Source organism: Eretmochelys imbricata, chromosome 1 (assembly GCF_965152235.1).
Source record: "Eretmochelys imbricata isolate rEreImb1 chromosome 1, rEreImb1.hap1, whole genome shotgun sequence".
Classification (NCBI taxonomy): Eukaryota; Metazoa; Chordata; order Testudines; family Cheloniidae; genus Eretmochelys; species Eretmochelys imbricata.
The window spans coordinates 138,358,749-138,502,927 of record NC_135572.1 but is presented as its reverse complement, the minus strand read 5'-3'; the positions used below and the strand labels follow the sequence as shown (position 1 = coordinate 138,502,927).

Genomic DNA, 144,179 nt, shown 5'->3' with positions numbered 1-144,179 from the left:
CCAACTGCTTCAGGGACACTGACTAGTCCCTCCCTGGTCTGCTTCCTACCTTGGCTCCTGTAGCTGAAGTCAGTGTGCCTTCGGTGATGATTGCAGCCTCTCTAGGGCACCTGCAGGGGGCTGGGGGCTTGTCTGGGCCTTGGCATCTGCTGCTCCCTCGTCTAGGTACCTGGCTACTCTTCAACTGGTGCTGGCAAGGTGCATCCTTCCTCCTCAGCAGTCCACCCAGACTGAGTTAGGCTGCTCCCTTTAATACTGCAGCAGCAGTTGGAGCATACCCAGCAGGGTCGAGGAGGCATGGCTTCTGCGGCTAAGAGTGGTTCCTTAACCCCTTCTGCTCCAGTGCAGGGCCAATACACCCCGTCATAGGCTTTCATTACCTTAGTATCTGAGCACCTTTGTACTAGTCAGTGGAACTAGGGGTTGGCATTTGAAATAAGCTTCCTGTTGATATTTACATCCTGGGTAGAATAAGCTCTCCTTAAAAATCAAATACCAGTGTTTTTGCCTACCTGTATATGTGCACATGCATGTTTATACAATACAATTCCAACTGGGTTGTACTGTTCCTGGGTGTCATGTTTATACAATCAAATTCCAGCTGGGTTGTACAGTCCTGGATTGTACTGTTCCTGGGTGATTCTGTGTATTAGTTCTATGTAAAATTTTTTACATACTAGATTCCAGCACTTGGCTGATTTTGCTAACTTTAGAATTATACAAACAATGCCCAGCCTGAAGTAAATGTCTCAATCTTCTATACATTAAAAATAATGGATGCACATATAAAAGATTAACATATTACAGACATTCATTTAAAACTGAAAAGTGTATATAATGGCATTTATAAAACCTTTATCCATAAATATACATAGCCTAGCTCAGAATAAATAGGAAATTGCTTTTAGCTGCAGAAACTGAACATAACTTTTGTTGTTACTCTAGAGTTCCTATTGTGATTTTACATGAATTTGCTCTTGAAAGGGTTTTTTTGAGAACAGCAATTGGTGTACTCCACACCACATAAAAGCCCCATCAATCTTGACTCATAAAGTGAGAAGAAATACTGGGCAGAATAAGCAAGGTCTGTGCTTGAGCTATGCAATGTTGAATGAATGGATAAAACTTTCATAAATGCCATTATATATACACAAGGCTTTGGTAATTTTATGAGTTGCCCAAAGCAAAAATTCTGAGCTGAATTATTCACTCAGGGCAGCATGAATTCTCTTCTCCCCTGGGAATCGATTTTCCAAGGTTTCCTCTAGGCTGTGCCTTCTTCTATCAATCCATTGTTCTCCACGCTGTTTGAGGTTGGATTGCTATTCTATAGACACTGTGTTGCCAGTAACCCTTGGCAAGAGCTCTTAAACATCAGGGTGACTGATTCTCCACATGCTTTCCTCATTTCTGATGTGGATTTGCCATGGGAGACTGTGAATTCGCACAATTTTCAGCCAGATTTTCTTAGGTTACTGTCAGACACAGAACTCAGAGTAGCAGCCGTGTTAGTCTGTATCCGCAAAAAGAACAGGAGTACTTGTGGCACCTTAGAGACTAACAAATTTATTAGAACATAATACACACGTAATGGAACTCCATCTATGCACTCCATTCTATGCTACAGCCCACGAAAGCTTAGGCTCTAATAAATTTTTAGTCTCTAAGGTGCCACAAGTACTCCTGTTCTTTCTGCGGATACAGAACTGTCATCTACTTATTCATTATGCTCCAAGCAAATTTGAAATGGAGGCATATGCCAAACTCTTCCAGACTGATCAGTTATGACTGTAAACAAGTCAGCTCAGAGATTCATCAGAGGGCGCAGGACAAGTCAACATATGCCTGTCTGATATTCATTCATTTTTCAAAACATTGAGCCAGATTCAATTATATGCTCTGGTTGCTTTGTTCTGCTTTGGCAAAATAAGAGTTGAAAACCTAGTTCAACCAGCTACTTAAAGCAGGTTCATTTCTGTTTTGCGTCAGTGGAGTGCACTGCTTAATGGGGCTCATAATGTAAATAGCTTTGATTTCTTTTTCTGGTTTACCAATTGAATTCCAACTGGGGACTGGACCTATCCCTGATGTGTATTGAAGGTAGCCATTTTGATACATCCCTTACGCCTATCAAATCATCTGAACTAACCTAGTTAGTTAAAAACTGTTGTTTTTTCTATCCCTCCCAGTGGCTATACTTTTTAGTCACAATTTACTATCCATTTTTCTATTTTAGCTAGAGACAAGCCCAAGTCACGAATCTTGCTGTTGGATCTGAATTTCACTAACGTTATAGGTTGTTTAAGCATGAGCTTTTGCTTTGGGCCCCTAATTTTAACAAGTAAAACAACCAACACTAAATTGCTGTTCCTACCTCTTTACTTCTTGGCCTTGTTTTTATTAAGCCACTTGTAGCAACTCACCTACAATGCCTAGTAGATCCCTGCTCTCCTCCAGGAGATACCCCCGCTCTCAAAGCCACTATTCTGCTTATCCAAATCAACCCTAGGATATTAATAAGTAATACTAATCAGGGTCTTGCATCAGTTAGGCTGTATGTTTCATGCTTTTCCTTATAGGTTTGACTCATATTTGTTGGTGCATTCTGTAGCTGCACCGAGGGACAAAACACCCATCAGTGAGGTAGACTGTGTTTGCACAATCACCTTTCTCTGGTTATGTTGCCAGGGGAGGGTAGTAGACAGATCTTCAGCTGCTTTTGGGGCTGTGCTGGCCAGACATAGAACCTATAGTGTGGCCTATAAGATCTACATGGTTTCAACAGACTAACTTTGCATTCTGATTTGTTGTTAAAAATTGCATGGAGGGCTGATTCCAGGAGAGAGGGCTAGCCTGTTCCCCTGCAAGTGACATCACTTGAAACCTTGGCTCCCTCTAGCTACTGCTGCTGCCACTTCTGGGCTGGGGACAGAGCCCCTGTAACAGGGCTCCAATCACCATGCTGGTGCATCCTGCTGGTCATCCTGGGGATTAGCGCTGCAGGTCAGTACGCCCTCTCCTGATGGTGCTTAGCCTGCTGTCACTTCTGCTCCTGGACCCACATCACTCCAAGGACCACAGCATCCTTTCCATGACACAGCCTTCTGGCCATGTCATGATCTGTGCTCCTCTCTTCTGGAGGTTTCAGAGTAACAGCCATGTTAGTCTGTATTCGCAAAAAGAAAAGGAGGACTTGTGGCACCTTAGAGACTAACCAATTTATTTGAGCATGAGCTTTCGTGAGCTACAGCTCACTTCATCAGATGCATACCGTGGAAACTGCAGCAAGTCTGCTGCAGTTTCCACGGTATGCATCTGATGAAGTGAGCTGTAGCTCACGAAAGCTCATGCTCAAATAAGTTGGTTAGTCTCTAAGGTGCCACAAGTCCTCCTTTTCTCTTCTGGAGGTGAGTGCTGCGGTCCAACTGTCCTGCCACTTTCCAGTGGCAACTGTAGCCAATTGTCTGGCCACTTCCCCGAGGCCCCAGCACCCTCTTCGCCCTTGCCTCAGGGCCTCAGCCTGCAATTCCCAGCAGCCAGTCAGGAGCTCTCTCTAGATCCCTGGTCCCTGCTAGCGGTACTGCTCTGTCCAGGGTGCTCATTTCTTTCTTTCTTTCTTTCTTTCTTTCTTTCTTTCTGCCTGCCTGCCTGCCTGCCTGCCTGCCTGCCTGCCTGCCTGCCTGCCTGCCTGCCTGCCTGCCTGCCTGGCACCCACTCCTCCATCCTTAAGCTTCAGGGAGTAACTGACCCTGCTCTGCCCTGCAGCTCTTCTTATATGGGCTTTCCAGGCCCTGACTGGCTGCTCCTCTCAGCCCCTCTCCTATTGGCTGCTTTCTGTGTAGCCTTCCTAGGGCTCTATTAACCCCTCAGAGGCCAGTGTGGGACCAATGCCTCATCACAGCCCCCTTCCCCTTGTGGGCTGCATCGCTGGGTGCGGAGCCCTTCAGTTATGCAAAACCTTAGCTTACACATTTCACCTCCTGTTGCAGCTTGTGGCTCCACCCCCACTGATTACATATGACTTTGGTTTTTAACATGTTAATGGCAGCCCTCCCACTCACTGACTTCTATCAAAAAATTAATGATCAAGACATTAATTTAGGAGGAAGAAACAAGTAGCCTTAAACAGACTAAGCCAATTGTTAATGACTTAGTTGATCTAATATTCTTTGCCTGTGTTAAAAATCCCAGACACCAATTGTATATTTTAATAAATTTGATTTTATACTTTTGGATAGTTTGACTGGGTAAAAGCAGCAGGAAATCAAAAAGGTGATATGCAGGAATTGCCTTCTGTTAATTGAGATATAATGAAGTATTTTTTCGTGTCTTCCCAATCAGTCTCTGAGGCTTTGTCCAATAGATTAGAAATGGATTGAGAACCCTAAGCAAAAAGACTTAGCAACATTGCTTCAACAGCAGTTCATTAAAGAAATTATTAGAGAATGTAATGATGGAATCTGAGACTTTATTGGTCACTAGTTATTTCAATTCAAAGGACAGAGGACATTTTAGTTAATAGATAACGTCTACCCTTATGAATCACTTTCAGGAAGAGGGTATATAAGAGTAATGAGGTATGATAGAGCTATTAGTGCATAGCTAATGAGTCTCCAGTGTGATTGATGCGTGTATTTTCTACACATGAATGGACAAACTAGGAAATTGCTTTTGATTAGTCCAAACAGAAGAATGCAGATGGACACAGGAACGGCATTAAAGCAGTGGCCCCCAAACTTTTCAGGGTCGCAACCCCCCTTGCTCCTGTTTGTGGCCCCCTCCCCCAGAGCCAGGAGCAGGGCCGCACGTCCTTACCCCGTCTGTAAATATGGTAATGATGTAAACTTACTTAGTAATACTGTAGATGTAACATGTAATTGCATAGGACTCAAAATATAACACTTGCTTCCCATAGGATCTTAACTACCCACTCCCTGAGTTTGCTAAACACGCACAGACAGGGGTAAGGGGGCTGAGGCTGCAGCTGGGGGCAGGGCTGAGGCTGGGGCTGGGTGTAGGGGAATCTGGGGTGGATAGGGGATCTCCCCCTTTGCTGGGTCCCAACCCATGGCCCTGGAAGTGGGATAGCACCTCCTGCTCACCTTCCCCTGGGCCACTTCCTATCCCACCCAATACCTCAGTTTGGGATATGGCTGCTGCTCATTTATACTCCTTTGCTCCAAACCCCAGAGTCTCAGGGCTGATGCAAGCAACCATATGGTGTCCTGTAAATGGTCCTCCCTATCCCTGGAGTGATGTCTCAAAGGAGGGGGAGAAAGACGTACAGACAGACCTGCTCAGTAAGAGCCGCTGCTGTCGTCGTGGTCATCGTCATCATCATCATCATCATCTCAGGGCACCACTCCTCCAAGAAATAGTTTCTCTCTCTCCTTCCCCTAACTAGGCTACCGGAGTTCTCTTTATACAGCTCCTTTCTCCACAAGCATGCTCAGCAATGCCTGAGAGGCAGAGCTTTCCTGACCCAGTACGGCTCCAGCCTTTACCCTGCCTTGGTCTGAGTGTGGGGTTTGTAAGTCCCTTCTTATTAGGCTACAACTTTGTTAACTTTTAAACAGACTAATGTTGTGGGACAGCTGCTCCCTCAAACTACCAGGCATTAATTGGGTTTAGTGTGGAGTCAACTAGCCTTAAGCCAGACAACTACATGAAAGGAGAGTCAGCTGTCTTAGCCCAACCTTTCTGAAGGAAAGGCAAGCTTCAGCTCAGCTGCTGACTCTTCCTACCAGGGCAGACAGGGGTACAGATGAAGGGTGTCTCAGTCTCAGCAAAGGTATGATCTTCTCAACCTCTCAGGCTGCTGAGTTCCATGCCAGCTGCCTCCTGCGCATGGGTTTACCCCAACAGGTGGTCTCCAAAGCATTTTCCCCACACTGGCTGCAACAACAGTTGTTTATTATTATACTACTTTCTTGTTGTTGCTATCTCTGTCCTTATCATTCCACCAAGCAACCTCCTGGTGCTGTGAGAAGAAGGGGGTGGGGGAAGACACATGACATCTTGCCAATCTTCCCCCTGTTGGCAAAATTCCTTCCTGATCCCCAAAAAGGCCATCTGGTCAGACCCACAGCAGGCCTGCAGCCCAGCTACCCCGCTGATAACGTGTAAAGCAGGACAGCATTTGAAAGTCTGAGATGGATCTTCGGTGACAGAGCAGCCAGTCAGCTTCCCTGCCTTGCCCTACTTGGCTAGTAGGTGGCCATTGGAGGCACAGGCTATCTTGCTCAGAGTGGGCTTCACATGCATTCCGGATACTGCATGCCCCACAGCTGGATATATCTATGTGTGATGATAAGGGTCTACTACAGACTACCTACCCGGAAAGAAGAGGTGGATGAGGCTTTTTTTAAACTACTAACAAAATCATCCAAAACACAGGACTTGGTGGTGATGGGGGACATCTGTTGGGAAAATAACACAACAGGGCACAGATTATCCAACAAGTTCTTGGAATGTATTGGAGAGAATTTTTTATTTCAGAAGGTGGAGAAAGCTACTAGGGGATTGGCTGTTCTAGATTTGATTTTAACAAATAGGGAAGAACTGGTTGAGAATTTGAAAGTGAAAGGCAGCTTGGGTGAAAGTGATCATGAAATGATAAGAGTTCATGATTCTAAGGAATGGTAGGAGGAAAAACAGCAAAATAAAGACAATGGATTTCAAGAAGGCAGACTTTAGCAAACTCAGGGAGTGGGTAGTTAAGATCCTATGGGAAGCAAGTGTTATATTTTGAGTCCTATGCAATTACATGTTACATCTACAGTATTACTAAGTAAGTTTACATCATTACCATATTTACAATAGATGCCTAAGGAATGAATAAAGATGACACAATTAAACTATGTGGGTTATTTGAATATAAAAATAAAAGCCATTAATTTTTAAAAATGGGAGTCTCATCTTTCTTTTATGCCTCCATTTTAGTTCACTGTTTATTGAAAGAATTAGATTCTGTCATCCACATATTTACAGCTTGTTAAAGTGCTGCTTGATATACAAACAACTGCATACAAAAACACTGCCTATATAACCAGAAAAAGAACAGATTTACTGTGATGACAGGAGTTCTCCTACTTTTATGTGATTAAGTCATACCGTCCCCATATTTTGCAATAACTGCAATTAATTTGTGTCAGTTCTGCAGTAGTCATTTACCAAGACGTGTGACAGGTTCCCCCCAGGGTGCCACCTGGAACTGGGGTACCACTGAGCCCCTTGTCCCACCAGCCTGGGCTCCCTCTCGCACGGTACTGCTGTGACAAGCTGCAAAGCCCTCCAGCCTCCAGTTTCACTAGCATTCATACTGGTAGGGACACACCCAGCTTCAGTTACATGTAGGCTCTCTGTCCAGCCCCTGCAATGAATCAACAATAGAAAGGCTACAGCAAGGCAACTCCCAGCTCCCCAGGCACGCACCCCCTCTGGAGTATAAACCCAAAATTAAGCTGTCTTGCACTGCACAAAGAACTGTACAGCATAAGCTCATAAAGTTGGCCCTCTCCCTCAATGTGGAGAGGAATATGCAACAGTCTTTGCCCTTTGAGCTAAGATTCCCATATCTTTCACTCCAACTCACTGGTTTAGATAACACAAAAACAAGTTTATTAACTACAAAAGATAGATTTTAAGTGATTACAAGTGATAGCAAACAGATCAAAGCAGATTACCTAGCAAATAAACAAAAATACAAGCAGGATGCAGATTCTTAAGGGGCAAGCTGCATTTGGTTTACAGCTTGGAATCCCCAGGCTAGACTAAATCCCCAGTTTCATTCACAGGCTAGAAATCTCTTTAGCCTGAGTCCTGCACTTCTCCCAGTTCAGTCTTTGTTCCTCAGGTGATTCCATGAGTCTTCTGGGGAGTCAAGAACACCAGATGATATCACTCCCTGCCTGATACAGCTTTTGCATATGGTGGGAACCCAAAGTTTGGTTCCCTGACCAGTCTGTGGAAAAATACTGACATCCCAAGATGGAGTCCAGAGACATGTGGTCTGGTCACACATCTTTGTAGAGTCATAGCAGCCATTACTTGGAGGCTGTCTGTAATGTTCTCAGGAAGGCTCCCCAGGTGGGAGATAAGCTTCTCCTAAGGCCTATTGTTTTTTCCTAATGGCCCATTGCCTTGAATAGGCCCTTCCCCACCCACTATCTAGACTGAAAGCATCTTGTCTAGTGGCCATTACTCAGGTGTAACTACATTTGAAATACAGATAGTAGGGATGTAAATATTGTTTAAAAAGTTAACCGTTTAAACGATTAAAATTATATCATTTAAATGGTTAACTGATTAAAGGGAGAGGGGCTGGTGCCACTCCATCTGGTGTGGCTAGGGCTGGGGCCACTGCAGCTGGCTGGCGTGGCTGGGGCTGGAGCCACTCCGGCCAGCCGGTGCTGGGCTGCTGGGGTTGGCAGACTGGACAGCACAGAGCTGCTGGGATCAGTCGGTCGGCTGGCGCATGCAGGGCTGCTGGGGTTGGCCAGCTGGCTGGCCCAGGGGGTTAATGGTTAAGGCAGGTTAACCGGTAAGACTAATGCTTACTGGTTAACCAGTTAATATTTTACATCCCTAATACATAGTCAATATTCATAACTCCAGATACAAAAATGATACATGCATACAAATAGGATAATAATATTCAGCATATCATAACTTTTCCAATGACCCCTCACAAGACTTATCTTACATAAAATGCATCATAATTATGCTGTAGCCATATCATAATAATCACTATGAAGAATATGGGGTGCAGTGTCACAACATGTACTAAGGTTATGTCAGAATTTGTAAATAATCAGAAGTAGTTTGCATTGACAATGATTCAGAATTGGGAACTAATTAAAATTTTGATGACACGGTTATTAATAACCCCGTATAAGCATCCTTGCTGGTCACTGAATTTTGAATAAGTTAGACCCCTTTTAATATAACGTTGGGACATGTATTAAAAAGGAGGATTTCAAAAAGGGTGAGGTTGATCTTTGAAGCACTTGTTCTTCTTACAAGATCTAAAGAGCATTGGAAAGGGCTTTCCAGTGGTGTTGAGCCAGATGGTTCCGGATCACATAATTTATTGTTTCTTTTTTAAACTGTAAGCAATCCAATCAAAAAAAAAAGGAAAAAGAATCCTCTATATGTTTAGATTGCTTTACCATAACAAGTTAAAGCAGCTCGGAAACTGACAAAATTAAGTCACTTATTTCTCAAATCTAGCCACAAGATGGCATCTCACTATCACAGAACGTTTAGCAAGAGGAAATATATTTTTGAAAGAGAACTAGGCAATTACCAATATAAATATAACTAAAGTCAAAGCAATGGAGATTGTTTTAATGGCAATAGCGTCCTAATGCTTTTAATTCCTACCCTTACAAAAATTGAAATTGCAGTCTGAACACACCATTAATATAATGAGGGTACTTTGAGGATTTTTAGGCATTTTGATCATTAGAAGCTATTTGCTAACTTTGTGGTAATAGATTGCTCTAAAGTAAAAAGTTGGCAATGACTTCCTAATATTTTAGTACTATATAATTCTCAATGACTGAAAAATCTCAGATCCAATATAAAATGAATTAGGCAGATTTATGTGCAAAATGTCCAGCATTAACTGGCAGTGAAATGTAAAGTAGAACAGAGATCAATTTACTGTTTTGTAATTATATTATTGTGGTACCAGGTATTACTGGCTTTTGAATTGATGTAATAGGGAAGATCAACTGTTTTTATTAAAGTCTATCTTGACTAGACCCGACAAAAATAAAATGGAATTTCCCTCCCGGGAAATTTAAAAAAAATTGGGAAGACTTTTTGTCTGTTAGTAATGAAAAAATCAAAATTTTGAATTTTTTTAGCTATGCAAAACTTTGTTTCAGGAGAAGCAAAACAGATTTTTTTCACCTTGCTCCTACCTGCCCAACTCCCTGCACAGCTGCCTCCATATGATACTTGACTCCCCAGGGATCAGGCAGCCCAGGAGGCAGCTGCCAAGGAGCTGGGGAAGTGGTTCCCTGAGCAGTTTCCTCTCGGTGATCCCTAGTTCCGCAGGGAACAGGCTGCCTGGGGAGTCAGAGAGCCTACGCTGGCAGGAAACCAGGGTGGCTAGCCTGGTTTCCATCAAAAGTTTTGATGGAATCGACACATTCGCTCAGAATGTTTTGATGTTTTCTGATGGAAAAGTGTTCCGAGAGAAATTTTTTGACCAGCTCTAATATTTTGATAAATATCTGGGGACTTGTATACACTTTAAACTAAACACTGTTTAAAATAGAAGGCCTCTAGTCGTTTTATTCCTATCATAGTTATACAGCACCTCGAGGATCACAAAGCACATTTTTAACTATGGACTAAATGTGGTGGTACGATTCCATGATTATTTAATCTGGGCTAGAATTTAAGACAGATTCTGTGACCCTGTACAGCATGAGCTGTGTTGGTCTGCCAGCTTGGGAACTATACGGTCTCTGTGTGTCATACTGAATCAATAAAGAATCCCCTTTGTCTTTACTACACCTGAATGCTGTCTCTTCTCTATCATGAGAGGTACTGTTGCAGCACCTGTCAGGACTTGGTGGGAGTGTGGGGAAGCAGATTGCACCAACCTAAAGGATGGTGCAGCCTGTGTACTCCCCTGCACACTGGGCCACCTGGGGAAGGATTGTGCCTCGGTGAGTAAGTCCTTCCTCACACTACTTCTGTAATGGTGCAGGTCTGCACTGCCCCCGGCTCAGGCGAAAGGCCCCAACTGGCATCACCTCGCCACCACTGAGCTGCAGTCCCTTCCAAGCTGAAACACAACATTTTTCCCCCCAGTAGCACACTGCACAACAGACAAGGACAGCAAGTACACTGCATGCGAGTGAAACTCCGGGGAGAATTTAGCCACGCAGGCTGTGATCATCCAAACTGGAACAAAAACAGGATTAATGGCTCTGCTTTTTCAGAATGTGACATGAGATTTTTAATGACCATTGGAGGTCAGGAACTCAGCTTAATGGCTCATCGAAAAGTCAGCACCTTACTCCCCAGTAAAATGCTGGGGTATTGGTTCACTTACTGCATCATCAGCATTGGTTCCTGTAACAGCTCTGTTTTGCTGAAGTCTCTGATTGAAGTACTGGACATATTTCAAGCTGCAATTAGCTTCTGAGATCTAAGAAACTAAAGCACAGGGTGCTATGGCTGCAGCCTTCTTCAAATGCAGCTTGGAGAGGTGCTACATCATACTTTTCCCAAGCAAGGGCCCTTTTTTAGCTGCATAAGGGACTTCTTGTTCCCCAAAATACAGTGAATAATGTGTGCAGCTCCCATTATTACTAATGGAAGGCAGACAATGTTTCCAAAAAGATACATCAGTTTTTGTGCTGAAATAGTCAAAATATGTGCAACATAAGAAGGGTGGTTCCCTGCTTAGAAAATATCAGGGAAAAATAATCAAAACAGCCCTTTCCTTTCAAACTGTAAATTCTTAAACATTTTTATCTGTTCCATTTAAAAAAGGTTCTCTGTTGTTTGCAGTAGGACAGTAATGACGTGCAATTTAAGCAGAACAATTACCGGTTTAAGAGCTATTGCTGTTAGAGAACTGCCCAAATGATATTGTTATAGAGACCCTCCTAGATGCTGTTCCACATTAGAACACACCTAGGGTGACATTACTGACACTTAGTGTAATCTCAGTAACTACAATGATACTTTATGATAAGTTTCACATCTGAGAGTATCCTTCGATAGTTTACAATACTGGATAAAGATCTTTCTCACAAACACTGCTAAGAAAACTATATTCAGAATTATTAACTTTTTTACTTACAATAGTGTGGCAATTTCTCAATATGCTTCCTCTGCATTTGTGTATTTTTATTTTATTATTAGGATTGTTATTCTGTCTTGCCCTATAGTTAAGAACTAAAACACCCAGTTCATCCATGATGCTGGGGAAAATCCTGCCATGGAAAATAAAGCCTCTTAATGAAAAATCTGTGGTATTTTAATAGCATTGTCTCTGTAACTTTGGGTTCCCTACTTCTGTCACCAGGCTTTCCCTGAGCTCCTTACAGACCACCGCCAGCATCTTGACAACAATACAGGGGCATGTGCTTCTTTCTGGCCCACCCCTTTGCCCAAGTATTTTATGTCAGGTTCTTTTTGATCCCTGTTCTGCTTCTTACCATAGTTCAGAAGTTTGTTTTCCCTGCCTGTGGGTATAATCTGCACTGGATACCCCAAGAGGAGACCAAAAGTATCTCAAAGGAATGTTTGTTATAAAATCCAGGTTAATACATTCACAGCTCGTCTATGGTCTAGGTTACAGTCTAACAAAGAGGTAAACTGTGCTATTTAAGCAGAACCCAGGATAAGGAGAGCCTGAGTGCACTGCCCCAGGGGAAGCATCCGGAGCCATTCTGCCTCAAGCTGGTGCAAAGGGACAATAAGGTACCATTGGATCAGGCCCTAAGAGAGTTTTATAATGGATCCTGTTGGATCAAATGTAAATGGCTAGATTAAGTAGCCATAGGAATGGTTAGTTAACCTGTGGGCTGTCTGGGCTCTGTTTAACATTATAAACGCCGTACTTTGCAATCTCAGGAGACACTGTGCTAGAGGAGGGGTTTCTCAAAAGAGGTACTTTCCAGAATCATTCTACCAAGAGGCATTTTATTTAGCAGGGCTTCCCCTATCCCCGTGAGAGGAATCCTCCAAAACATTTTCCCTTGCAGACATTTTTTGTCTGGAGACTCCTTTCCCCAGAGGGTTTCCTCTGACCCCCTTAATAGAGGATTTTATTGATGACACAATTTTAATGCTTTCAAAGTATAATCTAGTTTTGTTTGATTTGTGCCACATCATTTCTTTTAGCTAGGCTCACCTTCCCCAAGAGGAGGGCGGTATACTTGACGTGCATATTGTCTTTTTGCTGCTCTGGACTACACTAGATACTGGTTGTGTGTGTGAAACTCATTTTACTGTAAGTTTATCTTCTTGGTGCACAATATCAGACAACATTCCCATTGCCTGAATAACAGTGCAGTCATTATGAAGGCAGTAAGAACTGAGTTACTAGCTCTGTGACTAATTGCTGTTAGATTTTGCCTTTTAAGATTGCAAACAGGATGTTGTAATCTTATACACAATTATCTTCACTTAGCTACTATCTGACTGTTGGCCAAGCTATTAGTGTACCCTTATGCTTCATATGGAATGCTATTATTTTCAGCTGAGCTGGAAATAAGCATACACTGAGGCCATACATTACAGTATTATCTTCGTTGCCATGCATCTCTTTCTATACGTAGCCATCTTCCTTGTCAAGGATGAAATACATTTCAGTGCAAACAAGTAGGCTGATATCTGTTGATTCACTGGTTTGCAATACTCATCTTGAGTCTTCATCTCCCCCGCCCTTAAGTGTGAATGTAACACAGCAGGTTGTTGGAAGCTTCTGGACATCTGCATTCCCCCTAAATGTGATCAGTCTTCTACTAACAGCGAATCCCTGCAAGTGGGTGTGACAGGGCATCATCCTGCTCCTGTCTCTTTTCTAGACACAAATGGGTTGGAGATTGTATACTGGTCAAACATATTGTGCAATTTATTTACTGCATTCTCCCTACCACCTTTACAAACATGTAAAGCTCTGCATTCACAAGCATACGATCCTTAGCTCACTTAGCTAAGGAGCAGGGAGACAGAAGATATCTTTCCCCCTAAGCGATCTCTCCTGGCTGTGACTGTCAAAAGCCTGCTAGTCTCTCTCCTCCCACCTGAACACTTCCTTCCTGTGCCTCTTCCACTTTCGGGCAAATTAGCCTTTTGGGCTGTCTTCAGCAAATCCCAATCTATCAATTAGGCACAGCTTTGCCCCACCGGTTTACTCCAGAGCGATTTAATTGGTGACCCAGTGACGAGAACGCTGTGGGATACATGTTGCAAAGTCATCATCTATATGGATAGGGCAGAAGCAACAATACAGTGGGGACCAAAGATACAGTTTCACTCCTGATGTTGGAGTTTCAGAAACAGAGGAAGAGGTTGAATCTGAAACAAACTGGTTTCAGTTTAAGCTGAAGTGTCAGTTTTCACATATACCATTTTTTGGGGTATATATATATAATTTTTTTAGAGTTTGGTGTAGCTCTCCCGTTAGGGTGGCAAGTATGAAAAATAGGGACACTTTTTTTGGGGGGGTGAAGTTGCTTATATAAGACAAAGACCCTAATATTGGGCTGTCTGGTCACCCTATCTCCCCTATACATGTGTGTTACAGCAGCTGCCAGTCATTGTTTCCCAGGGGCTCCCACTTGCTCTCAAAACTTACTAGTCTGAACCTGCTGTACAACACAGTGGCCTTTTGATCAGAAATACACACCTGAGACAGCTAGCAAATTTCCCTATTCTGGTCTAGCCATCAGCATTAGCCCCATTGTATGATGTAGGTATTGATTTTATTATTAGTTATTCATTATTAGTATTGCAGTAGTGCCCAAGCCCAGAGTCCCTAGTAAAGATGAAGGACCTTTGAATTATCTACTGTCCAGACATGTAGGTAGGCACAGTCCCTGCCCTGAAGAGTTTGCCATCTTGTATTCATGTGTATAAATTTAGTGCCAGTCTGACAGTCCCGAACAGTAAAGTTCCCTCTCCACAGAGTACATGAAGCATGATGCCAGCTTTTCCATGCTGACATGCCAATGTGGCTCATTTCACATCTGGAAGAACCACTGCTAGAAGCAAGAGGTCAGTCCTATTTTCAAGCCTATTCTGAGACTGGCAATAAGCACACCAATGGTGGAAGGTGGTTTTGGCATGTGACCTGGACTAGGAACACCTACTCATTTCACACATGCCTCTAAACATCCATCCGGGGTAACAGCTTTTTGTCATTACTAATCTGGGCTGAATTTGAATTGGCAGCTCAGATCTGAAATGCTCCATATCCTATAACCAGTCTCCTACATCTTCCAGTCTTCCAAAATGATCCTCCGGGATTGCACTTGGCTTCCATTTCAAATCCTTCTGTGTGACTTAGTCCAACATTCCCTTATTTTATCTTTTTTTAGAAAATGCACAAAATGATTTGCCACTTTTCTCCCCACTAATACACAATGGAGACACACCACACAATGCCTTCAATTTTCAGTTTTTTCTTTCCTATTGGACTATTCACAGAGAGTGAAATTTACCCTCATGTAGTAGGGCAGCACAAGGCATATGAACCAAGTACTCCTTATTTTGAAGTCTTAAATGGAATTTAGATGGTGCACAGACTTTGTGTTGGCTTCTGCATGGTACTGAATTTAATCCACTAGAACTTCTTTCATCAAGCTCTCAAAATGACTATCTACATAGTCACTTCTAGACCTGTAAGAAGTCAATATTACTGCATAATAGAGCTCAATTTTGTAATAACCTCACTCCCCTGGCACAAAGCAACTGCACCCTAGCCATGGGATCTTCTTTATCAGGGAAATTGACCATCAGGTGAGGAAACATGCACCTGGCCTTCCTTGCCCTTAAAGAGCTTTAAAGCATGGAAGAGCACTCAGGAATTCTTTCCATTTCAGTACCTACCTTACCATTGTCAAGGCTCTCCTTTCATTGCCATCCAGCGCTAGCCTATCAAACTTGGTAGGAAGAACGTCCCATTAAGAAGACTGCATTCCCCATCTGACTGCATGATTCTGCCCTGTGCTACTAGGCCTTGACCAGTGCATCCTTAGTAGAAGAAAGTTAGAAACAGACTCAATTATCTGGTAGAATATGGGAGGCCAGTACTTCAAAATGGCAGAGTAGGCTGCTAACAAGGATCAATCCTTTGGCAGTGACCCCTTTCCCTGCAGACTACTTGCTGAGTTGAACCTAAGACTCTTATTATAGATCCATGAATGATTTTAATCTATCTTGGCAGCTTCCATAAGCATTGCATTCATCTGGAAGAAAAAAAAATCAGCAGTCAGTGAAAAGTAATACAGCTATGCTTTGTATTTGCCTCTCATAGATCAGGATACCTGGTGGAAAAAGAGAGTTTGCATTTTTTATTTTTATATATTAAAATTCAGCAGAAAAATGTTATAGTTACAGAAAAATGTTTAGTGTATAATGCTAAATAAGATGCAATAACTGTTCTCAATATTATGTTTAGCAGAAAAGTAACAAAAAAGTATTTATCGATGTGTGTCTAGTCCTTGTTGTATTTGAAGGGTAATCAAAGGTTTACTACTAAAGTTTCAGAAGTTAACAGCATTTTAGCTGGAAAACCGGCAATCAGACACTCATTTATTTCTTCATTTAATCTTTTCCCCTACACATGGGTTTTTCATTGAACACTTAGAGGCAGTGTTTGTTGTGGACACAGGGCTGTCAGATGGCAAACTGGATCCAAGAGTTTTATTTCCCTAGGACATTATGGTGCAAGATGGTATCAGGGATCACAAGTAACACTTCTTGGGATAGGTGCTTGACGCACTACCATCGATATCTAATACTATCATCTGACATCTAGTGTCTGATATCTAATACTGCTTTCCTAATGTTACTTTTCCCTGTAAGAAGTCGTTGTAGATGCAAGTGAGGTTACACTGTCACAGTTGGGAAGGAAAGTGTCCATGAGAGCGTGAATGCAAGGGAGATGTATTAAAATGTGTAATCTCTATATTAAAACGTGGTCCAATCCACAAAAAAAGTTTGGTAACCCATAAAGTAAGAAAAAAATCCTTAGGCTGCAAACCTTTTAAAATGTCAACCCTTATTTTTACATCTTGCCTAGCACAATGGGATCCTGGCACATAACTAGGGCTCCTAGGTGCTACAGTAATACAAAATAAATATAATAATAAATTATTATTTGTAATTGGTAGAGTTTAGTCCCACTTTGACAAATGTCTGAAATGAGCTGTAGGTAGAGATATCTTATAATTCATCCCACAAAAATGAAAAAAGTTTTTGTCACTGAATGAATAGATTATACACTCTTGATAGCAGCTGAAATAAGGTGTGTCAAAGAGCTCTATGTAACAATCACCATAAAAATATCCATGTAGTCAGAAGTAGATAAGACAAAAACCTGCAACATATTAAAAAAGAGCCCTCTGCCTGAAACAGAGCAACAGAAGAGGGAGTATATAAATCAACTTCTATTTATTTACAAGTGTTGTTGGCAACAGATGGTTGCCAGCATTTCATCAATACGTCTGCTTCAAAGCAGCAAACTAAAAAGCTATAACAAACAGCACAGTTTATATAGTGACTCTCCTCCTCCAGCCCACTCCTGTGTGCGTTACCAGAAACGAGTGGTATAATTCGTCAAAGAGTGAAGCAGTGAGAAAAGGAAAGAAATGCAGTTATAAAACAAGGAAAACAACATGCTCTTCCACAACCCAAAAGCAAAAATATCCTGAACACGAACATCTCCTTAGTGATGTCTCCCCTCTGTGCTGGTTTGTGCATAACAAATAGTTTGGGGAGGATTTCTTTCTCCCCCAAATACAGAGCCTCTCCTACAGTAACAGGGAGTGTATAAATAGCTACTGTAGTTAGAAAGAGTCCCTCTTCTGCCTCCCTTTGTAAGGAAGTATGTTTAGAAGATAAATCAAATCAGCCTATATATGTCTCCTTTTATACCCTTTTATTTTCAAGTAACACACAAACTGAGTAATCTAAATATTAGTCCATCCTTCAAGTGAATTTGGATTTCAGCCTGGATGCCTCTGGCACACTTACATCTGACAATTTTCTTGGCTAAGGAAAATACATAAATAGAACTGATGACTTCATATTATTTTAATTTTGCCAAACTGGAGGTCTCATACCTCACATATTCACCCTCAGAGTTAGATCAGTTGACATATGGGAGCAATAGGCTTGGGAACTTTCTTTTGAAGTTGTTCAAGTCAGTTCAGCTCCTCACTCTCATGAACACTAAATTAACTCATACATTTAAAGAGAAAGATCCCGTCCCTGTATGCATCTGGGAGACACTGCTTTTGAGGACAAAGTGGAGAAAGAAGAAAAAGTCAATTATATCATTATAAGTGAGAGAGACAATGTAATGAAGAACAGCTGTTTGAAAATGGAAACAGATGAATGTTTGCTTTGAACCTCTCTTATCTATTAATCTTCTGTAAATATTTAATTTGGAATTGATTGTCCTGTTCCACTGTTAGCATGTGGCAAGCAACAGATAAATCTCTCATTAGTTCAGTCCAGCAAGTCAATCTAGGGCCAGAGTATTACTCACATCACAATCTGCCTTAGCCTACACAGCCTGCTTGGGGTCAGATGCCTCCATTCAGCAAAGTATTTAGGCATGTGCCTAACTTTAAGCATGTGAGTTGCACTGCTTCTTTTTCAATGGTATTGCTTAGTGCTTAAAGTTATACATATGCTTCAGCATCTTGCTGCATAGGTGCCATGGTCAGTAGCTGTGCATCATAATAAAAGAGGGAATCTTAAACTGAGTTGAAATATAATTGAAGCAAGTTCAGATGATTTGTGAAAAAAACAAGCTATTGAGGGAAAGGTAGCAAGGTTGTTTTTATTCCTTCTTTTTCTTCTGCTTTTCATGTATGTTTGATAAATCCTCATTAACACATTTGATAAAATTGAGTATTTCACTACTTGGTGACTGGGAGTAAAATTAAAAGCAGATCTGTTGTGAGAGTAGACCCAGCACAGACCCAGCTTTAGGTTAAAAAAGGAATTTGTTTGTACAGGTTTAGGAAGAGACTGCCTGACTAGCTCAGCACCTCCCAGAAGAAACTGCCTGAACATGTTCAGAGCCAGAGGGAGGTGCACAAGAGGTCACGCTCTGGTCAGGTTCTAAGAGAGACAGACACCCCAAACAGTAGACAAAAAGATTTTCACTGTGAATCTTTCCACTAGAGTGATACGGGAAGGAGCCAGTGCCTTGCCACTTTATGGAAGAGCTCTGACACATCAGCTTTCATATAACAATATCTCTGTAGCTATCTGCAAGAAGCAGAACTATAGGCTCTAGCTACAGTGTATTTAGCTCCTATCATTAGAAGTGTTAATAATGTATACTTTTAAGATATACCAATATATATTACCTTTAATGACGTAACTTCCACAATGGGGAGGGAGAGTAATAATCTCTTTTGTGCTTTAATGTAACATACCAGGGCTCTGCTCCCACCTGCCACTCCAAAGACTAAATTGTGGAACCTACACTGGCTTGAAAGAAGGAAAATTTCCATGGACAATATTGTCAACCCTGAGTGTTCAAAAACCATGAGTTAGACCCGAAAAAGCATGAGATTGCCTTTAAAAATTATGAGATTAAAAAAAAAATCCTTTTATTTGCCTTTAGTTTCTGGGCCTTTACGGTTCACTCAGGTCACATTTTAAGGCTTTTCTCTGCAACCCTATGGCCTTGAAATGTAGTTTTTATTTTTTTTAATGATTCTCACAAAATCATTTGCCTCCATCATTTGCTTGAAGAAAGGCAACAAATGTCATGAGACTTGCACTAATTGCAAGAGCTGGCAACATTGCAATCTGGATCATTTAATAATGAGGAAAGGCAAAGTACACAGTCCATTTTACTGGGCAAGAGCCCATCAGTCAAAAATACCCATGCCTGACACTTTCGGCATAAAGGTCGGCATGTTGCAGAATGCTTTTAATGAACAAACCTGTTCCATTGCCATTAATTGCATAGCTTATATAAATGCCTTCTATGTCTCAGTACCCCTCATTCTTGGGACTCTCTGTTCCCTAACCGATGGCGGGCCTTCTTCGGACTAGGTGGTGGGAAATTTTGTTTAAAAAAAAATCTTAATATCAGGGATTACCGCTTCCTCAACTATGGGAGCCAGAAGGACCTCTGTGGAGGCACACCTTGGCTCGAGTATGCCCAAAGGCATTTTTGTATTTATGTTCTCTTTTTAAACATAAAAAAATATGCAGAGAGAATTAATTTTGTAGCTCAAATGCTGCTAATATTGTTATCTTTGTTTGATAGTTTAGCACCATCTGTTCATCCAAATTAAAAGTTTCTGACAAATCATCTTAGGGAAAGCTGATTTTTTGTTTCTCCATGCAGCAGACAAACCCTTAGTGTTATACAGATCTGGTTGGGCAAAGAAATATGTTTCTAAACTGATTGGTTTAAATCTGTGTTGTCTGAGAAAATGACTTTTTAATGTAGTGACAGCTGGCTCCCTCTGGCATGTTTTCAGTTCACATTATATTGGACCTGGATCATTTGTTTTATAACTGGCTGTAGCATAACAAACAGATCCTTTTAATCTCAGGTAGGCACAAATTGCACATAAATTATATTTGTGTCCATGGGGATACCTTTCCAATGTTTTTAAAATCATGCCCAAAAAGAAATATAAAATGGCCATATGCTACTCCTGCACTGAGACATATACAATTATAAAAAGAAAAGGAGTACTTGTGGCACCTTAGAGACTAACCAATTTATTTGAGCATAAGCTTTCGTGAGCTACAGCTCACTTCATCAGATGCATCCAAAATAGTGTAGCTCACGAAAGCTTATTCTCTAATAAATTTGTTAGTCTCTAAGATGCCACAAGTAATCCTTTTCTTTCTGTGAATACAGACTAATACGGCTGCTACTCTGAAACAATTATAAAAGTGCGTCAACTGGAATAGTTGTATATTCCAAGATGCTATTTTTATTAGGCCGTTTTTATTAAGAGTTGAAAAAACTACCCTGCATATTAATCTCTATTTTCTTATTGAAATAACTGTATTCCACTTATTGAAACCATAACTAGAAAATTAAGATTCTATTCTTAATTTGTATTACAGTTGCACCTAGGGTCCCCAACCAAAATAGTGTCCCCTTTGTACTAGGCCAGGGATCGGCAACCTTTGGCACATGGCTCGCCAGGGTAAGCCCTTTGGCAGGCCAGGCCAGTTTGTTTACCTGCCGCATCCACAGGTTCGTCCGATCGCAGCTCCCACTGGTCGCGGTTCGCCACTCTGGGCCAATGGGGGCTGCGGGAAGCGGTGGCCAGCACATCCCTTGGCCCGTGCCACTTCCCGCAGCCCCCATTGGCTCAGAGCGGCAAACCACGGCCAGTGGGAGCTGCGATCGGACAAACCTGTGGATGCGGCAGGTAAACAAACCAGCCCGCCTGGACAAACCAGGTGGGCCACGGGCCAAAGGTTGCCGATCCCTGTACTAGACACAATGCAAAAACAAACAGAGAGATGGTCCCTGCCCTGAAAAGCTTACAGTCTAAATAGAGAAATCAGATAAAGAGTGAAACAAAGGTACAGAGAGGTGAAGTGATTTGCCCAAGGTCATTCAGCAAGAAAACAGACAGCAGATCTGAGTTCCAGTATAGTCCTCTAGCTACACTGCCTAATAATAGCTATCTTGAACAAACCTGAAGCACATGGCATGTAAGGGGCATGATATAAAATGGGTAGTACCATGGGTTATGCTACTTCCTTCTGTTTCACAGGAGGAGCACCTGCATGGTGCTAGTCACTACAGTGGTGAATATGCACCATGTAGCCCCCAATATGTATTTGATAAGGACTTTTTAAATAATCAGTCTGGTAGGAATTGAAGAAATATTGATGCTGTCCAGAGCTAGAACAATGGAGCCAGAGCAATACACAAACTTCCCCACGTGGCTCAGGTATGCTCCTTGTTCCTGACCTACAGCCCTTAGACTGTTCTAAGGTCCTGCCCTGCAGGAAGTACTTTACCTTACTTCCAGAGAGGGAGGAACTAGCTGAAGTTTGATGGATTCGTTTTCTTATACCAAGTGGACAGCAATAATGGTCAGAGGGTTTCTCAGAATACTCTCTGTCTATGGCTAGTCCCAAGGCTGTGAGCATTCTGTGCTGAAGGAGGAGGGAAGAGAACCATTACTCTTCTAAGTGCTGGGTTGTTGTTGTTGTTTTTCTGCAATAAAGCTATTAAAATTTAATAAGCAATCATTTATTTGGAATTAATGAGCAACTCAGGTTATAAAAGTCTCTTAGTTTACCAATCATTCCTGTTCCCAATAACAAAACACAACAAAATGCTATTAGGAACCTCAGACTTGGCATTGCAACAGCAATAAATTGCCAGATACCAGGATGTTGGTAGTTTTCCTTATTAATTTTTATACAACTCCCACATTCCCAGTCCAATCTAATAAATTTTAACTACTGTAATTAAAAAAATTAACATAAAGCATACCTTGCAAAACAAGCAACTTCATCTTTAATTTGTGCAAGCCTCCTTCCTCCCTCTCCTTGGCCTGTTGTCTTCTTTCCCTGCATCACATCATGCTGGATGAAATCTAGACAGCAAAATCCCCTGGCCCTGGGACCCCAGCTGTCATACTTCTCCGTGTGAAGGACCATGTACACTTATGGTACCAGATGCAAATGTTACATAATAATACACAACGAGAATGACAGAGTCAATGATTTTTGTTGATTGTACATTTTGGACTGTTTAGAAAAGTATGGCCATTATTGTTTTATGGAGCTGGAAGATGCAGCCTGCTTAGTCCTTACTAGCTTCGTCGGAGGGGGCCATAAGTGTTGCCAAATCTTGTGACTACATATATACTCTTTTTAGTTCCTGCCCAGTAGTCTGCAACCTTCAACCAGAAGAATGTACCCTGAAGGCTTGCTTTGTGTTTTACAAGGGGAAAGGGGACTTTGCAAGTATATCAAGGTTATAAAAATAAATATTATGGAGAAAACAGGCCCATTAATAAAAGAGAGGGATAAAACTAATGTCTTCAAAATACGAGAGGTTCTGAACTAATTTTTAAAAATCCATCTTGTTAAAGTTGGCTATGAGTATGTCTACGCTGCAGCAGGCAGTGTGTCTCCCAGCACACACAGACAGACACGCGCTAGCATTGTTAGGGGTCTAAGAGGTATATAGCCAGGTGGGTGGCAGCTCGGGCAAGCTACCTGAGTACAAATCCACCCAGACACCCTGGGTACGTGCTCAAGTGACTAACCCCAAGATGCTGCCTCTGCTACCCCTGCTATGCTGCTATTTTTAGCGTGTTAGCTTGAGTGGAGCTAGCATATCTGTCTACCCAGCACACTCCCAGCTGCACTGCAGACATACTCTAAGAGATGGTAAACCAAGGGTAATGATAAATGAGCAAAGTGAAAGGAAGACTCATTGTGCCATGTCTAAAATTAGATTGTGAGCTTTTGGGGGCAGGACCTGGGCTTTAAGTCTATAAAAGTCCCAGCACACTGCTATATAAGTAATTATGAAAAATAATTACTGAGTTATGGAAATAGTGATTAGCTGGTTATTGCAGGGATCAGTATTAGGCCTGATCTTAATTAATATCTTTATTATTCACTAGAAGTGGGTGTCTGCATCTCATTATGTAATCTTACAGATGATATAAATTGGGAGGATTTGCAAACATCAATCAAGATAGAGAAATAATACAATGAGACCTAAAGAGAAGAGAAGTAAGGACAGGAAATAGAAAAAAAAAAAGAAAATTCATCTTGAAAAATGCAAGCTAATAGTCAAAGGAAAATAATCCAAACAGATATCCACTGGGTGAGAAACAGCAGCGGTAGTACCATTGAAAGAGATCATGGACAGACTGGACAGCAAATCTGACATTAATTTGGAGTATGATATGAGAGCTAAAAAAGTCAATGAAATTTTGGGGCCTGATCTTGGTAACACTAATATGTGTACATAATTTGAAGCATGTGACTAATACTCAATGAACTACTAAAGTGCTTGAGATAAAGCTTGTGCCTAAGTGTTTGTAGGACAAGGACCTTGGTCTGCACACGTAGATATGTCGCTGAGCAGACAGATAATAGATCTTCTTTATATGGCTCTGGTGTGACACTGGAATCGTGTGTTTGCTTTCTGAGTTCTGTATTACCAGAAGATGCTAATACATTGGAAGGTGTTCAGAGAAAAGCAACAAAATTGACCAAGGAGTTAGACTGATGATTTATGAGGAAAGATCAAAACTGAGAAAACTGTATTGCTTGCTTAAGCAATGACTGTTAGGGGGCTTATTCCTTCACCCTCTTACTTCCCTGGTCCTTCTCGCATGAACAGAGAGCAACAATAACCGAAGTCCAACGGTGCAAACAATTCAATGTTTATTGGGGTGAACTTCCAGCAAGCATGATTCCAGTTTCCTTCCTTAGTATCCTCCTTCCCAGCTCTGACACCACAGAGCCTTATACCTGTGTCCCTGTTCCCATTCCTGCCCTTAGCAAAACATTATTCCAATTTCCTTACCCCCATTCCCTGTTCCCATTTCTCCAGTTAGCAAAACATGATTCCAATTTCTTTACCCCCATTCCCTGTTCCCATCTCCCCCACCCAAACACCCACCCCCATTCCCTGTTCCCATTTCCCCCACACTTCCTGATTGACTGCAGGCTATATAGTAAAACTTGAGTTCTGCTTTGCTATACCTTAACCAATCATTTTCCTGAAATTTAACTAACCAATCTTAACATATTGTAACATGATTATGTAACCAATTATATCCCATCACCTTAATTAGTTTACACCCAGCAAAATTAATTATACAGCAGACAGGAACAATCACAGAACCAGACAGAGATTATACAGACAAACAATAGCAAAGTGGGAACTATAATGACAAAACAATACAGAAGTGAGGATTTCACATCCCAGTATTGATAAGTGAGTTCTTGCCAGACAGGATGCTATCAAACTAAGTTTCCTTTTACATTTTCTAGGCACTTCCCTTTCTCTGGAGGTGATAGGCATTATCAGGACAGGACTGTATTCGTAACAGCCCAATAGCACCTTATTTCAATGTGACTAGTTTGGAATGTGAGGATGTGACTGGTCGCTTCCTAGCTTATGGCTGCCTCTGCTGCTTAGCCAAAGGCCTTAGCCTAAGCACAGGGCCTCAGATTTCACAGTAAGAGAAGGCCCTTACACCGGCAGACAGTGATTTTGATTCTTTTTTACACCTCTATAACTAGCCAAGTGATAAGAATACACCTAAATTCTTAGAGTATAGGCCTTTACAGACAGGCCTGAATATCTATATCCTAACAATGACTAAGGAGAAAATACAAATATTTGAAGGGTATATATGCCAAGGATGGAAAAGAATTATGTAGTGCATAGGACAGTAAAAGGAGTAATGGGATTTAATTTAGGAAAGAGACAATTTAGGCTCAATATCAGGACATTTTCCTGAACAGTGAGATGTATTAGACTGGAACAGTCTCCCAAAGAGAGGGATGGAACCCTATTCTGCGGGACTTCTAAAACTAGAATGGCCAAAATATTATAAAATGTATTGTAGGGAATAATCCTGTACCGGCAAAAGGATGTACTTGTTGGATTAAAGTGATAATTAATACATTTCTGTTATGGGAAAATGTAAGAAAGAATGATTCCAGAACAAACCCCAGATTTGGCCTGACCATTAGAAAGAAATATGTCTCTCAGCCTGCTGAGTTTGTGCTAATTGAAACATGCCTGTCAGTTTACAAGGTCTGTGTTAATTGTAGAAGAACATCCCCTGACAAAAAGTCTGTTCTAAAGTGATAAGATAACCATTAAAGACAGCTGTTTTACAACTCTGTTTTCCGGGACTCAGAAATAAGATTTGTTAACCCCACTCTTGCATTCTTATCTTGCTTGTTTCCTTTTCATATGTAACAAGTGGTATGAATGGACGTATTGAAGTCTGTCATGCCCCAATGACTTTAGAATGGTCATGATAAAGGATGAATAGGTAATAAAATGTAGATGTGATAGAAAATACAGTTAAGTGAAATAGAGTGTGATTGTGGATGTATATTTGGATGGATAATAAAAGGTTGAGGTGCCAGCCCTAGAATAAGAAAAACAACTATCCAGGACTGTTTGGGCGAAGAATGCTTTGGGTGAGATAGCCCCATAACCCTAAGGGCACACCAGAATCCACCCACAACCGCCCCAAGGGGGGGCCGGGGGGGCGAAGAACCAAAGAACAAGATAACAACAAGCTGTCATTGCTGTGCCATCTGCGTGACTTATTATAACTCCAAATGTGAGAACGTGATTTAACAAATCGGTATATAACTTCTCTCTTTCTTTTACTCATCAGCAATAAATAAATCCTGGACTCATGGAAGGACAAGTTCATATGAGGACTTGATGAACGCAAAATAAACATTTACATATTTTGGAGACATGTGCCTTAGATAGTGTCTCTGGCCTAAATCCACAAAGTTACTTCATCACCTCAGCCCCAGATTTAAGCACCAGGAGTCATGCCAGAGTCTATTGCAATCAACATAATCCTGTTAGGCTGCTGCCTAGCCCTGTTGTTGTCTAGACTCTTTTGGTGCCTAAATTTTCCAGGTAAAAGTTTCCCAAGTACCTATGTTTCTGCCTCCTGGCATGTGCACTGCTGCTTCGCTTTAGACCTCTGCATACCCATCTGCTGCCTAAGCCCCAGCATGATCCACAAACCAGGGGAAGATAGGCGGAGGAGTTCTTATTCGTCTGATCTGATAATCATACTCAGAGCATGCTAAGGGATCGAACTTTGTCCAAAAAGTAATCTGCGGTGGGAGAGCAGGAGGTAACACTATAACTTTTAGCCCAATGGTTAGTGCATCACCTGGGATGTGGGAGGTCCAGGTTCAATTCCCCCTTCTGCTTGCAGGAGAGCAAGGATTTGAACAGGTAGTTCTCACAAGGCTGCACTAATTCACCGTCCATTTTGGTCAATTTCACGGTCATAGGATTTTAAAAATAGTTAATTTCATGATTTCAACTATTTAAATGTGAAATTTCATGGTGTTGTAATTGTAGGGATCCTGACCAAAAAAGGAGTTGTGGGGGGGTTTCAAGGTTATTGTAGGAAGACTTGCAGTACTGCTACCCTTACTTCTGCACAGCACTGCCTTCAGAGCTGAGTGGTGGCTGCTGGATGGGAACCCAGCTCTGAAGGCAGAACCACCACCAGCAGCGCAGAAGGATTTCCACCCTTACTTCTGTGCTACTCCCTGCAGAGCAGGGCCCTCAGCCAGATGCCGTCACTGTCTGGCCACCCAGCTGTGAAGGCAGCAGTGCAGAAGAAAGGATGGCATGGGACGGTATTGCCACTCTGACTCTGTGCTGCTGCTGGTGGGGCGCTGCCCTCAGAGCTGGGCCCCTGGCCAACAGCCACCGCTCTCTGGCCGCCCAGCTCTGAAGTCAGCGCAGAAGTAAGGGTGGCAATACTGTGACATCCCCCCCCCAAAATCACCTTGTGACCTTCCCTGCAACTCCCTTTTGGGTCAGGAGCCCTAATTTGAGAAATGTTGGTTTCCCCTGTGAAATCTGTATAGTATAGGGTAAAAACACACAAAAGACCAGATTTTGCAGTGGGAGACTAGATTTCATGGTCCATGATGTATTTTTCATGGCTGTGAATTTGGTAGGACCCTAGCTATCGGATATTCTGACATGGGGCTCTCTCCTGTTAAAGTTGTTCCACTTTGAATAATGACTCACTGGTCCAGGGAGTGAGAATGACTGTATAACCGGTGGTTAGAGCACCCACTGAGGCAGTGGGTGACCCAGGGTCCAGTCTGTGGTTCACCAATGTGGTTGCCAACCTCAGGGCAGACTGTTACAAACCAGGGCACGAACCCCGAACTGGCTGTGTGTTCTATAATTAGATTTCACCAACCCAGGAACAAGTGTGAACTCCTAAAGCACTGAAACGGCCTTACCATGGAGTCACAGATAGTCCCCCTGGGTACTCTGCTCTATATCTTGCCACCCAAGCAAACCTGTCTTTATGATAGATAGTCCCTTAAACCAAAATCACAACAATATTCAGGTTACAACCAGTCACTTACCCCAGGTCAATTATACCCTAGATCTCTCTCCAAAGACAACACTTTGGCCAACCCTGTAATAAACTAGCTAAAGATTTATTAACTAGGAAAAAGAAATTAGAGTTATTTACGAGGTTAAAGCAGGTAAACATACACACACAAATGACAGGTTTCAGAGTAACAGCCGAGTTAGTCTGTATTCGCAAAAAGAAAAGGAGTACTTGTGGCACCTTAAAGACTAACCAATTTATTTGAGCATGAGCTTTTGTGAGCTACAGCTCACTTCATCGGATGCATACTGTGGAACTGCAGAAGACATTATATACACAGAGATCATGAAACAATACCTCCTCCCACCCCACTCTCCTGCTGGTAATAGCTTATCTAAAGTGATCATCAAGTTGGGCCATTTCCAGCACAAATCCAGGTTTTCTCACCCTCCGCCCCCCCCCCCCCCAAACTCACTCTCCTGCTGGTAATAGCCTATCCAAAGTGACCACTCTCTTTAAAATGTGTATGATAATCAAGGTGGGCCATTTCCAGCACAAATCCAGGTTTTCTCACCCCCCACCCCCCTCCAAAACCCACACACACAAACTCACTCTCCTGCTGGTAATAGCTCATCCAAAGCGACCACTCTCCCTACAATGTGCATGATAATCAAGGAGAGTGAGTTTGTGTGGGGGGGGGGGTGAGAAAACCTGGATTTGTGCTGGAAATGGCCCACCTTGATTATCATGCACATTGTAGGGAGAGTGGTCACTTCGGATGAGCTATTACCAGCAGGAGAGTGAGTTTGTGTGTGTATGGGGGTGGGGTGGGGGGGGGTGAGAAAACCTGTATTTGTGCTGGAAATGGCCCACCTTGATTATCATGCACATTGTAGGGAGAGTGGTCGCTTTGGATGAGCTATTACCAGCAGGAGAGTGGGGTGGGAGGAGGTATTGTTTCATGCTCTCTGTGTATATAATGTCTTCTGCAGTTTCCACAGTATGCATCCGATGAAGTGAGCTGTAGCTCACGAAAGCTCATGCTCAAATAAATTGGTTAGTCTCTAAGGTGCCACAAGTACTCCTTTTCTTTTTACACACAAATGACTTAGGCCAGGTCTACACTAGAAGGGCTACATAGGTGCAGCTTTGCCTCTGTCGCCTGTCTGGTGAAGACACTCTATGTCAATGGGAGCGCGCTCTTCATCAGCATAATTACTCCACCTCCATGAGACGTGGAAGCTATGTCGGCAGGAGAGCATCGTCTGCTGACATAGTGCCAGTGTTGACCGCGTTTAGGTCGCTGTAACTTGTGTCGCTCAAGGGGTGTCTTTTTCACATCCCTGAGCGATGTTAGTTAGACCTGCCCTAAGTCTTAGATTCCAAAAGGTAATAGTAGCTGCTAAATACGCAAGCTTGAAGGCTAACCCAAAAAGCAACTTGCACTCCTGGAGGAATTCTGTGCCAAAAAATTGAAAATTCTGCACACTATGTTTTAAAATTCTGCATATTTTATTTGTCAAAATAACACAATATAATCACACCAGTTTCAATTATTTTGATAATTTATTTCAAAATATTTGTCAGCAAGTATGTCTGTAACAATACAGACAACAAAAAAGATTCAGGAAATTTTTTCTGACAAATAGATTCCTTACTAGGTATATTAATACAGAACTTTGAGTAATAATTCATGTAAACTACAATACAGAAATTATTTCCTGCATCCCTCAGAAGCAGTGCAAAGGCTTGGGGAAGTCAGGGGTATCAGAGGAGCTGAGAAAGAGGGAAGAAGTTTCTGGGTAGGGTCCTGGGAATGAACCTGAAGGGTAGTTGGGTGTGGGAAGTATGGAACATGGGCTTTTGGGGGAGGGGGAGGACTGTTAGGGATTTAGGATCCTCCCCCATCCAGACCCTGGCTGACCCTTAGCCTCTCTCATACAGTCAGGCACATCTGCCCCATTCCCCATGTGTCAGTGCCCTCCCACAATCCCCCCATCCCCATGTGTCCCTGCAGCCCCACTCAGCCACCCCTCCTCCCTCATCCCCATGTGTCCCTATGTCCCCACTCATCCATCCCCTCCCCCCTTTCCCCATGTGTCCCTGCACCCCTACTCAGCCACCCCTTACCCATCCCCATGTTGCCCTGCATCCCGACTCCCATTCAGCCCCTGCCCCAGTCTGTCCCCTCCACTACCCTTCTGAACCCCAGTTTATGTGACTGCCCCAGCAGCCCTATGTGCCCTGCCGTCTGTCCCCCCATATCCCATGCCTCCTTACCTGGTCCCATGGGCAGGGCACCATGAGGAACACAGCCTCTCCTCCTCCCTCTCTGTGGCTGGCTGAGTTGGTTACCCTCTGTTCTGGCACCACAGCAACCCTGGTGGGCAAAAGGCATAACTGTACTGCCTCTCAAGCAAAAGATATTTTCTGCAGAGAAAAAAAATCTGCGGAGGATCTGAATCCTATGCATGTGCAATTGTGCAGAATTCCCCCAGGGAGTAAATTTGGGGCACTCTTGCTTATGTTCTAAATTCCAAGCAGCACAGTGATAAAGTGCTTTCTGGTTAGTGATTTTTATTCCTTTCCCCCAGAGTTCAAATTGATGGGACAAGTGTTAGTGCCCGTTTCCTCTTCATGGATAGAGGGTATAGGGTGAGGGCTGGGCTGGGTTTGGTTGTGCTGGGGTGGGGATATGGGTGGGGGAGGGGAAGGGCAACCAGCAAATTCTTTGTCCTTTGATATTTCAAAATGGCTCATTTGGTTTCAAAAGGCCTTCTTGTGAAACCACTTCACATTCATTAATGCTTCTTTCCTGTTTGGTGAGTTACACAATTCGAGAGCTTTACAATGCAAACACTCAATATAACTTCCTACTACACACTACAGATGTTATAAGTAAGATCAGTACATGCAGCATCCTACAAGCATTTCATCAAGTCTAAACGCATTCTTATCACACTAAATACATTCTTATCAACTTCACATTTATTTTAACAATGCTAACACACAGGTGAGCCAGGATGGTTTTCAGCTATGCATTTGTCAGTGTTCAATGAGGCTTAGGGACCTTGGCATGAGCTGGCACCTGGTCTACCAGCATCACAGGACTCCCTCAATCTCTCCTGTTGAAGCTGTTCCACTTTGAATAACAATTCAGAGTCATAGGGCCAGAGTTGAGAATGCCTGCATAGCTGCTGGTTAGAGCACCAACTCGGGAGGTGGGTGACACAGAGTCCAGTCCCCCTGCTGCAATGACGCCTTCATTATTTATGCAAGCTGACTGTGAAACAGCTTCAGCAGGTAAGATTCAATAAATCCCACATAAGCATAGCCCATAACTTAATGGTTTGAGCACATGCCTCCATCAGGCGGAAGGGGGAATTGAACCTGGGTCTCCCACCTCTCAGGGGAGTGTTTTAATCAATAAGCTAAAAGTTATAAGGTCACCACTTCCTCTTTTGACCATTTTGTGTGGAATGAGCAGGTGCCTCACTCATTCTCACTAGAAACAATTTAGGTACCTAAACTGCCTGACTCCAGGAGAGGGGTTCCTAGCTCTAGATTGCAAACAGAGATAGGTTTCAGAGTAGCAGCCGTGTTACCCTGTATTCGCAAAAAGAAAATGAGTACTTGTGGCACCTTAGAGACTAACCAATTTATTTGAGCATAAGCTTTCGTGAGCTACAGCTCACTTCATCGGATGCATAAAGTGGAAAGTACAGTGAGGAGATTTTATATACACACAGACCATGAAAAAATACACATTGTAAGGAGAGTGATCACTTAAGATGAGCTATTACCAGCAGGAGAGTGGGGTGGGAGGAAAGAAAACCTTTTGAAGTGATAATCAAGGTGGGCCATTTCCAGGAGTTAACAAGAACGTCTGAGGAACAGTCGGGGGGGCGGGGGGGAGGATTGAAGTGTTCTCCGACTGGTTTATGAATGTTATAATTCTTGACATCTGATTTGTGTCCATTTATTCTTTTACGTAGAGACTGTCCAGTTTGCCCAATTTACATGGCAGAGGGGCATTGCTGGCACACGATGGCATATATCACATTGGTAGATGTGCAGGTGAACTAGTCGGAGAACACTTCAATCTCTCTGGTCACTCGATTTCTGATCTCAAAGTGACTATCCTTCAACAAAAAAACGTCGAAAACAGACTCCAGCGAGAGACTGCTGAATTGGAATTAATTTGCAAATTGGATACAATTAATTTAGGCTTGAATAGAGACTGGGAGTGGTTGAGTCATTATATTAAGTAAAACTATTTCCCCTTGTTTATTCCTCCCCCGCCCCACTGTTCCTCAGACGTTCTTGTCAACTCCTGGAAATGTGCTGGAAATGGCCCACCTTGATTATCACTTCAAAAGGTTTTCTCTCCCCCCACCCCACTCTCCTGCTGGTAATAGCTCATCTTAAGTGATCACTCTCCTTACAATGTGTATTTTTTCATGGTCTGTGTGTATATAAAATCTCCTCACTGTACTTTCCACTTTATGCATCTGATGAAGTGAGCTGTAGCTCACGAAAGCTTATGCTCAAATAAATTGGTTAGTCTCTAAGGTGCCACAAGTACTCCTTTTCTTTTTGCAGACAGAGATAGGGGCCTCCCTGCAGCCTGGATTTTGGCACCAAACTCCTTAGAAGGCTTAGGGCACTCTGCTCTCTTCAGTATCTCCCACTGGTAAGCATAGGCAGCTCCTTGTCTAGCTTAGTCGCGTAACCCACACACCTTCTGGATGTGGTGTTCTGTCCCATCTAGTGGCCCGAGACCACTTAGAGAGAGAGAGAAAATGCTCTGCTCTACAGCCTTAGCTAACTGTCAGTTGGCTTTTAGGTCATGCAGTAGAGGCTCATGCACTAAGCTCCAGAAGTCCCTGGTTCGACCCTGCCCACCACTGACCATCTGTTACACTTGCTTCTGTAGATTGCATTTGGGTGCCTATCTCTCCCCATTCATTGTATAGGGAGTCTCGGTGCCTCACTCAGGCTTTGTGGATCCCACTGTTGCTTCAATGATTTTCTAGGCACTTAAAAGTTAGACACTGTGATGTTGGCCATTGCAACGTCTAGGTCCCTTTGTGAATGTTGACCTCTCTCTTCTTCTGTTTAGTCTTCAAGCTTGTAATCAACTTTTCCATTCAGTTTAGTTCCACACATTCCTCCCCCTCCTTACATTAGGTTCTAGTCTTACGATTGCCACCTGGGCTATACAAAGAAAAAGTAATATATTTGCAATTTTTCTCAAGTACTTTTGATTAAAACATCTTATGAAATGGCAGGAAACATTTTAAAATACTGTTTTCAGTAACAGTTCTGCTGCTACAACTGTTTTCTCTCCAAAAGCATGTAATTTATTAAAATAAAGTATGTTAATAGTAAAAAGCTATATAAAAATGGACACTTTCCAAAGTGATTGAAGCTATTGATAAGGGAGTGAGCGATGTGTAGTGGTTAAAGCACAAAATTGGATTCTAATCCCTAGTTCTGCTAATGATTTACTGTTGGCCAACTTATTCACAGCTTTGTGTGGCTGACTTTCTCCATTTCTAATATTGGGGGAAAATAATTATTAACACCATTGGAGTGTTAAAATTTAAGTTGTTTCTTAAAGCACTTTGAGTAGCTTGGATAGAAGTTGCTTTAGAAGGGCAACAGGTACATGTAACATTGACTATAGACTATAGTTTAAGACTAATTCCATCCTCTATTTTATCATTCCCAATTTTTGCTTACTCACATTCTTTCTATACTGAAATTTTCCATGTAGGCTCTCAGCCCAAAGATGCATAAAAAGGCGGGTGAGAAAAATAATTTGAGCTGTTTGAGCTATGTGAATATGGAAAAAACACTTCTTCCATATACTCTAATCAGAAAGGTTTCAGAGTAACAGCCGTGTTAGTCTGTATTCGCAAAAAGCAAAGGAGTACTTGTGGCACCTTAGAGACTAACCAATTTATTTGAGCATGAGCTTTTGTGAGCTACAGCTCACTTCATTGGATGCATACCGTGGAACTGCAGAAGACATTATATACACAGAGATCATGAAACAATACCTCCTCCCACCCCACTCTCCTGCTGGTAATAGCTTATCTAAAGTGATCATCAAGTTGGGCCATTTCCAGCGCAAATCCAGGTTTTCTCACCCTCCACCCCCCCCCCACACAAACTCACTCTCCTGCTGGTAATAGCCCATCCAAAGTATTCGCAAAAAGAAAAGGAGTACTTGTGGCACCTTATTGGTCACTTTGGATGGGCTATTACCAGCAGGAGAGTGAGTTTGTGTGTGTAGGGGGGGTGGAGGGTGAGAAAACCTGGATTTGTGCTGGAAATGGCCCAACTTGATGATCACTTTAGATAAGCTATTACCAGCAGGACAGTGGGGTGGGAGGAGGTATTGTTTCATATTCTCTGTGTATATATAAAGTCTGCTGCAGTATCCACGGTATGCATCCGATGAAGTGAGCTGTAGCTCACGAAAGCTCATGCTCAAATAAATTGGTTAGTCTCTAAGGTGCCACAAGTACTCCTTTTCTTTTTTCTAATCAGAAATTTTGCACTCTGACGTAATTCAAACCTCTGACCAGAGAACCTTGGGATTACTTTGTGAAGCTCATTGACACTCAAAAAGAAGGTGACTTTTAAGAAAATTTGTTGAGTAAGTTTAAAATTATGCATGTCTAAATTCAGCAGTTTTGTACATGGACACAATGTATTTCCAGTTTTGCAGACTCAGTGTAGCTATGCATTTGTTAAAAAAAAACCCAGTACCCAATTGGTTTCAGTGGAATATATTATATTCAAGAAAATTCATTTCAAGGAATTTAGTTAATATTTCTGGAGGGAAAAAACTAGGGATAAAACACATGGGGAAAGTGCATTTTAGGGAGGGATACAAAGGAGAAGGGTGTGCTGTGACTCAGGAAGGAGACTGAAATGGAGGCACTTGCACTATAAAATACACAAGATGCACAGCACGGATGGTATAGAGTTGCAGGGACAACTGTAACTCTTGGGAATTTCTGACTGTATGAGTAGATGATCTCGCAAACTTTAATGTGGCATTGACACTAGTGTGTGCACGTTAATGAAAAGTGCAAGGCGTTACACTCAAGACTGCTCAGCAAGGAAGTCTTTGTTCTCTACAACTAAACCTTGTACCACGAGGGTGGTAATAACCATAACGCCTCTTCAGTGCCTGCGCCCGCCCCCGGGGGGGGGGGAACCAGTGGGAACCACCGACTGCCCTTCGCCACCTGGATACAGCCGCGGAAAAGCCCCTGGCATGGGGCAGAGGAAGCACGTGCCTCACTTCCTGCCCCACGGCCGTTGACTCTGGTCCCCCTCGGAGGCCTGGCCGACCCTCCCCCCGCCGAGCGTGCCCGAGCTTTAGGGAACACCCATGGGACGTATGTGTCTAGATTACACTAGGGAACGCTACCGCGGGCGCATGCGTAATGAGCGCCTCCCGCTCTCAGCCACTTCCGGCTTTGTGGGTGGATTAGAGGGGTTTATCTCCAGGCTGCTGATTGACTGAGGCCATTTTCCGATCTGTGTCTCCCTCGGTGATTGGCTACTGTAAAAAAAAACGCTATGTGTGTTTGATTTTCTCGTTGGCTGCCGTAATCCGTACTTCTCCCCTATTGTGGTTCTGTCGCGCTGATTGGCTCCTTTCATGCCCCCCCCCTTGGCCAGGGTGCCTGGCTCGCTGATTGGCTACTGCGAGGCTACCTCCCGAGCTGCCTATATGCCCGGCTCGCTGATTGACAGCTGCAACCGTGCCGCCCCTCGCCGGGTGCGCGCAGCCCCTGCGGCGCCTGTGTTCGCCGAGCTAATAAAGTTTTGTTGGAAGAAAAGCGGCGCCTCCTCTCGCTCCTGCCCCTCCCTCTTGGAGCCGCTCGCCGCGCCCGGCTCCTCCCTCCCGGCTCGGGCCCTGGGGCGCTTGTTTCTCGCCCAGCTGCGCGCGCGCCAAGAGCTCGAGCCGGAGCCTCCCGGCGGCTCCCCCCAGCTGCTGCCGCCGCCTCCTCCTGCGGGCACGGTAAGCGGCTCCCAGTCCGGCCGGAGGAGGGGGGTGCGCGGGGAGAGTCTCCGGGACACAGACCCTCTCGCCCCGGCCGATACCGGGGCTCCGCGCCGCTCCCTCCGCTGCGCAAACTGGGGGGGGGGGGGGGGCGCGGAGCCCAGCCCAGCCCTGCCCTGCCCCCGCCCGCCTGCTTAGCGCGTGTGGCCGCCGTGACTTAACGGGACCCCGGGGTGGGGGACACCCGGGACTGCGCCGTGCGCACCGTCCCCTTCCTCACCCCCCCCCCCCCGGGTGTGCGCGACGGTTAAACTGCTGCTCTGCCCCCGGGGACCGGACTCGCCTGCCTGCCGCGGGCCCCTCTGTGCCCGGCTCCGGGCTGGGATGCCAGCCCTGCCCCCGGGCGGCTCCGCGGCTGGCGCTGCCCGGCCTCGGGTTGGTTTCCCTGCCGCCGCTCGTGGGGCGCGCTAGCGAGGCGGCCGGCTGCCGGAGCCCTGCGTGGGGAGAGGCCGACCCGCAGCGGGGCGGGGGGGACCCTTCGCGCAGCAGACCCGCCTGAAAGGCAAATGGGGCGTCGCTGGTGCTCCCGCTTGCTCTTCCCATTTCAATGGGCATTTGAGGTCCCCCCTCCAAGTGTGCAGGAACCCGTGCTTAAAACAAGTGCTTCTTCAGACACAGTCGTACTATCCCCAGGGGAGGGACAGCAGCCCCTTGGCCAACCTCTTCGTCCTTGTTCCCGTTTCCCCATCTGTGAAATGGGGAAAAGGCTTGCCACCTCCCAGGGAGTTAGGAAACTTGATCAGCGTCTTTAAAGTGCTTTGACGTACTCTGGAATAAATTAACATTTGTGAAAAAAGTATTCTTAAAGCAATATCTATAATCTAGTTGGCAGTGAATTTGGTATCAGAAATCATGGGTTTTGACATTAAGGAGATGAGGGTGCAGTTTCTTAATTTGTCGACAGTGGAACAGCTATGTTGAGGACAAGGAGTATCAGCAAAAGGTGCGAGTGTACTAGCGCTGAACATGGTTTATCTGCAAGCTTAGACTAATGCGTTCAGCATCTGGTGGTGGTAACCTCTGTTTCTGAAGTTCCCGAACACTGTTTCTTTGTCTACACATTAATCTTGTGCAGCCCTCTGTTTAACTCGTTGTGGACATCTGTTATCAGCAGTGCTTCATTTTTTCTAGTGTAGAACATGCCTTAGTAAAACAGTGGTTACACCTTTAAAAGTATCTTGTAGAGTATACTAGCTTTTGAATGGCTGTCATTGACACTTGTAATTTCTTTTCCTACTTTAAAACATATTTCAACTAATAAAACTAATTTTAAAATGTTTGCATTTGATACAGTTGAAGGACAGAGTCATTACAGTTTTATTTGTTAATTCGACAGATGCAGTTTATGTTGCTTTTTAGTCGTCAGGGGAAGCTGAGACTTCAGAAGTGGTATGTCCCGTTGTCTGACAAAGAGAAGAAGAAAATCACAAGGGAACTTGTTCAGACAGTGCTGGCTCGTAAACCGAAAATGTGCAGCTTCCTGGAGTGGAGAGACCTGAAGATTGTCTACAAAAGGTGGTTCTGCCTCACTAAGCTTGTAATTACTAGACATCAAAAAAAAATGTAATGAATAGCAAAGAAAATAATTAATGTGAAATGTTTTCTCCCTTACTGATGATGAAAACAGGCTGGTTTTGAGCTTTTTTTTCTTAAATCTAGTTTGATAACCTAGTAGAAAGCATTTATATGTAAAGAGCCACTTATGTGTTTAGAACTGTGTTGAAGAACAGAGATTAGATTTTCTTAAACTTAAGAAAAAGTGATTCTTTCCAGTTCTGTGTTCAGCTGTCTAAGTAAAAGGATGAATACAAATATGAAAAACAATGTATGATTCTAGGGCTATTTAGAATGACTAAATTCTATAAACATGTTTACCTCAAGCAGAGGGTAACTATAAATTGGTTACAAATATAATTTGGTCTCAGGCACCAGATATATGAATAAGAAAAGATTTTTGCTGTCGGTACAAAACAGTATTTTTTCAATTTGAGAAATCAAGATCAGTTTTCTATGGGTGAAAGTACTGTCTAATTTTCTTAGTCAGAAATCTCCCTTTGTACCTGTTTACTTGCAAAATGCTAAAGTTGTGCAGCTGGAATGTTTTCATTCTGCTGACCTTTTGCATGTAATACAAAACAGCTGTGAAATTGCTTTTCTCCACAAATTATTGTAATTGACATTCCAATGAGATGAAGGAAATAAATGAATCCTACTAAAAGCTAATTTTATAAAAGGAGTTCCATCCTTTCATTTTTAGTATTTAAATAGGAAATCGGGGCACTTTCAGAGGTTTATATTTTTTAGCATTTCCTGTAATTCTCTCTTGGATTGTAAATAAAATATCTTGCCCTACTGTTCTCGCCTTCTTTCCATTGGTGAGAAGATAGTTTCCTCCACCCCAAAACTGGAACTGAAATTGTTATGTAGATAACTTTAATAATGTTGGCATTGTGTCAAATAGTATAACTGGATTCAAGAAAGAATTAGACACTTAGGCCACGATAATGCCTATGCTTAAGAGGTGTAAATAACTTTATTCATATCAGTACTGCCATTGATTAATGTCAATCTAATCAGGTGAGTTAAGGTATGCTTATGTTTGCAGCATCAGGGCCTCAGTGTGAAAGAGGATATAACCTGAAGCATATATATACATGTCTATACCTCTCATGCCTCGCTACTTGGCCATGAAACCTTTGTAGGCAGTACTTGATGAGGGGGTACGCATGCATCCTTTGAGTCCTATAACCTACTGACCAAAGGCATGCAACATCCACTGTAATCACTTGTTTCACTGTCTCCACCAACTGGTATGGTCAAGTTGAGGAACTTATTAAAAAAAATTGCAAGTTAGTTGATGTCAGGGAAAGTAATTTAATTTTTCCTTTGTTTTATTTCCTTGTTTTTCTTCAAGTTTGGGTAGTCATGGGTAGCTGAGGGAACACCACCGAGAGGACTGGATTTAAGTAGTGATAAATAAAAATCACTTAGTCTGATAGGTATAAGTGCCTTTGGGCTTGGAGAAAGTGCATTCTTCCAAAGATAATGATGAAACCCAGAAGCAATAGGAGCAGGATCTAGTGGCCCAACAGTACAAGTGCAGCCTTCAGAGGAAACAATCCTTCATATTCAGGGCGTTCCGATAGTCTTTGTCTTATTGGGATCCAGGAAGCCAAAAGAGAACCAGACAATGACAAACCTTGGCAGGGGACACAATCCTCCTTAGCAAGAGGTGCTCCATTTTGGTTGCAAGGTTGAGGACGCTACGGAGAATCCTGAGCCAGTCCTCTACCAAGGTCTGCTTTCTTCTGTCCCATAGTTTGGGGACAGTTTGACTCACATTGGGTAAAAACCATGACTTGTTAAAAAACACAAAACATTTAACATTTTTTAGTTTCGTGTTGCTAGTTCATGTTTTTCTTATTTCATAATCTTAATTGCTGAAATGCCTGCTTAAATCTTATTTCTTCTAGAACTACCCAATTGTTAGAATTTCAGATATTACAGAGCAAGGTAGTAGGTTTATTTAAATCAAAGCAAATTTTAAGCAATCAATTTTAATTGTTTTGCCTTTGTACTCCTAAAGAGAGGTGGTTTTACTGATTGATAATACTTAAAACATGTTAATTTGCAACTAAATACAGCCTTTACGCTAAATTTGGTGCTGCTTTTTGCAAACTTAGGAGGAAACGCTATATCTATACACATTTATTTAAGCAGTTATAGCTTACTTTACATTTATTCAGATGCTTAATTTTTTCATTTTGTATTATGTTAGTAAATGGTGAATAATGCATTTCTTATTTGCAAGATTAATTTTTTTACTTGTGGTTTGTTTTGAGCTCTTTGGATAGGAACTCAAATGCAATTAAAATGCAAACAAAATTTTAAAGTTTTTAATTAGTAAACTAAAGCTACCTTAAATATGCTGGATACATAACAAAAAAAAATCAAAACCCGCTTAAAACTAACTGATTTATTAAACAAAGTGTTACTTGCAGTTAGTGAATTGAACTCGTTGTTTCTGGTCAGTGCGTCCTTCAGGATTTTAGAACTAGCAGATCTCATCCTCTTGCATTTAGTTTTTATTCATAGATTGGAAGAGAAAACAAGCTTTACTACTTTTCAACTTTCGAATGCTTTTTAACTTTGAATTAACTAGTCATTGAACTTAAACTAGTTAAATAACCTGAAATGAAGAAATTATTCTCTCTGCATCTGCAGAAGAGGCTACTGTTGTCAAAAGCTGATTTACTATTTCAACAAAATCTGGTTCCAGGTGTGTAGCCAACGACATATTCAGTGGTTTGACTTTCTTTAAAACTTTGGCAGTAAACATACACTGCTTAATTTTTTTATTTGATATAAGTGATTTTAATAGGTTAAAGTAAGTTTAACCTTAACAGGGTTGTCATAATTTCAAATAAGTTTAGTTTTAAATGAAAAAATTAACTTTTTTTTTAAAGCAGTTTTTATCCACTCTGTTACAGAGAATTTTCTAGGAAATTTCACACTTGAAGTGATCATTGATGCTTTAAAAAAAGAAGTCCAAGGGCCTCATTAACATCCCTTTGTTGTGAGATCAATACAAACTCAAATACAAATTTGGTAAGCTTATAGCTCAGAGGTGGGCAAACTAGGGCCCGCGGGCCACATTTAGCCCACAGGACCTTCTTCCCTGGCCCCTGAGCTCCTGGCCCGGGAGGCTAGTCCCCAGCCCCTCCTCTGCTGTTCTCCCTCCCCCGCAGCCTCAGCGCGCCGCTGGTGCAATGCTCCTGGCAGCCAGGCAGCACAGTTGCAGAGCCGCAGCCTGACCTGGTGCTCTGGGGGGCGCGGTGGTGGCAGCGCCGTCAGCCACCAGTGCTCCAGGCAGCACGGTAACGGGGCAGGGAGCAGGGGGGGTTGGATAGGGTGGCAGGGGACAGTCAGGGGTGGGAGGTCCGGGGGTGGTCAGGGGACAGGGAGCAAGGGGTGGTGGATGGGGCAGGAGTCCCGGGGGGGCCGTCAGGGATAGGGAACAGGAGGGTTGGATGGAGCAGGAGTCCCAGGGAAGCCGTCGGGGCGTGAGAAGTGTGGGGGGTTGGATAAGAGGTGGGGGCCGGGTCAAGCCTGTCTGTTTGGGGAGGCACAGCCTCCCCTAACCAGCTCTCCATACAATTTTGGAAACCGGATGTGGCCCTCAGGCCCAAAAGTTTGTCCGCTCCTGTTACAGCTTGTGCCATATATACATCACCTGAAATATTAAATGTACACAAATCAAAAAAGTTGAAATGCTTTGACCAAGGCGGTAGCCCTTCATCATGGTTAGTATTGGCAAGACCTCCTCTTAATGAAGTGTTCTAAGAGGGAAAATATGAAAATATATTTTCATATATGTCCATGAGAAAAAACACAAATAAACTCTTGCACATTCTCATCTCCAGAGGACCCACTCTAGACTTTCCAAGAGATTTAGCTTGCCCGTCTCAGGGCTTGTTTTGAATATTTTGAGGTCCAAGCTAGGAGAACCAATATGACTGCCTTCAAGCATTGGGGCCTGATGGGGGCATGTGCCTTTATTTACTCCTTCAGAAGATTATAGATGTGGCCCTTGCAATTCTGGTTGTATCTGGTGTAGGTGCTTGGTGTTCATAGCCTGGATATGGGAGTGAGTTTCTTCAAGAGGTCAGGCTTGCTGCTGTTTCAATTATTTGATTATTGCTGAATGTTTTGGTGGACAATGCTCTCTTCCCTGCCAGCATATCATTATAGGTACCTTTGCCCCCAATTTGTGTTGGGGGTTGCAACTTAGAAGCTTTTGTACTTACGTATATTTAAATTTCCCCCTTCAAACTGTATGCTGTGGAACTTGAAAATGCATTCTAGTTAACACTTGCTTTAACTTAGTTGAAAATACTACATAGACAGGGTTTCCAACCTTAAATTTGTTTTTAAATAGGGTTATGAAGGACAAACAATCTTCTAAGAAGAAAGGTCCAGGTGATATCCTCTTTTGTATTGTTGAAAAGTAATTTGATGTATTAAAACGGACTCTGAAAGCAGGGCTTTGGAGTGGAGCCTATAGCTGGAGCAGCTCCGGAGCAGTGGAGCTGCAGGTTTTTGCCTGGAGCTGGAGCAGAGCCAGAGTACAGCTCCAAAGCCCTGTCTGAAAGGGTTGGGTGTAGTTTTCAAATCTGTATTTAGTTGTGAACACTGTATTATGACCAAGTGTTATGGAGTGGGAGTTCATTTTTTTTTTAAAGTGACACAAAAGCTGTTTTGTCTGAAACCGGTCAAATTGCTTGTTTAATCATGTTTAAGGCCAGTCCTTTTAAGAGCTTATTACTCATTTAACTTGAAATAAAGGTCTGCTATTGTCATGAGATTCAAATTATCCTTAAGCATTGGAAGGGAAACAATTTAGCTGAACATAGCAATAATCAGCTGACATTAAAATGAATGTGGAGAAAGTCATGTGCCTTGAGTAACAGAATAGAAGTATTCAGACAGATTTGCTTTGAGTGCTAGTAATTTATAGTAAGCTTCAAACTGTTGTGCTAAAAAATACACAGGTATTTTTGTCTTTCCAGAGTGATGTTTTCATAATGTTTTATTTGATGTTTTATTTCTAATTTAGATTTTCAAATCTTATCTTTTGGATGCTTTCTGTACTCTTTTAAAAACTAAGCCAGTAGAAAATGATTTACCCAACAACTGTGTATAAAAAACATAATTGGTTTTGTACTGCATTAAAAAATCCTCTGGAGTTACTGTTTTTATTTCTGTTAAATCGGGTTTGACAAAAAAGGTAAAAAAAAAAAAAAATTGAAAAAGCATTTTAAATTTTCTAACAAGTTCAGTTTGACGTGAGAGAAGTCAATGGTTAAAAAGGCCATAGAAATTGAAACATTATTTGATCCAGGGAGGTGGTCCCTCCCAGTTCTTTTTAAGGAACACCAGTCATACTATGTGGGCAAGCTTGCAGTGCTGCTGCTTCTAATCTGTTACTTCTGAGGATACACAGATCTTAGTTTCCAGGACTGAGAACAATCTCACCTTTCAGGAGCACAAATTTAACTGACATGGGGGCTGGTGTTTTTATAATAACATAAAGATAATTTTGTTGTTGCAGATATGCAAGCCTTTATTTCTGCTGTGCTATTGAAGATCAGGACAACGAACTGATAACCCTGGAAATAATTCATCGTTATGTGGAACTACTTGACAAGTATTTTGGCAGTGTAAGTTAGTGACTCTGATTGTGGTTTCAGTTTTTTACAGAATTTCATTGTGTTTTTGTTAATATAGTAAGTGCATCATCATCTTGCATAGTGGACAAAAAGTATTTTTAAAAATGATATGTTTGCTGCTGGACATGGATATCTGATATATATGGTAAATCTTACATCACTTGTTCTGCCAAACCAACCTGGTAACTAACCTATCTTCACAACACCCTTGTCAAGTGAGGAGGTGGTTGTGTGTCCTGTTCCTCTCTCCCCCCAGGCTCCGTCCCCAGTCTACTTTCCTTCAGCTGCAATTTCAGGAAGAGTTCTGTGCAGCCCTCTGCAGCCGCAGGCTAGAGCATACTCAGTGCAGATAGAACCATAGTTAGCTATGAAATTCGAGCAGTTCTCTACTAGCAGATGCGAACTGTGGTTTTTCAGGTGCTTGGGCCAAATCGCAGTTTGGGTGGATTCTCATGGGGACAGTGAAAGGCTCATCCCTGACACAAAGGCCTCTCTCCTGCCAAATTTCAAGTCCCTGCTCCAAAGCTTGGGGGGACCAGAGCTTGTCAGAGAAATGGTCACCAGAATTTTTTAACATGGGCAAGATATATTTCTCACTAGTCTCATTCTCAGAAGTGGCATAACCATTTTGGCTGAAATTCTCCACAAAAAATTCAGCCTCAGGAAAATGCCTGAAATCGAAATTTTCAGCCCAAACAGTTAGTTTGGCAAAGTTGTGACCAAGTGAAAGAAGAATCTAGTAATAGGAAGTGTCAGGCAACTTTAATAAGGCAGTGCTACCCTCCCCCCATCACAACACTTATTGTGCTTTTCAGGTGTGTGAACTTGATATCATCTTCAATTTTGAAAAGGCTTATTTTATTCTGGATGAGTTCCTGTTGGGAGGGGAAGTTCAGGAGACCTCCAAGAAAAACGTTCTTAAAGCCATTGAGCAGGCAGATCTGTTACAGGAGGTAAGCAAATGGTACTTCTCCTGCCTAAGCACCAGCCTGCTGTGCTCTGGCTAATGTCTAATGAAGGCTCTCACTTTTCTAACATGATAGAAAGCACTTTTTAGCATGCTTAGCATGTAATCTCCTGTTAGTTTTTCTGTTTGTGTAGTATATGTACTATCACAGTGTTATCTTTCAGCTTGTTTATTCTTTTCACCTTGTATTCAGTACACACACATGTAAAGCTTCTTTTTAAAGCTTTAGATTTATTTAGAGATTGTCTCTGTGTTGTATGTTTTGCTAGAATTGCAAGCTGCTCTTTTCATGCATATACCTAATATTTATAGATGTTGCTCTTTTTAATCTCTCTTCCTTAGATTTATCTTTGTTGCACTTTAATCATCTTGATAATTATCACTAGTTTTTTGTCATACCTGATGCATGTGTGCTTCTTTACTGTTTCATTGCTCAAATCCAGAAGCTAGACTCTCTTCTTTGAGCCTCTTTCAGGTATAGTTAATATTAACTATTCTAAAGGCATTATGTCTTAATGTTGTAGTTAATTTATTTTAAAATAGAAATGCATTATAAAGTTAGAATAGTAGTTCGTCAGTAGTCATAGAAATATATAGAACGATGTAGAAAAGGCATTCATAACTTCACCTGTTATTCAGTTATTGAAATAAAAATATTTCCACTGTTCATTTCTGACTTTGGGGAACTGTTAAAGTATGAACTCAGATCTCAAACGCAGAATTTGGAAAGCAATTTTTAAAAATTATGCTGCAAAATCCCTAGTAATAAAGTAAATTTAAAAAAACCCTCTTGTCTCTAACAGCCCCTTTGTATTTTATTATTTACTAACTGTGGTCTCAAGGTTAGAACATTGAACTGGCAGTTCAGACCCTGCCAATGACACCTAGTAAGACCTTGGGAAAGTCACTTAACTTCTCCGTGCACCAGTTGGTGACAGGGATGTACAACTTGTCCATCTCACATGCATGTTAAAGTTGAAGGCTTGTAAAATGTTTAGAGGTCACTGGTAAAAGATGCTATATAAATGCAAAATAGTATTCGAGCTTTGTCCTGTGAACATTTTAATGAGTTATTATTTTGTCTCGTGAGAGATCTGTTTCTGTTGATCTGTCATGTGAGCATTCCATAGTTCTGAGGTTCTCCTTCTGCCATCTTTGATATTGCCCCATGAACATCTTTTTGCTAAATTATAGGATTGAAAAATCATCCCATCCTTTATTCTCCATTCTCATAGTTTAGTTGCATTTTGTAATCCTATTACTTGAGGTGAAAGTAAGAGGATGACATATCAGCTAGGTCTCCTATTTGTAGATAGTTTATTAGCACCTCTGTGTGACGTATCCTTTTTTTGGTTTGGGAAGCGTAATTATTCCTCCTTTCAAAGGATGCTCTGAAACCTTCCTCTCGTCACTCCTTTATTGTGGTGGATATTACAGGCCTGCTGAAATTTTAGCTGTTTGGTACTCTACTAATGCCATCTGTTGTTATGACATAGAGAAAATGTTCCATGGGGTTTTTCATCTAAAGCATCTGCTTTCCTAGAATCAAAGAATTGCAGAAGTTACAAACGGGAAGTGACCTAGGAAGTAATCGGTCTCCCTGCAAATGCATGATTGTTCCCTACAATGTCTTGCAGCATTTTGTCCAGTCTAGTTTTAAAAATTACAAGCAATGAGACTTCCTTTGGGAGGTTGTTTTATTGTATACTACTGTCAGAAATAATTCCTGATATTCTGCCTAAATTTTATTTTTAATTTCATTCTACTACCCCTAGATTAGTTTGACACTAAAATAAATAATGCAAAATAAAAAAAAGCCTCCCTTTTAAATTTTTTTACAGTGGGAAATTTTCTCCTTCCCTCCATTTTCTTTTTAAATTTGGACTTCGCTTCTTTGAAAGTAGTCATCTCCCCCAACACCCCCCCCCCCTTCTGATTACTTTTATGGTCTCTGGGTTAACTATTTTCCTGATTGTAACCAATAAGTAACAAAAATCTGTATTCTTGCTGCTTTTGAAGTTTATTTTACATTGTGGTGGTGGAAATTTAATTGAGATTTTTGTCACTGTTTGATAGATTAATGATGTCAATTAAATATGAAATGGCACTCTTTATATGGCTGCTTTTTTACTTCAGTGGGAGTTCAGTTGAAGGACTTCAGGATGTTAAAGAGGTTTAGCACAAAATTATATATTTTAGTGTAGGATCTTTCCTTTCATGCTAGTTGATGCAAAGTGAGTCCAGAGTCTGACAATGAAGAATACTGAAAAGTTGAATTCATGTGTCACCATTGGAGAATCTTTTTATTTCAGTGAATTTCTGTTTCTCTGAATAGTTCAGAAAAAGTCCACAAGAATAGAATACATTCTTCAGTTCTACCAATCCCAAGTTTTTTCAAACATCACTGCTTTTTTCTCACCAGATCCACTCCTCAATATATGTCAAAGATAAAGATTTTCTTTGAGCCCTAAATGGATTGCTACTCAACAGTCATTTAAAAAAAATTAAGTACTGTATTTTTAATACAGTAAATGTAATAAATTTTATGTATGTATCATTAACTAGTTAATGTTTCTAACGCATTTTGATGACTAGCTGTTCAGAAATGTTTATCACACAAAGGAACATCATTTTACAGATCTTAAGTGGGAGGAAGCAATGGCTGTTGTGAGTAATATTAAAAGGAAAACATGCACAGGCAAGAGTTGTTTGAAGAGTGAATTGGCCCCTATAGGCTTGTCCGTTTGTATTCCCCCAGCAGTTTTCCAGGAGATGCTTTATACTGTACAGCACCTTTTAGAGTATCATGCACTTTCAGTACTGTTATAGTCACTTACAAACACTCAGGGCTTGTCTACACTTAAAATACTGCAACTGTGCCTCTGTAGTGCTTCAGTGAAGACAGGAGGGCTTCTCTCATCAGCGTAGTTACTCCACCTCCCTGAGAGGCAGTAGCAAAGTTGATGGGAGAATTCTCCCGTCGACCTATTGCTGTATACACCGGGGGATAGGTCGGTTTAAGTGCATTGCTCAGCAGTGTGGATTTTTCACATCCAAGAGCGACGTAGTTATACTGATGTAATTTCCTAGAATAGAGCAGTCCTCATTTCTGTTAGCGCTCATCTCACTAGTGTACTTACTTACTTTGGAGACTTACATGCTATGGTTTCATGTGTAGTTGATGCTCATTTTTCTTTAGTTTTCTTCTTAGCTCTCTTCCCACTGACAACACATTGAATGTTTTTGTATCTGGTGCTGTCCACTAAAGTTATCAGTGAAACACAGCTCGCCCTCATCTTTAAAAGAGCTGCAACCCTGACAATAGTTTGATGTTCTGTGTGTGGAGGTGTAGGGGGGCACATGCATTTCCATTTGAGAAGAATACATTTTTTGTCATATTATGGAGCTGTGAAATAAAATTTTTCAGGTCTCTATGTGATATTAACCACGTTGCATTGTAATTATATTTACAGAGCCAGTTCTCCATGCCACTTCCCTCTATTCTTCTTTTCTCAGGTTGGCATTGACATTAGTACAGTATTCCAGAAGAACTGTAGCAATTTCTAATCTCTGTATGCAATTTTTTCTTCTGTGTGGATATTGCTTTTTTCATTTTATATTTTGTCTTTGTTGTTTCCTGATGTAAACATCAATTCAGCAAAGCATTTAAGCACAATCTTAAGTAAATCCTGGTTTAGCAGAGCACTTAAGCGTTGTGGTTCACTTTATGTTAAGGAAGTGTTTAAGTGCTTTGCTGAATCAGGGCCTTATTTGATAATCCTGTTTTATTGCAGTTACCAGTCTATTTAGTAACTCAAAACCGTTACTGAGGCATACCTTTGTTAAAAGATGACATTTTGCTTTTGAGGTCATAGCTCAACTCTTTGCCTGTAGTGACTTTTTTCTTCCCTAAGCATAAAATGCTATTGCGTTTGTGCTCATTTATGTATCTCCTATTGAACAGCTGAAAAGTAATTTTACTTATCCTTATGCATCATATTTTTGTGGATGAGTAAAGGTCATGTGGCCAATTTCATCATTGTTAACAATTCCAGTTAAAACTGCTAATTGTTTTTAATAATACTTGACACTGTAACAAATAAATAACACAAACAATATAGTTTGCATTGATATTGTAGCATGGTGATCCCAGGATTTGAGAAACAAAGTTGGTAAGTTTACATCTTTTATTGGACCAATTTCTGTTGGTGGAAGAGACAAACTTTACAGCTGCACAGACCTCTCTTTCAGGTTTGAAAAAGGTTAATTGCCTATTTCATTTTAAGAAGTTTCTTGCAACATGTGTTAACCCTTTATTCTTAACAATCTGTCCCACCTTGTATACTCTAGTTACCTTTTCCAGACCTGAAGAAGAGCTCTGTGAAGCTGGAAAGCTTGTCTCCCACCAACAGAAGTTGATCCAATAAAAGATATTGCCTCACCCACCTCGTATCTCTGAGTATAGTACAGAACAATAATAAAGTATCCATTTTTCACATAGGAATATAGGAATTGTCATTCAATAATTCAATGGTGGTCATTAGTATGAGATACTGTCTCCGACTAACACTGTGCATACCTACATAATTGTCCCAATACAAGTTACAGATACTATTTTTATATAATATATATATATTTAATAATACGTAAAGAATTAATCTCCTTAAACAAAACCATTACCATCAGTGTTTACTAAACAACGAACATAACCGTTAAAGGCTTGCCAGCTGGTGAATTTTTTTCTAGTAACCACATTTCAAAATAGTTTTGTAATCTTTTTTTGGAGGTGAATTTTTCTTTCACTAGAATTTCCCAAATCTTGTTCAACCCACATATTATCACTGGAGGTTATTTATTCCTCCATGAGTCTTCAGAAGAACAGGTTGGATATTTCATTGTAAATATTGGTGTTTGTTTTCATTGGAAGTTCCAACAGTTTGGCCAGAAGGTCTGTTGGTAAATCAAAATTGTTTACTTTTTGTTTCCCTATTATTCATATAATTGTCTAATCCTTTACTAAATACTACTAAAGGATGTGCTTCATGAAAATTAGCAATTAGCTGTTGATCCCTTGTCCTTGTATATGAGGAAGAATAAGTGTATTTTCAATCTGTTATTCCTCTATCTACTTTTTTGAAGGTGTATACTTTTTTTTTGGTATTAAAAACCTGCTTCTCCACTGAGATAAGCAACTTGTGTATGGAAGTGGAGGCTATTTTGGAATTGCCATGAGAATTTTCCATCAGAGGAAGAACTTCTTGACTGGAAAGAGCAACTACATGTAGAATGTAGGATTGTGTATGGTTCTAAAGGCTGTAATATGCCTTCAGTAGTACACCAGACCCTCTCTAGAATGTGCATCTATATAGTGCGAATTCGCATATAAGGGGGTCGTGGACACGGATTCCAAATTTAATTACTTTAATTGGAATTCATTTTAATGTGGTTCCCGCTGTAACGCGGTCCCTGCATTAACACGGTACCGCACATGGATCGCAAATCCCATGTTCTAGCGAGGGTCCAGTGTATATAACCGTTGTGCATATAAATAATGCTAGCAATAGCAATTTTTAAAAATAAAAATCCCCGAACATTTTAACCTGTATAAGGGATCTGTACAAGCGGGTGGGAACATAATTTTTCACCATCTCTATTAGAAGATCACCTCTAAGTAGCTGCTTTTGTTTGTCCCCCTTGAGTGATTGCTTAAGATAGTTTTACTGTATTCAAGTAAACAGAGGCTGAAAAACTCAGCCACTGGTGAGTGGAGCACTTTCTGTGTGAATGTGGTGATTTCACATTCAGTTTCTGCAGAATCTGATCTTTCATTTAAAAATGTTTCTAGCCCTTATAGTTATGAATATAATCTTAAAGTATAAAGCAATAAAATACTGTTGTCTTGACTGTTGTCAGATTTGGTGCTTCTGCTATTGCCCATATTCCACAAAAGCAAAAGAATTAATGAGAATAGCAGAGTCTTGACTAATTAATGCAAGCTTGCATATCATGACAGTATTATTGGGAAATGTGTTCTTCATACATAACTCCCACTGACATCAGTGGGAGTTGTATATGGGACACATCTCACCATCATACCTTTAGACCTCAATCCTTTAGAAACTTATACATATGCTTTATTTCATGCAAGGATTTTTTTACACTGAACATTTTATTTGTATTTTATAAATTAAGCTATATTGTAGGAACCCTGGTGGGAAAGCAATACTGTGTGTGTCAGTGGGAGGCATTCAGTTAATGAAGTGTCCGAAGATAGGGCAACAATGGAAACCTATATATTGATTGGGAGACATTAAACTCCCAGGGAGATGTAGGAAGTGGTGGTGTTGATTTAAGTAGACAGCAGTCTTCCCCTAAATGTAATACTGAACCAGTGTCCCAACATGTCAGGAGGGTGAAGGGGAGTGAAGCTCTGCATTTTGGAGGTGTAGTCTTCAGGAATTATTTCACATCTCATTCCAATCAGCCGTACTTGTAGGAGATGCTAAGGCATATTAAGCAACAGTAGAGGTGCCAGCCAGCCACAGCAGGGCTGTGTTATTGCCCCAACCCTTTTTTCCATCTTTCTTGCCATAATCTTGATTCTTCTTTGTGACTGCATTTCTTCTGGAATTGGGATTGAATATCACATGGATGGCCAGCTCTTCAATCTGTGACGTCTTCATTCTAAAACTAAAGTCACCAGGACTGTTATTACTGACCTTCAGTATGCTGATGACTGTGCTATCCTCACGCACATTGGCTTGCAATCTGCCCTAGATCTCTTCTCACATGCTTATCATAGCTTGGGACTTTCTCTCAACATTAGGAAGACTAAGGTGCTCCTCCATCCTGCCGCAGAACAAGCTGCTCCTGTTCTCCCACAAATTGTCATTGGTGGTGAACTGGAAAATGACGGGTTTCAGAGTAACAGCCGTGTTAGTCTGTATTCGCAAAAAGAAAAGGAGTACTTGTGGCACCTTAGAGACTAACCAATTTATTTGAGCATGAGCTTTCGTGAGCTACAGCTCACTTCATCAGATGCATACCGTGGAAACTGCAGCAGACTTTATATATACACAGAGAATATGAAACAATACCTCCTCCCACCCCACTGTCCTGCTGGTAATAGCTTATCTAAAGTAATCATCAGGTTAGGCCATTTCCAGCACAAATCCAGGTTTTCTCACCCTCCACCCCCCCACACAAATTCACTCTCCTGCTGGTGATAGCCCATCCAAAGTGACAACTCTTTACACAATGTGCATGATAATGAAGTTAGGCCATTTCCTGCACAAATCCAGGTTCTCTCACTCCCTCACCCCCCTCCAAAAACCCACCCCCATACACACACAGACTCACTCTCCTGCTGGTAATAGCTCATCCAAACTGACCACTCTCCAAGTTTAAATCCAAGTTAAACCAGAACATCTGGGGGGGAGGGGTAGGAAAAAACAAGAGGAAATAGGCTACCTTGCATAATGACTTAGCCACTCCCAGTCTCTATTTAAGCCTAAATTAATAGTATCCAATTTGTTGCTCAAAATGTTGAGCATTTCCCTTATGTTGGTAGCCACCTCACCTAGACAGCCAGTCTTGATGTGGAGATTGAACATGGGATCCATTGCGCCAGCATATCTTTTGGAAAGTTGCTCCGTTGTATCTTTATTGGAAACTAAGATCCCAGTCTACAATGCAGTAGTAATCCCCACTCTTCTTCAGGGAGTGAGACATGGGTGACATATTAAGCTTCTGGAGTGGTACCAACAGTGCTGCTTTAGGTAGATTCTCTGTATCGGATAGGAAGACCATTGCACCAATGCCAACATTCTCTCTGCAGCTAACATCACCAGTGTTGAGGCAAAGATTATGAAACATCAACTTCACCAGGCTTGTCATTGTGTATGGATGGCTGATGCTCATCTTCCATAGCAGTTCCTCTTTTCTCACTTAGTCATGGTAAGAGGACCCGTGGAGGACAGAAGAAATGCTGCAAAGACATCCTGAAAGTATATCTTAAGAAGGGAGGCATTGATCCCATGAATTAGGAAGAGCTGTAGTGATGGCATATCATATGTCAAGCCTTATCCCGTTTTGAAGAGAATCGCCTTGCTCAAGAGACTGAGAACAGCAGAGGAGGAAGGAAAGGGTACAGCATCCAGGCCAGCAGTTGTACTCTTTCCAAGCAACCACCAGTCACATACGTGAGAAAAACCTGTAAAGCACGAATTGGACTCCTCAGCCATCTTAAGTTTCATCAATGACTTATCCCCATGGCAGACATCATCCTAGTATTGAGGGATAGCCAACAAACAAAGAGATGTTAGCCCTAGTGTCCTGGCCAGATACAGGAAAGACGATCTCATACCTATGGAACTGTTTTGTGACATGTTGGGTTCATGAGATTTGGGTTCTGTTGTGGCTGTGCCATAGATTTCCTGTGATCTTGAGCAAGACGTTTAATCTTTGTGCCTATCTGATTATACATTTTTGTGAAGATATATTGATGTTTGTGAGGAGCTCGAATACTGTGGTGATAAATGTTGTAGAAAAGCCTATATGTAAATAAAATACTTAAGCACAGTTTGGGAAGCTACATTCATCCTACTTAACTTTCCCCTGAAGTCTCACTTGCTTTCTTGTATCTTTTAGTGCAAGATGTGGCTGTATCTCTGTGCTAGGGTTGGGGGAGAAGTGTGTTACTTTCTGTGAGCCACTTTGGAATCCTCTGGGATAGAAGGCTCTGTAGGCTCTAACTGTGAAATAAAATAGCGTTTGCACAGCTTGTTTCTTGAGATTTGGGTAACTTACAAAATATTGAATTCCAAAGCAAACTGCAACAGCTTAACCCAAATCAAGTCAATTATTTAAATGTTTGTTTTCAAGCTTCTAACTTGAATAGATATAAATTATTATATTCTTTCCTGCCCAGTTAGTTACTTTTGATGGAATGATGGAAGTAAATGTTTATATTTTAAAGTCTCTGTCCCCCGTGGGCCAAGAAGAGATTGCTAAAACAATGGATATAACTTTTATGAACAATTCATATTCAGTCAAATTTTATGTAATGTGGGTTGAACTAGTTGTCATTCAGTTATACTGTGTGCTGTCATTGGGTTGTACAGCAATTTATAAATAAAACACTTCTAAGATAATTTCTTTGGTAACATGACATATATGGGGTACATGGTAGTGTGGTATCGAGGTTTGATCAGCACTTGTTTGCAATGACTTGCAGAAATATGGTCATCCCAAAGTCATGCTAATAAAACTTCTAAACTGTGCCACATTATCATGTATTCTTTGTATGTGTCTGTTTTATAATTACTTAACTCTTCATAGCATTATATCTGAGCATAAAATGTGATTTATAATCTTTAGATCCTGTTTTTATGTTGTTTGTTTTATGGTTGGCTAGATGTTTGACTACTCTGCTTGTAGTTGGATTTGTGTAAAACGTTTTTAAAAAAGTATATAAATTCTCTAATATACTTTCCATTAACTGTTTTTGAGGCTACTGTTAAAATGTCCTAAACATATCATAGAAGTAGAGCTGGATTTGTGATAGATAAATTACAAAAGTGTGCATATTTGCAAACTGCAGGAATATTGGAACATCACCCTGTTGGTTAGTATTACTTAAAACAATAGAGATCAAGTTTCAGAGTAACAGCCGTGTTAGTCTGTATTCGCAAAAAGAAAAGGAGTACTTGTGGCACCTTAGAGACTAACCAATTTATTTGAGCATAAGCTTTCGTGAGCTACAGCATCCAATGAAGTGTACTCCTTTTCTTTTTGCGAATAGAGATCAAGTTCTCAATTTGTTAAAATAGTGGTAGGCTAAGCTGGTGTTGCTAGTTTAGTGTGGAATCTATATTATAAAAGTTATAATTTTTATATTTTCTATATTATAAAAGTTATCAGCCTTTTAATGCCACTAACCATGCTTTCTTTTATAAACAACCAACAAACTTTCTCTTGTTTTTGGAGGAATAGGAACCAAGATAGATGAAAAGCTGCTATGCGAATTTCTCTAAATAGAAAATAAGTTTTTTAGTTAGGAAACATGATTGTGGAGAATTTTCACTTAATGTGTGCTGCTGCAGGTTTTCAAGCAGTTTCCTAGATCCTTAAAATCTCCTCATTTCACCAATTCTGCCTCCCAAAAAATTTGTTCAGCTGTGTAACAATACCCCTTCCCCTCTTCCCCCCCCCCTTCAATTTTGTTCACATGGAATTGGATAGGGGACTTCAAAATTTACATGTCTTTTTATGAAGGACGTTATAAAAAGGAGCTGTGTCCTCAAAAGCTTCATATATTTAAAAATAAAAATAGAAAATAAATTCTTAATGTCACATATGCCAGCTGGAAAATGTCTTCCTCCCTAGTGCTAGATTTAGTTTTCTAGAACAGCTAGCTGTGTTCAAAGTACTACAAGAAATCCCAGTGATAATACTTCCTATTTAGAGGCTCTCAGACTCATTAGTACTAATTGGAAGTCCTTACCATCTGATAGCTGTTCAGTAGCCTCTGTGGTGCAAGGTCTAGTGAAGAGCGTCCACGTTCCAAAACTATTATCATGAAATTATCAACAATCTCTGTAGACGTGCCAAGGAATCAGTATATCTGCAATCTAAACTACCATTTCATCCCTAGAGATGCTCTATTCCAGAACAGGCTTGAGGCATGCTGTGACAAGGCAATGTGAAGAATCTTGCATTGCCATTGGATGTATCATACTTACTTTGAGGATTTTACCTACTGGAGTTATCCGTCAATGTGCACAATAAGTTCTCTGAACAAATGGAGAACATCCTGCTTTACAATAAAGCTGCTACTACATCTTGTCTCTCAAATCCTGTGTTTCCTGTTTAGTGACTTTTTTATAATCTACATTTCAGTATATTTCATACTCTCCTTGAATCAACACAATGCTGAAGAGAGTAATATATAATGTTTCATATGTACAGAGGCTTTCCAGTTGCATGGAATAGCTTGCCATGTAGTGTTCTCACCCTCTCTTTGTTCACATTATTGCTAAAGATGTGTTTCATGAGGCTTCAAAACAATAGGAAAAAAATAGTAAGTTAACACTGCATCTGTCCTCCCATTGTGTCCTGTTCTGTGTCTTATACTGTAAGTTCCTTGTGTTGGGACTGTCTTTCTCTGTCTTGTATAGTACCAAGCACATTGTTGGTGCCCTTTTAGCAGTAGCTTCTGTTATGTCTATCTCTATGCAAAAGAAGAAATTTTGACCAAGAAGATATAAATTCTAGTGCTGAATTTTAAGGTCCGTAACAAATAATTGCAGAGTGTTTTTAGATGTTAAGCCAGAGAATCTATATGATTGAACGTAGAAAGAAAATTTTTTTTACAATCAGTAATCTAAATAAATTTGATAATCCATTGACATTTGTACTTAATTCTTCTACTGTTTTTAGCATTTTGTATATAGTAATGCTACCTGAAAATAATTGCTATGAATTATTAACATACAGAACTTAGTTGTTGATAATGGTAACCAGAGGAGAAGTGATGTAAAAATGGGGTTGAGTAAATTTTGTATTAAAATACTTGCTCTAACCTGCAACAGAGAGGAGTATGGTAGCTAATAAGTGAACCTATGATGTAACTTTTGCCTTATACAGGCATAAAACCAATTTTGCTGTAATTACAGAGCAGTATTAATGGTTTAAAAAATCAGTTTTCTGTGTGAAATACAACCACAGGGATTAAATATATACAAAATATTGTTGTAGCTTCCTGCTGATACTTTATAAATCTTACGGTTATAAGTAGTGAACAATTGATATTACAGTTCTTTCTTGTAAGAAAATGCTCAGTTGGTTCCTGGGTGGGGGTTAATTATTAATGTGGGTTTCTAAACAACTTTCAGTAAACTTCTTTTTTTTAAGGTTTAAAACTCCTCTATCCTTAAACTTTATGCTTCTGTTTAAAAAATTATCAAAATCAAACCATAGTGAGCTTTTTCTTACAATGCAACTTATTGGGATCCTCAAACAGATGTTCTTCATCTTTGCTAGTTGCATTTTTCCTAGCAGTGGACTTCAGTTAATCTAATGAAATTATTTGTTTTCTTGAAAATCAATAGCAGCTGAAGTATACTAGTGCTATAAGTAACTGATTTTATTTTTTGTATGAAGTTCAGAATATTTTTTTAGTGTATCTAGACAAAGCCACCTACGAATAATTTGTTAAAGTAGTAACTATGAAATTTTCACTGCTGCTTGATTTTGTGTTTGTAGAGCCAGAATGAAGACTGGGGAGGTTTGTCTGAGGATATCTTATGATTAAGAGCAGTCTAAGGCCTTAGCCCTTTTGACCCCCCTCTAAATTGGTAACTACCAGATTTACCATTTTGGTGGCATGGATTAAATGGGTGCTATGCAGAGACTGTTGCACGTGTAATGAATTCCTTGCCTGATGAGTAAAGGATATACAGAGAAATTATGGGTGATGGGCTTAATCTTCTGCAACATTTGCATGATGGTATTTGGAGAGTGCTTTGGGTGTTCTGTTTTATTTTCATTTTTATACTAACAGCATCAGTTTGAAATGTGATTTTTTTTATGAGTTTTGTTTTGGTGTTGGTAATTAAGTGGGTTAATGGAGTTTAGAGAAGTAGTATACCAAAATGAATTACTAAACAGATGTTTGGCTTTGTTTACGTGTAAGCAACCCACTTAAACATATGTTTACTGGAAATTGCACTGTTACCTCTGGTAGGCAAATGACATGGGCCCCTGTGTAGAATGGGTACTGCTTCAATTGACTGTATATCTAATACTGGGTGATGCTGCATGAGAGAACAAACTTATTTGCATATATAGTGCATTGCAACATATTTTTGTGCAGGCCCCTAAGAGAGGAATACATTGTGGCAGTGTTACAAAGAAAAGGTAAGACTGTCTTCAGAAAGTATACACCTGAAAAATGAGTCACTTTGAAAGCCTATTAGTCAAGGTCAGTTATATTTAACTACCTTTATGTAATGTATCAACTTTTATTGTGTACAGATGCAACCAGGAATGTTTTATTTCAAGTGTAGTTTCAGATATATAAAGATTAAGACTTAATTCATTAGACCAGTTGAATGTAAATGTACACAAATTTTGCAAGTAATGAAAGGAAATTTCATCTTTAAGAAAATACATTTTGCAAAGAATGAGTTCAGATGCTCAGTTTGCCTTTTATGATTAGAGTCATAATTTTGGTTTATGTATGTGATACATAATTATTTTAATGGTTAAATTTTCTTAAATATGCCCAATGGCCTGTGATGGGATGTTAGATGGGGTGGGATCTGAGTCACTACAGAGAATTCTTTCCTGGGTGTCTGGCTGGTGAGTCTTGCCCACATGCTCAGGATTTAGCTGATGTGTTATAGTTGGGGTTGGGAAGGAATTTTCCTCCGGGGCAGATTGCCAGAGGTCCTGGGGGTTTTTCGCCTTCCTCTGTAGCGTGGGGCACGGGTCACTTGCTGGAGGATTTTCTGCACCTCGAAGTCTTTAAACCATGATTTGAGGACTTCAGTAAGCTGAGACATAGCTTAGAGGTTTATTATAGGAGGGGGTGGGTGAGATTCTGTGGCCTGCGTGTGCAGGAGATCAGACTAGACGATCATAATGGTCCCTTCTGACCTTAAAGTCTATGAATCTGAGTCTTTTTTTGCCTTTTAAATAAAATTTTGCTTGCTGTTCATTTGATGACTCCTGTGATGGCATCCAAGAGTGCGGATAAAGTTTTGACTTCAAAGGGGCTGGATTGCACTACACTGTTTTATCCTACATGAATGTGATTGCCAGCAATTATGATTTACATGATGCTGCATGTATTTTAATAGGGTAAACAAGGAGAAAAAAATCAGGTTCATGTCAGCTGACTACAATGCTTTTAGTTTGTTCTGGTCTACAGTGACCACGAAATTGCATTCAAAATCATGTTCGTTAATACCATTGTTGGCATCTGTGTTTAAACAGTAAAAATCTTGTGGCCCTCATAGATTCAGTTATTACTTATCTAGATTTAACATTATTAATGACTTTCACTCTGGAATTGATTTGGAGGAAGGGAGTCTTTTTACTTTTTTGGAAAGTGAGGGAGTTCAGCATTGTAAAGCATGTGGGAAGAGGGGAGGGGACTTGATAAATTGTGTAGGATGAAGATTTAGGGCACAAGAACAAAAACTTGGATTAATTCAATAAAATTAATAGGCTGGTTTAAGGGAAATAGAGAATAAACATTCATAACAATGCATTTGTTTGGAATATTTTTGAAACTTAGTTGGGTGGAGCTCCATGTGAAAGCCTTACAGCACTTTTTTCATGCAGTTAATTGTCCTATTGGATGGAGCCTTCATTAGAATTATTGGCACTTACTGTATCTTATTAAAACAACCTCCAGTGTGGCCTTTATATAGTCCTACACGCCATAGGAGGGTAGTTATTTATAATGATATAGAAGATACATACTAAATTTATATTTGAAGGACATTCATTAGGATATGGGTACTCGAATTAGGGGTTGTGCTGTCATCCTGCCTTTCCCATGTTACATTGCCAAATAGGAAATGGGTCTTGGCTAGATACTGGGTACCTGGCATGGATGAGAATTCCTAGAGGTAGTTTGGGGCTACAGTATGGCAGATGCTGAGTATTACTGACCTTTGGAATACATCATTTATCAATTAACTGGCAGGTGTGAAGTGTTGCATTCTAAAGGGATTAGCACCTTTGTTCCAACCAGATCAGGGAAGAAGTGGGAGAGGTTGAGGGGGGGAAAAAGACACCCACTGAAGACTGATTACACTGAATGAAGGTTCAGCTGGTACTTCTGTTTCCCCAGTAGAGAGCAGAGGAGGAGAGGGGTCACTACTGTTGTGTGTCTCACCCTTTCCTTGGCTGGTGAAGTGAAGACTAGGGAAATGACAGTTTTACTTCACTGTGTGCCTGTGTAAAATTTTTATATCCTTGCAAAATAATGCTTGAATTGCCTAACGATGGAACTGCAGAGAAAGTGAACAGTTGCAGCTTTGTACAGAGAAGTCTCTTATGAAATATTTCCTGGTGACTCAACCTCTATTTGCTAAACTGATCTAAGATCTGATGGATTCCTGTATAATGTCTCTTTAAACAAAATCTTACTGTTGTAATTATTGTTTTGTTTCTTATATTTACATGGCTAGGATCTGTAAACCTGTTAATATTTCCTAAACAAATTGTGTGTGTGTGGGGGGGGAAATCATTCATTTTGCAATCTTATCTTCAAGTGCATTTTTCCTTGAAATCTCTTCCAATTGATAGTTGTTAATGAAGATTTCAATCTTAGTCAAGACTTCTCACTGTTCCCCCAAAGATAGTTTGCTTCTTTGACCAAAAACACTACTGAAAAATGGACTACAGTTATTACCAATTCTATACTGACTACTGATTTGTTGCTCCAGTTTTGTATTTGTTTAGACTAGGAAAAGTGATCAAGGTTGGCCTGAGGTTAACCAACACGTTTCCACTCACAGTTTAATGCATTTCTCTCTCCTACCTCTAAACCCCTACCAGAAAAACAAAACCAACCTTAAAAATCATCCTCTACGCTACGCAGAATATTGATCCCAAAAATGGAGCAGTAAGAGACTATGAAGTCCACTAGGGATTTCACTATTGCTATTGATTTTATGTAGAAGGTGTTCAGATACTACAGTGATGGTGTATGCATCATCATTTAATGCATACGTACTTAGAGAGCTAATATCAACTTTTCCCTGATCTAGACACAATATTGCCTCGTTTAACTATTACGGACATCAATCAGCTAAATTGAGGCGAAAGTTGTTAACCTGTATATTTATGCTTGGGAAAAGATTAAGGTTACGTTGGGGTTAGCTAGATATTTTAGCTAACATGAATCTCATCTGAACCACTTTCCTAATGTATACAAATCCTTGGTGACAGGCTGGGATTTTCAGAGGAGCCTTACTTGCTTTGGTTCCTTTGAACATCCTTCCCTTAAGAGAGACTGTCATTTGAACTAGTACTCATGATGCATTAATTTCCAAATAAGTATTTGAGAAAGAGAAATCTGAAACCAAGCTCATGATGTCAGGCGAAGTGTTGGAGTTTAAATTTTCAAAAATGACTAGTGATTTTCAGAAGTGGGTGGTTGCAGCACAACTGTCCACGTTGTGACATCAACTGTACGAATACAAGTCTATTGTGAGTAGACCTAACTGCTGCATTCCAAGTGCTTCTAAGCCCACGGGGTCTGGGTAGAATCTACTAATTGTTTGTAGTCCTGGGTCTCTAGGTTGCACTCCCAGGCTCAGACCTTGTGTCCTTCCTTGGGACATGAAACTCCACAGTGCAGCTGCCTAGGCCCTGAAACCAATGTCTGATTTTTCTGAGCCCCCAGTTGCTTAGACACGCTCTCTAGAGTTCCGTCTAGGCAGTGGAACTCAAGCTTCTGGTTTAACACCTTCAGGGAAAATGTGGCATGGAATCAAGGAACATCAGCTTAGCAAAGGAATTTCTTAACCACAGTTACTCTACTCGTGAAGTATTTGAAAGTTACAGGTCTTTGAGAACAGGCCTGAGACACATCCCTCCCGGGCCTGATCTAGTTCCTTCTGAGAGTCTGAAACTTATCAGTGTTCAAGCTGAACAGAGTCCTTTCTGCCCCTTCTGTTTCCTGCACATCTGGCTTACATGTGGTGATGGTCAAGCCCCCTGCTTCAGAGCAGCACTCCTTTTTAAATGGCTCTTTAAATGTTTCTTCTTTTGCCATGTGGCCAAGCTGAGAAGCTGCAGATTCATCAGCCATGCTAGTGACCAGGTGTAGAAAATTCATTGTTCCATATGTCATGGATTTACAGGATCTGTGTCATTTCCTAACCTTTAGACAGTCCCTGGGGAGGATATGTTCAGTGTGCTAGACCCCCAAAGGGTCACACTCTGCCACAAGGGTAGGCTACATAGCCTCAGTGGCTCCAAAACCGTGCTTCTGGGCTCCAGCATTCCTGTTTCTCTCACTGTGAGCTATGTGCCGCAAGTCCCAGTGAAGTAGATTCCTGTTCAGAGACTTTTACTCCCTTCAAAGACCAGTGCATTTCAGCAAATATTTACTTTTCAAAACAGAGTAGGGTTTTTATTGTTCAGCTGGAATACAGCATCAGGAAGCCCTTAGGTTAGCATAGAGGAAACAAAAGTTAAGGCTTATTCCGTATTGGCACTGAGGCAAGAATAAAAATAAATCTAATTTGGAAAGTACAAAAAAAACAGCAAGGTAGCAACTGGATAAGCCATCAAATGAAGGATTAGGGCATTCTTATTTGTCATGTACCAATCCTGCAAGAAATTGAATTATTCAGAGGCAACCCCCTGTGCTGGAGAGAAATTGGCACTGTGCTGGGAAGATCTTAAATTAACTGGTGAGTTCTTTTTGTTGAGTTCAGTAAATCTTCCTTCTCCCTGACCAGAAAGTGCTTTCAAGTACCTGTGAGATGAGGGATAGCCCAGCCAGGTGGAATAGTGGCAGGTGCTGGACTAGGGGAGGGGAGCCCAAGACCCCTTCCAGGAGGAGAAAATGATACACATTCAAGGCTATTTCACATACCTTTCCCAAATCTAAATTGGGGGCAGATAGTTTAAATGTACTTGCTAAGAGACACAGTAAAGTTAAAATTCATATACCATTGTTAAAGAGCAATTTCTTTAGACTCGTTAACAAAATATTCAAATAGGCAGTCTACTATCTTGCAGTGCTTCCCCTAGTCCACTAACTTGCACCACTCAATCAGCACAAGGGAAGCTGAAATTTCCCATAAGTACCTTGTAGGGAATACCTCTTGCGTGGGGGAGATCTCAGTAGGTATAGAGCTAGCGCCTACGCCTCCTTTCCCAAAGGCCACAGCACCAGGGCCCAGCGCTAGAAGATGCCTCCTCCTTGAAAATATGCCTCAAGAACTCAGCTACATCATTGTAGCACTTCAGTGTAGACAGTATGTATGCCAATGAGAGAACCCCTCCCGTCAGCATAGATAATCCACGTCCTCGAGAGGCGGTAGCTAGGTCAGCAGAATAATTCTTCTGTCTCCCTAGCACTGTCTAGGCAAGGACTTAGAGTTGTTTAACAACACTTAAGGGTGTGGATTTTTCACATGCCTGACTGACACAGGTAAACCAGCCTGATTTTTCTAGTGTAGACCAGGACTGAAACTTTCTCTCCACTATTTGTTAGTTTACATCTGTTTTGGGTTGGGCAATGAGAACGTTTTCAAACTTCAAGACCTATCATGCCATAGCATTTTTACTAGTTTAATCAGAGCAGTTCATATCTGAATAAGAATCCATTATAAGTTTAAACCAACCCATATGCCACTTGATTGTTGCTCTCCTACCAATGGTATATGTAACATAGTTTTAGAAGTGCTGAATTAGTCAAATTCACTTGTTTATAGTCAATTTTTAAATAACTGGGGGGCTGCAATGTTTGGGTCGCAAACATTGCGGAGTAATGTTACTTCCTCAAGAATGGTTTCCATGGAAATTGGGAATTATACATTTTTATTCTTTGTGATTTGTTAAAAACATTTGACGTGAAACTGAATTGGAGATATTTAAAGACCAGCTATATGGGGGGTGTTACAGATAAGATTAGCAAGTGCGGAAGTTTTTCTTGTAAGTATTTTCATCCCTTTTTAAGAATTTTGTTTGTATTGAGATTTTTTGTTGACTACTGGAATGGAAAGTGAGACAATGTCTTTAATTGGCATACAGTAAAGGTTAGTAACTGACAGGGAGATTTTCAAAAAATGCCTGACAGACTGAAAAGTAAATGTCCCCAGTCAACTTTCAGTGTGGCTTCTGCTCCTAAATCCCTTGAGCGCTTTTGAAATTCTGACCCAAATGTCCTCAAGACATCATAAAGCATTGCATAAAGTGAACATGTGTTGTGAATGCTGTGTGGGTTTTAACAATATACTGCAACTGAAGCGGTTTTTCTAATGTGCATATTCATAATGCAGTCCAAGAGCAAACTGTTATTTTAATAATCAAGAGTCTTTTCAGTGAAATAGTAAGATTTAGTCTGAAAAGTTTTTGATCAGGACCCTGAGTTAGGGAAGTCTTGCAGTCATTAAACAAAAGTGCTTTTTTGAGAGGAGGGAATCTTGATAGTATCTGGCCCCTCTTCATGAGACATACACATTTTAAAACCACGAAAAATGAATTGTTGCAGCTGAACCTCTTGGAAGTACAAATGGAATTCTAATTTTTGTAGAATATTCCTTTAACTTCCTTTAACAATTCGTACTATGCTGTAGATGATAACTGTAAGGAAAAAACATACCAACCCATCATTTTGGTAAATTTAGTTGAAATACAGTTCCTTTCTGAATATCTGATGATTAAAATATTTGTACCTTCAGAGGCAGGACTCACACTACAGAATTTTATCAGAAAATTCTGATCTGCACTATCGTTTCAAATGCATTGGTGTTAGTATGCGGAGCCCTAGTGTGGGCAAGTCTTTGTTGGCTGGAACTGGTGCAGATAAAGTGTTGGTAGCACCAGCCATAATCTGGTTTAAGGTAGTTGATATGGGTCCTTTCCACATGTAATGCACAGTAGAAGATTAGATAAGTTTATAAAGCTCTCAGTATCCAAACACAAACATTTTAGCAGCATATTGTTACATGGATGTTGTATTCACCACTTCTAAAGGAGCTGTCCTAACAGTATGAAAGGCAATCTTCAATCTATGAATGAAATTTGTGGTGTTTATATAAAGGAAAGAAAAAAGGGACATCTTTTCCCAAAAAACACAAACAAACAAACAATAACCCTACTTGGAATAATGATGGTGCTGTGTCTACATGAAGCTTTCTTGGAAGTCTCACTGGGGCAGTGCTACTACTGGTAGCAGTGGTGAAAGAGCTTACGCAGCTGGATCTCCAACATGTTGTAACCCATGTCTTCTGGATCCACTTATATTAGATCTAGATGATATAGTGGTAAAAATGCCTGTGCCCTGTCTTAGTGCTCCCTGCATTATATCACCAGTGGAGGAGCATTAATGGTAGTACAATGGTAAAATATTTCCCCCAAAGGGCTAGTGGAGACAAGGCTAGTGTGTAGTTCTATATTAGAGATAGTATTGTAAGAACCTTTTGGCAAAAATATTTATTGTATATCTGTCCACCTGTGTACTATGTGTAAGAATGTATACATTTCTTTTTGTAGCCACGTCATGAATACTTTAATGTCCCAGTTTACTAAATGACTTCATTCATCATGCATGCAGAATTTCAGAGAGGAGATAGACCTGACTTATTCATGGCAGAACTTTATCCTCAGCTTGGTGAAATCAATCATCTTGAACACACTAGACTAAACCACAACCATTATCTTTGCTGTTGTACTTTTCTTCTCCCCTTCTGTTTGTGTATTCTCATGTCTCATCTTGATATAACTTGTTCTTGTCAGCATATGATCTCTTACGGTGTGAAAAGTTTCAAGTCTTTTGTTTAACATTTGTGTGGAAGTCATTCAGCTTGAGTAAGTGCATATTGTAACATTACTTGATCTTTTAAATATTTCAGCTGTGGTGTTACTTTAATATACATATAAAATTGTAGTATACATCAGAAGTTTATAGAGAAACTAGTGATCCCATGAAATAGTGTAAGCCTTATCTTTTTAAAGTGTGTATAGAATATATACATACATATGTATAAGCTTTGTTTAGTTGTAAAACTGTATACATCTTTAATGAAAAATGCAAAAGTAAAATGCATTTTCCTCTATCTTTACTTTTAATTTCTTTTGAAAGTATTTGTTGGGGGCAGTGGTGATTTACTGTTTGTTTTGTATAGAGGTAGCGGGGAGAAATTATGCCCAATCATTGGCACTTAAGATAGATAATGTTTTTGTAATGTCACAAAATCTCAGAGTTCTAACACTCTGATTTGTGTTCAAAGGTTGAGTACACTTGAGCACTTGTCCTCCTTTTATAGTAGTAATGGTTAAAATTGTTACCGAAGTACATTCCTTTGCAACCTAATACTTCAGAGTTGTAACTTTTTGCTTTTACTATTCAGTCATTACTAGCATATTAAAATCTTAATGTTCATTAATCAGTATTTGTAGTTTGAAATGTATTTAATCGCAAAAGGAAGACTGCTTTAAAGATGTCTATTAAAATAACTATCCTGCGTGGATGCAGAGCCAGGATGAAGACATATACTTCACCCTATATTGCCCACTAAAAGTGAATGTTGTTACATTATATAGAGCTGGTTTATCTTTAAGGCAAAGATTACATACATTTAAATAGAAAGGAACTGGTTAAATTGACCACAAACAGTTTAAAATTTCAAAAGTATTTCATATATGGTAATGCACTACATTTTAAATGTCTATCTGACTTTAAAAAAATTGGGGGACACGAAAGGGGAATTTTTGGATTTGATTTTGCAGCATTTTGGAATATGTTATAGAAAATTAGATCATAGGGGTGGTTTTCCATTTCCAAGTTTGTTACTCTTCTTTGTAAGACATTAACAGTTTGTGTGAACATGTGCAGTTGGTTAATGCTACTTTAATCTGCATTCTCTCATGCCTGTTGGCTTAAAATGCTACACATTGAGCTGTAACAAGATGCTGTTTCTCTTGTTATCTGTATACAGCTGCTTGCTTTTAAATGACTAGATAATGAATTAGCTTTCCTGGCATGTCTGAAATAAAGTATTGCATGCACTTCTGTCTCATGTGAATGGCTTTTTTTTCAACTCTTGGTTCTGGTATTTCAAATGTGTATTTGTTACCTCTGTTAAATTCTGTATTGCAGGTGCCATATAAAATGTTGTAAAAAGCATTCCATAACAGCTAGATAAAAATGTATGCTAATGTTTTCTAAGTCTAAAAAACACAAATAGAACTAAATATAGCATAGATCTTGTCCATGTTTTTTTAAGTCTTAAAATGATTCCTATAGTTCGTAACAAAATGTTTAAAAATATCAAGGCATCCTAAATTGGAATGATGAAGGCAGTCGGTAAGAATTCACGATAAAATGTGTCTGTCAAGACTATTGCTTATCGCTATTGTACAATAAGCATACATCGTGATTTACTCGTGAGGTCTAGCTCTAGATTTTTAATAACACAGTCAAATCCCATTGAATTTTATTTGAGTCATGAGTGAAGCAATGCACTTAACTACACAGGATCAGTTAGCTGGAAGAAACTTTATTTTGAGTACAGTAAATACTTTTACAATTAAAGATTATCTGGAATTTGAATATACTGTGGCAGAAAAGTTCCTTAGTGTACAAAAATTGAAGTGACAATATTAATCTATAGTTATCATGTAGTTTATTGTGAAAAGTATTTTTGGTCATTTAGGAAATAATCAATTTCACCTCTGTAGTTTTAGGTTTTCAAATCCATTATAATTAAAAGTTAGAATCACAGAAATGTAGGGCTGCAGGGGACCTAGCAGTCATCAAATCAAGCACCCTGCCCTGAGGCAGGACCAAGTAAACCTAGACTATCCCTGACAAATGTTGAAAAATTGCATTAAAATAAACAGGATAAATGTGGACATCAAGCTTCCAGCAGCTTGCATGAGAATTTAGCAGTTCTATTTCTCTTAATTCAACCATCGGAATAAAGTTCAACCCTCATTTATTATAATAAATGCTTAAAATTAGTGCACAGGGAAACAAATACTTAAAAAGACACTGTCAACTCATTGTTTTAATATAAAAAGAAAAGGAGTACTTGTGGCACCTTAGAGACTAACCAATTTATTTGAGCATAAGCTTTCGTGAGCTACAGCTCACTTCATCGGATGCATCCGATGAAGTGAGCTGTAGCTCACGAAAGCTCATGCTCAAATAAATTGGTTAGTCTCTAAGGTGCCACAAGTACTCCTTTTCTTTTTGCGAATACAGACTAACACGGCTGTTACTCTGAAACCTGTTTTAATATACTTTTCAATTTTTTTTTGTTCTGTAATATTCTCAAAGCATGAAAATGCTGTTTCTTTTCTCACCAGTTTTGATACTTCATTTTAGAACAGGGATGGACAAATGTTTTGGACTGAGGGCCACATCTGGGTGGGGAAATTGTATGCAGGGCCGGGGCAGGGGGTTGGGGTGTGGTGTGCAGGAACGGGCTCAGGGAAGGGGGTTGGAGTGCAGGAGGGGGCTCAGGACAGGGGTGCAGGAGGTATGCAGGGTGCGATGGGGCTCGTCAGGGACTTGGGTACAGGGTGCAGCAGGGGGCTCAGGGCAGGGACTTGGGGTGCAGGAGGGGTGCAAGGTGCAAGCAGGGAGCTTAGGCCAGGGAGTTGGGGGGGACAGGGTGCAGGAGGGGTTTGGGCTCCGGCCCGGCGCCACTTACCTAAAGCGGTTCCGGGGTGGCAGCGGCGCACACCGGGGCCAGGGCAGGCTCCCTGCATGCCTGCCCTGGCCCCACACCATGCCACTCCGGGAAGCAGCCAGCACCACAACCCAGCGTGGCCCCTGAGGGAGCGGGGGGGGGCACAGGGCTCCGCGTGCTGCCCTTGCCACATCTCCAGGTACCTCCCCCGAAGCTCCCATTGGCCACGGTTCCCCGTTCCTGGCAAATGGGAGCTGTGGGGGGCAGTGCCTGGAGGCAAGGGCAACGCATGGAGCCCTCTTCTCTCCACTCCCCCGGGGGGCCCAGGGACGTGGTGCCGGTCGCTTCTGAGAGCAGCGCGGGGCCTGCAGCACCATGGGGGGCAATCCCGTGAGCCAGATCCAAAGCCCTGAGGGGCCAGATTCGGCTCACGAGCCGTAGTTTGCCCACCCCATTTTAGAATCTTTTTTTTATTATTATTATGGAGTAGAAATTTGCAAAAGTATTTAACATTTTTATAATTGATAGTATGCCAAGGCTCTTTCACACCAGCTTCCATGTCAGTACAGGTCTGAGAATATTTAAATATTTCTTCAGTGGGAAAACATATCTGTGGGTTTTACATGGTTGGAAGTGAGATTTTTATGTCCTTGGCTTTATTAGAAAGGGGAAATTTTTAATTTTATTAAAAAGTGGGTGGACTGAAAAAATCCACAGGATTTTCTTAATCAGATTGTAATAACATTGAGTGATTTTAGTCTCCTTTTCGTACTTAATTTCCAGGATTATTGATGGAGTTGTATATACATTGAGGGTAGAATGGACCTCTTGGGTCAAATGTTGGGCGTAAGCTGCTCAGCAGTGTCCTTTCAAAGTACAAAAATACACCTGTTTCAAGTGAAGTGGAACTGTCTTAATACTTAACTTTATGCCTTTAATAGTAAATCAGTGTATACACATGGGTTAATCTAAGATTAAAAACTTGATCATTCTATGTATTACACGTATAGAGGTTAAATGACTCATTCTGAAGTGCTAGTGTTACAATACTAAACCACTTGAGTCAAATAGATACAAGACTAGTAAACTGACACTTTTAAAATGCATCTAAATAGTCTGTAAAACTAAGCTTTCTGAGGATTTGCAGCTAAATTGTAATCTTTCTTTTTCTTGCTTCATGACATGCCTTGTCTTAGGATGCTAAAGTAAGTTTGTTTTTTTTCATTCTCTGGGTGCTTTAAAATTACTTTGGTTTTGGTTTCATAAAGACACAGTATCGCTTTTCATTGACTATGATGATGTTGCTAGTAATGGTGGAAATGGACAGCCCAGTTTTTCTAATTGGCTAGATCTTCTTCCAGTTGCTTAGAAATATTTCTTCAAATTCCCAAAATGAAAGTCTGATACAGACTTTAGTATATATAAATATGTTAAACACTTATTTGTTTTATTTGGCCAAAGGTCTTCATTGAAAATTTAGTGCAGTACCTTTAGGAAAGAACTGGTTCCAGAAGTTTATAACTGGTCTAGAATACTAGAGCACAAAATCTTGGGCTTCCCTTCACTTCAAGATTGGCCATTTCATCCTTCTCAAATAGTTTTTATCCAGTATACAATAGTGTCTCTAGCTGGGAGGGCTATTTTGAGAATTAATACTGTTGTTTCTGTCAGACTAGGACCTGTTGCTTCCAAAACTTAGGTTTAAAGGATATTGTAGCTGTACAGTACGTCAGCCATTTCATTTTTACTTGAGGGATTTTGGGATCTCCATAAAATATCACAAAATGAAATAAAGTTAATCCATTACATGATTTTTAAAAATTCATGTCTGTTTTACTAAGTTGTGACTTGTTCCATGATGGAAGGTCTGTTGATTTATTTTCTTTTTAGAGTTAAGGGGTCATAAAGCTTACAAGCCATCCCTGTAAACCATGACAAACTTCTTAATCCTTTTAGAAATGCATCTGATGTCATACATATAAACTCACATTTTTCTTATGAGTTTTTTTAATTAAGCACTTTCCATATTAACTTTCCACATATAAGCTTGTTTAGTAGGAGCACAGGATCTGTTTACCACTGTCTCAAATTTTCCCTCCACAGGAAGCAGAGACCCCACGTAGTGTACTTGAAGAAATTGGACTCACATAAATCTCCTCTGAAGTCTCCTGGTGTTTCACATACTGTAAATGTTCACTGCCATCATTTTAATGTTTAGCTAATGGTGTAAGATGCTGTTTGTCAGTATTACTGTTTTGCTAAGTTGCTTCATTCAGGCCTACAAGAAAATATCCCATTTAAAGTTTTAAAAAAGGGAACAAAAATTTAAAACCTCCAAAAAAGGATAAAAGAAAGGGATTTCAATTCAAGACCTCTCTCTGCATTTGAGAGCATCATAGGTGATGACTTCAGTAATTATACTGTTTTATAAGCACCAGTGACTTAAGGAAACAAATGAATCAGCTTCAATACATTGTCATCTTTAACAGAAAGGAAAGTACATGTGACAACTTTAAATGTGAAACGTAACAATATGGAACTTGGTTTTATGCAACCAAAGACTTATTTGTTCATCTACATTTTATGTCAACATTTGTGAAAAATCTGCTTTTTTCAGTTAATACAGAAAGATTGGGAATTAACTGTTTACTATGGAATTTTTTTCATTATACCAAAGAACCCTATTATGATCTGTATATCAAACTGGTATGAGCTGTTAAGGTGGCTTCATTTTTTAGGAACAGAGCTGCAACCAGACCATTTGATAGAAATGGAAGTATACAATACAAAGATTTTTCACACAAGTACATGAGAGTTAATGTATTATAAAGGGAATACAGGTTGTAAGAAGTTATTTGTTTATTGGAACCATCCTGTTTTAACATCAATATTATTGCTTAATCACTGTAGACTTGTACCTAGATTATGTACTTTGCCCTTCTGACTATTCAGATGAGTAGATAGATAATGTAAAATACACTGGGGTAGCACTTGACATCATGGAGAGAAGGGAATAATCTAAAGGGAAAGTTAAAAATGTGCAATTTAAAAGTTAGAGAGAGCAGGTGAGTAAGATAATATCTTTTATTGGATCAACTTCTGTTGGTGAGAGAGTTTTTGAGCTTACTACACTTCAGGTCTGAGAAATGTACTCTGAGAGTCACAGCTAAATACCAGGTGGAACAGATTGCTTAGCATAAGTAGTTAACACACATTTCAAGGGACCATTCAAGGTGAAGTGCCCCACTAACACCCCTCCAGTCATAGGGGGAAATGGAAAGGGGGAGAAGGCAGCTGGGGGAGGGTTGTTAGTCAGCCCCGGTGCAGCCTTCCCAAAAATGGGGGGGGGGGGGGGGACCAGGGCTCCTGCCCCTTCTGTGGCTCTGCCCGAGTTCCTGCCAAGCCGGAAGCTGGAGCAGGTTGGGAGCCGAGGACTCTCCACCTGCCTAGTGTTTGCGGGGGTCCCTAGATCAGCCCATGATCTGTGTCCCCGTCCTGCAGGCCTCCTGCCCAGGGTAGGTGGAGGGCTTGTGGCTTTTACCCCAACCCAGCTCCAGCCGGGGGATAGGGCCTCGGAGCTGCAGCCCGGCTGTAGTAAGAGCCACACAGCCAGTCAGCTGTGAGGAGGCATGGACCTTTCACCTGCCCTGGATGGGGAGCCCAGGGGCAGGGACATGGGCCAGGGACTTCTCTTTGGCCCCCCACCCTGGGCAGGTGGAAGTGTTGAGTCAGCGGCACAGTGCCGCCTGCTGCCCAGGCTCCCCAGCCGGGCTCCAGTTGCTGGCCTGGCGGGGTAGGCCTCGGGCAAAAGTCGGGGGCAGGGCTGTGGTGAAAAACGGACAGGCCAGGCCCATCCGCTTTCAAAAAGTGGGAGGGCCATAGCCCCCCCATTCCAGTGCTGATGTCAGTGGGGTATAGATTGTTGTGATAAACCATAAATCCAGTGAAAATTATAAGACAAAAACACCACATCACCTGTGGATGAAAATTTTTTTCAAAGTGATCACTCTATATCCGACCTATCAGTCCTCATCCTCAAAGGAAACCTGCACAACACTTTCAAAACGTGAGCCTCTGAGTTTAAATTCATAACTTTGCTAGACACTAAAAATCATGGACTGAACAGAGACACTGAATGTACGGCTTATAACAACAATCTTGTATCCACTAACAACCCCCCTACCCAAGCTGCCTTCCCCCATATTTCTTCCGCCCCTAGAACTGGAGGGGTGCTAACAGGCCACTTGACCTTGAATGATCCATTGAAATATGTGTTATCTGTTACGCTATCTGTTCCACATTGTGTTTAGCTGTGACTAAGTACATTTCTCAGACCTGAAGAAGAGCTCCATGGAAGATCAAAAGCTTCTCTCTCACCAACAGAGTTCGTCCAATAAAAGATATCATCTCATCCACCTTGTGTGTTTAATATTCTGTGACAGACATGGCTACACCACTGCATATAACTAATTTAGAAGTTTTTAGTTTGAACCCTAGAAACAAGACTAATGGCTTTGCATTTATTAGTATATTATGGTATGCTCAATGGGGGCATAAGCACCTGTTTTAAAAATCTGTTTTATTAACCTGCTTCATTGCTATATATTAATGTCCTATCACCGTACATGCAGGTGACATTCATTGTGAAATTACTAAGCTTAAGCAAACAAGTGTTTATATACGGTATCACCAAACTAATTAACACTGAGGTCCTATTGAAAATTGGTGAGTTTCAGCATGTAAATGAACAAATAATCAAGGGTAATACACCACAAAATATACTTTTGTTCATTTACTTTGACAGTTATAGGTGTTTTGCAATATAGTCTACACTTTAAGTATTTAGTCTTATGAGATCTCTGTACAGAACTCTGTTCTGTTGCTAAGAAGTCAGTGCCATTTTTTTTCTGCAAATTATATGTGGAGTAGCAAAGTTCTACTGTGTGTATCTGCAGTGATCACAAGGTGAGTGTTTTTCTAAGCTTGTTCTATTGGAACTGACCATAGGCTCCACAACATTTCAGTTTGCTCACTTGACGTAAGCAGTACAACACTTTTACAGTATTCATTTCCACTCATCTCATGTACAGAACACAAGCCTCTCAAATCACTAGAATATCATGTTTGAAAAGGTACACAAGACCCCTGTTCTGCATTTCACTCGTCGAATATGTAAAAAAAAAAAAAAAAAGATACAACTGGTATGGGATGGCCTGCTGTTTGTGCTGTTGAAGTGATTGAATTTCCTTCATTTAAAATGTCAATCTGAAAGCAGTTTTATGTGTTTAAACAAACCTATTTCTAAGGTTTACGCTGTCACTTGTATGTGCTAGGCTGGATTAAGCTTTGTTATGATTGTATCAAAACCTGTAACCACTGTCTTACAATTAAATTAATGTGATTCTAATAAATGTTCACTTTTACACCATAGCTGTGTGCTTAGATATAATCAAAGGTTTAATATTTTTGCAAGGGGAAGAAGAGGATGGGTAAATCTTTGATAGGTAAAAATGCACAATTAAACTTCATTACATCACTGGATTTGCATCAAACTTTATTAAAAAAAAAAGTAAGGTGTACTCAAGGATTCCATTTATTTACAGCTATTAAAAATTTTACAGAAAACAATAAGTTAGCAGGTAATTGAAAGCTTAATCACATTAAACACTTTACTGTAAAGAAACTTCATCTAAATGGATATTCAGTTTAGGCTATAGTGCTATTTCATTTAAGAATTAAGGCCAAAAACACATTAACTGAAGGTGTGTTGGATAATACAAGCTTAACATTCAATTTCTTGACTATGATAAAGGGCAGTTCAGTACAGCATAGGCAGTCCTCATTTCAGTTGAAGTGTGTGTCTAACTGGGAGAAGCTGCCACACATTTTTCAAAAAGCGAGCACTAAGATTCTTGTCTGAATTCCACTTGGCTTTACCTGAAGGAAGAAAGAAGTGTGGAAAATCATTAGTACCCTCCCTTTAAAGGGTTCCTGACACAGATAAGATGAAAGCAAGCTTAAATGCAAGAGCAAGTTTCTCTACCTCATCCTTTTCTACACCAGCTATTGCCACATAGTCTGTGCTGTGCTTGGAATACTGAGCATTGGACTCTTCAAGAATTTTCAAATTGAATGCCTTGCAGAATATTTTTCCAAGTGTTGAAGGATAGACTGCAAAACAGCATTTAGGGGTATAAATCAACCTCAAGCTAACCTCACTTCTCTAATTTATAGGCAGGATTCTGCTAATTCTGCCATGCTGCAAAATTTACCTCTATGGGCCAGCTACCATGGAAATCTAGTTTTCCTGTCAGTTTGGACTCCATCTTTTGATCTCATTTAGTACCAGGACTGTAAAAGTTTTGTTCTGCTGCTTGATTTTACTTGCCTTAGAAAGCAGGAGGCTGTTGTTTTGTATTCATATTTCAGTGAAGTGATAAACCAGCATCTTTACAAGGTTGTCAGATTTCTCTCTCCAGTGTATTGTAAACTAGCGCTGCCATTTATCTCTTACTAACTAGAGAACCTGAACATGCACCCTACCTTCTCTTCTTCCCTCAAAGCGATGCTCTCCCCCCAAAATTGTTACTTTAGCCACTTGTCCCCCCAACCTCCTCTGCCAATGCATTCTCTATTTGCTTTCCCTCCCATTCATATCCTGTGAAGCTGGAACAAGGGTGAGGCATACAGACTCCATAGCTTATAAGGGATGCTGACGTTTGCAGCATGCTGAAGTGGAGCCCTGTAGCTTGCTAATAACCTACTCCATTAAGGATTTTTTGGAAGAGGTTCATAGATAAGGTCTTGAGAGACTGTTATCTAGCCTGACTTGTATAACAAGCCATGCCACTTTCCTGCATTAATTCCTGCTTGAACTAGAGCATACATCAGAAAAATCCAGTATTGATTAAAAATGTTAGTGATAATCTACCACAGCCTTGCTAATTTATGCAGTGGTTAATTACCCTCCTTGTTAAAAATTGCGTCTTTAGTTCTAGGGCTGTTGATTAATTGCAGTTACTCACACAATTAACTCAAAAAATGAATCATTAATTGCACTGGTAAACAATAGAATACCAATTGAAATCTATTAAATATTTTTGGATGTTTTTCTACTTTTTCAAATATATTGATTTCAGTTACAACATAGAATACAAAGTGTACACTGCTCACTTTATTTTTATTACAAATATTTGCACTGTAAAAATGATAGTATTTTTCAATTCATTTTACACAAGTACTATAGTGCAATCTCTTTATCGTGAAAGTGCAATTTAGAAATATAGCTTTTGTTTGTTTCTTACATAACTGCATTCAAAAACAAAACAATGCAAAACTTTAGAGCCTACAAGTCCACTCAGGCCGCCTCCTTGTTCAGCCAAACTCAGACAAACAAGTTTGTTTACACTTATGGGAGATAATGCTGCCCGCTTCTTATTTACAATGTCACCAGAAAGTGAGGACAGGCATTCGCATGGGACTTTTGTAGCTGACATTGCAAGGTATTTACATGCCAGATATGCTAAACATTCATATGCCCCTTCATGCTTCGGCCAGCATTCCAGAGAACATGCTTCCATGTTGATGATTCTCATTTAAAAAAAATTAATGCATTAATTAAGTCTGTGGCTAACTTCTTGAGGAAGAAATTATATGTCTCCAGTTCTGTTTTAACTGCATTCTGCCATATATTTCATGTTATAGTAGTCTCAGATGATGACTCGGCACATACTCATTTTAAGAACACTTTCACAGCAGATTTGACAAAACACAAAGGTGGTACCAATGTGACATTTCTAAAGATGGCTTCAGCACTTGACCCAAAGTTTAAGAATCTAAAGTGCCTTCCAAAATCTGAGAGGGATGAGCTGTAGAGCATATTTTCAGAAGTCTTAGAAGAGCAACACTCCGATTTGGAAACTACAGAACCCAAACCACCAAAAAGAAAATCAACGTTCTGTTAGTGGCATCTGACTCGGATGATGAAAATGAACATGCGTCAGCCTGCACTGCTTTGGATTGTTATTCAGCATGGACGCATGTCCTCTGGAATGATGGCTGAAGTGTGAAGGGACGTATGAATCTTTAGCACATCTGGCATGTAAATATCTTGCGACATTGGCTACAACAATGCTATGCAAACACCTGTTCTCACTTTCAGGTGATGTGAATAAGAAGTTGGCAGCATTATCTCCTGCAAATGTAAACAAACTTGTTGGAAGAAAAGGAGTACTTGTGGCACCTTAGAGACTAACCAATTTATTTGAGCATAAGCTTTCGTGAGCTACAGCTCACTTCATCGGATGCATAGCTCTGTGGAAGAGGGGAAAGTGGTGGATGTGTTGTTCCTTGACTTTAGCAAAGCTTTTGACATTGTCTCCCACAGTATTATTGCCAGCAAGTTAAAGAAGTATGGGCTGGATGAATGGACTATAAAGTGGATAGAAAGTTAGCTAGATTGTCAGGCTCAACGGGTAGCGATCAATGGCTCCATGTCTAGTTGGCAGCCGGCATCAAGTGGAGTGCCCCAAGGGTCGGTCCTCGGACTGGTTTTGTTCAGTATCTTCATAAACGATCTGGAGGATGGTATGGATTGCACCCTCAGCAAGTTTGCAGATGACACTAAACTGGGAGGAGAGGTAGATACGCTGGAGGGTAGGGATAGGATACAGAGGGACCTAGACAAATTGGAGGATTGAGCCAAAAGAAATCTGATGAGGTTCAACAAGGACAAGTGCAGAGTCCTGCACTTAAGACAGAAGAATCCCATGCACCGCTACAGACTAGGGACCGAATGGCTTGGCAGCAGTTCTGCAGAAAAGGACCTAGGGGTTACAGTGGACGAGAAGCTGGATATGAGTCAACAGTGTGCCGTTGTTGCCAAGAAGGCCAATGGCATTTTGGGATGTATACGTAGGGTATTGCGAGCAGATCGAGAGACGTGATTGTTTCCCTCTATTTGACATTGGTGAGGCCTCATCTGGAGTACTGTGTCCAGTTTTGGGCCCCACACTACAAGAAGGATGTGGAAAAATTGGAAAATGTCCAGCGGAGGGCAACAAAAATGATTAGGGGACTGGAACACATGACTTATGAGGAGAGGCTGAGGGAACGGCGATAGTTTAGTCTGCGGAAGAGAAGAACGAGGGGGGGATTTGATAACTGCTTTCAACTACCTGAAAGGGGGTTCCAAAGAGGATGGATCTAGACTGTTCTCAGTGGTAGCTGATGACGGAACAAGGAGTAATGGTCTCAAGTTTGCAGTGGGGGAGGTTTAGGTTGGATATTAGGAAAAATTTTTTCACTAGGAGGGTGGTGAAACACTGGAATGGGTTACCTAGAGAGGTGGTGGAATCTCCTTCCTTAGATATTTTTAAGGTCAGGCTTGACAAAGCCCTGGCTGGGATAATTTAGTTGGGGATCAGTCCTGCTTTGAGCAGGGGGTTGGACTAGACCTCCTGAGGTCCCTTCCAACCCTGATATTCTTGGTTCTCCAGTTCATAGCAGTAGCAGGAAAGGTTTAAAACATTTTTGGTAATCTTTCAGCTCTAACTTTTGCCTTTCATGCTTCAAGGCAAGAGTCATTTCCTCAACAGAGATGATGACCATCCTGTGCATTACCACAATTATTGTATTAAAGGCTACACAGTTGTTCACCTGTGTGACACCTGTCTCAGTGATATTTGTCATTCATTGTACTCTGCCTCAAAGAATAAAAACTGCAGCTACTGCATGTCAGACAAGTTAAATTGCTTCTTGTCCCAGGTCAGTAGCTCTCAGAAGCAAAGCTCTCAGTACTATTTCTTGTTCAGCCAATCACTCAAACAAGTTTCAGAGTAACAGCCGTGTTAGTCTGTATTCGCAAAAAGAAAAGGAGTACTTGTGGCACCTTAGAGACTAACCAATTTATCTGAGCATAAGCTTTCGTGAGCTACAGCTCACTTCATCGGATGCATACTGTTTCCACTGTAACCCCTAGGTCCTTTTCTGCAGAACTGCTGCTGAGCCATTCGGTCCCTAGTCTGTAGAGGTGCATGGGGTTCTTCTGTCCTAAGTGCAGGACTCTGCACTTGTCCTTGTTGAACCTCATCAGATTTCTTTTGGCCCAATCCTCCAATTTGTCTAGGTCCCTCTATATCCTATCCCTACCCTCCAGCGTATCTACCTCTCCTCCCAGTTTAGTGTCATCTGCAAACTTGCTGAGGGTGCAATCCATACCATCCTCCAGATCGTTTATGAAGATACTGAACAAAACCGGCCTGAGGACCGACCCTTGGGGCACTCCACTTGATACCGGCTGCCAACTAGACATGGAGCCATTGATTGCTACCCGTTGAGCCCGACAATCTAGCTAACTTTCTATCTACTTTATAGTCCATTCATCCAGCCCATACTTCTTTAACTTGCTGGCAAGAATACTGCAGGAGACCGTGTCAAAAGCTTTGCTAAAGTCAAGGAACAACACATCCACCACTTTCCCCTCTTCCACAGAGCCACTTATCTCATCATAGAAGGCAATTAGATTAGTCAGGCATGACTTGCCCTTGGTGAATCCATGCTGACTGAGGGCCAGAAGAGATGAAGGGTCTGATTTTCCACTATACTGCATCTAGCTCAGTAACTTTCAGCTTTTCTCTGATGTATAGCCATGAAATTAGTTATGTGCTCTGAAGAAATGCTGCAGCAGTACAGGAACCCTGTTTAATTCCACCAGGATTAAGTCATTTTGGGATGGGATCCTGTCAATAGCCTACACTCACTATAGACTGCTTGAAATGCCCTCATTTGGGGGGGGGGGGGGGGGGGGAGAGTGTCTGTCTTTGATTGTAAGCTCCATGGAGCAAGGACTGTCTCTGTATTTGTACAGTACCTAGCACACTGGGGACCTACTGTCATATGCCTTTAGGATACCATGTGATAGGACCTGTACCAGTACTATTGCATTTTGTAAAGTCTTCATGAGCTGTAATGGCAGTAGAAATACACATCCCAGAAAATCCATCCTCTCAAGTTAGTTCCTTTTTGAGCCCTTCTGCTATTTCTCTTGCAATATTTCAGCTTACATTTAAAAAAACCTTTAGGCGTGATTTCAAATAAAAATAATCATGCACTAAACTGTAGTGTTATTACAAAAAGCCATGCACATGACTGTTTGATTCTGAATCCTCACACACTCAGACCTCACTTAGGTGTTCTGGGAAATGGTAGTACTGAAGCATGAGGTATGAAAGCAGTTGGAAAATGAATGCTAACACCTCAAAGCTGTAGCAGCAGACCTGTGGCAGTCTAGTTTTTGGTGCTGAATGCATGCCCATACAGCTTAAATGTGGAGGAAAAAAACAACAGCAGCTGCTGAATGCACTACTGATATTAACCACTGATGCATGGTAAAAGCTTTAGAAGAAGCTGCACCCTCAAGTCAAGGCTGGAATAAATATTTCCTTTTCTATTTAATAGTGTGGCTATAAGTATCTGCATTGTGGGGGATATTTTCAAGAACAAGATGGGCTCCCAGTTCCTCTTGAAAAAAATCAGTGGGAGTTGAGGAGAGATTTGCAAAGGGCAATTAGGCACCTAAGTATTGTATCTAATTTATACCCCAAGATTGTACGGGTTTCAAACATCCATTTGGAATGCTAACAAAGATTTAAACACTAATAGCATCCCATCTATCAAGATTAACCTTGATTTCTAGAAGGTATTTTATTACCGCTTTGTTCAAAACAATTCATCCAAATTCATTAGTGGCAGCATGCTCCACATAGGAAAGTGTATAAGGAATTGGAATGAGGAAGTCCTGATAGCCCTATAAGTATTAATTACTCTCCTATACATACTTTATTCATTTCTTCAGCTACTCTGCTCCTCAGTTAGCAGCTCTTGTGTTTTGGTTTATAGTATCCCTGCGGTAATCTTTAGCCCTTACTTCACTTAAAAAAACCCAACCCACTTTAGATTACCGTGCCTTAACATTACTGCCTTGATTTATGCCCCAGCTAACTTGCTGAACCAAGCACATAATCTCTACAGCTAGCTCAGGGAGCACAGTATTGAATATCAAGTGGCTACCACTGAACCAACCACCTGTGCACTCCCTCTTGGTATTTTTGTTCTCCAGGCTTTCACTTCTCCTTCCCTCACCACGACCACCTCCATGCTGTTCCTACATGCAGGATTTGCTCAGTGTCATTAGCAGCCGAGGCAAAGTGACATTCACAATCTTAATTTCACCCCCATATTCCTGCTGGGCAAGCACTGTGTGGAAGCAGCAGCACAGGGAGCTTTCTTCCACGGTGGGGAGAATTTGATCCCTGATCTCCAGCTGATCGTAGGATACATTCAGGTGTCTAATTCAACAGGAAGGATTTACACAAAATATTGAATTCCCAGGACCCTGTGAAATCTGTACCATCATCTTTCTTAAACTCTTAAGTCCTGCTTGGGTCCTTTACTATGAAGATACTCATTTTAATACAAGATATACCCTAATGGAGTACAACATTATTCTTGGTACATAGCCATCTACTGCACACATGGTATCTTTGGTAACACAACAGTTGCTCAAGTGGCAACTCCTCAAAGAATTCTCACTTTTTTGGAGGGGGTTCATTACTTCTTCCTCTGCTATTTGACCTCTTTTTGCCCCGACTCCTGGACCGAGAGGAGCTTCTACTTCGGCTTCTGCTATGACCACGTGTACAACTACGACTTCTGCTGCGACTACGACCTCTCCTCTTCTTCCCTCTACTATGTGACTGCCTTCGTTCCCAACTTCTTGATCTGCTACACCGCCGTCTTTTCTTGCTCTTGTGGCTACTTTTTTTCCTCTCTGATTCTCCATTTCTTTTGTAAGAATGATCTGGGCTAGGGCTGCTCCGTCTTCTTGACTTGCTGTAATAGTCCTCATGATGGCCTGTTCTGTTTCTCCTTTCAGAGTTTTTAGCTGACAGATTGGTCCGTTCAGGAGAAATATGTATGTCTCTGTTGGCCTCCCAAAACTCATTGTGTGGATTTCTGAATACGTGAAGAAAGTTGCAGTGTTTCCCTCTTGGGCATTTCTGCCTTTCAAATAAACCTGCAACAGATATTTTTATTTTTTAAAAAGAAGGTCACTGGTAATGTTATACAAAGGCAACAATTCTATTTTTTTAATGAAATGTCAGCCATTTTAATTAAATATGTACTTTAAAAGATTTGTTCCGCTTAATCTTTTGGCCTTTTCCACTATAGATATTCATACCACGCCTATCAGCCTCATCGACAAAGAAAAAACACACTTCAATTCTTTTCAAAGATTATACTCTAATCTTACTCATGAGACACATCCATCCTGATATTAGTTTTAGCTTTCAAACATTCTAGTATGTCTTATGCTAAAGTGAGCTAGTAATTTTATAACTTAACTTTCCTAGTTACGTAAATTGGGCAGGATGGGTGTTAGTTAAATCTCAGGGATTTCTGGTAAAGGCATGAGTTAATCGGCATGGACTGGCCCCTTATAGCCTAAGTGCTATCCTGGAGGTGCGAATTTTCTGTTCAAGATAAATACATTTCAGATTGTAGCAAGACTGAGGTAAGAGTCAGCTAAATATAGTTAACACTGATCATAATGAAGAAGCTATGTTTTAATGTTTCAGAACCAGTTAGGTTGCTGGTTTCGAATGAGATATAAAAATGTACATCCTGCCTATTTTACAATCATCTGTTATCCCAAAACACTCTTCCTAAAGGTTGAGGGTGTTATTGCATCCTAACTACAGTCAGTTTCCTAAATCCCCCCGGCAGTGTCAGTTGGACACCATATACACTTCCTGCCCAAAGCTTCTGTAGTCTAGTACATGTTTTCAGCTTGTTGCCTTGCACCCCAAAAGGTTCCTGTAATTTTATGTGGATCTCTCTGATTTGAAAGCCGGTAAGACATCACTTCTTAATCTTTTAGTTCTCTAATAAGTCTTTTAGTAATGAGAGACTTTCCCTTTTATAAAGGTTGATCCCTGACATACCACATATAGCAGTTTTCCACCTTGTCACTGGGCAAAATTCACACTGAAGTTGTCGTCCTGCATACCATCGTCCATTGAATAGAGTAAGGGCTTCCTGACAGTCTCGCTCCCTTTAATTTAAAGATAAGGCAGCCTGTAGCATTACTGGGATATCATACAATCCTTTAAATTCTGTTCTCTATCAAATTTGGACTCTTACTGCAGTATGGGGATGAATCACATAGATAAAATGGGGTTTAAGTGACATTCAAATTTAAGTAAAATAGGAATATGGAATTAAACCTTTTAGAACCCAACAGGAAAAAGTAAAATTGTATTACTTGGGTACTGCTTATGATCTAGCGTATATAACTGTCAAGCGTCATAAAAGTTAACTGCAAGGCACTTACGATTGGTACTGAACATATACATTTCCCCGCAGGTGAGGCTCAAAGTTGCAGCTGACCTAAGAGGAGATGAAATGTTAGATTAAGGCTTCTGAAATACTGAGAGATCCACATAGTTCATTCATGATGGAACTATACGCATCCCAGTTTAGCTCACACGTAGGGTGACAAGAATGTAAAAGTATTTTATTTATCAATTCTTCTGGCCTGGTTTTCACATACAGGTTTAATAAAACTGAATACTTAATTCTGATTAAATAGAAGTTTGTTTAAAAAAAAGTATTTGTGGTATATTTGAACAACATTTAAAATGGTTTGCTTTGATGTTAAACATAGGAGTTTTCTTTTCCCCTATAGCTGACAGCTTTTAGTTGAAAATACACCCCCCCCCCCCACCTTATACTATACCTCATGCTCTGTTAATCAGGTTCTGTTTCATTCTCTAGAATTGCACCCTGGGTAGGCAACACTGATGTGTCACTACATGATTAATCCTCCTGATTACATGGTGTTCTGTCCAGCTGGACTGTAAGAAGGCATCACCAATACTACAAAGACAGTCAACACCACCTGGACTCTTAATAGCTAATGACAGTTAGTAGTAATAAAGGCTAAAAGTGCTGTTGGAGCTGCTAATGCTCATCATTAGACACTAATAGCACTTATAGGAGAGGAAAAACTGACAAGGCAAGGGGGAGAATGAATAAGGAGATGAAGAAAAACAGAGGTGAAAAATCAGATATGAAAAAATAGCCACAACATGTATTTCAACAGACAAGCAATGCTGACACTGGAAAAGTTTGATATTTTGGGAGGTGGGGTCACCACCCTTTTAAATATGAGATACTCCAGCTCTGAAGTGGGCACTAAGCACTAATTCCTAAATTCACATATAAGCATCTCAATCTGACTAGGAATAAAGAGAAGCTCAGTTTAAGACAGGAGAAAGAAGGCTACTATGCAAATAGCTCTTAAATATTTAGCCCCTGCTGTTGTTTTCTTTCCTGTACTGGACCAAAAAGTTGGTTTCATTCCATTGAAAGTGATTTAAAAGCTCTTTTGATGGCATAGTTTTGTTGCACAAATAGAGTTTTCTAATCTTTGAAATGTTACATAAAAGTACATTACTTCAGATTTAACTTACTGATCAGATGTATGTTACCCAGGTTGAAAATGCTTAGGATAGGAATTTTCAGACAGATATAGGTTAAATACTTCAATAAAGAGAATGTGGTATTAGCTTATTAGTAAGTAATGCTACAGTCAACATTTCTGGCTCAGACACTGTAAAATAATTCAAGCCATTAGATATAGAATGGCCCCACGGCAGCATAATACAGACAAGCTTTTACCAATAGTGTACCACAGATCACACCATTGACATGCAAGAAATAAGCCGAGTGCGCACTAGGGAATTTTATAAAAATACCTACCAGTGCAAGTTAACCAATGGTAGCTTTAGTGTTGACAAGGCTCTGCAGCTTCAAGTGTTTATCACCATGTTAGTTAAACTTGATGAAAAGCAGGCTTAATTGCATGGCGGTACAAGTGGGACTGGCCTTAGAAGCATTGTCTACACCTGGACTGGTGGGAATTTGTTGTTGTCTTGTCCCACAGTAATAATGTCCAGCATGAAATCTGAGAATGAATTAGGTGACTCCAACAAGGTTCTTTGAAAGGGCTCGATGCAAGGTGTCAAATCTGTACAATATTATATTCAAAGGCATAGGTGGTTGTGAAAGCTTGCTCCTGAAACATCTTGCAGAGTGCATCTATCTAGATCCCATCTGCTGATGTTCATTCCTACAGTGTGTGTCCCCTTACTCTCACAACAGTGGATGTTATTTTCAGAAATCCTTTGGTTTCAGAAGATCTTGTCTTTCAACCATTTATTTCAGCTAATATTTTCTTTGATAAGGCATCAATATCCTCAACCATTGTCATTCCAATCTGAGTTTCAGATCTTCCAACTTTGGCCACATCATCAGCTAACTCAACTCCTGTATATATTACTGTGTAATGAAATCCACTGAAAAGTCATTGTATTGCCTTGCTTTCTGATCCCCCAAGCCTCATTATCAACAATGCAATTCACAGCATTCAGGTGGGAATTTTGTTTTGTAATACAATTCCCAACAATGGACAAGTGTATTGTACAACAGGAGAAAAATATCTGGGGGGAAAGGAAAGGCAGAGAGTTCAACAAAAGGAAAGAGGGTGGAGGGATAAAAATGGAAAATAATCAGGACTGGTCATGAGAAGATACTTCTCTTTCTTGGGATAGATCAGAATTAAGGCTGTAAGAAAAGAAAATCGTGGTTTTTTTTGGTTCAAAGGTTGTAGCCACAGTTGATTTAAAGTTGTGGTTTTGGTGTGGAGGGCCTGAGCCCCTGTGCTCTAGAGTTGGCCCCAGGCACAGAGAGACCTCTGAAAGCCTGTGGGAGGCTGGAACTGCTGGGGCTCTGCTGTCCCAAGCCCTGTGACTGTGGGAGGCACAAGTCCCAACCTGGCCCCATTCACTTAGGCCTCCCCAAGCCTATCCTCTGGTGCAGCTGGGCAGCCACAGAAAGCGAAGTCCTCAAGATCACACAGAAGCTGCTTCTTGGCGGATCTAGCCCACATCACTTGGCGGAGGCAAAACTGCATCAAGTCAAAGTGCAAGGCCAGCACCAGCAGGGCCGAGTGCAGGCAGCAGCACTCACCACAGAGCTTGGGTAGTGAGCAGGACAAGCCTCCTCGGAAGCCTGGCCTCAACCCACATGGATCCCTGGCCCCATCCTTCTCCTCAGTGGCCTCCGCCCCCACCTGCTCAGGACAAAGGGGCAGCCAGGCCAAATTTGATTGCATGGCACTGCAACTTGGTGCAGGAGGTCCAACGCCACTCAAACTTGCAGCAACTATAAAAAGCTGGTGTTTGGTCACAGCTGCAGTTTCTGCAACAAATTCTACCATTTATAATTAGTCAGGTACTATTCAAACATTTTACTTTCATGCTCGTTCAATCTGTCAAACAAATATTTTTCTGCTCTTCACCAAGTCCTAGTAGCAAGTTATATTTTTAAAAAGTGAATTAAACAGAAAGTTGACTGTGTTCTAAATAAATCAAGCATATAACTATTTTACTCCTTTAAATTACCACAGGCTTAGTTTGTCGGGGGAAAGGGGGGGAAGGTGAGAGACGCACAGCCATGGCAGCACTGCTACCTTTACTTTGTCTAAAAGGCTTAGTCCTTGGGCTAGTAGGTGGTTGGTAAAATTTTCCAGCCCTGAAAATGATCTGAGAATGTGCTGGCCTGCTCAAAAGCTTAGTAAGATAAGGGCTGAGAAATAACAGATTGTTTCAGAAGGTAATTTTATAGATATGTTGTGAGTTTGTCCCAGAATACGTTTTGGGAGGGATTTCACCTAAATCTTGAAGAAATATAATCCTCTGTGATGACCCAGAGATTAGTTTACAGGTGCCATCAGAAATACGCAGTTTGAATTGAGAAATTGTACATAAACTTAGCTATGACCTATTCCACAACTGAGATTTACACTAGTCAAGACTGGCAAAGGAACAATGAGATGTGATGGTTATCGCTGGGTTCATATGCATACCTTGAATTGAATAACCTTTCCCACATTCTTGAACTCAGGCAGTACATCTTCATAGAAGTCTAGGAACTGCTGGTAGGTTTCCTCCTCACTGTACTCAAGACTTGCATCCGTATCATAGTCATCTCTTCTACACTGCTCCATCCCAAACGTAACAAACATACCTCTGATCAGAAGCGTCTGACTAGATGTTGGGTAGTTATGTTTGCGGGAACACCTATATAATTTATGGTAAAGAAAAAAACCTCACTTTCAGCAAAGGCTACACCTGCTAAAGCTGCAAACATTTGCTATTTCTGGACCCACTAACAGCTCTGAATTGCAAGAAAATATTCTAAAAAGGAGCTTCATTCATGTAATTATGGGAATCAGCATATTTCAAGGAGTAAAGCAGGTAATTCAAGACAAGTTGCCTGATAGTTTTAAAGCATCTTGCCATATACAAATGCCAATAGTGTTCACAAACACACAAAGAATCATCAGTTGGAAATTTCAAAAATGATGAAAGGCATTTATTCAAATGCTGCTATTTTGGAATGTCTGTTCAATTTTTGAAGGGTCTTGCAAGATATTTTAAAGTCTTACTTCTGTAAGAGCCCCTCCATTCTTCTTTGCAAAATTAAATAACTCTTATTGAAGTTAATGAAACTACTCTCATCCTTTTGGGAAGGGGAAGAGGAAGGAAAATTAGGCGCCAGCTTGTGAGCATCTACAGCTATGGAAATACTACATTTTACAAGCGACAGCTCTGTACAGAAGTTTTATTTTAACCTACATCACATCATATTGGTGGCCATAAGTGGCCTTCAGATGCTGCAATACGGTGTTCACCATAACAGCCTGAAGCTCAGTGAGACACCCTCAAATAGTAATCTCTCTGTCTTGCTTCTGAATGAGAAGGGTTTCACTATGCTTTAGGATCTCTGCTTCAAACACTCCCCTGTTCACCCAGGTAACTGAGTCAAAAAGCTCTGTCCAAAATGTGATAGTTCTTTCTTGGAAGCACACTTCAGAGGATACAGCTTAAATACAATGCAGTCAAACTACCACATTTATTAAAACTCTAGACAAAGAAACCTTGTATGATAGGAAACTAAAATTGGAAAATATAGAAACCCTGTTACAATAAAGCTAGGAGGTTTGTTCATGATATACGAACGTAAACCCCCGTTTAGCCAACCCTCCATTTTCCCACTCTCCGCCAAACAACCAGGACCCAAGGGCCAGAAGTGCTGCTAGCTAGTGCTGCAGCATTGCACTCTCCCATTCTCCAGATTATCCCACTTTCTGATTATCCAATCTGGCCCCGGTCCCAATTAGATCAGATAAACGGGATTCTGCTATACCGGACCAGACCAGTGGGCAATCTAGCTCGGTATCATGTCTGACAGCGGCAAAGAGCAAATACTACAGAGAAAGGTACAAGCCCTGTAACAGAAAACTATGGAATAGGCTGTCCATAGGAAGAAAGTTTTTTCCTATCTCCAAACAATTAGTGATTGACACATACTTAGATCCTATCTACTGTAAATATGTTTTCATTTTTGACACGAGTCTAACTTTGAGTCCTACTAAGCTCAACCTCAACAGGTAGACTTCCACTGCTTATTTATGAATTATACAAAAAGGCTTCATTTCAGGTTTAAATTTGTTGCCTTTCAATTTGATGGTACGACCCCTTCTGGTATTGCAAAATGGTAAGAGCACCCTACTGATCTTCTGTACCATTCATTTTATATATTTCATAACAGAACAGTGCCCAAGAAAGGAAACACGTGTGATTCAAGTCATTGGAACACATTAGGGCTTATTAAGTTTTCAGAGGCAGTAAGTAAGAGATTAGAAGGTCAGGTAGTTCTGTTCACCTTGTCTTATGAGAACAGGGGAGTTCCCAATGAAATTAAAAGGAAACATTTAAAACCACTGACATTTTTACACAATACATAATTAACGCATTGAACTCTCTGCCACAATATACCATTGAGACAAAGAACTCAGAAGGATTAAAATGGGTTAAATATTATTTTGAGTAGTAAAAATGTCATCTGCAGTTGAAATAGCTAGGATGAGGTTTAAAAGTGGTACCAACTCTCATCTTTTAGGATTGAAGCCAGCCATTAACTGCCAAAGAAGCTTCCCCAGAATTATGTTGTAGAATTGTCCACAATGGATATTTTGCATGTCTCTCTGTAAAGCATCTGGTACAGAGCACTTTTGGAGAAAGGATACTAAATTAGATGGACCATGTGCAATGACCATGTGTACCGTACAAATAATGAGATACTGGAAAGTCACATGACACTTCCAGTCGTGCAGATGTACACTACCTTGTTTTTGTAGCTGTTTTAGGTGCAGTGTATGCAAATTTAAGTAGATATCTGACTGGACATATTCTTTTGGAGCTGTACCAATAATAACAGGAAACTGCATATACTCTGATGACATAATGATCTACCTCTGCAAATGCTTCTGCTGAATCAGTCAGTCAGATCAAAACTGGGACCAGACTATTGGCAGTTTGATGTTCTAATAAAAAAAGATAACCCAACTCTGACTGTGCACTGCTTTTACTCTCAATTCAGAGCTGTGTAACTGAGAACAGAATCTTATCTAGTAAGTCTACAGGAAACCCACACAGCAATAGTGAGGAGATAATCTGATCACAAACCTGTAAGAAATCCCAAAGGAGCAAACCCCTTTCAACCATGTTATATTTCCAACATTTGACCAGTTACCTGTCTCCAAATCTGCAGGATCCTGTTTTGATATAAAATGGGCAATTAGCTCTATCTTTCTCCGTTCCTATGTTCTCTGGGGGTTCTGGGTTATGCCAGGTAGTGCCATTTTCCAGCTGTTTAAAAACACCATTAACAACATATCATTACTTTAACGAGCAGAACACAGTAAAATAAATAAATAAATGTGACAGCAAGGAGTCAAATTCAATACTTATGTAACTCAGTGTTATCTCCTTTGACACCCAGGTGAGTTTGAACCAAGGATTTTAAATACTACCCTGTATGGTCATCCAAGTGCTTATAATCTATCTAAAGATGGACAGCTCTTCCTTGGTAACTACATAAATTCGAGGAAACTCTACAAAAAAGGAACTTAAGATCACAAATGGAAATTTTCCATTTGCCAGAGTGCAGGATACATTAAGTTTTTACAAACAACGACAGTACTCAGTCCTTACACTGGACTTGCACTGTCAAAGAGAATTACAAATGTTCTTTCTTGCATTAGGATAGCCCACCATTCTAGCATAGGGGGATCCTCAGGGAAGAGATTCACCTCAGAGCAAAGCAACCCCAGGACTGAGAGAGTGTAACAGTGGCTAAAGACATCTTTGCACCCCCTTTCCTGAATTGGGCTGAATGCTTTCTGGCAGGAACTGAGGGTTGGGTCCATTAATTTATCCTTACAACAGCCCAGTGAAGTAGGTAAACAAGTATCAATTTTTATGCAGATAGGAATAATGAAGTACTAAAGTTAAAGTAACTTGCTCAAGGCCACAGAAAAAAAATCGGTCAGAGCTATGACTGGGATTAAAACTCAGGAATTCCCCATTTCTAGTTCTGTACTCAAGCCACTGACCTGGGACTCCTAAAATGCAACATGAGATTACCAAATTGGAAGTATTTGTTGACTTGAAGCAAAGTTGGAAGCACCCTTCAAAAGGTGAATTTTACTCATTTTAATAAGCAAAGCAGTTTGGAAAAGTGTTGAAGTAGTGCTTCTCACACCAAATAAAGCGAAAGCTATGATTATTTACAGTTGGCACTTCTACTGGGGATAGCACCATTTGGGAGGGGGCCATGGCAGAATGTCATTTGGGGCTTCAGCAGTGGTAGAACTCACAAACTGAAACCTCGTATCTTTCAATTTCAAACTCCAATATACTACACTTTCCCTTTGTTTCTCTCCCAGAAGTATATTAGAGCCCTAGACAATAAAAACAGTCAAAGTAGTCCATCCAGATTTTGTCAATTAGAAGTTTAGTTTCCTTGCTCAGTCTAAATATAATTGAGAATCCAACACTATTCCAATGTGGCTAATAGCAATCAACTCTGAAATGGGTAACTATAATTAAGTTTACGTCTTAGATACGTGTAAGAGTCTATTCAGTGCAAGAACCTTTACAAACCTTTACTGACTGGGTGAGATAAAATGAGTTGCTTTCTTTTAAAGAAATGGAAAGACTGAATGCAGGCACTGAGATCTAATTTAAGAACATTCTGCAGATTTTCTTACTACTTTTGACCAATATGAGATCTACACTCTTTCAGGTAGCCAAGTGGTTCCCTCTTTATTTCAGAATCAGTACTTTCTCCTGCTGCAGACTGCTTTTATTCAAAGAAAACATACCATCATAACAAGTCTTCAGTGGCCCAGAAAGCAGAATCCCAAAGTCATTCTGGACCTGGCTCTCCTGAACAGCAACAAGCACTCTCAGCTGCACTGCTACCAAATAGCCACAAATGTGCTTAATTATATGTTCCAGCTAGTAAATACATTGTTTATGGCTCATGGAAACCATTACATATTAAATTATACAAGGCCATTAGCTTCTCTTCAGAAGAGATTAATATCATGCCAGAAGACAAAAATCAGATGGTAGGGAATAGTGATCTTTCAGTTCTTTATTGAAAAGAGACTGAACATACCTGACTTTCAGCTTGATCCAGCATCTTCTGCACAGCTTCCTATAAATGGTGCAAACACAGGACTAGTGAAAACCCTGAAGAGAGGTAACTCATCTGGTTTCTTTAGTTAAGAACCTAATTTGCAATATGTAATGACCATACTCTCTAAAGTAGTGTGGTGGTTTGTTTTAAAAACACTGAAAATTTATATTTTGCTTTGCAGTAAGTCAGACCCCCTATAATGTTGTTAAAGGATACGTCTGAGAAGACTTCGCTGTAGATGATCGTTTTCTAATATCTAAATGCTAGAGCACTTCTCAAAGTTACTTTTGAAGCTAGTAGTTTCCTTTCTCTATTTTTGCTGCCACTGAACTGTATGTTACTTTGCACACCTAAACATATCTGTGGCACTAACGCTCTGCTTGATAAGTGGGCATAAATATAAAATGGAATTCAGGACAAGCCAAGAGAAGTGACCACTTAAGTTTAAAATGCATTTTTAATATTAATAAGTTAGCTCTGGATTTTCCTAGTCTTAGGTCTCTTTGCATACACACAGCCCACTCAGTAACATCTATAGCAAAAGTTTTGGATTTTATTTTAACTCTGGTGTTCTCAATTTTTTTTTATGGACTGAACTATGTATTAATAACGAATGGCTCATGAACCCACCTCCCCTCCCAGTCACAATCATGGGGACCCTTCCCTTCCAAGTGTTGATCATATATAGTTCCTGGGCAATTACAGCAATCGTTTACATTGAAGAGCAATTTTAGGAGAGTATGTAATGTATTTATATTGATTTTAATGTAATTTAGCAGCTGAAACAAGGTGCAGAGTCAGCACCATTTGACCATGTAGTTGTCTGTGGCCCACCATCAGGTGACCACGAAGAATTCAGGAACCAGTTTTAGCTAACAATTCAGAAATTTCTGCTGGCCAGTTTAAGCATGACATTTATTCTGTCAACTCAGTAGTGCTCTTCTATACTGTATACTGGATTCCAGGAATTAACAACTAACACCTTATTTCCACCACTCTCTTCCCCTTTAGTTATCATTTCAATCTTTCTATTGTTTTCTCTTCTCTCCATTTCAGTCTGTCCCACCATGTTTGAGGTTCTCCTCATACCTTCATCTTGGTTTGGACATCTAGAATCATACACAGAAGACATGCATCATAGCAACTTTCTGTTAGGTGGAGGGAGAGGGGGAGTGGTGGATAGAACTGCTTTTGCAGCCAGACAGCACAGTATTCCGAGCTCCTGTTTACCCAGGGAATGAGGGACATAATTCTGCCCCAGCTGGGTAAGTGCTGACTGCTGAACCAAGTCCAACCACCCTTTCCTTCCTTTACAGTCTCCACTCTTTCATTCCATTTGGATCAGTCTTCTATCCTCTTAGTCTACTGTCCACTTCTACCACTCACCCACATTTTACTTTTTAGTTTTATCTTTATCCAGACGATCATATCTATATCTTGGTGGCTGCCACCACTCATTTCACTTCCTCAGTAGTTCCAGAGAGTGACTGACAATTTCTGTCAGTGTTACTCCTTTGCTTCTACGGGAGAAGTACAGTAACTCCTCACTTAAAGTCATCCCGGTTAACATTGTTTTTTTATTAGGTTGCTGATCTATTAGGGAACATACTCATTTAAAGTCATGCAATGTTCCACTATAAGGTTGCAGAAGCAGGGGCTTGCCCTATTCTGCCTGCCCAGTGCTTCTGCTGGGAGTGGGGTCGGGATGCAGGGGCTTGCCCAGCTCCACCCAGCATTCCAGCTGAGGAGCAGGCAAGCCCCTGACCCCGCTCCCTGGCAGGAGCACTAGGTGGGCAGAAAAGGGCAAGCCCCCATGCCTCAACCCCACTCCCTGGCAGGAGTGCTGGGCAGGTGGAGCGGGGCAAGCCCCTGTGTCCTAACCCTGCTAGGCCCCTGCCTCAACCAAGCTTCACAATCATCATTGGTGAGTACAGTATTAAATTGTTTAAAATTATTTAAAACTTACACTGTATATGTATATAATGTCTTTTGTCTGGTGAAAAAAATTTCCCTGGAAACTTCCCCCCACCCCATCTACATTAATTCTTATGGGGAAATTGGATTCGCTTAAAGTGGCATTTTTCAGGAACATAACTACAACATTAAGCGAGGAATTACTGTATGTACAGTAACCTCAGTACTATCTTCCATTATTAAAAGCAGGAGGGAAAACTACTTGTTCTCTCTCCTCTCCTGCTGCAGTTACTTGAAGATGGCAGTGGGCTGAATCACATCTTTGTTTCTGGTGAAGCAGCTCTGAATGAAACTGAGTAGGATCAGATTGGTTTTCATCTCTTGCTGCTCTGGAGAAGTTGAAATGAGATGGATGAACTCCAGAAAGTTGTGATCATCCCTCCCCGATGACAGCAATGGGTCAACTTGACTTTGGACCTTTGTAGGAGGAAATCCAGGGGGACAGCTACAATCTCTCTAAATTCTAAGCAGATATTCTACCAAATAACTTTATTTGGTTAAATTCATTATAAAGCTGTTAACACTTTTCGATATTGTATTCTTCCCCACCCAGCAAGTTATGAAAAAGATACATCCTGATGAATGAGTCAGGTAAAGAGGACCTGTAACATCTTTTGAGTAAGAACACTGTTAAGGAACAGCAGCAATATAATTCCAGATCAAAGTAAGGAACTTTTTAAAAATGATTAGGTTAAGACTGCTCAGATGTCTGATAGGGAAAATATACAATACTATGTTAAGAGTTATCTTTAACGTGTCACATGTTAAGTGCACATGTGAGAATGAGTGCCAGCAATATACCTTCATATTTCCCCAATGCAAATAATTACAAGGGAAGAGTAATACAAGAAGCCATATGTTGCTACACAAACTGAAGGACTGAGGCTACTTTTGTATAATTTTTATCCCCAATATAAGGCTTCATTATAGTATAATAATATACTGAGGGTCTATTTCCAGGTCTCAGAAAAACACCTGTCAATTATTTCAACTCCCAGTTTTTTAACTCCAATAAATAGACAAGATGTCTTTTGACATTTATATATAATTGTAGACTGTTACATTTGGTATTGTAAGAGGATATGCAGTGTGTTTATCCTCCCAGTGCAGGCATCACCTCTCTCTCTCTCTTCTCCTGTTGCTTCTGCTCCTCCTCTTCTCTTTCCTTCCTTTGCTGTTCTTCCCATTCTTCTTTTATCTTTCTCTTTATGAGAAGAAAGAAACTGTTAATTTTCTTGGTAAATGATTAAAAGAATATTCCTTCAAAAATACAATACATACACATATGTACATGAATGACAAAACTAGAGGTAAATCCAAAACCATCACCCAGGGTGACTCATTTATATCAAAGTAACTTAAACTGTCGATTTTAATCATGTTTTAAATCACCAAGCAATAAACGCTGATTTAAATCTTTAATTTTAATCCTGCTTTGCATTTATACATCTTAATTATTTTCCTAAAGAAGTGTTGATTCTCATTGTTTGGTAGCCATTACAACTTGCAAAAAGAAAAGGAGTACTTGTGGCACCTTAGAGACTAACAAATTTATCTGAGCGTAAGCTTTCATGAGCATCTGATGAACGCATCCGATGAAGTGAGCTGTAGCTCATGAAAGCTTATGCTCAAATAAATTTGTTAGTCTCTAAGGTGCCAAAAGTACTCCTTTTCTTTTTGCGAATACAGACTAACACAGCTGCTACTCCGAAACCTGTCGTTATAACTTGTTGATTTGCAACTAAATATAGCCTTTCCACTAAATTTGGTACTTTTTGCAAACCAGAAGGATACATGATATGTATCTATATACATTTAAGTAATTATATGGTTTAACTTACATATTAGATTCTTAATGTTTATATTTTTAATATGGTAAAAAATGGTAAGTGATGCATTTCTTATTGACTAGATAATTTTGTACCTGTAATTTGTGTCAGGCTCTATTTGGATGGATATTTGAATTCAATCAAATATGCACAAAGACAACATTTTAAAATATGTTATTACTGCAATGCTCTGGATACATAAGAAAAAGGTTAATTAAAACACGTTTTGCATTTAAAACTGATTTATTAAATAAAGGAAACAATCTGTAAAGAGTGAATTGAACTGATCACCAAGTCCTTCAAGATTTTAGAACTAGTCGATCTTATTCTCTCACACCGAGACTGGTAGAAGAAAATAAGCTTTCATGCTTTTTCAACTCCCCATTGGCTTCTTAACTTTGAATGAACTACAATAATGTAACTGAACTTGCTGACTAAACTGAGATAATGACAATATTGTCTATGCATCTGCAGAAGAGCTACTGCTATCAAAAGCTGGCTCAGTACTTCAGCAAACTGATTCCAGATGCTCAGCCAGTGACTTTCACCAGTTCACTGGTTGACTTTCTTCAAAACTTGACAGCAATCATGTATTGCTTAAATATTTTTATTTAATTTAAATTATTTTAATAGATTATAGTGTGACGTGTCAGTCCATATTCTTTATGGAAATATGCTTATGATATGAATGTGACATAACTGAGATATACTTTATGCAAGATGGCTCATGTGAGATATTATTAGAAAGGTTATCATTTACTGAACGTGATTATCCAATTTGTATGCCTGTATCAGTTCTGTATCTGAAGTTAGGAATACTGACTATGTATCTGTATTTCAACTATGCTATTTTGGGTGATGCCCCAGCTAACACTTCAGGTAAAACAATGAAAAAGCCAGACAGCGCTGATGGCCCATCAGCAAGAGACAATGGACAGTAAAAGAGATTTGTCTTCCTGTGAACATGTGGATCAGCCTGTGAAGAATGGCTACAGGGGCGCTACAGGGCCCTACAGAGCCATATGACCATGTCACCTGGTACTGGAACCCATCTTGAATTCTGTACTTTTCCAGGAGAAGATGGGGTCAAACTAGGAAACAAAGGACTCCCGCCTTATGCAAAATCCTATTTAAGGGTTGGGAGTAAGGTAATCCAGGCCATCAATTTTCCCCTGCTACCCCACCCAAGATGACTACTGGAAATAACTAAGACTGAACTGGGGGAAAGAACTGGACCCAGGCTGGAATGGCGTCTGGCCTGTGAAGAAGATTATTAGAACCATATTTAGGGTGAGAATTTACATGTAACCAGTTTCTTTAGTGTATTAAGCTTAGTTTGTGTGCTCTGTTTTTATTTTCTTAGTAATCTGCCTTGTTCTGTCTGCTACCTCCTTAACTACTTAAAATACATCTGTTATAGTTAAAACATTTATTTCTGGTTTAGAATATAACCCAGTTTATGTGATTTCTAACTCGGAGGGCAAGAAGTTGTGCAGACCCTCCTTCTCATTGAGGAAAGAGACCAATTTCATAGAATTTTGGGTTTGTACTCCAAGGGGAAGGGAAGGTGAACATCTGGGTACTATGGCAAGCTCCTTAAACTGAGCCTTCGCAGAGCCAATCTCTGTCTCTCTGTGCAGCTGGGTGTGGCCCTGTGGGTGTGCTTGGCTGGAAAAGGCTGGGGAGCCTAACACAGCAAGACCAGGTAAAGGGGGCCCAGGCTGGCAGAAGAGTCTGACGTCCCAGCACACCAGGTGACATCCCACGGAGTCCAACCCGTCACAAATAGGCCTTAACATATTTCATATTGTCATTTCAAATATAAGTTTTAAGTCAGCACAATTTTTAACAATAAACCTGTATTTATATTTTAAATATGATTTTTTATTAAAAAATAGTAATAATTGATTTTTATCCATCCTGCCATCAACCATGTTATACATTGTAACCTTTCCAGAACTGAGTTTTTAGATTTATGGCAAGGGTGGCCAGAGCATTGCATAGATATCCTTTGGTGAGGAATGGTTTATATGTTTTTTAAGATCAAAACTGAAAAAAATAAACATACTGGACTTCCAAGCATTGTGTAGCTGCTACACAACAGAAAGACATTAATATTTTTCCCAGATGATGGGCAGTATCAGTTAAACACTGTTCTCAATTTATACTTCACCTCCTCTTCTTCCTGAAGTCTTCTCGTGGCCTCTTCCTTTTCCTTCTTGAGCCTGAAATCTTCTTGAGCCTTTTCTTCTCTCAGCAACCATTCCTCATGTAGTTTTTGCCTACCAATAAAATCAGATGCTACTTAGCAAGAAAAGTTCAGTATTCATCAGTAATTTGTGGACATACTTTTGTTTATATTTCAGCTGCCATGGTTGCAGACTTATTAAACATAGTTATAATTATTTAACACAGCAAGATATTATAAGTTTTTTTTCTTAACATTACATTTCCCCCAAAAGGTGCTTATTCATGTTCTTTTGAATTCTGTTGCCAGATTATGAGTTTCTTGGGATATGCTTCCAATCAATAGATCAACATTAATTCTGGGCAGGACTAGAACATAATTTAATATGGTTTCAGAGTAGCAGCCACGTTAATCTGTATCCACAAAAAGAACAGGAGTACTTGTGGCACCTGAGAGACTAACACATTTATTAGAGCATAAGCTTTCGTGGGCTACAGCCCACTTCATCTGATGCACAGAATGGAACACATAGTAAGACAACATATATATATATATATATACACACACACATACACACACACAGAGAAGGTGGAAATTGCCATACAAATTATAAGAGGCTAATTAATTACGATGCGCTATTATCAGCAGGAGAAAAAAACTTTTGTAGTGATAATCAAGATGGCCCATTTAGACAGTTGACAAGAAGATGTGAGGATACTTAACATGGGGAAATAGATTCAATATTTGTAATGACCCAGCCACTCCCAGTCTCTATTCAAACCCAAGTTAATGGTATCTAGTTTGCATATTAATTCAAGCTCAGCAGTTTCTCGTATGATCAGCCGTATGTTTACGGGCCATAATAGTCAGCCATATGTTTGTTGCTTATCCTAGGAGCTAAAACTAGGCAAAATAAACTGATTGAAATTTTCCAATTTAGTGATTTTGGTTAAATTGTTGCATATATTATGGACACAAGGAAATCCAGTTTCTCTGAAATTGCTGCGCACAGAAAACTCTGTTCGATCCACAGTTACCGGATATACTCGTTCATAAGCTGAATATTTTTGGTAAAAACGCGACGCATCAAAGAGCGGGGGTCGGCTTATAAATGGGTCTATACCAAAATGTGATGATTTTAAACGTCATAAAATCATTGAATTGATTATCTATTGTCGTTTTGTTTACCTGGAGCATCTGCAGGCATGGAGCCCCTCAGTTCCCTGTGGCCACAGTTCACTGTTCCCAGTCAAATTGGGATGCTGTGAACGCTCCAGGTAAACAAAGCGTCCCGACCCGCCAGTGGCTTACCCTGGGCCAGGAGCCAAAGTTTGCCAACCCCTGAAATATAGGGTTGGCTTATGAAAGGGTCATACAGTTTTTACTGTTTTTACCTATCCATCTTGGGGAGTCGGCTTATAAAAGAATGGGCTAATGAACGAGTATATATGGTAATTTTTCAGAGAAATCTGACTGTACGCTACATAATATGGACAAAAATAGATTTTGATTTACAAAATATAATTGTCAGAGATTTCAACATGAAATTAAATAAAAGACTAAACAACAATTTTTCAACTGCAGATATTATTTTAAACTCTAGATTATTTACCTTTCAGCCTCAAGTTGTTTTTCCTCTTCTTCCAGTTCCTCCTCTTCAGGCAATGGTTCACTTTTTTCTGTGATTTCTGAGGAAAAAGTAACATGTCCCTGTACATACATCTAAATATAATTTTTCTCCTGGTCCTCATCACTATGTATAACAGAAATGCTATAATATAAACCTTCAAATTAGAGCTACCCTAGTTTTTTTTTTAAATTAGTTTCTCCTTAAACTAAACATCAAAAATACCATTTCTTCAAAGATATTCATGTGTTAGTGTACATGCTTTCCTTTACTCTTGTAGGCTTAAACTTAAGATTCATTTAAAAAACCTGTACGAACCTTCAAAAATATTTACTACATATTGTTTTAAGTCATCTGACACTGTATGTGGGTAATAATGCACTACATGCTCAGATCTCCTAAAGAAAAATTCTATTTTATAAATCTCATTCTTCTGGAGCATCATTAAAATTGTATGTCTTCTGGTCCTTCAGATAACGTTGCTCACATTTTAATGTCTCCTTTTCTTTGTGACAAGAAAAAATAACTTGTACATCCTTACAAAGTAGCAACAAAAAAGACTTATCTATTACCTGAATCTCTTAATCTGGCAAGCGCTTGTCTCTTTTTCTTTCGTTTTTCTTTCTTCAGAATAGCTTTGTATTTTTTATGGCTAAAGATGGTAAAGTACATCACTTGTATTATGAAAAGTTATCAGAACATTTTTGTTGTATAGTTAAACATTTCAAGTTTGTCATCAACACAAAAGTCATAAAATCAAATATGCTAAATAACACCAAATATTCACAGAAGCAGTATTTCTATAAAAGTTTCAGACATTACTTTAAAAAAAGCAGCAAAACTTGACTTTAGAACTTCGTCTGGCCAATAATTAAGGCTACTAATTAAAGCTCGCTGCTGCTTTTGACATTACAACGTTGATCACACATGCCTGATCACACATGCCTTATCACGTTCTTCTTTGACTTATAACACGTAGGGACATGAGGCTAGCACTGACAATTGTTTACTCCACTTTCTCCCAATTATTCTCACATCTCCCCTATTATTCCTTGGGCATCTCTTTTGGTGGGTCCTCTTCCTCCTCTCTTTTGTTGTCTGTAGGGCCCTTACAACTCTGTCCTTGCCTTCTACCCCTTCTAAATATTGTCTGGGTGTGTAAATACTACAGATAATTCTGAGATCTACCTTTCCAATTCTAATTTCTAGCCAATAGCACATCTCAGTCTGCATCTGACAGCTCTGCATCAATGTGGCTCTCCATCAAGGTAAATTTACTGCAGCCAAAACTGAACTCATGATAATTTCCTTCTGAAAACTTCTCCCCTTCTCCAATTTCCCGGCACTGTTACCACCATCTCTAGCCTTCCTCTCATTCTGGCCTGTAATTGGGCCTGGTGGAAAGAGAGCGAGAAGAATCCTCGTTGACTTCTCTCTTTCTTGCCCCAAATATTCAGGCACGAGCTAAACATATTGCTGCTTCATCCTCCACAACACATCTACAGGGGAGAGAGGGGGCGCTGACTAACCGCACGATGCAGACGGGATAGGCGCAGCGCGGGGCAGGGATCCTGCTTATGTCGCTGCAGACCCTGGGGCGGGGGGGGGAGGGGCGCTCCCAGGCTCCCCGTTGTTGCTAACGGCAGCACAGGGCGGGCGGGGGGAATCTCCCACCGGCACAGCGGCCCGGGCGGGCCCGGCACCGGGGAGCGGCCCCCGGTGGTGCCAGCGTCAGGCAGGGCGAGGGGTCGTCACAGCAGCGCCCCCAGACTCACCCCAGCTTTTCCGGGGCCGCCGCGGGGATCAGCATGGGGGCCGCCATGTTGTGCAGGGAAGGGGGACGTCACATGATACGAAACCGGAAGAGGATAAAGCGGCGCCTTCCTTCCGTTTCCCTGGGTCGGGCGGAAGCAGGGACTGGTGTGTAAAACGGCGCATGCACGACACGGGGACGACGGCTAAACCTGCGCATGCGGAGGGGTGAGTGTCGGCTGCGGTGCGCATGTGCGGCGGGCGGGGCGAAGGGACGCGGGGGCGGGATTGGTGCTGTGATTTGATCCCAGACGGGGTGGGTTGTGCTCGTGCGCGCGCCTCTTTCCTCGGGGACCCGTGAGCCCCTCCGCGCGCTCGGCGTGTCACACAGGGCCGGAAATACCCCTGGGGAGGGGGTGGCCGCGCGGGCACAAGCCGGTCCGGAGAGAGGCGAGGCCCTGGCACGTCACGGCCACTCACCCCGCCCCGCGTTTGCTTGTCCAGCCGTTGGGTCCCTGCGCGCGCCCGCTGCTGCTGCTGCCCCCTCCCGGCCCCGGCCCGCGCGCGCAGGCCGCGCTGGAGCGAGGCAGGAGCCGGGTCCCGGCGCTGCCGCCCAGCGGCGGAAAACAGGCCACGCCCAGTGCGGTGCGCGGGGGGCCGTCGTCACGCGCACGGAAGGTGAATTGCGTAGTTTAAGGGATGGGCCCGGGGCTTGTGGCCGCGTAGTTTGCGCAGAGTGGATCTTAAATCCTTAAAACTCTTGGGGGGGAGCAGGGGAGCCCTCTCTCCAGGTTACGGCCTTGCACGTGTGCTTGGCTGAAGCCTGGCGCTAAAGTGCTCCGTGCGCGTCTTGCTGCAGTGCCTGGCTGTACCGGGCCGGGGGGGGGGGGGGGGCTTCTTCCCAGTGCTAACCGCTCTTTTACTTTTTTTGAAGTTTCATTTTTATATATTAGGCAGACAATACAAAGAGATTCACTTAGATTTCTGACTCTGCGCTTGTGCCTTCAACACTTTCACAACAGCCTTCTGCTCCTCAATAAGGAAAGCTGGTTTGAGTCTGTCACAGACACATTTAGCACACGTGGAACCGCCATAGGCTCTCCTAACCTGCTTCTTTGTTTTTGACAACCTTATAAGGACTTTAGGGTGCAAAGCACGAACACCGCGAAGTCTTCCTGGACACACACTACATGCAGACTTTGGTGCCTTGCCAACTTTCTTAGTGTAAAGGTAAACAGTCCTGTTACCTGGTGTCCGGGACAGCCTGGTCTTGTTAGAGGCTGTGTTGTAGGACAACCTACGACAGTATGTCAGACGCTGAATCATTTTTTATAATTACCCCATATTTCTCACACACATGCACTTGGTTTCCACACCCAGAACCCAGAATTTCCAGTAGGGCATTCTCACTTTCTGTCCAAAATATCCCAGAGGAATTCTGTCTTCCTGGACAGATGTGCTCTGTACAGGCTGGTAGGACACTACATTTGAAGTTTCAGAGTAACAGCCGTGTTAGTCTGTATTCGCAAAAAGAAAAGGAGTACTTGTGGCACCTTAGCGACTAACCAATTTATTTGAGCATGAGCTTTCGATGAAGTGAGCTGTAGCTCACGAAAGCTCATGCTCAAATAAATTGGTTAGTCTCTAAGGTGCCACAAGTACTCCTTTTCTTTTTACATTTGAAGTGTCTCTCTAGGACGGGGGGAAAGAGGTGATATTGTTTAGACAGTTTGGAACTAAATAATTATATCCAAGTCTGAGTGCAGGATCTGGGAATGTGCAGGAAATCCAAAACGTGGAATGGAGTCAAATTTCTCTGAAAAATTACTGTATATACTCGTTCATTAGCCCATTCTTTTATAAGCCGACCCCCCAAGATGGATAGGTAAAAACTGTATGACTCTTTCATAAGCTGACCCTATGTTTCAGGGCTTGGCAAACTTTGGCTCCCGGCCCGTCAGGGTAAGCCACTGGCAGGTTGGGACATTTTGTGTATATGACATAACTGGAATATGTTTTGTACTACATATGCCATGTAACATATCTCTGCAAAGGTTATGATCTACTAAATATATTCATCCTATTTGTATGGATGTATCTTTTTTATTTGAAGTTATGAATATTGGCTGTGTACTTGTTTGATTTTCAATTGCCTCAGTAAGGCATTTGGTCAGCTTCTTAAGAAAGGAATTTGCAAGTGTCCAATCAAGAAACACTTGACGGACAGTGGAACCTTGGAAGACTCCAATCCACATAAGAAGTCTACCTGAGGATGTTCAAGATAGCATGTGAACAATGGCTGCCACCTGTAAAGTTCTGAGTCATGCATGGACATGTGACTTGCCCATGTGACTCCCAAAACTTCAGTTTGTAGCTACGTCCTGCATAGGAGAGAGAAAGGGGTCTCCACCCACAAGAGAGAGTCTATGTAAGCCCCTGGGAGACCCCTCCATTCTGTCTTCAGCTGGTTCAAGAGATAGCCTCTCCACCCCAAAGGATACCTGAAAGAAGCTGGAACAAAGGATAGTAACTACACAGGTGTGAGTGATTGCTGGACCCAGACTAGAAGGAGGCTAGTCTGTAAAAGAGGTTTATTGGAACATCTCTGAGGGTGAGATTTTATCTGTATTCAGCTTCTTACTGGATTAGGCGTAGACGTGCGTGGTTTATTTTATTTTGCTTGGTAGTTCACTTTGTTCTATCTGTTATTACTTGGAACCACTTAAATCCTACTTTTTGTATTCAATAAAATCACTTTTTACTTATTAATTAACCCAGAGTATGTATTAATACCTGGGGGGGGACAGCTATGCATATCTCTATATCAGTGTTATAGAGGGCGAACAATTTGAGTTTATCCTGTATAAACTTTATACAGGGTAAAATGGATTTATTTGGGGTTTGGACCCCATTGGAGCTGGGTACCTGGGTGTTAAGCTGTTTTCAGTTAAGCCTGCACCATTTGGGGGATGTGGTTCAGACCTGGGTCTGAGTTTGTAGCAGGCAAGCATGTCTGGTTCAAACCAGGCAGGGCACCGAAGTCCCAAGCTGCCAGGGAAAACGGGCTCAGAGGTGGTCTCGGCACATCAATTGGCAATCCCCAAGGGAGTTTCTGTGATCCAACCCGTCACAGTATGTTTAGTTACATTTCCATTATTTTAATGATAGTCAGTATGGGTCCAATCCAACTTCTGTCTGAATAATGGGAGTTTTTCATTTAATAGGAGCTGGATTGGGCCCTATATCATCCAACGTTGACCTATCATTTGGGGACCCCATGTTCACTTGGAATCTGATCCTGCACATTTTTGAGTACTTCAAGAGGTGCTGAGTGCCCTGTGATCCCTCTGAACTCCGTGGAACTGCTAGTCATCTTATAGGGTTGGGTCCATACTGCCTTTAGTTACATTTCCATGAATGATTAAATGCTGATAGTAGCACATTGCTACTTTGCACATAAGAGTTAATTTTTAGTCCCAAGTGGTAGTGATTAACTTTCTCAGAATTTAAAACTATTAGTTGGTCAAACAGAAAAAACAGGATTAAGCACAGCTATGGTTGTTAATTAACTTATATGACAGCTGTCAATAAAGAGAGAAAGTGGGGTAAGGTACTGTCTTTTATTTTGGACCAACTTCTGTTGGTGAGAGAGACAAGTTTTTAGTCTCTCTCACCAAGAGAAGCTGGTCCATTCAAAGATATTCCCTCACCCACTTTGGTCTCAGGATATTAGAGAGACAACATGGCTACAACAACACAGATATCAATAAATACTTGTTTCTTGGGACTTTCCATTTCAAAGGCATTTAAATGTGGGGAGGAAACAGAATAGTACCTTGCTAAATCTACTTTAATTGTCACGGGAGATAACTGCAAATCAGTCATATACCTACTTCAATGCATATCTCAGCCTTACCTTGACATGCTTAAAAATCAAAATGAAGGTATAATTTTATGTATATACTTATAAATTCTATAGATATTTTTGAGGATTCTACTATTTAGAAATATCAGTTATCTTGTATTTTGAACCAGTCAGTCATATTCATGTTTAGGGAGGTTGTGGAATCTCCAGCATTGGAGATTTTTTAGAGCAGGTTAGACAAACACCTGTCAGGAATGGTCTAGATAATATTTAGTCCTGCCACGAGTGAAGGGGACTGGATTAGATGACCTCTCGAGGTCCCTTCCAGTTCTATGATTCATACTAAATTATTTGCACTAGTTCAATGATATTTCTAAGAAGTTAATCAAATATCAGATTCTGTGTTGCTGTCTCTTGTAATTCAAAGATGGCTAAAAAGGATTTTCTCTCATAAAGTCATTACAAAAGATGAATAGTTTCAAAACTTTTTATGTTGAATTTTTTTAAAATGTTTTTAGATGCACCATATGTGCATCTAAAAATGTCATGTGAATGTTTTGACGAGTGATGTGTAAACATATAAGTACACACGTGCAAGCAGATTTACACATCAAATCAGAAGGGAAGAAGAGTGGGTTTGAAAAAGACTTGTACATGCATTTGAATTTCTCATTGTGAACATATGAAGGATAATTCCAAAATGGTGTGTGCCTTTTACAGTTATGCTGATATGCTCAGCTTGTAGCATAAAAAGACATGAACTTGTGATACCCTATATCTCCTTTTCTAGCATTTTTACTGGTATGTCTTCGAGCTGGCTGGATGACGACAGTTCCATTTAGAATGATTTCAAAATTTGGCTTCATTTCAGATTGGAGGAATTATTTTTTTTGTCTTTTGCTCAAAATGTTTTGTTTCAACAAAATCAGAACGTTTCATTTTGATCTCTGCTTTCTAAAACAATTATAATAAATTGGGGGAAAAAAGTAATTTGAAAATGAAAAATCAAAGCATTTTATTCTAACAGTATCAAAACAAGGTTTATAGAGACTATTATGTCAACTTTATAAGCTTTGTAGGTCTTCCTGGGCTGGAAAACAACTGGTGTAAACAGCGCTTTAGTGCGTGTGTGTGTGTGTGTGTGTGTGTAATGAGTTCCAGAAAAAAGGAAGGTAGCCTTATTTTTGACAATCTCTGATCCTCAGATATTTGATGTGTTTCACAGTTTTCAGTAAATTCAGGCAGAGGAGGCCAACTAGAAAATGTATGACAGAAATTTGAGGAGTAATACAGTCCATGTAAAATTGAAACAGGTGAGTTTTTTTTTTTTTTAAACAAAGAGTACAAAAAGAAGGTGAAACCATTGAAGAGTTTGTGACTGGTGTAAGGCTGAAAGAGCCAATCATGCATTTTTGGGGGATATCTCTGATTGTAACTGTGGGGCACCTTCATGGGATGAGGGTGGGCACCTCTCCCATCCTTTCTGGCTGAAGGGGTTGCTGTTGTGCCTGTTTGGTGTGCAGGATACAGTTTCCTAGCTGTACGTCTTAGGTAGCCGGCTCCCCCACCTCCGAGCATGACCACAGTCCAAACAAATAAAAAGGCAAACAAAGTAATTCTGCAGCCACAAAACAGTCAGGCTCACCTTACTTTTCTCTGCATTTGCTGTGAAGGTGGCTGGGTTCCTAATGCTCCCCCTCCCCCACAACAGTCTGAGAGCCCCAGTTTGAGCACTCTGGGCTCAAATGAAAAGTACAGTGAAGATGGTCGCTCTACCTGTCCAGAGGGCTCAGGTGGCAGAGGTTCTTCAGCAGCTTTTTGGGTAAGTAGCTGTGGTCTGTGGTGCTAGGGAGCTCTAGCTCTGCTTCCCTCTAAGCAGGGGTGTGCACAAAGGAGGGCAAGCAGAGGCACAACCCCCCAGTAATCTACAGGGTCACAGAACTCTTCTGGCCTCAGGGCTGCAGCTAGGGTTACCACATTTGAAATGCAAAAAAAACTGGCATCACCCCGCCCCCAATACATGCACACAAGCCAAGCCCACCACAACACTAACCCCCAATCACAAGGCAACTCTGCAACCATTCGTTCTCCTCACTCACACATGACTCAAACCCCTCTCTCACACATGCGTAGTGCACTTGTGGGTGGGTGGGTAGATTGCTGTATTTTCAACAGTTTTGATCTGTTATTGCTTAAACTGCAGAATTGGAAACACTGCAGCTGTACTCAGAAACTTTTAACATTAGATATCCCAGTGTATTGGGATAGTAATGCAAATCTTTAGATCCACATTAAAAAAAAAAAAATCAGCAGATTAAATTATTTTTCTGGCAACTGGCAAATCCATTAAAAAAACATCCAGGCCGGTCAAATACCGGCCAGGTAGTAACCCTAGCTGTGGCAGGGTCACAGAGTTCCTCTGGCACCAGGGCCGCAGCAGGGAGAGTGAGCTCCTCCAGCCCTGGGGCCGTGATGGGAGCTGAGAGCTCCTCTAGCCCTAGGGTGTGGTGGGGGCACAGATCTGGCCCCCTGGCCAGAGGAGCTCTCTCTCCCCACCATGGCCCCAGGGCCAGAGGAGCACTCTCTCTCTCTCCCTGCTGTGGCTCCAGGGCCAGAGGAGCTGTCTGACCCTGCCGCAGCCAAGTACTTGTGGATACATTTATTTAGATGGCTCCACAGCACATGGATTTTCATTGAAATGGTGAGTGTACTGCTGTGTATTTCTATGCATGTATATTCTATGCATATGATGTGTATGTGTTGATAGGATTTAATGTGTATATAATATGTGGGTGTTTAACGTGCCCCTCCAAAAGCAGTCAAATTTAAATTCCTGCACATGCCCCTGCCTCTAAGTGCCACCTGCACTGGGCTGGGATCCTCCCTTTTAAGGAGCCTCCCCTATCCTGGTGCAACAGGTTGGAGCTGATTGTTCCCAGAGAGCTCTTTAATCCCTTCCTGACCAGGTTGAGAACCTATCCCACCACAGGGGACTGAGTCCTTATTTAAGAGACCAGATTGTGATTGGAATCTGGAACAAACATCTCAGAGAGACTACTGAAAGACCAGAATTAACCCTCAACAAAGCAATTAGAATTTGCCAAGGAGCAGAAATCCCTCAGTCCAGAATGAAGCTTATGGAGCATGGACAGTGCTCTGATGCTGTAGACATAATAGAGAATCCAAAATACAAAAGAATATAAACCTGAGGCAAAAAAGCATGTGGAGCTCAGAGTCCAGCAAAAACAGTACATGAGGCTGCACAATCAAGACAATGCCCAGCATATGGGAAAAGGCACAAGGCGTGAAATTGATTACATCACTTTGCAAGAGTTTTCAAGCACCAGCACAGTATGCACAAAGAGGACGATCACCACACCACTAGCTTCTTTTTAGGAGCAGTGGACGTTGTTGCAGTAGAAGACAACTGAACTGTCAATCTGAAAGCATAGGGGACATTTATTACTTTTAAGTTGGCCACTGGTGCACAAGACAATGTGTTGCCAGAAACAGTGATAAAAGCACTAAAAGAAAAGCCACAGATAGTGGAGGGTAAATGGATGACACTCCTGGCTTACGGTGGTGAGTATATTACCACTAGAGGTATATGTGAACTAAATGTATGGGTAAATAACAAATTGGAAAAGATATAATTTGTAACAGTACCAAGGAAAACAGCACCCATTGTTGGGTTAAAAGTGTGTCAAGCCCTTGGTCTCATCGAGAGGGTGTGTTCATTGGACGCCAAAGCAACTGAAGAGTTGGAGGATGTCTTACATGGGATAGAGAAGCTCTCACCAGAGTACAGAATAGAGCTGAAAGAGCCTATGCATCCCACATTCAACCTCAGGCAGAAACTAAAAGATGTGCCGGATAGGCTCATTACTCTAAGAATCATAATATAAATAGAAAATCAACAGAGCGGGTACACTTGTTTGTCATTCTGAAAAAAGACTGAACCCTTCACTTTGGTATAGACCCAAAAGATTTAAATATGTAAAAGGGAACATTTTCCATTACATGGAACAGAAGACATTTTTGGGGAGATGGCTGATGCCAGATGTTTTTCAGTTTGATGCATCAGCAGGATTCTGGCAGGTGCCCTTGCAAAAACAGGACACATTTATTCACATTCAGCATCCCTTTTAGGAGACACTGTTTTCACCGACTGCCATTTGGCTTGTGTTTGACACCCAAGGTGTTTAACTGGAAAATGCAGCAAATTTTTTGTGGTATAGAAGGTGCTAAGGTTTACATAGATAATTGTTTTGATTTGAGGGGGCAAAAATAGTAGATGAGCATGACCAGAGGCTCCAAGCAACCTTGGAAGGAACCAGAGCTGCTGGAATAAAGATAACCAAAATATACATGCCATGTAATGGAAATAACATATCTGGGAGAGAAGAGAGCACAGCGAAGTGAACAGATAGATCACAGTAAGGCTGAGGCCATCACCATCATGCCTGCCCCGTAGCCCAGGAAGAGGTACAACAATTTATTGGAATTGTGAACTATATAGGGAAATTTGTACCTAATCTAGTTGCCTGTACCAGCAACCTGAAAATACTCCTTTGCAAAGATGTCTAATGAACATGGGATGCAAATCTTACTAAGGATTTTGAGAAACTGAAAAAGTGAATTAAAGAAGCCTCAGCTGTGAGGTACAGTGAGGGTAAGCACAAAAGTAAGTTGTCCACAGATACCTTCAAGGAGCGTAGGTGCAGTCCTCTTACAGTAGTACTGTAGAACCTCGGAGTTATGAACACTAGAGTTACAAACTGACCACATGCCTCATTTGGAACCAGAAGTAAACTGTCAGGCAGCAGAGACCAAAAGAAAAAAAGGAAATACAGTACTGTGTTAAACGAAAAAATAAAGGGAAAGCAGCATTTTTCTTCTGCATACTGAAATTTCAAAGCTGTATTAAGTTTCAAAACTGTACAATGTTCAATTGTAAACTTTTGAAAAAACCATAATGTTTTTTTCAGAGTTACATACAACCTCCATTCCCAAAGTGTTCGTAACTGAGGTTGTACTGTATAGTCAAAACTGGAGACCAGTGGCTTATGTGTCACAGGCACTAATAAAAACTAAGTGTCCATATGTTCAAATAGAGGAGGTAACTTTGGCCTTAGGTAATGGATGTAAAATGTTTCATGTCTTTATTTATGGGAGGCCTACATTAGCTGAAATTGACCATTACCCACTTATTGCCGTTGCCAAAGAGGACTTGCAAACATTCTCCTGAGAATACAGAGATTAATTTTGCAGATTCAAATGTATGATTTTCAAATTGAATACAAACCTCAAAGAGATTAGGTGGTTGCAGATACACACTCTAGAGCATTTGACAAAAATGCAGTGAAGCAAAGTCCAGAGCTAGAGTTAGTACATGTCAACCTTATTTTAAAAAAACAACACCCCTGTCTGGACTCAGATGAATTGTAGACTGTGATTGCCACAGCTACTGCTCAGGATTAGACCGTGCAGAAAGTCATTGTTTTAATAGGGTGGCCAGGGCAGCTTATTCCGAGCCCCTATTTATCAGTTTAAGAGGAAGTTGTCGTATTAGATGGGATTTTATTTAAAGGCACCAGGATGGTGATTCCTAAGATGTTGCAGAAAAATATGTTAAAAAGGGTATATGAAGGTCATTTCATGATTGAAAAAATCTAAGAGAATGTCAAAGACATTTTATACTGGCCTCAAATGAGCAGTGACACTGAGGAAGCAGTTATAGCTTATTTCATATGTCAAAAATACATGGCAAGTCAAATAAGAGTTCATGTTGGTGGTACAGGAAAAATGGACCCCTTGGAAAAAAGTAGTCCGTTTTTTCCAGCCAATATTAAAAAAAAAAAAAAAAAAAAAGTACTTGTTCTGGACTGTTTATTCACTCTTCCCTGAGATAGCTTTCTTATAAAATATTGCAACTGAATATTTTGCATTTGTGATTGTACATATCAAATCTGTTTTTGCTAGCCACGGTATACTTGACATAATGTATGACTGTAGGCCACAGATTCATGGACATGAGTTTAAGCAGTTTGAAGTGTAGTACAGGCTTGGACGTTTAACTGCTAGTTCCATTATTCCCAGTCCAACTGGTTGATGGAAAATGGTGTCAAAATAATAAAGCACCTACTGAAAAGGGATGTGGAGTCAGACTCTGACCCATATTTAACACTGTCTAATTACAGAATGGGCACCAATAAAAATGGGCTGTCACCTGCTGCCATTTTATTCAACGGAAAACTGAAAACAAGAATGCCTGATGTCAGAGTCACTGGAGACTTGCAAATGTATAAACAGACAGATAGGGCAAAACAAAAAAATCAGGATCCTGGGAGCTGCCACCACTTCATGAAAATGATGCTGTGCATCTCTGTGATAGGAAACAGTGTTAAAGAAATGTGCTTGCTTAGAAAGTGCTGTGTAGTAACTTATAATGGGTGGCAGTTACAGCTGTCATGCCTTGGGAAAGAAAGGAAAACACAGACGCTGGCCTATTTAGGCAGTCTGATTTGCTGAAGATATCAATGTGAGCAAGGAACTGTGCAGCCTGGGGGAAAGGTGACAGTCTGTACCCCTGTGTTCACCCCTTTTACAGGACGATGATAAATTTTGTGCAAAGTATACCTTATGAGGTATCATTTGAAAACTCATAATTTGCTGATCATTATTGCCCTGGTAAAATATGTTGGGCAACATTGAATGTAAAGCTATAAGACTTCTCCACATGGTATTACTAAGACATGATCCAAGTCTGAGGGGAGGAGCTATAAACAAGTTCCTCAGAGACAAAAGGCTAGCCAATGCCTCAGCCAGGTGTCAAGAAAATCAAACGGACCATCACCTGGTTAAGTGGCTGCTATTTGGCAGGAAAGAGGATGTGGGTGAAAATCTACATCTTGACAAAGAAACAGATAGGGGTTCCTGTCCACATAGACTTTCTGTCTCCTGAACATCAGCTGGAAATGATTCCTGAAGAAGAGAAAGAAGTGTAAGAAGAGACACCCCATATGATTCCTCCCTTTGTTTCTAACCACGGCACTTAACAGTTGAAGAACAAAGGAAACCGCATCAGACTGGGGGAGGGATCCTGACTGAAGGCGATACAGCCAGTAAGACCGCTGTAACATGCGATGAAAGAGACATCTGCTTTGAATTCACTTAGCTTAATAAGTTAGGTATTAGTTTTGCTTTACTTTTATTTTCTTGTAACCAGTTCTGACTTTTATGTCTCATTACTTGTAGTCACTTAAAATCTATCTTTCTGTAGTTAATAAACTTGTTTTATAGATTCATCTAAATCAGTGTGTTTGGATTGAAGAAGTGGGGAAACTCCATTTAGGATAACAGGATTTGTGCATATCATTTTCTATTAATAAAACAACAACTTTATATGATCTTGTATTGTCCAGGAGGGTACTGGGCAGTACAAGATGCACGTTTCTGGGGAAAGTGCGGGACTGCAAATTTGCTGGTGTTACTTTGCAGCATAATTACTGAGTGGCTGGTTATAGCAGTCATACAATATAACTGGGGGTAACTTACATGTTGGAGGCTGTGTGTGAATAGACCAGGAGTGGTAGCTCTCACAGCAAAGCAGTGTAAAAGGCACCCCAGGTTGGAGAATTGAAGGGACACAATTGTTCATCAGTCCAGATTGTACACTGGGTAATGTCACAGAGGGAGAGAGATGTTGGTCTCTGCCCAAGAGTGGTGTTGGCTGAGGAGCCAGGAACCTAGAGCGGATGCCTTTGGTAGACCACAGAGCAGGAAATACACGTGCAGTTGCCCTGAATTGTGACATTGAAAATGTTTGTGTGCTCTCCTTTTTGATGCACATGCATAAATCCTGTTAGTCTAAACCATCATTAAAAATGAATACACCAGTTCCTTTGTTTTCATATGCACAAATATGCATCTGAGCAGACAACAGAATTACCTGGCTGGAAATAGTAAACTGGTGTCCATGAATCAATATGCTTTAGTCTCTTCAGAAACTGGGAGACCAGTTTTTTTGTAGCAGGTAGCTATTTCCGAAAACAAGATTAAATTCATAGATGAGACAGTTCCTAGTTATACTGCTGCCCGCTTCTTAATAACAATGTCACCTGAAAGTGAGAACAGACGTTCGCATGGCACTGTTGTAGCCAGGATTGCAAGATATGTATGTACCAGATATGCTAAATATTTGTATTCAACAAATTGATAAATTAAACAGTAATAAGTCACCAGAACCAAACAGTACTCACCCAAAAATTCTGAAGGAACTCAAGTATGAAATTGCAGAACTATTAAGTGTGGTATGTAACCTATCATTTAAATCAGCTTCTGTATCATATGACAGGCGGATAGCTAAAATGACACCAATTCGTAAAAAAGGCGCCAGAGGCAGTCCTGGAAATTACAGGCTGGTAAGCCTAGCTTCAGTACCAGGCAAATTGGTTGAAACTATAGTAAAGAACAGAATTATCAGACACGTAGATGAACATGATTTGTTGGGGAAGAGTCAACACGGCTTTTGTAAAGGGAAATCATGTCTCACCAATCTATTAGAATTCTTTGATGGGGGGTCAACAAACATGGGGACAAGGATGATCCAGGAGATATAGTATACTTGGACTTTTAGACCGCCTTTGACAAGGTCCCTCATCAAAGGCTCTTAAGCAAAGTAAGCAGTCATGGGATGAGAGGGAAGGTCCTTTCATTGATCAGTAACTGGTTAAAGGACAGGAAACAAAGGGTAGGAATAAATGGTCAGTTTTCAGAATGGTGAGAGGTAAATAGTGGTGTCTCCCAGGGATCTGTACCGGGACCAGTGTTCAAGACATTCATAAATGATCAGGAAAAAGGGGTAAACAGTGAGGTGGCAAAATTAGCAGATGATACAAAATTACTCAAGATAGTTAAGTCCAAAGCAGACCGCAAAGAATTACAAAGGGATCTCACAAAACTGAGTGACTAGGCAACAAAATGGCAGATGAAATTCAGTGTTGATAAATACAAAGTAATGCACACTGGAAAACATAATCCAGAGCTAAACGAGCTGTTCCAACTCAAGAAGGAGATCTTGGAGTCATTGTGGATAGTTCTCTGAAAACATCTGCTCAACATGCAGTAGCAGTCAAAAAAGCTAACAGGATATGAGGAACCCTTTGGAAAAGAACAGATAATAAGACAGAAAATATGTCACTATATTAATCCATGGTACGCCCACATCTTGAAAACTGCATGCAGTTCTGGTTGCCCCATCTCTAAAAAGATATAATAGAATTGGAAAAGATACTGAGAAGGACAACAAAAATTATTGAGGGTCTGAAACAGCTTCCATGTGAGGAGAGATTCAAAATGCTGGGACTTTTCAGCTTGGAAAGGAGATGACTAAGATGGAATATGATAGAGGTCTGTAAAATTGTGAATGGTGTGGAGAAAGTGAATAAGGAAATGTTATTCACCCCTTTACATAACACAAGAACCAGGGGTCTCCCAATGAAATTAATCGGCAGCAGGTTTAAAACAAACAAAAGGATGTACTTCTTCACACAACACAGAGTCAACCTGGTGAACTCATTGCCAGAGGATGTTGTGAAGATCAAAAATATAATGGGGTTCAAAAAAGAACTAGAAAAGTTCATGGAGGATAGGTCCTTCAATGGCTATTAGCCAAGATAGGGATGCAGCCCCATGCTCTGGGTGTCCCTAGCCTCTGACTGCCAGAAGCTGGGAGTTGATCACTAGATGATTGCCTGTTCTGTCCATTCCTTCTGAAGCACCTGGCAGTGACCACTGTCAGAAGACAGGATACTGGGCTAGATGTATCACTGGTCTGACCCAGCGTGGCCGTTCTTCTGTTTATGTTAAGGCCATTTGTCAGGCAAATCGAACCTTCTAGCTAAACTTGGTTACAGTTTCTCTCAGAACTTGTCAACGTTGCACAATGGCAGCACAATGCAACTTCACATCCTGTGAGTGATAGCACATCACACAGCTACTAGACCTGCAGATTGACCTTGAATTAAGTACCTTATGATCTCAGACAGTTTTGGTATGTGTTGGAGATCATGACCAAAAAGACCAGAAAGTATAGCTATGGCTAGCATATGAAGTTTTTTGATTGTTTTAGGAAATAGCTTGGAGGAAGAAAATTAAATGTGTCTTCTCTCTCTCTTTGCTAAAGAGAAAAAAGTAAATAGAAAATGGTTCTTTCCAATGACAGTTTTAGCTAAAATAATGGGGTTAATTATTAAACCTTTTACTTAGTTGCTCATTTTTTCTGCTGATGCTTTAATCCTGGGTCACAGAAAGTTTAAGACTGCTTTACTGTGGTGACTTTTTTCTTTTTGCCACAAGTTTTCCACTCTGAAAGGATGTTAGGGGTTTTGCTGCTTGCTTTCTCCTTGGTTACCATTGCTCATTCTGACTTCTGCAGGCCAGGTAAGTTTTGCAATTGAGCCTCATCCTTTATCAGTTAAATGTCTCAACTTGGTGAACACTTTCAAAGCTGGCCACTTAGACTTATTAGACTGTAACACTTCTGTATAGAGTTTGAGGGTGTATACTCTGAGCCTTCGCCTCTTTTTTGAGTTTGTGAATAGGTTGCTAAAGCCAACCTTATTCTATTTTGAAGAGATCGTGGTTAAAATCACATTGAGAATCCACGGTGTCCAGGCTTGTTCACACTAATAACGTTGAGGTCTCCTAATCATGTAATAAGATACATTTAGAAGCTTTTATGCTCTGATCTGTAATACAGTTGGAAAAGTAAATAATTTAAAAACCAATTTTCCAAGATTATTTTTCTGTTTATTGCTTTCTTTTTCTTTGTCTCAGATGCACAGAATGCTTTCAAAGTACGGATTAGTATCAAAACAGCTTTGGGAGATAATGCAGTAAGTAGAGTATCTTCATGTATTCTTTCTGACTGAATAACTGACTAAGTAGAGCTAATTTAAACGGTAAAATCTCTGAGCGGACAATTTGCACTGATGTCCTCACTGTAATAAACTGCCCATCAAGTCATAATTCAGGTATTAGTTTCTTGAGGTTAGGATAGCATTTGTCTAAAACAAACGTCCTTTAACAGTAAGTATAAAGCATACCTCTTCATAAAGAGAATGTTCCATGTACATTATTTCAGAAAGCACTTTGAGATATTGTACCTTCAGTATGAAAAGTGCTATGTAAATACAAATTCTGTCTCTCCTAGTTTGGCTAAAGCTGCTCTGCTTGAGAATGCTAAATGTAAAGGCAAGCAAGTTTTGGCAGATAAGCAGGAAAAGACTTACATCTTCTTTAGTTTTTATTTTATTTAAGACTTCAGATCAGTGGACAGAACCCATCAATTCATCTCCAGTTTCAAATACTTACAGTATATCTCCTGTATGTTACAGGGTTCAACATTGAATTAGATATGAAATGTCTTGAACTTTTCTTTATTGGAAGACAAGAACCCAGTTATGCTAGAAGCCTGGGAAATAAACTGCCACAGTAACATGTTGTAAGAGGTATTTGTTTCAGATATGCAAGCTCTTTTTATGGCACAGGAAACTATTCCCAAATAAAACTGAAATGTGAAATAATTTAAATCTATGTGAGCAGGGACTCGATTGTGATAGAAAGTGCAACAGCCAGAACAAATAGGGAATAGATTCTCAGGATATATGTTAAAGTATTTGTCTTTGAAAATCAATATTTAAATCAGCTTTCCTTGGCTAAGAAACTTCAATAAAAACAGATTAAATTGGATTGTTTTAAAAATATATTTACAATAACATAATCCTGCAACAGAAAATATGATGAAATTGTACCTGACACTCACCTTGATTACAACTGTTTCCATTCTGAGCAAAGAATGAAAATGACAGTTCACAGTGTTTTCTCCCTTAAGAATAACATCATCTCTCTGACTATAGTCAAATAAATATTTTTTTTAGTTACATCACTCTTTACTGTTTTACTAAATTCTGCATCATAAAGCACCTAAGACCTGAAGCAGTAGCCCAAAAAGGTACCCCTTATTTTGGGTTTTGTTATAATAAAGTATTCCTCTAGTTGTTTTACACAGAATAAATTGTAGTTTATTTCTCACAGTATGAGAGGTTTGAATAAAGCTAAGACCTGCAACAATCTGATTTAGGATAGTTTTTACATCAACAACCTTTTTAGAATAGTTTGTTGACACACAGAAGTATCAACAGATGGTCAATAATTTCTTCTCTAGATGCACAACGAATGGTTACCTTTTTACAGTACTTCTAATGCCATCTGCAGATAAATTACATTCAAATATTTATAAATATACTCTAAAATTAATTCAGTCTTAATAATTTGGGGCACAATGCTATCTTTCCAGTTTTAACATGGAGGAGAGATAGTACAATCACATAAATTTCAGATGGAAAATACTTAGTCTCCTATTGCATCATTGATTAGATGCTCTGCTACTTAAATCTCTTTTATTCATTTCCAAATGAATGTGCAGTATACAGTGATACAAGACTATAAGCAGTACTGGCATTTTAAATCTTGGATGGTAGGATCACCCATAAAGGTGTATATATCCAGGGGTTTAGCATATAGGTCTGTAGAGCTAACAAATAATAGCGAATAATGTAATCAATGATTTTTGCCTATTTTGTAATGGTAGCAAAGACAGACACCATTCTTTATCATGTTCAAGAATAAGACTGTTAATTCGTTGGTGCAGGGACCGACATTTACTATGTTTATACAGCATCTCACACAATGGAGCCCGGACCTGGCTGGCCTGTTGGTGTTACTGTAATATACATATGATAATATTGTTACTTCTTTAGTTCAGATCATTATAGGTTATTACTGAGTTTCCTAAACTTTGTTGTCTGGACCAGTGGCTCTTAACCTTTCCAGACTACTATACCCCTTTCAGGGATCTGATTTATCTTGCGTACCCCCAAGTTTCACCTCACTTAAAAATCACTTGCTTATAAAATCAGAAATAAAAATAAAGGTGTCACAGCACACTGTCACTGAACAATGGCTTACTTTCTCATTTTTGCCATATAATTAAAAATAAATCAATTGGAATATAAATATTGTACTTACATTTCAGAGTATAGTATATAGAGCAGTATAAACAACTCATTGTATGAAATTGTAGTTTGTACTGACTTCAGTAATGCTTTTTATGTAGCCTGTTTTAAAACTAGGCAAATATCTAAATGAGTTGCTGTTCGCCCTTGGAAAACCTCTCTGTACCCCCAGGTGTACATGTACCTCTGTTTGAAAACCATTGGTCTAGACCATTGGTGATCCCAGAGAGCCTCTGATCACATGGTACTGTATATCCTCTGTATTTCTAGCTACTAAATCACACTAAAGGGGAGCTGAAAATACAATAAATGCTTTACTAATATTTCTTTTCCATGTAAGCAGTTGCTGTAACTGACACACAGATGTTATTTCATCACCAATGGAGGGAATGTGATCACACAGTGAAGGGGAGATGATCTGCAAGATAATCCATTAAAATGGTTTTAACATGATGAAATAATTTGAGAACTCTGGTACTACTCAAATCCTTTTGATGACTGCCAGTCACATAGGTATTTAGAGTGATAGAGTTAAATTAACAGGACCATACTGGCCAGGGTGTAAATAAATACAATACGTGTTAAAGTCAATGATTGTTATGCCTTCTTAGGTCTAGGGTCAGTTTGACCCACAGAGTCAGACTTCTGAAGCATCACATTGCCTTCTGAATGCTAGATCTGCCTGTATAACTCTGCTACTTACAGAATACAGAAGATGGTATGTGCAATAGCTCTCTGATCAGCACAGAACCTGTCGTTTTAAATATTGCAGTTCTCTTTCACTGATAGTGTGCTATTGATTTCTGAATTGCAAGTGATGTGTTCAGAATATCTCTTGTACAAAGCAGTGCAATATGTGCATAAATAGTATGTAAACAAGCCAAATTTGTACTCAGCTATTTAAAAAGAAATGTATTTGGTAATGCTATGCTACGTCTATTACCTATATTAGCATATACTAGAGCTTATATAGTCATCTGTTTTCAAGGCACCTCATGTGGATGTCTTGAGAGCTGGGCACATAGGTATAATGATGAATATAACAGGGATTTTTTCCTCTTGGAGCTGTCCTGAAAAAGTACAATAGTGAGTCATGAGTCAATCAGTAATTCCATGAACAAATAAGAGGAAGATCTTTTCTTTTAGCACTGTGAACAGTGCTGTGTTGTTTGAATGCGGATATCCTTAAAATGATGAAAAATAGGTTTGTGGTTCTCATCTACATTCAGTGTTCTTTTATACTATATCTTTTATTTTTAAGTCTCAGTCTTTTTGTTTTTGCTGTCTCACATCTTCATCAGTTCTGTAGGAAGAAAGTTTAGGCCTTGGGACAGAGTCCTTTATTCAGACTACCATTCTGTCTTTCTATGTTCTTATGTTGGCATGCATCACCACTGTATGTTAGCACCATTCTTATTTCCTAGACCAGCGGCTCTCAACCTTTCCAGACTACTGTTTCTTTTTCAGAAGTCTGATTTGTCTTGTGTACCCCCAAGTTTCACCTCACTTAAAAACTACATGCTTACAAAATCAGACATAAAAATACAAAAGGGCACGGCACAGTATTACTGAAAAAATTGCTTACTTTCTCATTTTTACCATATAATTATAAAATCAATTGGAATATAAATATTGTACTTTCATTTCAGTGTATAGTATATAGAGCAGTATAAACAACTCATTGTATGAAATTTTAGTTTGTACTGAGTTCAGTAGTGCTATTCATGTAGGCTGTTATAAAACTAGGCAAATATCTAGATGAGTAGCTGTACCCCCTGGTTGGGAACCACTGTCCTAGATGTTAGCAATGGGCCCAAATGCTAACATTCAGATGTGGATCTGTATTTGAACATTACTTAAGTTCTGAGTTGTTACAGATTCCATGTCCAAGTTCAGCCTTATCTCAAATGGCCTATGTAAGGTCTCCTTATTTGGTGATGAGTAGTTTATACCATAGTTTATATAACCCACCTAGCCCCTGTCTCTTCTCCTGTGTGGATCCCAGGCCCCAAGGGAGGTGAGGATGGTATCATGCATGTGGCTCACATCCTTGTTTATGTGCAGGAGTGAAATCCCTGCACAGAGGTACCCTTCCTCCTCCTGCTCATGTGGCTGTCAGGGTTTAAAAATCAAAATTGGTCATTTTCACTATTATGTTTGGATCTGTATTATTATTTATGTTTGCACTGAAATTGCCCCCTCAGAAAAACAAACAAACAAACAGTTGCAAGCTGTGCAGCAGAGCTAAGTATCTGCTCTGCTGGGACAATTATAATGTGGATTTTTGAAAAGCTCATTTTATACTGAAAACTACAAATTAGGTGTAGAAAGCAGTTTCTGACCTCCAATATTATCATTCCAGCAAATTGTTAATTTCCAGCAAACTGCTGGAAGAAGGTTAAATCACCCTGTCATAGAAATGGCAATAGATGCAATCCTTGTGGTTGATTAGAATTAAATACAAAAAATAAAAAGCCCATTGGACTTGTTGAAGCTGCCTGAAAACCTGAAATTGTGAAAACATTTCTTCATCAGGATAGCAGAGGACTAAACCAAAATAAATGGATGGAGCCTATATTTTGGTGGCATTTGTACTTACTGAAGCAGCCAGAGTGCCTCTCTCTTTTCTCCCTCTCTGTGTGCAGTAATAATCTGCAGTGTATTTGATGCTTTTTGTAACCAGGCTATAATCAGTGCGAAAGTCTCAAGTGCGCTGAATCAGCCTACTCCAAGGGATGCGTGTGGTGAGTGTTGAGATTGTCATTCCCAAGGCATGTCTAGACCAGCAGGACTTGTGTAAGTGTATGGAATCCCAGTAAGGCCTTTTGAAAATACTAGCAGACATGCCCTTAACCATGTTCCGATCCTGCCTCATTGTTCACCACTCTCAACTTGGTATTGCCGGCCCTCAGTGACTGCTTATATTCTTTTTAGAAAATTCCAGAAATGCCCATAGGACCCAAAACACCCTTTCAATGACCAGTCCATGCAAGTTTGTCAGTGTTCTGGCCTCAACCATTAAAACACCCAGTGAGAAGCATTATTATATCATAATAATAGAAGCCACTGACCGATCATACACTGAAGGCAAAGCAGTATTTCCAGAGCAGATTCTGAAAGCTGCCTTTTCAGGGATGTTATGTTCACCACATTGGTCTGCTATTACTCCTATGAAGAACTGTTATCCTGTACGTAGTTGTGAATGAAAATATATATAAGTGTTGTGTCATGCTAGTATATTTCTCTTTCTGCATATAGAAAACCTTGGTGAAATCCTGGCTGCATTGAAGTAAATAGCAAACCTCCAACTACATACCTCCCAACAATCCTAGGTTTCCTGGGATTGTCCTACTTTGACCCCCAAAGCCTCCTGTCATGGATAAAGTGGCTCCTGTCCCAAGGGGCTGGCTGGGCCCAGCTCCCCACTCCGGGCATTGCGACCTGGGTCCTTGCACACGGGGTCACATTGCTGTTCAGGTTCGACCTGCCTCCCTGGTGATGGGCAGCATGGCACCCATCGCAGTGCCACTCAAATTTGGCCTGGCCACTACCCTATTATGGTGAAGGGAGCCAGGTCCAGACCTGTGGGACAGGAGCCGCTGCTGCGGGGTGAGTGCAGGGTGGGCTTGTCCTGCAACTCCCCAGGCCTCCGACCTGCTGGGGGCAGCACTCAACTCCCTCCAGCCACGGCCTTCCACTCCTCAGGGCAGCACCTGACACCCCCTCCTGTGGCAGGACCTGTCCAATACCACTGGAAACATTGGGAGGTATGCCATTGAATGTTATGGGGCTAGGATTTCAGCCACTGTATAGGAATGTACTTGTGGTTACTTTGTGGTTGTATCGAAATGTAAAATAACATGCCCAGTGGTTAAAATATGTTTTCCTTTAGCTGAATATCCTAATCTGTCCTAATATTTGCTTTGCTTTAACTTTAATTCTGCAATCATTTCAAAGTGCAGTTATAATCAGCAAATTGACTATATAAAATGACATCTTCTTACCCAAAGTTAATTTTTACTACTTTTTATACCCTTTACCACTATTCAGCCAATACACCCATGGAAGGGTTAGCTGAATTCTTTTCTGTTTGGCACACAATCAATAATTAATAAAGACGGCTCAGATTCACAGCTGGTGTAAGTTGGGCATAGCTCCAGGAAGTCAGTGGAGGTATGCCGCTTTACACAAGCTGAGAATCTGGCCCTATATTCCAGTTGCAGAATCTTTATAACCAATGTTGATAATTTGTGAACAAAAATAACACAGCTTGACTTTCAGATCTTAGAATAGGTACGCAGAAGTGGGCAGTTAGAGGAAAAAATCATTGTACTAGCAAACTGAACAAATACAATATGAAGTTATTTAGGAATAATAAACATGGACCCACACAATTTTTTTTTTTACAAAGTCATTTTGCGAAGTTTAACTGCACTTTAAGCCTCTTTGTTCTATAGTTTCAATGAACGTTGTTACAATTATTGCTTAATATGGACTCAGAGATAGGAATGTTTTTAGAAGCTTTCAGTTTTTAGCTCTTAGAACATTAATTATGTTAAGTGCAGTTTTCTGTCAGGTGTCAAGACAATGTGTTAAACTCAGCCCTTACATAAGCAGGTGCAACTCCATTCAACGTAATTTAGAATTATACCTACCTGTGCCAAAGATTAATTTGGTAGAATATAACTGGTATATATAGCTTATGTAAGGGCTGAGCTTATGTAAGGGCTGAGTTTTTATATATATATACACACACTTATATTTGGGAAACTGTATATACAGATAGTAATGTATTCATTGTAAAAGAGGTATAGACAATGGTCCTTCGTTTCTATGTCACTATCTAGCCTTGTTCTGTTTTCTCTGAAAGTTGCTACTGTCTGATTACCGTTCACTTGCCTGCATGAATTGAGTTCTTTTCATGATGTACAGATGTCCATATCTTAGAAACCAGCATCACAACTAGCACGTCTTCCCCAAACTTAATGAAGGTGCCTGTGCCCTGTACTGTTCAGACTACCTCTATGAATGACGGTGAAGACTACTCTCTCTGCCTGTTCAGGCCAAGGACTGAATGGGCATGGCGTGTAGACTTCACTTTTGTTCATAGAGGTGATCTGACCAGGATAGGGCCCAGGCACCTTGGTGGAGCTTGGGGAAGCTTCTGTTGGTATTCCTAGTCTTTGATGAAGAGTAAAATTAGATCTCTAGTGCTCTCAGACTGGCAACTTTCATAAGCATTCAGTCCATTCAGATTTTTGAAAAGTTATAACTTTCTGACAAGCCATTTAAAAATCTTTTGTGCACAACAAACAATATTCAAGAAATTATTTTCATAGCATTATCAGGGAAGTTTATTTCTTTTTGAATGATGGACTATTTCAGGGTTAGTGCTCCATATAACCCCCTCCCTGCCAGTACTAGTGCTAGAACTGTTAATTTTCTGTCTTTCTTTACAGTATGCCTGGGATGCAAGTGAAGAATACCTGTTCAAGGCAATGGTGGCTTTTGCAATGCGAAGATATTCCGACAAAGAAACAACTCAGTAAGTGCACACTCAGTCCTCCAATATACCTGTTTACAATATTGCTTATGATGGAACCTATTTTGATATAGAGAAGTTATAAAAATAAACACTGTGTAGAACCAGCATACTGCAATGCTGTTATTTTTTTTTGCCATCCTGATATGGGCTAGGCGGCTTATAATCTCTTCCCTAAGCAGTGTACAATCTATGGGCCAAATTCTCTGTTGCCGTAAATTAGTTAGTCGGCTTCAGGGGACCTGCACCTATTTAAACTAGCAGAGAATTTGGCTTTAAATGTAATATATGACACCATAAGTGAAGGTTCTGAACAGCCAAGAGTTGAAGGAAGGGGAAAGAAAGGACAAGGGTGGCAGTAATGAGAAATGCAGTGTTATTTCTCAGGTAGGCATGATGATAGAGGCTCGGTTCCCTTTTTTGTCATTGGTTACCTGTGCTCCCCTCTGCATCTCATAGACAAGATGTTAGAAAGGCCAGCATGCAAGAAGACAAGAGTGATCTACAATGGCACACTTATCAGAATTTGGAGGGTTATCTGTTGCTAAGAGTACAACTGCCTAATTACCTTACACTCAATCAGGAAAATGCTTCAGATTTCACACTTCAGGGCATAAACTGATTACCAGCTAAAGTCAGGAGAAAATCTCCCCCATGTTATTGAGTATTATAACTTCCTCTCAAATTTCTGGTATTGGCTACTGTCATAAGACAGGCTACTAGACTAGATAGGTCTTTGGTCAGTGTCAGTTCCTATGTCTTTAATATGCTCACCTCCTCCTTAGAGATGAAAACAATATAAAGATATTTTGGTATCCTGTATTGTTTTGTTTATGAATTTAAATAGAAATGTCTGCAGCCCTAGTACTTTACTGAGACCAGGCTTTAGATTTACTTTTAAGCAAAACTGGCCCTGGCTGGCACTGAGTCTGATGAAGCATTTTCCATATTTGCAAAGAGATTAACTAATCTGAGTCATATGATATTTGATTGCAGCTGCAGTACTGAGTTTTAAATAGAACAACCCCATCCATAACTGAGATGTTGGTTCATTACCATTTCATTCTGATTTGTAAGAAGCTGTCCTTTAAGCTAGAGAGCCATACCTGGTATGTACCACCATTGCTTTCCTCAGGTTCCACAGGAACAAGTCAGGTGACAGCATGCTTCTATTATTTTACGTCATTGCAAACAACATGAGTGCTTCTCAGAGAAAATGAGTTGAAGTAAACAAATCATTAAAGGTGACCTGTAAAGCTTTTTCAAGATTGTTCACTTTTTCAGCTTATGATCCATGAAGATTCACTTCTTACTTACTTTAGATAGAAACCCTGTTTTCATAATTTTTTTCTTCAGATTTGTGGCAATTTCACCCACCTGGGGAAAAAACAGGGGAGTTGCTCCATCCCCTGCTGACATCAATGCTACTTGCATGCCATGCTAATAGCAATAGAAATAATAGTAAGTTGACTTGGAAGCAGAAAAATTATTATGCTGATATCAAATGGGCTTAAGTTTTAATATTAACCCAGTTATCTGCCTTGGGAATTTACAAATCCTACTGCTCAAATAGAATCATAGAAGTGTAGCACTGGAAGGGACCTTGAGAGGTCTTCTAGTCCAGTCCTCTGTACTCAAGGCAGGACTAAGTATTATCTAGGTCAGTGGTTCTCCAAGCCGGTCCGCCGCTTGTTCAGGGAAAGCCATTGGCACGCCGGACCAGTTTGTTTACCTGTCGCGTCCGCAAGTTCGGCCGATCATGGCTCCCACTGGCCGCTCCATGCCAATGGGGGCTGCGGGAAGCGGCGCTGGCCAAGGGACGTGCTGGCCACCCTTCCCGCAGCCCTCATTGGCCTGGAGCGGCGAACCACGGTCAGTGGGAGCCACGATCGACCGAACCTGCGGACGCGGCAGGTAAACAAACCGGTCCGGCCCACCAGGGGCTTTCCCTGAACAAGTGGCGGACTGGCTTTGAGAACCACTGATCTAGATCATCCCTGACAGGTGTTTGTTTAACCTGCTCTTAAAAATCTTCAATGACGGAGATTCCACAACCTCCCTGTGCAATTTATTCCAGCGCTTAACCACCCTGACAGTTAGGAAGTTTTTCCTGATGTCCAGCCTAAACTGCCCTTGCTTCAATTTAAGCCCATTGCTTCTTCTCCTATCCTCAGAGGTTAAAGAGAACTAAACTGTTATCATGTCTCCCCTCAGTCTTCTTCCACACTAAACAAACCCAATTTTTTCAATCTTCCCTCATAGGTCACGTTTTCTAGACTTTTAATAATTTTTGTTGCTCTTCTCTGAACTTTCTCCAATTTGTCCACATCTTTCCTGAAATGTGGCACCCAGAACTGGGCACAGTACTCCAGCTGAGGCCTAATCAGTGCATAGCAGAGTGGAAGAATTACTTCTCATGTCTTGCATACAACGTTCCTGCTAATACATCTCAGAATGATGTTTGCTTTTTTTGCAACAGTGTTACACTGTAGACTCATATTTAGCTTGTGATCCACTATAACCCCCAGATCCCTTTCCACAGTACTCCTTCCTCGGCAGTTATTTCCCATTTTTTATGTGTACAGCTCAGTGCTCCTTCTTTAGTGGAGTACTTTGCATTTGTCCTTATTGGATTTCGTCCTTTTTACTTCAGACCATTTCTCCAGTTTGTCCAGATCATTTTGAATTTTAATCCCATTCTCCAAAGCACTTACAACCCTTCCCAGAATGGTATCATCTGCAAACTTTATAAGTGTACTCTCTATGCCATTATCTAAATCATTGATGAAGATATTGAACAGAACTGGACCCTGGACTGATCCCTGCGGGACCCCACTCAGTATGCCCTTCTAGCTTGTCTGTAGGAAAATACTGTGACAGTTTCTCCTGTCACTTAGGCCAGTTTGACACCAACATAATTCCCCTTGTGGAAAAAAATCTTTTCCATAGACATTTTTAAGCCTGCCTATCAATTTTAATACAGAATTGAATTTCTGCTATGGAGTCCTGTGGATTAATTTATATATTTGGTAGAACAGTTGTCATTCTCTATTAAATTCCATATTCACTTCAGTTGAATTATTGCTTATTTATACCAGTGTAGGTTAAAAAAAGAATCAAGGCCCACAGAAACTATTATAATCTATACTTGCTTGTCAGGACCTAGCTGGCTCCAGGTGTGGCCTCCTAGGAATCCAGCGAGCTTGGCTGAACTCAATAAAACCCTTACTAAGTAACTGTGCTCCCTTATTGGACAGAAGGGCCAACAGACCACCATTTAAGCCTTGTAGCAACAACAGCACAGTGGCTGCACAATGTGTTCAGTGCCCACAGCTGTGCCACACCTGCTTCCTGCACCAGCCCTTGCTCCAAACCTTGCCTGCCCTGCTCCAGCCCGGTCCCTCCATTCCTCAGAACTGACCCCAACCACTGTCTTGTCTCCTGACCACCTTTTGCTTCTACTCTGGCTCTGGCCAGTGGCCTGTCTCCTGACCATGCCTCCAACTCTATCCTTTGGTTCTGCTCCAACCACTAGGCCGGGCTCTTGTTCTGATCACGAGGTTGTACTGCCGACACCCCGGTGTGTGACATTTTGTGCCAGTGTTATTGCTTGCTTGGAGGTGAGGTTTTGTGTATCATTGGAAAAGGAATAATTCTTTGGTGCTACATTGTCAGAGGAGAATCAGTGTATTGTAATGTGTCATATTAGACCAATTAAAATGTTGTGAGTTGAAGTCACAGAAACATTCCCCTCTCCACTTTCTTTATTGGGTAGGGTTGTTTTAATCTAGCAATGTAACTTTTGTGCCAGTTAATTTTTTGATTAGGTAACCTGTTTACATTCCATTTTACAGTATCAGTGATTTTACTGGCAAAATGTCAATGAATTTTCATTAGGGGTTGTAGAAGATTCACCATGAGTTACTCAGTATCATAAAAGAAAAACTAGCTCATTACCACTGAGGCATGTTATGGTCTAGATTTAAACAATATGAGACATACACAATTGATCAAAGATTTATGAAATCACAGGAACCAGAGAATGCTTGAAGGATTACATTTTTGCATAAAGGTCCAAATCCTTGTTCCCCTTGCAAGTATAGGTCCAAATTCTTGCTGTGCACAGAGGGGGATGATCTGGGAGTGGAAAGAATCATTGCCACAAAGTCACTGATCAGCACGAGAGATGCTCCATAGCTCCTACAGCAGTTTCAGGGCTTCATTAACCCTCACACCTGATTCGTACTCTTCAAGAACATGAGAGATGAATAGTGGATGGATCAGCATAGACAGAACCCCCTACCTGCTAGGATTCAAAGTGACCCCTTGCTAGACTCTTGGAGGAGGGATAATAGAGGATTTTCTTCACTACAGTGACCAGCTTTTGGTGTAGGAGATGGCAATAGGCCAGCAGTAGGTGCCCATTACTGCCCCTCTGTTACTACTAAGCCCTGTTTAGACCTTACTTTATGTCAGGATGTCAGAATTGGTTCCCATTAAATTCAAATTTCAATCTAAAATGTATCAAACTAGAATTTTAAAAATAAACCACTGATTTGTGCTTAACACTTTAAAGACATTAAATTTACAAAGTTGTGTGAGACAGAAAAATCACGCTACCCATTTGAGTACTCTCTAATAATAGACAGAAAATGAATGTTTATTGAAAAGTTTAACTTTTCCAACAGAGGCACAAATCCTTGATTTCCTGCTTAATAGGGCCTTAATAGGGCACTCTGAAATACAGACATTCATGAACTACATAAACCAACCTTTGATCGTGCAGTCTTAAAAATTGATCCTCTGTAATTTGTGTTGGTAACCCTAGTTTCCCTAATCTGTGACTTGTTTGAAATAATGTGCATCTCTTTTGTGTTGGAGACAAGTTAATCTTTAGCACATAAAGAATGTGAGAACATTTACTTTCAATCAAATAGCAGAATCAGTTGTTGCTGTATCTTTTATCACACCTATATTTAAAAATCTGCAGTATCTTTCATTGACCTGCCACACAGAACCAAACTTTGTTCTGTATCTTCCACACAAGGATCACATCCGTATTTAAAATATTTTGACCATTTAGAAATGGAATGACAAGTGTTTGTGTGTTCTCAGATTTGAACTGATTATGTCAAGATGAGTATTTTAGCCCTGCTGGTTACTCTTCACAGAAAAATCCTCATAGTGTCCAGAAGGTTCTACTGGGAGGAGAAAGGTCTGCTGCCTTGCAAAATGTCAGAGCAAGGGGCTCAGAAGAACCCAAATTCTGTGATTCTCCTATGATCCAGTAGAGCAGTGGTTCTCAAAGCTGGTCCGCCACTTGTTCAGGGAAAGCCCCTGGCGCACCGGACCCGTTTGTTTACCTGCCGCATCCTCAGGTTCGGCCGATCGCAGCTCCCACTGGCCGTGGTTCACCTCTCCAGGCCAATGGGGGCTGCGGAAAGCAGCGCGGGCCAAGGGACGTGCTGGCCGCCCTTCCCACAGCCCCCATTGGCCTGGAGCGGCGACCAGTGTCCAAGTACTTGGAGTACTTGTAGTACAAGTACTCCTTTTCTTTTTGAAAATATGACCAGTATTTCTTTCTCAGTCAGATTAACAGAAGCTAATAATTTCCTTTTCTAAAAGATTTTTCTCCTTAGACTAAAACACTGCAAAATATGGTGACAACATGTACCACTTCAGTATGTACTTCTGTTTTGTACTTATTTTCCAATGACTTCATTTTGTTTTAAATGTTCACAGAATTTCCAATGTGCTGCTTTGCAATATGACAGAGAGGGTGTCATTTTGGTTTGTGGTCACAGACTCTGCCAAAAATGTGACAACTGTTCCTGGAAGTGAAGTAGAGGCAGCCATAAGGTAAAGTAATTGGCCCTCCTTCTCCTTCTTTGGCCTTCCTCAGTAAACAAAGATGCTTTCTTAATGTGGGCCTTTGTCTCAGGCCGTATGAACTAGCACTCTGTCTTTTAATTACGTCAATTAGTTTATAGATAAACACAGTGGAGTCCATACTCTTCTTCCTACATGCATGTGAGATTAAAAGGAATTATATGTGGCTGAGGGAGAACAATTTCTTTGAACTCTTGTAACGTGTACGCCTTTGGGAGGTTGACTGCAACTTTGAAAGGTGCCCTTTTTTTAAACGGTGGGTTCTTACGATGTCTAGACATGATGAGCTCTGACTGTAGCCCACTGTTCAGTGTACATTGCACATGCCCCTCTAATGGCTGATCCACACATTCTGCTACAGCTCCCAGACAGGAGATTTAGTACTTTTAATTCAAGGAACAGAGGCTCGTGCTTTTAGTGCTGAATGTTCAAGTTTCATATTGCACTGTCAGACCAAGCAAATAATCTAATGCTCATATTCTTTTTATCTTAGGTCTTTGTAGGAAGCCTGTCACTGTAGTAGATGAGCACCATTTGCACACAATACAGAGTAGCATAAGTTATCCCACTTTTCCATTAAAAATCATGCTCTGAAGTTAGAAAAACAATAATATGGAGCTGCATAGGAAGAGAAGAAAAATAGGTTATCTGACGTCAACAGTTTAGGATGTGTTCACAAGGGCTTTGCAAGGGTAACTCCCATAAATAGCGTTACCCACATATGTTTCCCAAGCATCAAGCGAAAAATAAACCCATTGTTTTTAAATATACTGCACTTTGTCTTTAAAAATCATGTTATCTTTGCAAAGGCATAATACCTAATTCCTGATGAATGAGTATGCGTTCTTTTGGAAAGATTAACTTTAAGCTTCTGAGCAGATTAAACTATTTCTTACAGAGATACCCAGCAACAACTTCAGTGCATTAGTGGGCGAAGGAGGTTATTTATTCACTGAAACTTGCTAAGAGTGTTGGAATGTACCTTTTTAAAATTCATTTCTGTTGTTCTTTGATACATTCAGTAGCATAAGCTGATTTACAGTAAGTCTTTTATAGGCACTGTTTGCCACAGAAATTGGATGCTGTTATAGCATGTTTGGTTTTTAACCGTTGTCTCTCACCTACTAAAGAAGAGTATACGCTTTTAAAAATGTTTACATTCCTATCAGTAGGTTAGAGACAAGAAACAAAATTCTCTGCAGAATGAGAACTCCTGTGCTCAGTACTCAACTACTTTTGCTGACAGTATTCTGAATCTAAGTTGGACATGCAAAATCTGTTCAGTGTTTATGAATCAAAATCAACATCTCACAAGTGCAAGATTCCTCCTTTAATAATAATTACACTAATAGTTATAATAATAAAATTTGTTTTAGCAACGATTCCATTTGTTTTGTACATATTCCATCTCATGAGAGTCTATGCATGACCCAAAGTAGAAACAATTAATACTATAATAAATACATAAACAGTGATAATATCAATTGTCATCCTTATCCCCTAAGCTTTCAAAAGTTACATATGGGAGTCTGTGGCTAACACCCTGCACAGGATATATATAGATCAGTGACAGTGGCTATGCAATGTATGCAGTCTAAAAACTTCATATTGGGCCACATTCAGCCCTGCCAGAGTTGTACTGCCTATATCAGGGCTATATTTTCCTCATTGTCTTTTCATTTATAAATGTGTTTATCATTGTGTTGTGTTTTGTATTTTTTTAAAGGATGAACAGAAACAGAATCAACAGTGCCTTCCTACTGACAGACAACACGCTGCAGTTCTTGAAAATTTCCTCCACTTTATCACCACCCATTGAACCCACTGTGCCTGTCTGGCTTATCGTGTTCAGTGTTGTTCTTTGCCTCGTTGTGGCTGGAATTCTTTTCCTTGTTGTGTCAGGAATCCGACAACGCAAAAAGTAAGCTGTGCTTTTGTTTTAACCAACTGTTAGTGAATTAAGTGAACTAGAATTGTTAGAGTTGGGTCACTCTGCAGTTCACATTGGTTTCAAAGAAACAGTAACAGGTTTCAGAGTAACAGCCGTGTTAGTCTGTATTCACAAAAAGAAAAGGAGTACTTGTGGCACCTTAGAGACTAACCAATTTATTTGAGCATAAGCTTTCGTGAGCTACAGCTCACTTCATCGGATGCATACTGTGGAAAGTGTGGAAGATCTTATTATATACACACAAAGCATGAAAAAATACCTCCTCCCACCCCACTCTCCTGCTGTAATAGCTTATCTAAAGTGATCACTCTCCTTACAATGTGTATGATAATCAAGTTGGGCCATTTCCAGCACAAATCCAGGTTTTCTCACCCCCCCCCCCCACACACACAAACTCACTCTCCTGCTGGTAATAGCTTATCTAAAGTGACCACTCTCCTTACAATGTGTATGATAATCAAGCTCACGAAAGCTTATGCTCAAATAAATTGGTTAGTCTCTAAGGTGCCACAAGTACTCCTTTTCTTTTTTAAAGAAACAATAGCAGCCTTTTCTCCCCAGCTGAGGATATCTGTCCTTTCAAAGGGCAGGTGTTGTTCTTTTGGACTGTGGAGTTATTAACTAAAGGTAGGAATGGGATCTTGGAGGCCTTGTTAATAAAGATGATTGCTTTACAAGGAGTTTATTTGCCACTAGCCCCGCACTGCAGGTAGGTCTCCTGTCAGAGATAAGGCATGCGAGAGGGGAAAAGGCTGGTAATGATTGAGGCTACTGATTTTTAAGACTAGTAGATATAAAACACTGCTCCTGATTTGTGCAGATTCAGGAGCCACACGCAAGCCAGACCAATGACCAAAGGGCTATTTGACTGAAATTTTAAAAGGGCCTGATCCTGTAAATCAGTGTATGGCCTCAGCTCCCATTCACTTCATGAGGAGTTCTAGGAGCTCAGCATCTCACATGGTCAATTCCAGATTGGACTCGCCATGAGACTAAATTATCACAGCTATGCTGTAGAGTAAGGAGTACTTGTCTCCCCTCTCGTTACTACCCTGCTCATATTGCAGCATCAGTCATAGTGTTGAGTGCATGGTAGTCATAGCAGTCATAGTAAGGGTTACTTACTTGATACTTACTGCTGTGAGCCCATGAGTTCGTGGGGATGGAGAGGGGAAGGGAGTGGATGGAGCCTTCGTTTTGACTCCCGGCTCCCATTATGTTCCTACTTGCTGTGATTTCAGATAGTTGTACTTAGATTAAGGACATCTGTAAGCTCATCTGAGACTCTCCTGCTTGACCATACAGTGAAGAGAGCATCCTTTATTTGACTTGGATCATCATGGACATTGATATGTTGTCACAAGCATTATGATTTCATTACAGGCTCAAACAGGAATCGGAGATACATTGGGAAAGTACAAACTCTTATGGACAGCTGGATAGCTTAAAAATTAGCAAATGTCCAGTGGCAAAAAAAATACTGATGAATAATCCAATGTAAATGGATTTATGTGTGAAGACTGAGATGTTGCAGAGATTGCCCCAGTATAAAAGTGCCTCATTTTAGGCAAAGAGGTTGAAACAACTGGGTAAAAATAACATTTACTGCTAGTGTTGAGTGAACCCCATGGAGTTGGAGGTTTGGTGAGGCTTTCAAATTATTTTTTTTTGTATTCAGAAGACTAGTATGAATTTGTGAAACTCTTCCCTATCTAATCCCATCCCAGGTTTTAAACAACAAGAACAAAACCCAACGAGTGAATGAATGCTTGTTCTTGTGGTTAAGGCACTGACCTGAGATTCAGAAGATCTGGGTCCAGTTCTTAGCTCTGCCACAAACTTCCTGTGTGATCTTGGGCATCAATCAACTCCCCTGAAATCAATGGGAGTTAGACACCTAAATCCTTTTGAGGATCTGAGCCTTAATCTCTCTGTTACTCTTACAGAAATTACCCCTTCTGTACATCTAGGATAATAATACTTCCTGTATCTCATCCTCTGACTGTCTTGTCTACTTAGACTGTAAGTTCTTCAAGGCAGGGACTGTCTCATACTGTGCATGTGACTGTGCCACCCTCTCCCTTTAAAAGCATGTCACAAGCAGGAGGAGAGGAGTTGATTAGTCACTCTCATTTATTTTAAGCAGGTCTCTAAAGTCCAGGTATCTCTCGCAGGTCAATAAAGTTTTATTATTGTTAATATTACTGGTGTATAAGTACTGAGTCAGGTTGTCACAATGTGTTATGGGATTGGAAGAAATACTGTAGCTAACCTGTAAGTTTCTTATCATTCTAAGTTGCTGATGCTACAGTCTGTAAAGTACAGCAGGTTCTTCAGCTATGAATCAGCAGATCTCAAGGTCAAAATAAATCTGGAAATTAAAGGTACTATACAGACATTGTTGACTAAATTTGCTTACAGTTTGTCAGTTTTAGATCATTTCTTCAGCAGCTATTTTAGTATGGTTGGTATCAGAGTTTGAGTCTGGAAAAGTGAAAGTATGCAAGACATATTGCTGTTTAATCTAGCAGGCAAAGATCTATTGGCTGGAAGTTAAAGCTAGTGAAGTTTGAACTGGACATAAGATACAAATTTAGAACAGTGAGAGAAACTTACCATTGAAATAGATTACCAAGAAATGTGGTGCTTATATTCTGTAACATCTAACATGTGTCTTTAAGTCACAGCTGGATGCCAAGATCTGTTCTAGTTCAACCACAAGTTGTTGGGATAGATGCAGGAATCATTGAGTGAAATCTATGGCCTGTATTATGCAGTAGGTCAGACTAAATGATCATGGTGGCTCCTTATAGCCTTGAAATCTATTAAGTATATGAATGTGTATTTTATTCTTTATTTTCCTTTTCTATTTTGCACCCTCCTCCAAGCCATTTTACAGAAGGGGAAACTGAGGTATAGAAGTTAAGTGAGGCAACAGAAGGGTGCCAGTGTGAAAGTGATATTAGAAATAACTTAGGAATTTCTGTGTCCCATTCCTATCCTCAGATGACTAGACTATGCCTCTTTGTATATAGTGTGTTGTAAACTTCTTAATAAAAGTGCATGCTAAACTATTTTTCTTATGTCCAGGCTTTGTTGAATGGTACACTTAGATTGCAGTAATGTAATTTTGTTATTCCTTTTTAGAAATAACAATGAGTCTGTAGAGATAGGCGATTTAGAAGACAAACGTGACACACCAGTGACAACAGAAAATGGGATTCCTTGCGATATACTGGATTTAAAAGCAGGCCAGATTAATGGAGTCTACGCAGCAGATGATGAACAGTTCACACCACTATAAAATGTCACAGTTTCTTTTTGGCTTCTTTGAGAGAGACTGTGCTAACTTTATCTAGTCATGACTGATGAATTTCAAACATCAAGGCAAGAAAAATATGACTTGTCAATTATTTTCCCTTGAGAGAAACTTTCCTTGATAAAATACAAACACACAAATCTGTATTACAAAGCTAAAGCAAATGTGAGGACATCCACTCAATTGTTCATTAAACATTTTCAAGAAGTGTGTGGTGGAATGAGGTTGAAGGCTGTCTTACATCAGATGCTTAGTTATTAACGATTATTTAAAGACATCATTATGACTCGTTCATTGTTCTTCTTCAAGTGATGTCCCTGTTGGTGCTCAGTTGTAGGTGCGGCAGGGCCTCCTGCACCTGGGATCGGAGATCTTCACCAGAAGTGCCTGTAGGACTGCACATGCGCATCTTGTCTCTCTCACACTGTACACAGGACATATACATATATATATATAGAGAGAGAGAGAGCGCTGTTTGGTCAGACAGACAGCCCCAGTTCCTTTTCTACTACCTTTGGTCTGGGACGGAAGCCGCTAGCAGAGCCTGCTGCTCCTCATAGATAGTTCCTTACCTGATAGAGTAGTTAGTATTTTCCTCTTCTTCTTTCAACTTCTATCTGTAAAAAAATTTTTTTCTTTTGTTTTAACTTTATCTTTACAATTATTCTCATAGCTTAGGTTTCCGTATTGCCCACTTCCCGCCTTCCAGACTGGGAAGCCCTTTTCCCTTATGCCCGGCTCTCCCAGGTATAAGAGCATTCTTGTTGGGCCACCTTCTCGATAATGGACATCCACCCACAGTGTATCCACTGTCTGGGAGAGGGACACGTCCCTCAAGTTCTCACTGCCTCAGCCTGAAACCAGAGCTAGAAAGAATTGGGATATTAGATTGAAACTTCTCCTCATGGAGAAATCGCTACATCCAGGATTGGACCTGGGCCCGGATTCTTCCCCAGAGAGGCCTTAATGCTCTGCCAGATTGTCTGCTGACCCCCACTCTCCATGCCCTCTGAAGAGAAAGTCATCCGTGATCATGCAGATGACAAGAGACAGGCTTCCTTCTCCTCACACTCTGAGGTTCAACCCTCCAGAACACCATTCCTGGCTATGTTGGTGGCTTCAACCTCATCCAACAAAAGACATAGCTCCAGGGCACATCCAGGTAGCTCTGGTACTGGCTTAAAGAAATGGTCTAAAGACATTGTCTGGGCACCTTCAGCCCTCGGTGCCATTTCCCAGCTCTGGGGAGCGAAGCAGCCCGCTTGCAGGAGCTATGGCACCAACACTGTTTCTGGCACCGACAAAGCTGTTGGCACCGAGTAAGTCCTCAGCACCATCAAAATAGTTGGCACTGGCCAAGTCACCAGCACCGACCGAATCATCAATACCAAAATCGTCAGCACCAGGCAAGTCATCGGTACCGGCCAAATCACTGGCACCAGCCAAATCTCTGGTGCCATCTTCTGAAACTTCAGGGACATACACTCTCTCTTCATCACTATGTGTTACAACGGCTCTGATAATGCTCCTTCCCCTTCCACAAGACTTCAGATACCCTAAAGACCTCTGGTATCTGACACTCCCGAGTCTCGGCTTCTTCCCCCCATTTCTACCCTCCTCTCTGGACTTACGACATTCCTCCCTCTCTCTGTCAAGGACAACACCTTCCTTCCCCAGTGAGGAGGAGGAAGAGGAGAAGGAGGACTCCATTGTTCCCTTGACTACTGGACAAATTGCACCAGCTTATCCTCACTATATGCAGACTACCTCTGGCCCCCGTCCTGGCAGGGTCACTGTGGATGCAACCACATGTGCCATTCCCACCAAACTGACCATATTGGGACCCTTCGGCCAGGTACAGGGCACAATTTGGGAACCGTCCCAGAAAGCAAAGCCAAAGACCTACACTTCTCCTTCTCCATCAATCTCTCATCCTTAGGAAGTGAAACCACGACCGATACCAACTCAGGAGGAAGAGTAGGAAAAGGAGGTTCCCCCAACTTTACATTTTTCCTCCTCCTCACCTGATGAGGCAATTATGTTCCATCCCCTACATCTGCCAATGACTTCAGGTACTTTCAAGATCTATTCCATAGGATTGCAAACTCCCTACAGATCCCTTTGGAGGAAGTCAAAGACCAACAGCATAAACTGTTGATATCCTCCACGCATCCTCTTTCTCAAAGATCACACTACCAATCAATGAGGCTTGTCTCGAATCTGCAAAAGTTCTGTGGCAGACCCTGGCTTCCATCCTTCCAACCTGCAAACACACCGACAGAAAATATGTTTCGGCAAAGAATGCTGAATTTTTATTTTCACACCCCACCCCAAATTTGTTGATGGTCAATGCGGTGTAGGAAAGGAGCCGTCGGTACCAATCTTGATCTAGCCAGCCAGCCAGAGATTGGAAATGTCTGGACCTATTTGGATGCAAGACATACTCTTCAGCCACAGTCCAGTTTAGGATTTCAAATTATGAAGTTCTCATGGCCAAGTATAATTATCTGAACTACTCCAAATTGGAGGAACTTTGCTATGATCTACCAAAGACCAAAAAGGAGCAATTCCAGTCCTTGATATTGGAGGGATACCTCCTAGCCTGTACAGCCTATAAGCCTCGTTAAGACTCTGCAGACACAGCTGCTCGATCCATCGCAACTGCTATGGTCATGAGGCATACATCATGGCTCCACCTCTTGGGCTTTCCTAAGGAGGTACAAACCACAATAGAGGACTTACAATTAAAAGGCTAGAACTATTCTCTGAGTGTACAGATGACTCTTTGCACTCCCCTAAAGACACCCGAGCTACATTTCATTCTCTCAGGATATGCACACCAGCACCAAAGAGACGCTCGGGGAAGTACCAACTCCCACCGCAATCCCAAACTCAACAATATATCTCTCAATGCCACTACAACACCCAACGCCACTGACAAAGGCCTCCGTCTAAATGTAGACAGCCCACTTCTCAAGGGGCTCTCTCTCATGTACTGGCACCAAAGCAACAATTTTGAAGGTGTGGTCAAGGCCCCAAGAAGCCTTCCCTTGTTCCAGTCATCCCCACCATCTCTGATGTTCCAATAGTTTGGTGACCAACTAGCTCAATTTTTCCCATCTTGGAGTCTCAGCACCTCAGATAAATGGATTCTAGAGACAGTCAAGGAAGGATACTCCTTCCCCTTCCAATTCCCCCCTCCCCCCTCCCGCTTTCCCTCTTCAGGGACCCCTCTCATAAGTCCTTTCTACGGGAAGAAATAAATCACCTTCTGCAACTGGGAGCCATAGAACAGGTCCCTCCCCAACACATGAGAAAGGATTTCTACTCCCACTCTTTTCTGATTTAGAAGAAGCCTGGTGGCTGGCATCATATCCTAGACCATCACAATCTAAACAGATTCATCAAGCTGCAATGTTTCAAGATGGTTACCCTCTCCACTATTATCCCAGCATGGAACAATGGGGCTGGTTCTCTGCCCTCAACCTCCAAGATGCATCCTTTCATATTTCTATACATCCTGCCCATAGACGATTCCTCTGGTTTGTCGTGAGCACTGACCACTGTCAGTACAAAGTACTGCCCTTCAGACTATCCACAGCACCTCGGGTGTTCTCCAAGGTCCTCGTGGTAGTTTCAACCTACTAAGTAAAAAAGGAATTATCATTTTTCCATACTTTGATGACTGTCTCTTGGAGACCCCATCTGAAATCTATGCTCTACAAGCCACCCACTTAAAAACAGATCTGTTCATGAAGCTAGGTCTCCTCGTAAACCTAGAAAAGTCCACCCTAACACCAGTACAACAGCTGGAATTCATTGATGTGCAGTTATATGTCATATAATCAGAGCCTTCCTACCATCTCTCAGATTCTCAGCGATAACAGATCTAGTATCTGCTGCCTGGATCTGCCCCCAGATCTCTGCACGAATGTGCTTCCGGCTTCTAGGTCACATGGCAGCAGCTACGTTTGAGGTCAGGCATGCAAGACTGCACATGCTGTGTCTTCAAGCATGCCTCCGTACTGTATACTTCCCCCACAAGCACAGCATTCACAAACTTTTATCTGTGCTGAGGCGAGTCAAAGATTAACTGCTGTGGTGGACACAGCCCAGCAACATCTGTGTTGGAGTTCCTTTCGTACAACCATCACCGACTATGATCCTAGTCACCAATGCCTCCCTAATCAATTGGGGGGTGCATCTACACAAACGCTCAGTGCAGGGTAGATGGTTGTCCACTGAAGTCATCTTACACATCAATGTCCTAGAGCTACGAGTCGTCTGCAGTGCCTGCCGATATTTCCTACCTCTTCTCAAACATCATAACGTAAGAATGATGATGGACAATCTCACCTGCATGTATTACATCAACAGGCAGGGTAGAGTGAGGTCCCACTCTTTATGCTCAGAGGCGATCAAACTGTGGAACTGGTATATCCACAAGAACATCTCCATTTCAGTCATGTACCTCCTGGGACACCAGAACACCACCAAGGACACACTGAGCAGGACATTCTCACACGATCACGAGTGGGAGCTGGATATGTGAGCACTTGAACCCATATTCAGCTGATCGGGCCTTCCCACCATAGATCCCTTTGCCACTCAACACAACACCCACTTCCCTTAATTCTGATCCAGAATGGGACTGGGGCATGGATTGCTGGGAGATGTATTCCTCATAACCTGGGATGCACCACTCCTTAATGCCTTCCCTCCTTTTTCCTTCCTATTCTGAGTACTTTGCAAAATAGAGAGGACCGAACTCATGTCTTACTAATAGCTCCAACATGGCCACTACAGGTCTGGTATACTTACCTTCTATGCATGATGGTATGCCGACGAATCTCTCTCCACCTAACACCATGGCTCCTCTCACAGGACACATTTTCCATCCCAATCCACAGATGCTCTACTCAGAGCCTGGCTCCTCTGTGGTTCCAGGGTCCAGAAATAATCTGCTCAGATACTGTCAAACAGATACAATTGAATAGTAGGCGTGACACAATCAGATACACTTACATTCACAAAAGGACTAGATTTCACTGCTGGTGTGCCTCACATTAGGTAGATGCAGCACACGCTCCGTTGCCATTTATTCTTGACTACGTTCTACACCTTAAACAGTCAGGATTGGCCAATAGTTCTATTAGGGTACAACTGGCAGCAATCACTACCTTTCACGCCCCCTTTGACAGCCACTCCTTCGCACATCTGCTCACAAAGTGCTTCTTGAGGGGTATTCAATATCTCTATCCCCATATATGATAGCAGACCCCGGCCTGGGACCCCAGGCCAGTCCTACATTCTCTGACTAAGCCCCCATTTGAACCAGTGGCAACCTGTTCTTACATACACCTATAAATGAAAATGGCCTATTTTGTCTCCATCACCTCTGCTAGACAGGTAGACGAAATCATGGCCCTCATGGCATATCCACCATACACAGTGTTTTATAAAGATAAAGTTACACTGTGCCCACACCCAAGATGCTTACCTGAGGTCCCAACATCTTTTTATCGCAATCAACCGAACTTCCCGAAGCCTCAGAGTAATAAAAAGGAGGCAACTTTTCACACCCTAGACATAAGGTGCGCATTAGCCTCTACTTGGACAGGACTAAACCCTTCCAGAAATCTCCACAATTACTCTCCTTTACCACCAAAAGTTCCAGAGGCACTGCCATATCTAAACAACGCCTCTCTAAGTGGATCTCACAGTGTATGGGTTTATCTTATGATGTTGACGATAGACAACCTCCTATCTCAGTCAGTACACATTCCACATATTCGTTATCTATCTCGATTGTCTTTCTTAATAATGTCCCCATTGATGACATTGATAAGGCTGTTACATGGGCTCCGACAGACACTTTCATCCAGCGCTATGCTATTACGCACGACATCTCAACAGACACTCTCCTAGGGCAGGCTGTCCTCTCCTTGGCAATACATGTCGCTCTGAAGCCCCAGCCTTCCAACTAGGGACACTGCTTTATAGTCACCTGCAGTGGAGCACCCACAGGGACATCACTCGAAGAAGAAGAGGGTGACTCATCTTGTGCAGTAACTGAGGTTCTTCAAGATGTGTCCCCCCATGGGTGCAAATTAATTCCAATTCTCCAACGAGAGACTGCTGAATTGGAATTAATTTGCAAACTGGATACAATTAACTTAGGCTTGAATAGAGACTGGGAGTGGATGGGTCATTACACAAAGTAAAACTATTTCCCCATGTTTATCCCCCCCCCCACTGTTCCTCAGACGTTCTTGTCAATTGCTTGAAATGGCCCACCTTGATTATCACTACAAAAGGTTTTTTCCCGCCCCCCCGCTCTCCTGCTGGTAATAGTTCACCTTAAGTGATCACTCTGGTTATAGTGTATATGGTAACACCCATTGTCTCATGTTCTCTATGTATATAAATCTTCCCATTGTATTTTCCACTGAATGCATCCGATGAAGTGAGCTGTAGCTCACGAAAGCTTGTGCTCAAATAAATTTGTTAGTCTCTAAGGTGCCACAAGTACTCCTTTTCTTTTTGTCACTTTTCACTGGCACTAGTCTTGAGTTGGATATGAATATGTCTTTGCAAATGGACTCTGCATGCAGAAATGCAGTGTGTTTTTGGTTTGAACAGGAATTCATATGTGGTGTTTTTATTTACTGTGAAAAAGAGAAAGGCCAAGGGTCTGATCCTGCAAGGTGCTGGCAGCCTTTGTAGCTTATGGAAGAGAAGGTTCAACGGTGACTTAATTATAGCTTGTAAGTATTAAACAGGGAGACAAGATCTAGTGCTAGAAGCCCTTTTAATCTAGCAATCAAGGGCATGGGATCCAAAGTCTGGAAATGAAAGTCAGAAAATATCCCCAAGGCATCTCATTTTCCAGCTCAAACTTTGGTAAGGCACAAAAGACAATTAAATGCCCAACTGTCATTGAAAATCCATGGGAACTAGGCACTTAACTGCTCTTTGAGCCTTTGGAAATCTTCCCCCCAAATTTTTAACAGTGAAAATAGAACAATTACCAAGGGATGTGGTAAATTCTGCTTCACTTGGACTCTTTAAATCATGACTGGATTTCTGTCTAAAAGATATGCTGTACTTTGACCACCAGTTATTGGGCTTGATACAGGCATCACTGTGAAATTCCATAGCCTGTGTTATGCAGGAGATCTGACTGGATGGTCATAATGGTCCATGCTGTTGGCCTGTTCATATCTGTGAATCTCCCATTGACATGAATGGAAGCTGAGGGCACCTAAAGGTTCAAGCCCTGAATTCTGCCCTTGGACAGTTTTAATGGGAGCCATTCACACATAATCCATGGTAGAAATTAATATTAAGGACACTATCCTGCTCCCATTGAAATCCATAGTAAAAGTCCAATTGACTTCAATGGAATAGAATTGGGCCCTAAGCAGAGAAGAATTATATGTATTGTAAAAAGAGGATATGAGTATGCTGAGGTGAGGAATTATATCTACATGACTGCATAAACATCTGCTTTCTTACTTCTACGTCCTGTCCTGTCCTCGCAATTCCTTTGAAAAATACAGTAATACACTTGAGGATAGAATTTGGCCAGTGTCACTACAATTATTATTTCTTATTTCAAGAGAACATTTAAACCATTATTTAAGCATTAGTGTTTCACAGCATATTTTCAAACTCTTTACCTACAACAGGAGCAGGTGTAAAGTGAAAAGAGCTGGCAAAAACTCCAAGGTCCGGACTGGCTATGCTGATCCTGGCCCCCAGGAGACGAACCCCACCTTCATTGACTGTGTTTTCCTTTTTGGTTTCTCCCACTCATCCTTGAATCTTAGTCATGGGGTGAGAAGAGACCAGGGTATAGAACAGTGGAAACAACACATGTAACAAGGACAATGGGGGATTGAGAGACATGAGAAGAGGGAAGGGAGGAAGGAGGCAATTAATAAAAATAAAATCATAGAGCTAACAAGACATATGCCTAGGATGCTCTCAGTTTTGCTTGCATCTCTGACTGCTTCCCACATCTGTTGTGTGTCCCATCAATTTAGACTGTAAGCTCTTCAGGGCAGGGATTCTCTATGTGCTGTGAGATTCCTAGCACAAGTTTGGGCAATGGATTAATAAAATAAAAAAATGGAAATGAATAATAATCTCCCTGTGTCTCAGATTTTCCATTTGTAACATGGGGATAATTATACTCCCCTGCGTCACAAGGATATTGCAAGGTTTAGTCCATTAGTGTTAGAACATCACTTTGAGATCTTTGGATGGAAGATGCAGTAGAAGTACAGAATATTATTCATGGCCCCCATCCTGAGGTCCTTAACTCAGGCACTGACTTATTTAAGGAACTCAGGATTAAGCCCAGTATTATTTTGTTGCCTATGTAGGTGGCTGGCTACCTTCGTAGGTGCCATACTCTATATTGCTAGGAGTGAACTGCAATGTGATCTGTGCTGAATGGCTGGTACTGTGACATCTCTTCAGAAATTGCGGAAAGATTTCTACAGTGTGGACCTTTGGGGGAATGACTTAATAGCACAACGGCAAATGGGAAGTGCAGATGAAAAGAGGCAGTTCTACAGTGTGGGTGAAATTCACTTAAAGTGCAAAGAGGCCTTGGCAAGGCTTTCTACACCACACACGACTTTAATGGGGATTTGTCTGAGCCTTCAGCCATGGCCAGCACTTTGAAAGTGGTTCTCTTCTGAATATTTTATGTGAGGTAGCCTGTTATTGGTAGTAAATGGTTAATCACTAACCTCCTCCTGAATTGGATCTTCAGCAGTGAGATTAAGTAACAGTGGCTTGGCATGATTTTCCTTAGTAGTTACGTAAGGTGAAGACAGAGAGTACATTTTGTTGCCCGTAGGAGCTGTGAGTGAACATCCTGTGAGATATAAAGCAAATGGGCTTGTATCATTCGTAACAACCATTAAAAGTTATTCTTGGTTTAAGATTCCTGGCTGAAATAGTAATCAGAAACTGGGTTCCACAAAAACATATTTACTGTGGAAGAAACTAGTCTGTGTTCTAGCGTTCTCATATTGCAAACTCTAGAAAACAAAGAGTTCGACTTGGTGAATTCTGCCCTTTAAACACCACTAGTGGCACAATGCTGATTTACGCCAGCCGAGGAGCTAGCCCAACTATCTTATATAACCTTTGTTTGTTTGCAGCTGTTGTTTTTCCTCCCAGCAACCTGTCATAGAATGTTGAGCTTTATATAGGTAATTCAGTGAAAGGCAATATGCCTTCAATCACTTCCTTAAAGACAAGTGAGACAATTATGCTGATGCATCACATCAGTGCAGTGCCATGAGGTACAAACGGAGTAACACTGATGTGACTGGGAGGAGAATTTTGCTTTTCTAAGAGCTTGATCTGAGGCTATAGATCATTACCTAAATTCCAGGTAAATGAAATAAAACAGTTAAACAAAACAATTATAAAATTCAGAGAGATTCTAGATAAAGCAAAGGTTGATCAAAGTTTATCAGTAACTTCATTACCAAAGTTGGTCACAATTTCATCTATCAGGGAGAGTTTTGATTCCTGTGGGTTAGCACTAATGCAAATTATGCATAGATTATGCATAAACAAACTGAGTTTATGGTTTATTCTGTCACTCATTACTTCAGAGTGTTTAGAGAAGAGTTTTGAGAACTTGGAGATATCTGCCCTGGAATTAGAGAACAAGCTAATGTTTACTGATTAAATCTGTAGAGAACTGTGAGTGCAGCACCAGACACATTCTTTACTTTTAAATGAAACACAAATGTAACAATTTATAGGAAAAAGTGTAAACTTAGGGATCAGATGTTGGAAATGCTTAGGTAATTTTGCTATTGAATTGGGTGGGAGTTTATAGTAATCCCTTACCACAATTTATAGTGCCTCTCTACTGGTCTGACCTATCCTGAGGCCTGGTACGTATGGGTGAGTGAAGGGGTTTGCACTTGCTCTGCTGGAACAAGGTGCAAAGCTACTCAGAGGGAAAGGTGTTTATGCAAATGAGCTTCTTATCCCCCACAATCAGACCTCTATGGATCCTGGGCCTTCTCTCTTCCCCAGTTTCGGTTAAAAGGGTTATAACTCCAGTCCTTCATCTCTGCACATCTACTGCGGGGAAAAGATATGTTCAAGAATGGGCTCCCCACCATGAGAACAAAATAATCATAGTGCAGGTGCTGAGGAATCTCTTTAACATTATGTCCCCCTCCACTTGATCACTTTGGAGGTCTGGCCCAGTGGGCCCTGGACTCTGCTCCCAGACGACAGCTCTGGTTCAATGGCTCCTTTCAATCTCTCTGTGTGGCTGTCTTTCCTCTGGGAAAGAATTTGCCCTCTGTATTGAGTCAGTAAGATAGTGCGTGCATTTTAGTGCATATGGGCAGGTCAGAGTTTGTACCTATATCCCTAGGCAAGGGAACCGGTCGGGGAGTTGCATAAGCCTTGTAGAGCTATCTGTGAGGGCAAAATTTTTTCCCTTGGAATACGTACAGACCTCAGGGTTTCAGAACCTGGCTGGGTGGCACAGTTCCAATACTCTGCTTTCCATGGATGCACCAGGGTTGGGGATTAGCACCATACCTAACAAGGAACTAAGGTCCTGCTGGTCTTCAGCAATGTCACTAGCAGTACTGAAGTTGCAAAAGAGAGAGAGCAATTTTTGTTGGAGCTGCTCATCACATCACTAGGGGAAAGAAACTTCCTTGTTACGTGTTGGACTTCATGATGAAACACTTTAGTCCTGGATATTCCTTATTCATCGTCATCGTTTGCTCTATAATTTGAGGGAAAACAATTTTGCAGTTTAGGTCTTCTCTCTCACATATTGTTATCTGCAAAGGAAGAGGGAGAGATCTGCATTTGGGGCTCTAGGAAACTGTTCGTGGGAAAGGATCAGTTTCAACAAATTTCATGTTTTGAAATTTTTTTTGGAAAAAATGTTTTGAAATTGTTGAAATTGGACATTGTGACATTTT

General features: G+C 40.9%; 3 protein-coding genes and 1 pseudogene across 11 annotated transcripts; 2 read left to right on the top strand and 2 right to left on the bottom strand.

Annotated features, from left to right (window-relative positions):
* The first annotated feature begins 35,680 nt into the window (after positions 1–35,680).
* AP1S2 (adaptor related protein complex 1 subunit sigma 2) lies at positions 35,681–72,930 on the top strand. Of its 2 annotated transcripts, none has more exons than XM_077816205.1 (5): positions 35,681–35,871; positions 37,250–37,428; positions 43,025–43,133; positions 43,958–44,095; positions 64,360–65,878. In XM_077816205.1, exons 2-5 carry the CDS (start codon positions 37,250–37,252, stop codon positions 64,393–64,395), a joined length of 462 nt encoding a protein of 153 aa, XP_077672331.1. In that variant the 5' UTR covers positions 35,681–35,871; the 3' UTR covers positions 64,396–65,878. The 2 variants fall into 2 exon arrangements, with proteins under 2 accessions (XP_077672331.1, XP_077672329.1); XM_077816203.1 differs by lacking the exon at positions 64,360–65,878 and adding an exon at positions 69,606–72,930 and having other exon boundaries at positions 35,690–35,871.
* A 109-nt stretch (positions 72,931–73,039) lies between these two features.
* On the bottom strand, positions 73,040–99,690 carry ZRSR2 (zinc finger CCCH-type, RNA binding motif and serine/arginine rich 2). Of its 2 annotated transcripts, XM_077816154.1 has the most exons (12): positions 99,570–99,690; positions 98,367–98,446; positions 97,780–97,855; positions 96,153–96,261; positions 93,268–93,354; positions 90,156–90,194; positions 88,224–88,339; positions 85,492–85,705; positions 81,895–81,950; positions 81,506–81,615; positions 80,094–80,577; positions 73,040–73,439 (listed from the first exon to the last, which is right to left on the bottom strand). In XM_077816154.1, the coding sequence occupies exons 1-12, from the start codon at positions 99,614–99,616 to the stop codon at positions 73,436–73,438; spliced, it is 1,422 nt and encodes a 473-aa protein (XP_077672280.1). In that variant the 5' UTR covers positions 99,617–99,690; the 3' UTR covers positions 73,040–73,435. The 2 variants fall into 2 exon arrangements, with proteins under 2 accessions (XP_077672280.1, XP_077672286.1); XM_077816160.1 differs by lacking the exons at positions 93,268–93,354; positions 96,153–96,261; positions 97,780–97,855; positions 98,367–98,446; positions 99,570–99,690 and adding an exon at positions 91,159–91,892.
* On the top strand, positions 99,675–141,320 carry CLTRN (collectrin, amino acid transport regulator). Of its 7 annotated transcripts, XM_077816185.1 has the most exons (7): positions 109,008–110,601; positions 114,251–114,309; positions 117,102–117,208; positions 121,950–122,035; positions 127,775–127,891; positions 129,648–129,842; positions 140,883–141,320. In XM_077816185.1, the coding sequence occupies exons 3-7, from the start codon at positions 117,206–117,208 to the stop codon at positions 141,073–141,075; spliced, it is 594 nt and encodes a 197-aa protein (XP_077672311.1). In that variant the 5' UTR covers positions 109,008–110,601; positions 114,251–114,309; positions 117,102–117,205; the 3' UTR covers positions 141,076–141,320. The 7 variants fall into 7 exon arrangements, with proteins under 7 accessions (XP_077672300.1, XP_077672328.1, XP_077672317.1 ...); XM_077816174.1 differs by lacking the exons at positions 109,008–110,601; positions 117,102–117,208 and adding an exon at positions 99,675–99,774; XM_077816191.1 differs by lacking the exons at positions 109,008–110,601; positions 117,102–117,208 and adding an exon at positions 105,103–105,233.
* Positions 100,519–100,883, bottom strand: LOC144264479 (large ribosomal subunit protein eL34 pseudogene; annotated as a pseudogene).
* Positions 141,321–144,179: the final 2,859 nt, after the last annotated feature.

Bases quoted from the DNA above. Each gene is read 5' to 3' on its own strand.
- AP1S2 (XM_077816203.1), top strand. From the start codon at position 37,250: ATGCAGTTTATGTTGCTTTTTAGTCGTCAGGGGAAGCTGAGACTTCAG. The intron at 37,429-43,024 runs GTGGTTCTGCCT...TTGTTGTTGCAG, and splicing joins CTGAAGATTGTCTACAAAAG to ATATGCAAGCCTTTATTTCT. The intron at 44,096-69,605 runs GTAAGCAAATGG...TTCCCTCCACAG, and splicing joins AGGCAGATCTGTTACAGGAG to GAAGCAGAGACCCCACGTAG.
- CLTRN (XM_077816168.1), top strand. From the start codon at position 110,557: ATGAAAGAGACATCTGCTTTGAATTCACTTAGCTTAATAA. The intron at 114,310-121,949 runs GTAAGTAGAGTA...CTTTCTTTACAG, and splicing joins CAGCTTTGGGAGATAATGCA to TATGCCTGGGATGCAAGTGA. The intron at 122,036-127,774 runs GTAAGTGCACAC...AAATGTTCACAG, and splicing joins TCCGACAAAGAAACAACTCA to AATTTCCAATGTGCTGCTTT.
- ZRSR2 (XM_077816154.1), bottom strand. From the start codon at position 99,616: ATGGCGGCCCCCATGCTGATCCCCGCGGCGGCCCCGGAAAAGCTGGG. The intron at 98,447-99,569 runs GTGAGTCTGGGG...TACCATCTTTAG, and splicing joins GCGGCCCCGGAAAAGCTGGG to CCATAAAAAATACAAAGCTA. The intron at 80,578-81,505 runs GTATGTCAGGGA...TATCTGTTGCAG, and splicing joins GTGGAAAACTGCTATATGTG to GTTTATTTGAAAGGCAGAAA.